The 144,179-nt window shown below is 39.2% G+C and overlaps 8 protein-coding genes, 1 long non-coding RNA gene and 1 pseudogene across 9 annotated transcripts; 7 read left to right on the plus strand and 3 right to left on the minus strand.

Moving 5' to 3' along the window:
• The first annotated feature begins 10,682 nt into the window (after window positions 1–10,682).
• LOC114706609 lies at window positions 10,683–11,934 on the plus strand (annotated as a pseudogene).
• Window positions 11,935–22,790: 10,856 nt separating this feature from the next.
• Window positions 22,791–23,792, minus strand: LOC114706645 (olfactory receptor 51M1-like). Its single transcript, XM_028889138.1, has one exon. The coding sequence runs from the start codon at window positions 23,763–23,765 to the stop codon at window positions 22,791–22,793; it is 975 nt and encodes a 324-aa protein (XP_028744971.1). The 5' UTR covers window positions 23,766–23,792.
• A 15,268-nt stretch (window positions 23,793–39,060) lies between these two features.
• LOC114706686 (olfactory receptor 51B6) lies at window positions 39,061–40,166 on the minus strand. Its single transcript, XM_028889177.1, has one exon. The coding sequence runs from the start codon at window positions 40,092–40,094 to the stop codon at window positions 39,126–39,128; it is 969 nt and encodes a 322-aa protein (XP_028745010.1). The 5' UTR covers window positions 40,095–40,166; the 3' UTR covers window positions 39,061–39,125.
• A 9,338-nt stretch (window positions 40,167–49,504) lies between these two features.
• LOC114706679 (olfactory receptor 51B2-like) lies at window positions 49,505–51,148 on the plus strand. Its single transcript, XM_028889170.1, has one exon. The coding sequence runs from the start codon at window positions 50,225–50,227 to the stop codon at window positions 51,146–51,148; it is 924 nt and encodes a 307-aa protein (XP_028745003.1). The 5' UTR covers window positions 49,505–50,224.
• Window positions 51,149–57,141: 5,993 nt separating this feature from the next.
• On the minus strand, window positions 57,142–88,846 carry LOC119086186. Its single transcript, XR_005089409.1, has 5 exons — window positions 88,794–88,846; window positions 85,827–85,939; window positions 85,683–85,722; window positions 84,812–84,885; window positions 57,142–57,206 (listed from the first exon to the last, which is right to left on the minus strand). It is a non-coding gene; the product is annotated as an uncharacterized LOC119086186 (long non-coding RNA).
• LOC114706685 (olfactory receptor 51B4) lies at window positions 63,190–64,131 on the plus strand. Its single transcript, XM_028889176.1, has one exon. It carries the CDS (start codon window positions 63,193–63,195, stop codon window positions 64,129–64,131), a length of 939 nt encoding a protein of 312 aa, XP_028745009.1. The 5' UTR covers window positions 63,190–63,192.
• Window positions 88,847–95,560: 6,714 nt separating the features above from the next.
• On the plus strand, window positions 95,561–97,111 carry LOC114706632 (hemoglobin subunit epsilon-Y2). Its single transcript, XM_028889123.2, has 3 exons — window positions 95,561–95,722; window positions 95,840–96,062; window positions 96,858–97,111. Exons 1-3 carry the CDS (start codon window positions 95,631–95,633, stop codon window positions 96,984–96,986), a joined length of 444 nt encoding a protein of 147 aa, XP_028744956.1. The 5' UTR covers window positions 95,561–95,630; the 3' UTR covers window positions 96,987–97,111.
• Window positions 97,112–99,211: 2,100 nt separating this feature from the next.
• On the plus strand, window positions 99,212–101,098 carry LOC114706634 (hemoglobin subunit beta-H0). Its single transcript, XM_028889126.2, has 3 exons — window positions 99,212–99,369; window positions 99,494–99,716; window positions 100,852–101,098. The coding sequence occupies exons 1-3, from the start codon at window positions 99,278–99,280 to the stop codon at window positions 100,978–100,980; spliced, it is 444 nt and encodes a 147-aa protein (XP_028744959.1). The 5' UTR covers window positions 99,212–99,277; the 3' UTR covers window positions 100,981–101,098.
• Window positions 101,099–105,397: 4,299 nt separating this feature from the next.
• On the plus strand, window positions 105,398–106,978 carry LOC114706635 (hemoglobin subunit beta-H1). The gene is made up of 3 exons (XM_028889127.2): window positions 105,398–105,555; window positions 105,680–105,902; window positions 106,745–106,978. The coding sequence occupies exons 1-3, from the start codon at window positions 105,464–105,466 to the stop codon at window positions 106,871–106,873; spliced, it is 444 nt and encodes a 147-aa protein (XP_028744960.1). The 5' UTR covers window positions 105,398–105,463; the 3' UTR covers window positions 106,874–106,978.
• Window positions 106,979–111,230: 4,252 nt separating this feature from the next.
• Window positions 111,231–112,584, plus strand: LOC114706663 (hemoglobin subunit beta). Its single transcript, XM_028889153.1, has 3 exons — window positions 111,231–111,394; window positions 111,510–111,732; window positions 112,322–112,584. The coding sequence occupies exons 1-3, from the start codon at window positions 111,303–111,305 to the stop codon at window positions 112,448–112,450; spliced, it is 444 nt and encodes a 147-aa protein (XP_028744986.1). The 5' UTR covers window positions 111,231–111,302; the 3' UTR covers window positions 112,451–112,584.
• The last annotated feature ends 31,595 nt before the right edge of the window (window positions 112,585–144,179 follow it).

Below are 144,179 nucleotides of genomic sequence, written 5' to 3' on the forward strand. Positions count from 1 at the left end.
CATCCTTAGGCTTTTTTTTTTTTTGAATTCTCTAATATTTCTCCTTAGGCAATAAAATTTACTCTCATGGTTTCATTTTCCATCCTTATTCCAAAAAGAATTGAATTTGTGACTCTACAGTTTCTCTTTTGATTTCCAGATTTGTATGTAGTAGCATGAGCAACATCTGTAACGTGATGTTTCACAGCTCCAAGCAAGGTAAGAATTTGTCTTTTCCACCAAAGTTTTTAGTATTTTGTGTTGCTTATCTTATAGGTATAAGTCAAATTATTGTTTTTTTCTATTTGCAAAGCTGGCAGTATATTCTGATCATGGCTTCCCCTCCCTCACTCCTCTCAGATTCTTCCTGACTCCCATCCACTCAAATTCACACCATTATTAATTATGATGGTGTGGAAAATATAGGTAAAAAATCCAGTTAACACATGAGAGGAGGAGGGATAATGAAAGGAGAACAGACTTTCTAGGTTATGCGTTAGTATTGATCATTGATTTTTAGGTACATTATACAATTCTTGATGAGATATAGAGAGCATAGATGCTAAGAATTATGTCTAGAGGATTGTGAGAAGGAGCAAAGTCAGCATGTACTAAAGTTTTCAGTGATATGCCTGGGAAAGTGGTTGGTTGAATAAAGAGGAGAAGTGGTGACAGTGTATGAGGTAGTGCAGGAGAGGCCATAGGAGGATATCGAAAGAATAAAAACAAAGACCAAATGAACCTGGGCAGTGGCGGAGAACAATTAATCCCAGCACTCAGGAGGCAGAGATAGGTGGATCTCAGTTCAAGGCCAGCCTGGTATACAGAGCAAGTTCCAGGACAGCCAGAGCTACACAAAGAAATCTTGTCACATTTAATAAAAAGATGAAAATTATATTTACAAACAAGCAAACGATGAGAAAGACCAAGATGAGCCCACATTATTTCAGCCAGGGAGTGAGAATATTTTGCTCATTTGTCCTCTCCATTTCTTTAGTAGCTCTTTATTCAAGTAAGTATCCCAAAACTTATTATTTGTTATAATCCACTTAGAGAAATGCTCTTTAAATACATTCGTAGGGGCCTATGTCTACTATGTTTTTAAAATGTCTGATTTATTTACATTAGTAGTATGTATTTCTGACCATGCCTTACCTTTTTAAGTTCCTCTCTTAGAAGTTTTGTTATCATATTGGCTGGTTCCTATCTGATTCTTATAATAGTTCCCATTGGGCTCTTTCTTCATTATTCAAAATGTTCATGTTACTTAATTTCCTGACCTTGGACATCTTAAACTTCTCATTTATTACTTGTTATTATTATAAAGATGCCAGTAAATGTTTGTCTCTAATCCAGATAGCTCTGTTATGTAGCCAGCCTGAATCACTGTCTCTTTTTGAGCTGCTTGTTAATGTGTGCCAATTATACTTAATACATTTACCATTGAGTTCACATCCATCATCCCATATTTAATTTTCCTCTACTTGTGATTTTTAGACATCACTTACTGTTTCCAAGTATGCACTGCCATTTTTTCACTTTTTCTATTTTTTAACTGAATTCAGTCTTTCTTACCTTTTAAATTTCCTTTCATTGATTCCTTTGTATTTATCTTTGTAGTCATCATTTTAGTTTTTAGTTTCCCCCAAACCATCTTAACTGATCCCTCTGATACATAATTTGCAAAGTCTGGTCCTCCATCCCCAGAGTCCACCCCCTACTCTCACAGCATCATTTGGAAAATGCTACCTCTAGGCCATTATGTCAGTCCTTCACTGGCTTCCCATTCAGCACACTAAAGAGCTGTGGTAACAGGTCCAGTTTCTTGAGGTCAGGTGCAATTCAGAAAGAGTGCAAAACTTCACACATATGTGTTTCTCATAACTACGAGTCTTCTATCACTATCTCACAGATGGGACTTAAAGCCATGTCTCAGTCCAAAATACATTGTCCTACTGTCATCTACATAAGGACATAAGAGTCTGTAGTATTCTAGTCCTGGCCAGGCCCTTCCTGCTTTCAAACCATTCCAAACCCATCATTTATTTACTCCACTCAGCATCCTCACATTATTATTTCTTGATGCCCTATGCACAGTGATTTTGCCTTTTATGTTTCCTTCTTTCTTAAGCAAACAACAGCCCTTGTTCTCCCATCTAGTAAATACTTGCTGATTATTTAAGCCTTAGTAAAAATATTCCTTCTTACCGACTTCTCTACTTCTTTGTGTAGAGTTAGATGAGTTCTCAGCACTCACAGCATACGTTTTATGTAACACTACTGAAATGCAATGTATATATGTATCTCTTGAAGAAGTATTTGCTTTTCATAGTTAGATAGGGTATATATACATTAACATAGGTACAAACATGTACAAATAATGTATGTTTTATAAACTTTCTTATAGTTTGTAAAACATGTATTACTTATCAGTAATTAGTAGTCTTTATATATTGTAGTGCTTATATAAAATATAATGTTGTAGAAAAATAAAGACATGCATATAATTATATACACATATTAAAATTGTGATTATATATTCATGAATATATTTATAATTATATATACTTCACAACTGATCTTTTTTTAAAAAAGATCTATTTACTTATTATGTATACAGTGTTCTGTCTGCCCGTATGCCTACATGCCAGAAGAGGGCACCATATCTCATTATAGATGGCTGTGAACCACCATGTGGTTGCTGGGAATTGAACTCAGGACCTCTGGAAGAGCAGCCAGTGCTCTTAACCTCAGAACCATCTTCCTAGCCCCTTCACAACTGATCTTTGACCAGAAGACTAAGAACATTGTATGTTAAAATAAACTTTATGTTACATGAATTATTTATACACTACATATAACAGTTACATGTCTATATTTACATGTGTTCTTCATATAAGTGTATTTAAGACTAATGATTTAACTCCTCTTTTTTTTTTCAGCCAAGTAGTCTAAGATCCCTGGATTCCAGGGCAGTGCTTACCATGTGGTGAACTCTACCATACAGTATTTGCATGAAGAACTAAACGAAGAGATGAGTGGACATGCTGCTCACCGCTTGTCCCTCCTGACTGTGTCTGGAGTCCTGGGCTCAGCTGTTATCACTGACTTCCGTGTGACATGGCACAACAGACAAGGGGAGGGACCTGGTGAAAGCAAGAAGTCCACAGAGACAACGATGGGCCTGGACTTGTGTAGCACGAATCGTTAGAGGGTCTTATTAATAAAAACAAACCTAGAGCCAGGTACTGGGGTCAACGCTGGAAGATCAGAGAAGCAGAACAAGCCACAGCTTCCTCACCTTACCAATTCCTCAGCTGATCCTGTTTCCTCAGACTGGAAGCCTCTGTGTTCTTATCCAAATGGACCTTAGCTGAACTGCTTCTCAAAAGCCTGAAAGCCTAACCAGCCTAGTTCTTGGTTTTCATGCCTTATATTCCTTTCTGCTTTCTGCCATTACTTCCTGGGATTAAAGGCATGAGTCACCATGCCTGGCTATTTCCAGTGTGGCTTTGAACTCAAAGAGATCTAGATGGATCTCTGCCTCCAGAAGGCTAGGATGAAAGGTGTGAATGCCACCATTTTCTGGCCTCTATGTCTGTCTAGTGGCTGTTCTGTTCTCTGACCCCAGATAAATTTTTTGGGGTGCATGATGTATTGTGGAACACAATATCATCACAGACTTGCTCCTTTTAGAAGGGAAGTTACAGGGAATTTATGTTGGCAATGTTAGACAAATGTCCTCGAAGGGAGACCCACACTCATATCTCTATTTCCGCAGAGGAGCAGAAGAGTCTGTCCACCAATAAACTGTTATATATAATGACCGTGCAGCTGCAACACTCACAACAGAGCAACTATCAGTGAGATCTGAGAAGGAAAGTTCTCAAAATGGGGATTTTTGACATTCCATGAGTAATTAACTACCTTTGCCATACCTGTTTTTTTCTTCCAATTTAGCATTTGCTATCTGTAGAATGAACTATTGGTAAAACACTGTTCCTTATGAGTTGAGCATAAATATTTGGACCATATTCCTTATCTTGAACTCTAGAAAACATCCCCATGATAGCAGAACATGCCTTTTTTTTGAGTAGGGTAGAAGAGGACTGTGGAAAAGGAGTTCATGCTTGGATAATTAGATTGTCAATAAAGGTTTTCAGCATTGATGCATGCACATCAAGAGCTTGATTCCCTGCTGTGTTTGCTGGCTGGAGACACAAAATGTGCCTAACATATGTGTTAGTTAATGAATGACTTTTGTTTAGGAGAGAAAGAGTCACAGTGTGTGTAGTTGACAGCTGGGTAATGAGGGGTACATGCAGACCAGAAAGATGATCATTTAGTGCCAGTGGGAGGCTAATCTGTAGGCATGATCCAGGAAGAGGCTGGCTAGCACTGAAGCCACAGTCATGAAGACAGGGCACCAGTTTCCTAATCATAAGGTAACATTGCAGATGGTCTCTATTCTCCAGGGATAGAAGGCCCTTTTCTCTGACCCTGTCCTTGGCTTTCACTGAGAACATCAGAAGTAGAGAAGATTCTATGGAGAGCTCAGATTTCATTTTTCAAGAGAATAATATTTGAGCTACAGTGAGGGAAATATGGGCAACACATTTACATAAGGTCACTTAAACATGTATGGGAGAAGCCCAAATCAGAGTTGAGATCACCTCCTTCCGTGCTCACTGCTCTTTTGGGACATCCATCCATTCTCCACTTCCTGCATATCCTCTACCTCCCTTTTATGACTCCCTACTACTACATCACCCCAACAGAAGATAGTGGTGGACACTCACCAACTGCTGTTAATTTTAAAAACATGAAGTCACGGCAGTTTGTACCATAGGCAAGAATGGTCAGGGAGAGGCACAGGGCTGGTTTCGTCAGGGAATATTTATCCTCCTTCCTCTGTGCTTGTAAAGCACTTCATTTCAGCTGGGAGAACTTGAGGACAAACAAGGAATCCCCAGGGTGGGACCCATGTAGGCAGAAGTCTTTCATTACCTCCACTCATCCCTTCTTCTACAGAGTCTCCTGAAGCTATAGTGTTCATACTTTGTAGGGCTGGGTACAGTAGTGACAGTCACCTTACCTCATTGCACTTTCCCATGCTTTATGAAGAACCAACCTCATTAGCTGTGACATTACTCCACTCCCTTTGTTTACAGCAAAGTAACCCATAATTTGCTACAAAGGCTGGGTATGACATATGAGGGGGTTATATATGTGATGCCACATTGTCTTCTAAATTGCTCATCTATTTGAAGCCCAGTCATAACTACGTCAAATATCTTACCTTCCTACACTCATTATTTACTCATTGTTTATTTCTGCTTTTTCCTATTGCTAAGTAATTCATTTTTCTCTGCCAGTCACTCTATTTTTGAGTCTGGAGATCACACTACTTTGATCACTTGCTGTACAATGGACCTCAAATGCTTGTGTAAGTTCACACTTCAGGCTTTCTTAAGGCTCTCTACTCAGCTTTGAATACAAAGAATATTTTCCACATGACCAACAGCAGTCAGATTTCCTAATTGCTCTTGCTTTCTCTTGCTTTACTCCTCTGATGTGAATATCTCATCTTTTGGCAAAAATTCAATTTTACTTCTTCATAATATGAATAGTCAGTATGCTTGCTTTTCTTTCCTTTCAAAACACACAAAGATGGGCTTTTAGAGACTGGCATGAAAATGTATCGTATCCTTCAATAGAGAAGTGGACCAGAACTGTGTGTGTAGAGTCTTTTAATGCTGATTTTACTGTGTTTATTTATAAAACCCATATAACAACTTCATGCTTTTCTGAAATGAATTATATAATTGAAGGCCTAGTCTCCAAACAGTAGCATTTGACAGACACACTGAAACAGTCAAACAACAACAAACAACAAACCACATATCATTTCTACTTCTTTGTTTTCCCAATTGATGTTTAGGTTTATTTGATCATACTATAAATGACCTATTTTGCATGTTATCTAAAATTAATCGTTCACATACATTTTCATCCAAATGTATGCATTTAGTACTTTCTGTGAGGAACCCTGAGCTGGGTTCTGTAGGTACATGCTGATCTGACTTCCTTTTATAAAGCTTACACTTAATAAGGAAGATAGGTGTTCTATTAGAATTTGTAAAAACTGTGACTCTGCATTCAGTAGGAAAGCAGAGGTTGTTTACGAAAAACTGGGACAGAATGAGAGTGGTGTTAAATCACAAAGCAACTGCCCTTAGCTCTATTCCTATTTCTCTGGGTAATGTTGTGGTCTGGGAGATAGATACAAAGTGAAACAATTGAGGGTAGATTCATACGGGGTTATGGAATACCACTCTAAGAGTGAGTCATTTAAGGCTTTAACCTGCAATGTATTGGATTCTGTTACTAAAGTATCTAAATCAATTACTATAAGATATGTACAAGATTTAGTTACCACAAAAAATCCAATATAAAAGTTTTCTGTTTGTAAATGTGCTAGTGATTTTTAGTACATGTAGTATTTGGAGGGGAGGAGGGAGGGAGAACAAGAGAGAGAATTAATGAAACAGACAGAGCTCAACTACCATGCTTCTCACAGATGTGGTATCAGTTACGCTTAAAGTGGCCCCTTCCCAGAGTTGATATCCCCCATCTGGTTGAGCCAGGCTTGACTGGAACTTGAGGCTCCTCCCAAACTGAAGCAGGCAAAGCACATGCTGTAGTTCTCTAGTTCAGCCACGGGAGGAGGGTTCGGCCCAAGGATAAGGTAAAATTCAAGCCAGCACCAGAGTTCTCTTCAGCTCCCACAACCGTTTTCTTCTGGTGGATGCTATGCTGCCATGCCGTCTATACTTGCCACACAACCCTGAGAACACCTGACCCATTCGTTCTTCATGAATAATCTATTTCTCTCTCATATACACTCACACCCACATTCAAAAAGCCCTGAACAAAAAATCCTGACTTTGATGGAGACAAAATTATTCTTTAGTTCATTCAGAATTTAAAGAAATAATCGCTGAGGCGTAAAATTTCTCCGAGGGCTTTCATCTTAGCGATACTGACCAAGCCTTAGTGCTCCTTTTGACTTGACATAAGCAGACCTTAAGAGAAACCTTCACTTACAGTCCTCAACATCCCCCAGACTGCTTCTCTTTGGGGCTTTCTGCAGTGAGAAACATCAAACTCACTCTCCCCTACCCAAGGCCCAGGTCTGGTGAACTCCAGTGTGTGACGAAGGATTAATATGGGTCTTTAAGGCTGGAATGTTGATGTTGGAGTTTACTTCAGTGCACCCCCACCACCCTGTCCACTGCATATGTGTAAGCATGCTCAGTCTAGAATATTAATAGAGCAGTAGTTGCTACATTGCCCAACAGAAGTCCTTTCAGAAAGCTCTCCTTTCCTCAAACCCTACACCACCCATTCATTCTGAAAAGGAACCAATTTTCTCCCTTATGTCTGTTTATTAGTGGATTGCTGGCTAGTCTTATATCAACTTGACACACAAACTAGAGTATTCTGAAAGCAGGGAAACTCAATTGAGAAAACGTCTTCATAAGATCCAGCTGTAATGCATTTTCTTAATTAGTGATTGATGGGCGATGGCCCAGCCCATTGTGGGTGGTTCCATCCTTGGTGCTGGTGGTCCTGGGTTCTATAAGAAAGCAAGCTGAGTAAGCTAAGAGAAGCAAGCCAGTAAGCAGCACCTTTCCATGGCCCCTGCATCAGCTGCTGCTTCTAGGTTCCTGCCCTGTTTGAGTTCCTATCCTCACTTCCTTCCATGATGTTGTCCAGCCATATGGAAGTATAAGCCAAATAAACCTCTTTCTCCAACTTGCTTTTTGGTCATGGTGTTTCATCACAGCAATAGAAACCTTAACTAAGACAGTGGACTATTGAGCTCAAAGATCTCTAACACTCATCTTACTAAAGCAGATCTGATATTTCCTAAACACTTGTTCCTGGGTCAGTCCATCATCTCCTAGGGAAGTCACGTTAGGGAGAAGGTAGCTAATCTAAAACCTGATTGGTTTGTCACCCAATTGGTGGCTAAAAGCCTGTCACAACCATAGTGCAGCTTACTGGACACGAGGCCTTATGCACCATTGGGCTACAAAGGACAGGTTTTTCTATAGTGAGTAGATGTAACAAAATTAACAAAACTTCTAGAAATTACTTCTTTTATTTTTTGAGACTATAATTACATCATTTTCCCTCCCCTTTCTTTCCCTAAACCCTCCCATGTAGTCCCTCTTGCTCTCTTTCAAATCCATGGTTTCTTTTTCATTAATTGTTGTTACATACATTATATGTATATACTTATATATTCCTAAATATAATCCACTTAGTCTGTATAATGTTAATCATGTGTATATTTTCAGAGTGGATAATTTGGTGTTGGATAACTAATTGGTGTACTCTTCCCTTGGGAAGACTATTTCTTCCCCTCCAGCTTTCCTTAGTTGCCTGTAGTTCTTCATGTAGGCTTGAGCTCTCTTGGGTTTTTCCCCAACCACTTTGGCATGTCTATTGTTGATGTCTTTCTCAGCTCATGTTTAGGCAGCCATGAGACTTTATGGGTGTGGCTTCTGTCAATATCACAGCACATTCCCTAATTCTCTGGCTCTTACAATCTTTCTGGTCCCTCTTCCACAATGGTCCCTAGGCCTTGGGTACAGGAGTTATTTTGTAGATGTATCCTTTGGGCTGAGGTCTACAGCTCTGCATTTTGATTGGTTATGGTTTTCTGTAGTGACTTCTGTTTGTTTAACAAACTTTTAGACATGACTTAAAAGGAATGACAAAAAGAGCCATTGGTTTTAAAATGTTATAACAGAAATAGTTGAGAATTTCAATGAAAATTTCAAGAAAAGATGATGGGTTGTAGGTTGACATAGAGTCTATAGAATCTGGAAATTGTCAAGATTTTCATCAGGCATCTGGACAGTCTTCCAGATTTGACAGAATGTATTGTTCTGAGACTGAGTAAACACATCTTTAATGTCTTTGACAGTCAGGTCTTATTTCAAAGGATGGCTGCTCTGTGAATCTGCTCAACTCAACCTCTGACCTCTCCAAGTCTCTTGCAGCAATTTATTTTGAGGTTAACCAAAGCCATTTACTTCTGGGATCGTTGCTAACATTCGTTGTCATGTCACCTTTTTCTAAATCATTCTCCTTCATTTATCATTACCCTCTTCAAAAATGTATTTCCCATAGAATTATAATTAATAAGGTGGCATTAATTTATCAGGCCCTACAAATGAAGTTGAAATTTCCTGCAGGGAAAGAACTGCCCTAAGAAAGGATAGTGTTTCTCCCTCTCCACAAACTCAGCAGAAGGACCAGGATGGGAACAACAAGTCATGCACCTAGAGGCAGAGTTTGCAGAAGCACTAGTTTTCAAGTCCTTCAGGAGCAAGACTGTCAATCGTAGGTCTCTGACATCGAGTCCTCTATAAACACCACTGTCGTTCCACTTTGGGCTATTTTGCTTTGTCTGACCTAGTAATGATAACTATAAAGCAAGAGAGGCAAAATCATTAAGAAATTGTTTTAGAGCCGAAGATGGTGGCACACACAGGTAAGCCTAGTACTTGTGAGGCTGATAGAGGAAGATTGGAAGTTCCAGGCCAGTCTGAGTTTTATGAGAAGTTTCAAGCCAGCCTGGCTTATGCAGTGAGACTTTGTCTTAGAAACAAAAAACAACCAACCAACAACAACCAACCAACCAACAAACAAACCAAAGAATAAAACAGAAACAAAGAGAATAGTACAAAGAATCAGTGAAACAAAGAGTTGGTTCTTCGAAAAAATCAGCAAGGTAGACAAACCCTTATCCAAACTAACTAAAATGCAGAGAGAGAATATCCAAATTAACAAAACAAAGATGAAAAGGGAGACATAACAACTGACAATGAGGAAATCCAGAGAATCACCAGGTAATACTTCAAAAACCCATACTCCACAAAATTGGAAAATCTAAAAGAAATGGACAATTTTCTGGATAGGTACCATATACCCAAATTAAATCAAGACCAGATAAACAATTTAAATAGACTAGAACTCCTATGGAAATAGAAGCCATCATTAAAAGTCTCCCAACCAAAAAAAGCCAGGGCCAGATGGTTTCAGTGCAGAATTCTACCAGAATTTCAATGAAGAGTTAATACCAATACCCTCAAATTGGTCCACACAATAGAAACAGAAGGAATATTGCCAAACTATTTTTATGAGGCTACAATTACCCTGATACCAAAACCACATAAAGATGCAACAAAGAAGGAATTACAGACCAATCTCCTCATGAACATAGATGGTAAAATACTCAATAAAATACTGGCAAACAGAACCCAAACACATCAAGACATCATCCATTATGATCAAATAGGCTTCATCCCAGAAGTGCAGGGATGACTCAACATACAAAAATATGTCAACGTATTTCATCATATAAACAAACTTGAAGAAAAAAAATCACATGATCGTCTCTTTAGATAATGAAACATCCATGGACAAAATCCAACTTCCTGATTATGGTCTTGGAGAGATCAAGAATACAAGGAACAGGGTGGAAGTGATCACTGATTGGCGGATGCTGCTGATTGTGTTCTAAGGTCGGAGTGGGTCGAACTTTGCTCTACCCGAACCACTTAGCTCATCCTTCTCTTCCATTACCCGTGGCGCAGAGAGTCGGGGTGGCGGCTGCGTCAGCAAGGGTGGTAGCGGCAGCAGCAGCTGCAGTGACATGTCCAGCATGAATCCCGAATATGATTATTTATTCAAGTTACTCCTGATTGGTGATTCTGGGGTTGGAAAGTCTTGCCTCCTTCTTAGGTTTGCAGATGACACACACGGAAAGCTACATCAGCACGATCAGTGTGGATTTCAAGATCCGACTATAGTTAGACGGGAAAACAATCAAGCTTCAGATATCGGACACAGCAGCCAGGAAAGATTTCGAACAATCACCTCCAATTACTACAGAGGAGCCCATGGCGTCATAGTTGTTTATGATGTGACAGATCAGGATCCTTCAATAATGTTAAACAGTGGCTGCAGAGATAGATCGCTCTGCCAGTGAAAATGTCAACAAGTTATTGGTAGGGAACAAATGTGACCTGACCACAAAAGGTAGTAGACTACACAACAGCAAAGGAATTTGCAGATTCCCTTGGAATTCCATTTTTGGAAACCAGTGCTAAGAATGCAACGAATGTAGAACAGTCATTCATGACGATGGCAGCTGAGATTAAAAAGAGAATGGGCCCTGGAGCAACAACTGGTGGTGCAGAGAAGTCCAATGTTAAAATCCAGAGCACTGCAGTCAAGCAGTCAGGTGGAGGCTGCTGCTAAAATTCGCCTCCGTCCTCTCACAGCAATGAATTGGCATTCTGAACCCAAGTGAAAGAACAAATTGCCTGAATTGTACTGTATGTAGCTGCACTACAACAGATTCTTACCGTTTCCACAAGGTCAGAGATTGTCAATGGTCAATACTGACTTTTTTTTCTATTCCCTTGACTCAAGACAGCCAGCTTCATTTTCAGAACTGTTTTTAAACCTTTGTGTGCTGGTTTATAAAATAATGTGTGTAATCCTTGTTGCTTTCCTGATACCAGATTGTGTCCCATGGTTGGTTAGACTATATTTGTTTTGATGTTTATATTGGCATGTTTAGATGTTGGGTTTAGTCTTCTGAAGATGAAGTTCAGCCATTTTGTATCAAACAGCACAACCAGTGTCTGTCAATTTCCATGCATAAAGTTTAGTGAAACGTTATATGTAAGATCTGATTTGCTAGTTCTTCTTTGTAGAGTTATAAATGGAAAGATTACACTATCTGATTAATAGTTTCTTCATACTCTGCATATAATTTGTGGCTGCAGAATATTGTAATTTGTTGCACACTATGTAACAAAACTGAAGATATGTTTAATAAATATTGTACTTATTGGAAGTAATATCAAATTGTATGGTGATAAGTATTGTTTTAATTCTTATGGTTAAAGGGAAATAGAGGTTTGCATTATACTCAACAGCCATTTATGTGTGCAACAAGGGCACTGTAGACTATCTAATAGCACAGTATCTAGTACTTGCTTTCTAGTAATAGACCTGTTCAGTGACCTAGATAAGCTTCTGTGCTGTGTACACTGAACCAGCCTCATTGGGTTCAAGGAGCTCAAACTGTATGGAAACAAGTTTAGAGTGTCTGCTTCCTAGCATTTTATCTCCAGGCCTAGACTCATCTGAAGAGGCTTCCCAGGCAATGCTTTTTCGATGCATCTGTGGTAGATGGAGAGCAGCACATGCCTCCTCACAAGCAGTGAGCTGGTGATCCATGCTGGTGCTTCCTCCCTGCTCTGAGTCAGATGTCACCCACCCACCCACCCACCCCATCCCTTGTTTGGGATTCTTTTTTGCTTTTTGAGACAGGGTTTCTCTGTGTAGTCCTGGATGTCCTGGAACTTGCTCTGTAGACCAGGCTGACCTCGAACTCAGGGATCCACCTGTCTCTGCCTCGAAGTGCTGGGATTAAAGGCATGCACCACCATGCCTGGTTCTTCTCCTTTTCTTCTTCTTCTTCTTCTTCTTCTTCTTCTTCTTCTTCTTCTTCTTCTTCTTCTTCTTTCTTCTTCTTCTTCTCTCCTCCTCCTCCTCCTCCTCCTCCTCCTCCTCTCCTCCTCCTCCTCCTCCTTCTTCTTTTTGAGACAGGGTCTCACTATGTAACCCTGGCTGGCCTGGAACTTAGTATGTGCAACAGGCTGGCCCCTCAGAGATCCACCTGCCTTTTCCTCCCAAATGGTAGGATTAAAGGCATGTACCACAATACCCAGATTGCACTGTTTTTTGAGACAGTGTTTTATGTAGCTCAAGAGGCCTCATTTCCACTTGTAACCAAGGATGGCCTTGAACTTCTGATCTTCCTGACCCCACTTCCAGGTGTCAACTTTTTATTCTTTTCAATTGTATAACTCAAGTTGGAGGAGAGTTTAAGCATTAGAAAAGAAAGCAGGAAATGTTGATCACACTAACTGTAGAAATTATATCCCCCCAAATTAACTGAAAACATGAACTCTAGATGGGAATGATGAGAGAAATAATATATTTATTTCAGTGAAATTAAAAAAAAGAATACAAGGAACATACTTAAACATAATAAAGGCAATTTACAGCAAGCCGACAGCCAACATAAAATTAAATGGAGAGAAACGCAAAGTGACTCCACTAAAATCAGGAACAAGACAAGGCTGTCCACTCTCCCAATATCTATTCAATATATTCTTGAAGTTCTAGCTAGAGCAATAAGACAACAAAAGTCGATCAGAGAGATACAAATTGGAAAAGAAGATGTTAAACTTTTGCTATTTGTGGATGATACGATAGTCTATATAACTGACCCCAAAAATTCTACCAAGGAACTCCTACAATTGATAATAACCTTTAGTAATATGGCAGAATACAAGATTAACTAAAAAACAAAAAAACAAAACAAAACAAAAAACAACCAGCAGCCCTCCTATACACAAATGATAAACGGGCCAAGAAAGAAATCAGAGAAACACCACCCTTTACAATAGCCACAAATAATAGGAATACATTGGGGTAACTCTAACCAAGCAAGTGAAAGACCTGTATGACAACAATTTTAAGTCCTTGAAGAAAGAAATAGAGGAAGATATAAAAAAAATGGAAAGATCTCCCATGCTCATGGATAGGTAGAACCAACATAATAAAAATGGCAATCTTACCAAAAGCAATCTACAGATTCAGTGCAATTATCATCAAAATCCCAACACCATTCTTCACAGACCTCTAAAGAGCAATCCTGAACTTCATATGGAACAATAAAAACTCCAAGGTAGCTAAAACAATCCCTTACAATAAAGCAACCTGGAAGCATCACCATCCCTTGACCTCAAAGCTCAATTATTAGAGCTATAATAATAAAAACAGCTTGGTATTGGCATAAAAATCAACATGCAGACCAATGTAATTGAATTAAAGATCCGGACATTAATCCATACACCTATGAACACCTGGTTTTAGACAAGGAAGCAAAAGCTATACAATGGAAAAAAGAAAGCATCTTCCACAAATGGTGCTGCATAACTGGATGTCAACATGTAGAAGATTGCAAATAAATCTATATCTATCACCATGCACAAAACTCAAGTCCAAGTGGATCAAAGACCTCAACATAAATTCAGTTACACTGAACCTGAACACTGAGGAAGTAGGAAGTAGCCTTGAATGCATTGGCACAGGGGACCACTTCTTAAATATAACACCAGTAGCACAGACACTGTGTCATGAATTGGAATGATGGAACCAATAGAAGAAGGATGACAACACACAAGGTCAAGTAAATATATATACATACATATATATGTATATATATTCAAGTAAATACATGCATATATATTCATATTATATATATGAATATGAATATAATATATATATTCAGCCAGAAATTTATTTGTCTACTTTATTCTGGGTACTACAGAGACCAGTAGGTATGTGTAATAAGAGAGAAAACAAAAAGATGAAGCTCATGCTTTGCTGGCCTTCAAACAGTTTTGAGTTGATAGAGAATAAAACAAATAGCAGTTTATAGATGACTGCTTAATAACAGCTATGATATGTAAAGTGAGAGAATAAAGAGGAAAATATACTGTTCGCAGCAGGGAGAGGGAAACAGTCCTGATGGTGGGATCCTTGTTAATATTATTAATGATTTAGAGACTTCTGGGTCAGCCAAACACCAATTGCAACCTATTTAAAGCATTGATAAATATTAAAAAATCTTTCTGAAATTAGATGATTATGTAAGATTGAGATGACATAATCCTTATGGTTTTGAAGAATGGAGTTGCTGTTGAGTCTTGGAAAATCTATTGGGCAATCTCAAAAATAACAGGCAGCTCTGGACCATTAGTGAGTAGATAGTGGACTAAAATACTGTGGGTTCATTTGGAGAGCAGATAATTGAATAGATAAACCGATGCTACTTTTGCTTCACATTTGGATTATAACTTAAAGAGATGAATAGAACCCAAGGGTTTAAGTCTAATTCAGATAACAGGCAAATCTACAGAATGGGCAGAAAAACCTAACAAAACAACAAAACTAGCAACACCATTGAGCAAAATCAGGAGGAGGAAGGAGTCAGAAAAGAGAATCACTTGTTACTATAATATTTAGCAATTCACTGAATTCTGAAACCAATTAGACTCAACCATCTCCTCCCCCACATCCCCAGCAGAGAGACAAGCGGACAGGAAGAGGTCAGAGTACATTCTTTGAAGACTGTAGTCACCGGTGCTATCGGGAGAGGGCAGCAGAGGGCTGCCTGTCAGAAGTGACCTGTTCTCTGAGTTATGCTGTTAGCTTCTGGGGTGGGGGACAGTAGGTTCCACTGTTACTTCACTTACATGTTATGGACACAGACTACATGGGTATCAGATGTTTTATTTAAGACTGAAAGCTTGACCCAGAATACTTAACATGAAAACTGGCTCGAAGCATTGTTCCATACGTGTAATCCACCTTGAGCCTTTGGGTTTATTATGATGTCGTTTAGCTTTTGGCTGTTCTGGTTCTGTGCTTCCTCCACTAGCTGTGCTCACGTGGGAAAGGTGCAGAGTGGCCCATCTTCTAAAACACACAAAACTGAGGTGCTGCAAAACCAAGTCTACCAGGAAGGAGTTGTGCCAAAACAGGACTAATTGTTCTAGACATCTACACTCTTACTATAATTTATTATGGTTTTTGCAAATTATAAAATTAGTGAATAAAATAAATTTTTAACCTCACTGTGACATTTAACTCTTCCAAAACAAAATTCAGACAACCTCCTTGCCAGTGTTCTCATATCTGCTACATTATTTTAATTTATAGGAGTTGCTATGGACATTCATCTCTCAAACAAAAAATAAGTCAGATCATCAAAGAGGAGATCTGGTAGACCATACATTTGGAAAGTGAGGTTTAATGAGAGAGGTTCAGGAGCATTCAGGGCAGCCTGCCTGTGGTTTAGAAGAGAATGGAAAACACCATGAGGAAACAATTAATCCTTTATTTTGGGGAAGGGAGCTATGTATTATTTCTCACCATGTGGAAATATCACCTTTCGGAATACAGAAACAGAATTTATTTATTTTTACTTTATTATTTTTTAATTGAAATAGAATTACATCACTTCCTTCCTCATCCTCCCCCATTCCCCTGTTATGACCCCCAAATGCCTCCCATCCTCCCCTCAAGTTAATAACCTCTTTTCCTTTTAGTACTATTATTACATACATATGCATGCTGTATATATAAATCCTAATGAATTCATTGTTATTATTGAGGGGTAAAAGGTTCCAAAGCTGACAAGTCTGCATTGGACGAACAATAAGAGAGCTCATCTTGGGGAAAGCTAATTTTCCGTCTCCCAGCAGTTAGTTGTCTGTGTTTCTTTGTTAGGGGTGGAGTCTCATGAAATTTCCCTCTTCCACGTTGACATGCCTATTGATATTGCCATTGTTCTGGTCTTGTTTATGCAGCCATTTCTAGGAGAGACTGAACCAGAGAATTTCTATTCTCAATGACCATCAGGACACCTGAGACGGTTGTAAGAAGTGACTTAGCAGCGATGACTCACTAACTCACTATGTGTAAAACTGTCTACTTTATGGACTTCCTGATGACCAAAAGAAAGTAAATATTTGGTAGGCATACTTCTTGCTACAATCCAGTGTCATTATGGAGATCTCTGAAAAATCATGGTGTCCTATTGGAAGCCACATGATTATTTGTCAGGGAGGAAATCTGGTATTTGCCTGTTACTATAAATGGGTGATTTTCTGCCCCAAATAGAAGCAACGTTTAAAAAATGACCAGTAAATGCATCATAGGCACGGAGAAGAAGGGAAATGATGGAGCTGTCTTAGAATCTTCTAGGTGTTGATACCATAGATAATGATTCATCAGAGGAGGGATGATCAGGAGACAATGCTCATGATGATGTACCGGGGGCAAGGTGTGATATCCTAAGCTGTGTATAATGAACAGGGTAACACAGGCACATAGGACCAGAGCACAGCCTGTATGTGGGAGACACAGGTGTTGAGAGTCTTCATTTATGGTCAAGTGACTTTGGAAGCTAGGCAAAAGTATATATGAAAAGAAGTGAATCTAGGGCTGGAGAGATGGTTCATCAGTCAAGAGTGCATACTACTCTATACTGTACATGGGATTAATTTCTTAACACTCAATGAGGGCTCACAACTGTCCAGAACTCTGGTTCTAGGGAATCAGCTTTATCTTCTGACCTCCGTGGGCTCCTGCACACACATGAAGCAAATACATATACTCAAGCACACACATTCATATATAAAGTTAAAGTAAAATAAATATTTAAAAAATATCAGTGAATCTAAACATTCAGTATAAAGTTCAAGACATAGTTTATCTTTGGAAAAATGTATGAGAACTACTGATCCAGAAGGCATGAAACTGGAAATACCTTATTCTTTTATTTACATGTTAGATACATATATGTGCTTACTTTGTGACAATTACTTAGCTTATATTTATGAATTATGCAAGTCATTCACATTGTAGTTTTAAGCTGTATGAGACTAGAGCTATATACTCAATAGATACAGATTACTGGGTACAATTTCCAATACTACATTCTCTTTAGAAATTATTTCATGATTTTTTTCTTGTATTCTGGGTATGGCTATTTATGTCTACAGTACTCTGCAAAGTCAGTGCATAGACAGTGGAGAGTGGCATATCATGTTTGAGAGCCTGGCACTCTTGAGCATGATTTTGGACAAGCTATCTACATGGCTTCTTTCTCTGATGGATGATTTTCACCCATGTCTTACCTCCTTTACAGGAAAATGATGTGGCTTATTGGACTTTGAAAAGACTTGGTCTAAAATGTTGGAAGCTGTGTTAGTTAGGGGCACAGCTGTGGAGATTACAATCCCTCGTCCACAGGGATCCTTAACCATTCCATTGTCAAGCACGGTCTTGTAACAAGCCTAGGTGTCTCTTCCTAAAACAGCAGAGAGACAGCACAGAACAGTGACCTCAGTCACCGATTGGCCATCCTTCTGGGAGCTGCCTTATCTCTCAACTCTCCAAATAGTTCTGCTGGATAAGAGAACACAGAGGCCATTGGGTTGGCTTCTCTACCATAATCCCAAGGGTCTTCAACAACTCATAAATTCCTTTTTGCACAGCTTCTTTCAGGTCCTCAGCTTTTTCTCACTTGTACCAGCCTCCGCTGAATGATCCAGGATGATACACTGTGGACTGTACTGGCATCTATAAAGTCCTAATGTTTCTCGTTTAGGTCTGGGGATCCCTGAGGATTCTGTTAAGATTGACACAGATCTTGCAAATACAAAACAACAGTAAGGATCAGAATCCTCCCAAAACTTAGCCTGGGTGCTCAGTTATCTTCAGTGGAAATGTGGTGGCCTGGAAGTACCACAAGGGATGTCTCAGTGAGCCAAGTGGTCGGTCCTTCACTCTTCTCTCACCCAGCTGCCATCTTGTTCAAAAAATACATTGGTTGACCCTCAGTTCTTCTGCCTCTCCTTTCTCCAACACTTCCCTTGAGATCCTCTAGGTGACCATGTAATTATTCACATATATGCATTCATCAAATATCTAGAGATTTCCCCAGGAATCCACAAGGATAACCCTAGCTAAGACTCCTAACAATAGTGGAGAGGGTGCGTGAACTGGCCATCTATGGTAATCAGATTGATGACCACTCTAATTGTCATCAGAGATACTATATCCTAATTGTCATCAGAGATACTGATGGAAGCAGATGCAGAAATCCACAGCTAAGCACTGGGATGAGCTCTGGGAGTCTTGTTGAAGAAAGGGAAGAGGGAGTGTATGAGCCAGGGGGGGGTCATGACAGGTGAACCCACAGAGACAACTGACCTGAGCTCGTGGGAGCTCATGGACTCTGGACCAACAGTTAGGGAGCCTCCATGGGACCGACCTGGGCTCTCTGCTTGTGTGTGTCAGTTGTGTAGCTTGGTCTCTTTGTAGGGCTCCTAGCGGCAAGACCAGGACCTGTCCTTGGCGCTTAGCTGGCTTTTGGGAACCTGTTCCTCATGTTGGATTACCTTGGCCAGCCTTGATGCAGGAAAGGAGCTTGGTCCTGCCTCAACTTGATGTGCCATGCTTTGCTTAAGCCCTTGGGAGGCCTGCTCTTTTCTGAATGGAGTTGGAGGAGGAGGAGTGGAAGGAAAGGAGGTAGATGGGAAGCCCAGGGTGTGGGGGGCACGAGGATGAGAGGAAGGAGGGGAAACTGTGGTCCATAGTAAAATAAATGGAAAAATGTTATTTGAATAAAATAAAATTTTAAAAAGAAATAATAAAGTAGGAAAAATTAAAAATAAAATAAATATCTAGAGATTTTAGGGCTGCTTAGATATTTGGAGACAAAAATCATTAAGGTAGTTTCTCTGTCTTTGAGGAAACAGGCATGCTCTATAAGAGGCTGATGTGAGAAAGAAGTACTCTCACTGATTGGAAAAATAAAGTTAAACAGAAGATGCAACTATTCAGCAGAGCCTCTTCAAATATGGCTGCTCTGTTGTCAAGAGCCCCCATGACAGATGATGAAGGAAATGTTCAGAGGCTCTAGGTCATGACAAAGAAATACATAAAAAGTTATGTGATTATCAGTTACTTGAACAATAATATTTTGCCAATACAATGATGCCTTCAAAAGCTTCTGAATTCAAGTGTTATTAAGCAAGAGGAGGGATAATCCAGACTATTTACAATAGATAATCATTTGGAAGAATAAATGTGCTCAGGATAAATTTTTGTTTGATTGTCTTTTTAAGTACTGTGACATTGTTAAAAGTACACCTGCTGCCATCATATAGAACAGTGCCATATTTGGATCTATTACTGCGAAAGTTACTTTGCCTCTGGGCCCTAGCTGATTTGTCATTTGACAACACTTATCTCACAAGGTTACTGTCTAGTTTATATGATATATGTAGCACACTGTGGCCTTATAATGATACCTGGATCATGATTAAAATAGCTTCCAGCCTCAATAGTGTACACTTGTAAAGCTGGGGGAGGAAGACCATGAGTTCCAGGCCAGATAAAATGTACTTTGTGGGAAATATTTGTACTATCACTTCAGTTTTTTAGGAAATCTAATATTGCTCTAAATTTAGTCTATTATAAATCTGCCCTTTTTTGACTATTTTTCCTCTTTCTTCCATTTTCTGATACAAAACTGAAAAATTCATAATATAGTATGGCAAAGGTGCACCATCAATAAGGGTTAATAGTTGGAACTTCTTTCACTAAGACACAGCAGATCCTGAAACAACTGACCTTATTTGGAATGGTTTAAGAAAAGCATTCAAGTTAGACTGCACCTCAATTCTGGAGTCTTAGAAAATCTCCCTAAGACAGCTGGACATGGTGTTATATGGCTGGAATCCAAGTCAGCATTGGAAAAACAGAAGCAGGAGAATCAGGTATTCAAGGTAATCCTGGGCTCCACAGCAAGTCTGAGACTAGTCCAGATTCTGTCTCAGAAATTCAATAAACAAACAAATAAATAAATGCAAAAAGGAAATTCATGGAAAGTTTTTTTCTGTCTATAAATCTCAATTTCTCACTTGAGCAAAAATGTCGGCCTAATTCTCAGGTGACATTGAAAATAAAAAGCACTTAGCACTCACTACCCTATTAATGCTTAATAAGTGCTAATACACACCATCATTGCCATTGTTAACATCACCAACACAGTCATATAGACTTTCTAGGGTTTTTGCAAGTTACCTCTTTTAGGCAATGCAACTAAGTCATGATCTTTGGCAAATTTGGATTATGTGAAATATAATGAAACACACAAATAAGATTATATGCAACAGTGCTTTTCCTAATGGGTATAAATGTTCTGAAAACCTGTACCTTCTGATTTTTCTGTTCATAACAGTTTCTATCTTTATTGACTTAATCATTTCTTTTTTTTTTTTAGAGAGAGTCTGGTTATGTGGCCAAGGTGGGTCTTGAACTCATGAGCCTAACTGCTGTGGTTCCCAACATTTACCTCTATGCTTGGCTTCTACATTATCTTGTAGAAAACAGTTTCCTAAGTATTAAACATTATTTTAATAATCTAAATTTGATTAAATGAATTATGTACATTCATTTACATAATTATTAAACATGTCTTTTGTAACATGTTTGGCTTGTATATTTAGGTAGTTTTTATTGCCATGAACAACACAACTAGCTTTTTGTGGTCACTTACAAATTGTTCAGTATGTTTATTAAAGACCAGTCTAAATGCCAGAGCTAAGTTTGTGAACAGATGTCTTGAACTTAAGTTCAAAATAAAAATTATGTGTAAGGAGTATCTGCCTCTAAAGGTACAGAAACTCAGGCTTCATGGAGTCTAGACAATTGGGATTATTACACAAATATGCATCTGCAGAGATATATACACATATGTATACATACACACATGCACACACATGAAAAGAAAAACACAACATATCCACGTGCAAATACCCACCCACCCCAATACCAGAAGCTAATTGGGAAGTTTTGTACAATGTTTGATGTTTCTGGACCAAAAAACTATTTTCTTTGGCAACTGTGTCTCCTTTGTTATCATTGACACTTATTATTGAAGATACATTACATATCAGTCATTGAATATACAGTACATAGGTTTATTAAAGACAGAGGCATGCATAATATCTGCAAGAGTTTAAATTAGTTGTATATCCTAATGGACATGCCCATACCATACACAAACATACAAACCACGTGCTACTTTATGACGAATATTAACATAGTAAATATGGGTGCTGTGGAAGCAAACTTCATTGTCTGCTCTGTTAGAAAACAATCCTGAAAGAAAAAGAGAGAAAAGAAAAAAAAGAGAAAGAAAACAAGCCTGTCTTTTAGGAAGTAACCTTAAAGTTCAGACTGAACATGGATTGTGATCAGTTGTGGTAGGGTCGGATGCTCTGTTGATTTTGAGTTCACATCCCTGAATAATGGAATTGTGACCCAACATGTTTGTGGCAGTTTCCTTGCCTGAAACTGTTCCTCTGCACATCATTGTGCAACATCTGACAACCACAGCACCCAGATGTGCACAGTGGCTTCAGTTTAATATTGAGTTGCAGGATTCAAGGGATTTAAAAAAAACAAGCAAGATAAAATCATAGATGAGAAGAGTCAGGAGGAGGGTCACAGTTTTCTACCACATGAAAGATTATAGGAGAACAACCTCAGGAAGAGCTAAGGGATTCTACCCAAACCACTTTAGGGGAAGTGTGTCAGATTTTGATGAATTGATAGGACTCAGGTGTCTGACAGTAAGGTTTAACCAGAATAGAGAAGAAGAGGACTTTGACTAAGCAGAGAAGATGGGAACAGTCCCATGGGCCATGGAAAAGGTGTATTTCCTCAGAGCATTTACAACAAATCAGAGTTGTTCATTGCCAGAATCTACTCTGGATGCTGTATTTATTGTTTCCTCTTACTTTTGTGCTAGTTTAATTTTCATTTTAGTGTTCTGCTGTGTAGCTTTTGATGCGACTCAAACTGCCAATTTCAAATGTAAGAGGAGGCATCATAATTTAAGAAAAAGAAGATCCATGTTCTTAAGCTACAACTTGAAAGAAAAGAAACACACTTAGATTTTATTGATACTTGGGAGGTTGATGCTATCATGATATCGGGTGTTATAACAAACAGAAACAGTACTTCATGTGAAAGAGTTTTGGCTTATTAGAGTAAGGGTATTATTATTCAGTGATGCATTTCTCTCCAGGACTCAGAATTGTCCTTTCTAAAGCCAGGAGCTTTATGATTGCCCTTCGGATCTCCTTGGTCTTAATACTATATATGACTGGGTTAAGCATGGGTGGTACAAAGAGGTAGATGTTGGCCATGAGAAGGTGCACAGCAGGTGGAGCATGTTTCCCAAAGCGGTGCACCAGGGACAGCCCTGTCATGGGCACAAAGAACACAAGCACAGCACAGAGATGTGAAGTACATGTTTGGAAGGCTCGGATCTGCTCCTCTTGGGAAGCCAGTCCTGCCACAGTGTACAGGATGAAGCCGTAGGACAGTGCAATGAGTACCAGGTCCAGCATCACGATAAACACCACCAGTGACAGTCCGTATAGGTTGTTGAAGGTGGTGTCTACACATGCCAGGTGTATCACTTCCTGGTGTAGGCAAAATGAGTGGGAGAGGACAAGAGGTCCACAGTAGGGAAACGCCTTCAGGAGGAGGACAATTGGGATAAGGGCTACAGGCCCCCTGAGGATGACACACAGGCCTGCCCTCATGACTCTCTCACCAGTGATAATGACCGAGTACCTCAGGGGATGGCAGATGGCCACAAAACGATCAAAGGACATGACAAGGAGCACTGCAGACTCCATGAAGGAAAAAGAGTGGATGCAGAACATCTGGATTTGGCAGGCTTCAAAATAAATGCTATGGTAATTGAACCAAAAAATACTCACAGTGGTGGGCAAGGTAGACACTGACAGCCCCAGGTCAGTGAGCGCCAGCAAGGAGAGCAGATAGTACATGGGCGTGTGCAGACGAGGGCTGGTCTTAATAATCATCAGAATGAGACAATTGCCTGAGATTGCCACCAGGTACATCAAGAAAAAGGGGATGAAAATCCAGTGTTTAAAGGCTTCCAAACCAGGAAAGCTACTAAGGTAGAACATGGGGCTAAAGTGAGTAATGTTGGACAGGACCATGAATTGAGAAGTAACAAGGTACTGGGCTGGAATTCCTCAAGGATAGAGCTGAAAATAAATGGATATTTCTGATTATTAGTTAGCCCTTCAGCTTCACAAACACTCCCATCTCTGTGAGGATCTTTGCAGTTATCTCTCACTTTACATCCCCAACCCCACTCAGTTCTATGCTTTAGCCATTCACACCACATTACTAGAAATTTCCTTGATAAAATAACTGTCACTAGGCGTCTCCCTTGGACTTACAATAGCTCTCTCCCTCTTTCCGTCCCTCCCTCTCTCCCCACCCATTTCTTCATTTTACTTTTTTGAGACAGTGTTTCTCTGTGTAGCCCTGGGGGTCCTGTAATTTGCTCTGTAGACCAGGCTGGCCTGGAATTCAAGAGATCTGACTTCTGCCTCCTGAGTGCTGACATTACTTTCTAGTTTTTTTCTACTGGCTTTTCATCATTTCCATTCATTAAATATGGCTGTTTCCATCCTTAGGCTTTTTTTTTTTTTTTTTTTTTTTTTTTTTTTTTTTTTTTTTTTTTTTTTTGGAATTCTCTAATATTTCTCCTTAGGCAATAAAATTTACTCTCATGGTTTCATTTTCCATCCTTATTCCAACAAGAATTGAATTTGTGACTCTACAGTTTCTTTTTTGATTTCCAGATTTGTATGTAGTAGCATGAGCAACATCTGTAACTTGATGTTTCACAGCTCAAAAGCAAGGTAAGAATTTGTCTTTTCCACCAAAGTTTTTAGTATTTTGTGTTGCTTATCTTATAGGTGTAAGTCAAATTATTGTTTTTTTTCTATTTGCAAAGCTGGCAGTATATTCTGATCATGGCTTCCCCTCCCTCACTCCTCTCAGATTCTTCCTGACTCCCCATCCACTCAAATTCATACCATTATTAATTATGATGGTGTGGAAAATATAGGTCAAAAATCCAGTTAACACATGAGAGGAGGAGGGATAATGAAAGGAGAACAGACTTTCTAGGTTATGCGTTAGTATTGATCATTGATTTTTAGGTACATTATACAATTCTTGATGAGATACAGTGAGCATAGATGCTAAGAATTATGTCTAGAGGATTGTGAGAAGGAGTAAAGTCAGCATGTACTAAAGTCTTCAGTGATATGTCTGGGAAGGTGGTTGGTTGAACAAAGAGGAGAAGTGGTGACAGTGTATGAGGTAGTGCAGGAGAGGCCATAGGAGGATATCGAAAGAATAAAAAACAAAAACCAAATGAACCTGGGCAGTGGTGGAGAACAATTAATCCCAGCACTCAGGAGGCAGAGATAGGTGGATCTCAGTTCAAGGCCAGCCTGGTCTACAGAGCAAGTTCCAGGACAGCCAGAGCTACACAAAGAAATCTTGTCACATTTAATAAAAAGATAAAAATTATATTTACAAACAAGCAAACGATGAGAAAGACCAAGATGAGCCCACATTATTTCAGCCAGGGAGTGAGAATGTTTTGTTCATTTGTCTTCTCCATTTCTTTAGTAGTTCTTTATTCAAGTAAGTAGCCCAAAACTTATTATTTGTCCTAATCCACTTAGAGAAATGCTCTTTATATACATTCGTAAGGGCCTATGTCTACTATGTTTTTAAAATATCTGATTTATTTACATCAGTAGTATATATTTCTGACCATGCCTTACCTTTTTAAGTTCCTCTCTTAGAAGTTTTGTTATCATATTGGCTGGTTCCTTTCTGATTCTTATAGTGGTTCCCATTGAGCTCTTTCTTCATTATTCAAAATGTTCATGTTACTTAATTTCCTGACCTTGGACATCTTAAACTTCTCATTTATTACTTATTATTATAAAGATGCCTGTAAATGTTTGTCTCTAATCCAGATAGCTCTGTTATGTAGCCAGCCTGAATCACTGTCTCTTTTGAGCTGCTTGTTAATGTGTGCCAATTATACTTAATACATTTACCATTGAGTTCAAGTCCATCATTCCTTATTTAATTTTCCTCTACTTATGATTTTTAGACATTGCTTACTGTTTCTAAGTATGCACTACCATTTTTTCACTTTTTCTATTTTTTTTAACTGAATTCAGTCTTTCTTACCTTTTAAATATCCTTTCATTGATTCCTTTGTATTTATCTTTGTAGTCATCATTTTAGTTTTTAGTTTCCCCCAAACCATCTTAACTGATCCCTCCAATACATAATTTGCAAAGTCTGGTCCTCCATCCCCAGAGTCCACCCCTTACCCTCACAGCATCATTTGGAAAATGCTACCTCTAGGCCACTATGTCAATCCTTCACTGGCTTCCCATTCAGCACACTAAAGAGCTGTGGTAACAGGTCCAGTTTCTTGAGGTCAGGTGCAATTCAGAAAGAGTGCAAAACTTCACACATATGCGTTTCTCATAACTACGAGTCTTCTATCACTATCTCACAGATGGGACTTAAAGCCATGTCTTAGTCCAAAATACATTGTCCTACTGTCATCTACATAAGGACATAAGAGTCTGTAGCATTCTACTCCTGGCCAGGCCCTTCCTGCTTTCGAACCATTCCAAACCCATCCTTTATTTACTCCACTCAGCATCCTCACATTATTATTTCTTGATGCCCTATGCACAGTGATTTTGCCTTTTATATTTCTTTCTTTCTTGAGCAAACAACAGCCCTTGTTCTCCCATCTAGTAAATACTTGCTGATTATTTAAGCCGTAGTAAAAATATTCCTTCTTACTGACTTCTCTACTTCTTTGTGTAGAGTTAGATGAGTTCTCAGCACTCACAGCATACATTTTATGTAACACTACTGAAATGTAATGTATATATGTATCTCTTGAAGAAGTATTTGCTTTTCATAGTTAGATAGGGTATATATACATTAACATAGGTACAAACATGTACAAATAATGTATGTTTTATAAACTTTCTTATAGTTTATAAAACATGTATTACTTATCAGTAATTAGTAGTCTTTATATATTGTAGTGCTTATATAAAATATAATGTTGTAGAAAAATAAAGACATGCATATAAATATATACATATTAAAATTGTGATTATATATTCATGAATATATTTATAATTATATATACTTCACAACTGATCTTTTTTTAAAAAAGATCTATTTACTTATTATGTATACAGTGTTCTGTCTGCCTGTATGCCTATATGCCAGAAGAGGGCACCATATCTCATTATAGATGGCTGTGAGCCACCATGTGGTTGCTGGGAATTGAACTCAGGACCTCTGGAAGAGCAGCCAGTGCTCTTAACCTCTGAACCAGCTTCCTAGCCCCTTCACAACTGATCTTTGACCAGAAGACTAAGAACATTGTATGTTAAAATAAACTTTATGTTATATGAATTATTTATACACTACATATAACAGTTACATGTCTATATTTACATGTGTTCTTCATATAAGTGTATTTAAGACTAATGATTCTTTAACTCCTCTTTTTTTTTTCAGCCAAGTAGTCTAAGATCCCTGGATTCCAGGGCAGTGCTTACCACGTGGTGAACTCTACCAAACAGTATTTGCATGAAGAACTAAACGAAGAGATGAGGGGACATGCTGCTCACCTCTTGTCCCTCCTGACTGTGTCTGGAGTCCTGGGCTCAGCTGTTATCACTGACTTCAGTGTGACATGGCACAACAGACAAGGGGAGGGACCTGGTGAAAGCAAGAAGTCCACAAAGACAACGATGGGCCTGGACTTGTGTAGCACGAATCGTTAGAGGGTCTTATTAATAAAAACAAACCTGGAGCCAGGTACTGGGGTCAACGCTGGAAGATCAGAGAAGCAGAACAAGCCACAGCTTCCTCACCTTGCCAGTTCCTCAGCTGATCCTGTTTCCTCAGACTGGAAGCCTCTGTGTTCTTATGCAAATGGACCTCAGCTGAACTGCTTCTCAAAAGCCTGAAAGCCTAACCAGCCCAGTTCATGGTTTTCACGCCTTATATTCCTTTCTGCTTTCTGCCATTACTTCCTGGGATTAAAGGCATGAGTCACCATGCCTGGCTATTTCCAGTGTGGCTTTGAACTCAAAGAGATCTAGATGGATCTCTGCCTCCAGAAGGCTAGGATTAAAGGTGTGAATGCCACCATTTTCTGGCCTTTATGTCTGTCTAGTGGCTGTTCTGTTCTCTGACCCCAGATAAATTTTTTAGGGTACATGATATATTGTGGAACACAATATCACCACAGACTTGCTCCTTTTAGAAGGGAAGTTACAGGGAATTTATGTTGGCAGTGTTAGACAAATGTCCTCGAAGGGAGACCCACACTCCTATCTCTATTTCCACAGAGAAGCAGAAGAGTCTGTCCACCAATAAACTGTTATATAAAATGACCGTGCAGCTGCAACACTCACAACAGAACAACTATCAGTGAGATCTGAGAAGGAAAGTTCTCAAAATGGGGATTTCTGACATTCCATGAGTAATTAACTACCTTTGCCATACCTGTTTTTTTCTCCCAATTTAGCATTTGCTATCTGTAGAATGAACTATTGGTAGAAACACTGTTCCTTATGAGTTGAGCATAAATATTTGGACCATATTCCTCATCTTGAACTTTAGGAAACATCCCCATGATGGCAGAACATGCCTTTTTTGAGTAGGGTAGAGGAGGACTGTGGAAAAGGAGTTCATACTTGGATAATTAGATTGTCAATAAAGGTTTTCAGCATTGATGCATGCACATAAAGAGCTTGATTACCTGCTGTGTTCGCTGGCCTGAGACACAAAATGTGCCTAACATATGTGTTAGTTAATGAATGACTTTTGTTTAGGAGAGAAAGAGTCACAGTGTGTGTAGTTGATAGCTGGGTAATGAGGGGTAGATGCAGACCAGAAAGATGATCATTTAGTGCCAGTGGGAGGCTAATTTGTAGGCATGATCCAGGAAGAGCCTTGCTAGCACTGAAGCCACAGTCATGAAGACAGGGCACCATTGTTTCCTAATCATAAGGTAACGTTGCAGATGGTCTCTATTCTCCAGGGATAGAAGGCCTTTTTCTCTGACCCTGTCCTTGGCTTTCACTGAGAACATCAGAAGTAGAGAAGATTCTATGGAGAACTCAGATTTCATTTTTCAAGAGAATAATGTCTGAGCTGCAGTGAGGGAAATATGGGCAACACATTTACATAAGGTCACTTAAACATGTATGGGAGAAGCCCAAACCAGAGTTGAGATCACCTACTTCCGTGCTCACTGCTCTTTTGGGACATCCATCCATTCCTCCACTTCCTGCATATCCTCTACCCTCCCTTTTATGACTCCCTACTACATCACCCCAACAGAAGATAGTGGTTGACACTCACCAACTGCTGTTAATTTTAAAAACATGAAGTCACGACAGTTTGTACCATAGGCAAGAATGGTCAGGGAGAGGCACAGGGCTGGTTTCTGTCAGGGAATATTTATCCTCCTTCCTCTGTGCTTGTAAAGCACTTCATTTCAGCTGGGAGAACTTGAGGACAAACAAGGAATCCCCAGGGGTGGGACCCATGTAGGCAGAAGTCTTTCATTACCTCCACTCATCCCTTCTTCTACAGAGTCTCCTGAAGCTATAGTGTTCATACTTTGTAGGGCTGGGTACAGTAGTGACAGTCACCTTACCTCATTGCACTTTCCCCATGCTTTATGAAGAACCAACCTCATTTGCTGTGACATTACTCCACTCCCTTTGTTCACAGCAAAGTACTCATAATTTGCTACAAAGGCTGGGTATGACATATGAGGGGAATTATATATGTGATGCCACATTGTCTTCTAAATTGCTCATCTGTTTTGAAGCCCAGTCATAACTACGTCAAATATCTTACCTTCCTACACTCATTATTTACTCATTGTTTATTTCTGCTTTTCCTATTGCTAAGTAATTCATTTTTCTCTGCCAGTCACTCTGTTTTTGAGACTGGAGATCACACTACTTTGATCACTTGCTGTACAATGGACCTCAAATGCTTGTGCAAGTTCACACTTCAGGCTTTCTTAAGGCTCTCTACTCAGCTTTGAATACAAAGAATATTTCCCACATGACCAACAGCAGTCAGATTTCCTAATTGCTCTTGCTTTCTCTTGCTTTACTCCTCTGATGTGAATATCTCATCTTTTGGCAAAAAATTCAATTTTACTTCTTCATAATATGAACAGTCAGTATGCTTGCTTTTCTTTCCTTTCAAAACACACAAAGATGGGCTTTTAGAGACTGGCATGAAAAATGTATCGTATCCTTCAATAGAGAAGCGGACCAGAACTGTGTGTGTAGAGTCTTTTAATGCTGATTTTACTGTGTTTATATATAAAACCCATATAACAACTTCATGCTTTTCTGAAATGAATTATATAATTGAAGGCCTAGTCTCCAAACAGTAGCATTTGACAGACACACTGAAACAGACAAACAACAACAAACAACAAACCACATATCATTTCTACTTCTTTGTTTTCCCAATTGATGTTTAGGTTTATTTGATCATACTATAAATGACCTATTTTGCATGTTATCTAAAATTAATCATTTACATACATTTCCATCCAAATGTATGCATTTAGTACTTTCTTTGAGGAACCCTGAGCTGGGTTCTGTAGGTACATGCTGATCTGACTTCCTTTTATAAAGCTTACACTTAATAAGGAAGATAGGTGTTCTATTAGAATTTGTAAAACTGTGACTCTGCATTCAGTAGGAAAGCAGAGGTTGTTTACGAAAACTGGGGACAGAATGAGAGTGGTGTAAATCACAAAGCAACTGCCCTTAGCTCTATTCCTATTTCTCTGGGTAATGTTGTGGTCTGGGAGATAGATACAAAGTGAAACAATTGAGGGTAGATTCATATGGGGTCATGGAATACCACTCTAAGAGTGAGTCATTTAAGGCTTTAACCTGCAATGTATTGGATTCTGTTACTAAAGTATCTAAATCAATTACTATAAGATATGTACAAGATTTAGTTACCACAAAAAATCCAATATAAAAGTTTTCTGTTTGTAAATGTGCTAGTGATTTTTAGTACATGTAGTATTTGGAGGGGAGGAGGGAGGGAAAACAAGAGAGAGAATTAATGAAACAGACAGAGAGCTCAACTACCATGCTTCTCACAGATGTGGTATCAGTTACGCTTAAAGTGGCCCCTTCCCAGAGTTGATATCCCCCATCTGGTTGAGCCAGGCTTGGCTGGAACTTGAGGCTCCTCCCAAACTGAAGCAGGCCAAAGCACATGCTGTAGTTCTCTAGTTCAGCCACCGGGAGGAGGGTTCCGCCCAAGGATAAGGTAAAATTCAAGCCAGCACTAGAGTTCTCTTCAGCTCCCACAACCGTTTTCTTCTGGTGGATGCTATGCTGCCATGCCGTCTATACTTGCCACACAACCCTGAGAACACCTGACCCATTCGTTCTTCATGAATAATCTATTTCTCTCTCATATACACTCACACCCACATTCAAAAAGCCCTGAACAAAAATCCTGACTTTGATGGAGACAAAATTATTCTTTAGTTCATTCAGAATTTAAAAGAAATAATCGCTGAGGCGTAAATTTCTCCGAGTGGCTTTCATCTTAGCGATACTGACCAAGCCTTAGTGCTCCTTCTGACTTGACATAAGCAGACCTAAGAGAAACCTTTACTTACAGTCCTCAACATTCCCAGACTGCTTCTCTTTGGGGCTTTCTGAAGTGAGAAACATCAAACTCACTCTCCCCCTACCCAAGGCCCAGGTCTGGTGAACTCCAGTGTGTGACGAAGGATTAATATGGGTCTTTAAGGCTGGAATGTTGATGTTGGAGTTTACTTCAGTGCACCCCCACCACCCTGTCCACTGCATATGTGTAAGCATGCTCAGTCTAGAATATTAATAGAGCAGTAGTTGCTACATTGCCCAACAGAAGTCCTTTCAGAAAGCTCTCCTTTCCTCAAACCCTACACCACCCATTCATTCTGAAAAGGAACCAATTTTCTCCCTTACGTCTGTTTATTAGTGGATGTGCTGGCTAGTCTTATATCAACTTGACACACAAACTAGAGTATTCTGAAAGCAGGGAAACTCAATTGAGAAAACGTCTTCATAAGATCCAGCTGTAATGCATTTTCTTAATTAGTGATTGATGGGCGATGGCCCAGCCCATTGTGGGTGGTTCCATCCTTGGTGCTGGTGGTCCTGGGTTCTATAAGAAAGCAAGTTGAGTAAGCTAGGAGAAGCAAGCCAGTAAGCAGCACCTTTCCATGGCCCCTGCATCAGCTGCTGCTTCTAGGTTCCTGCCCTGTTTGAGTTCCTATCCTCACTTCCTTCCATGATGTTGTCCAGCCATATGGAAGTATAAGCCAAATAAACCTCTTTCTCCACAACTTGCTTTTTGGTCATGGTGTTTCATCACAGCAATAGAAACCTTAACTAAGACAGTGGACTATTGAGCTCAAAGATCTCTAACACTCATCTTACTAAAGCAGATCTGATATTACCTAAACACTCGTTCCTGGGTCAGTCCATCATCTCCTAGGGAAGTCACGTTAGGGAGAAGGTAGCTAATCTAAAACCTGATTGGTTTGTCACCCAATTGGTGGCTAAAAGCCTGTCACAACCATAGTGCAGCTTACTGGACACGAGGCCTTATGCACCATTGGGCTACAAAGGACAGGTTTTTCTTATAGTGAGTAGATGTAACAAAATTAACAAAACTTCTAGAAATTACTTCTTTTATTTTTTGAGACTATAATTACATCATTTTCCCTCCCCTTTCTTTCCCCTAAACCCTCCCATGTAGTCCCTCTTGCTCTCTTTCAAATCCATGGTTTCTTTTTTCATTAATTGTTGTTACATACATTATATGTATATACTTATATATTCCTAAATATAATCCACTTAGTCTGTATAATGTTAATCATGTGTATATTTTCAGAGTGGATAATTTGGTGTTGGATAACTAATTGGTGTACTCTTCCCTTGGGAAGACTATTTCTTCCCCTCCAGCTTTCCTTAGTTGCCTGTAGTTCTTCATGTAGGCTTGAGCTCTCTTGGGTTTTTCCCCAACCACTTTGGCATGTCTATTGTTGATGTCTTTTCTCAGCTCATGTTTAGGCAGCCATGAGACTTTATGGGTGTGGCTTCTGTCAATATCACAGCACATTCCCCAATTCTCTGGCTCTTACAATCTTTCTGGTCCCTCTTCCACAATGGTCCCTAGGCCTTGGGTACAGGAGTTATTTTGTAGATGTATCCTTTGGGGCTGAGGTCTACAGCTCTGCATTTTGATTGGTTATGGTTTTCTGTAGTGACTTCTGTTTGTTTAACAAACTTTTAGACATGACTTAAAAGGAATGACAAAAAGAGCCATTGGTTTTAAAATGTTATAACAGAAATAGTTGAGAATTTCAATGAAAATTTCAAGAAAAGATGATGGGTTGTAGGTTGACATAGAGTCTATAGAATCTGGAAATTGTCAAGATTTTCATCAGGCATCTGGACAGTCTTCCAGATTTGACAGAATGTATTGTTCTGAGACTGAGTAAACACATCTTTAATGTCTTTGACAGTCAGGTCTTATTTTCAAAGGATGGCTGCTCTGTGAATCTGCTCAACTCAACCTCTGACCTCTCCAAGTCTCTTGCAGCAATTTATTTTGAGGTTAACCAAAGTCATTTACTTCTGGGATCTTTGCTAACATTCGTTGTCATGTCACCTTTTTCTAAATCATTCTCCTTCATTTATCATTACCCTCTTCAAAAATGTATTTCCCATAGAATTATAATTAATAAGGTGGCATTAATTTATCAGGCCCTACAAATGAAGTTGAAATTTCCTGCAGGGAAAGAACTGCCCTAAGAAAGGATAGTGTTTCTCCCTCTCCACAAACTCAGCAGAAGGACCAGGATGGGAACAACAAGTCATGCACTAGAGGCAGAGTTTGCAGAAGTACTAGTTTTCAAGTCCTTCAGGAGCAAGACTGTCAATCGTAGGTCTCTGACATTGAGTCCTCTATAAACACCACTGTCGTTCCTCACTTTGGGCTATTTTGCTTTGTCTGACCTAGTAATGATAACTATAAAGCAAGAGAGGCAAAATCATTAAGAAATTGTTTTAGAGCCGAAGATGGTGGCACACACAGGTAAGCCTAGTACTTGTGAGGCTGATAGAGGAAGATTGGAAGTTCCAGGCCAGTCTGAGTTTTATGAGAAGTTTCAAGCCAGCCTGGCTTATGCAGTGAGACTTTGTCTTAGAAACAAAAAACAACCAACCAACCAACCAACCAACCAACCAACAAACAAACCAAAGAAATAGTCTTTGAATCTCACACATTTCTCAGAGAGAGAGAGAGAGAGAGAGAGAGAGAGAGAGAGAGAGAGAGAGAGAAGTGTGTTGTATGTAACAGAATGGAATGGATACTCCCATAGAAATAAGAAACTGTAACCATATGTGAGAGATTAGAAAAAAACTTGCTCAGATGAGCAAGGGAATCAATCTATGGTACAATGCAGAATTAGTCACAAAAGAAGGGAGAGAGACAGTTTTCCAAAAATACAAGTTGTCACTGGAGTATTTCCCAGTGACGAATTTCTTTCTTTTTTTTTTGTTTTTCGAGACAGGGTTTCTCTGCGTAGCTTTGCGCCTTTCCTGGAGCTCACTTGGTAGCCCAGGCTGGCCTCGAACTCACAGAGATCCGCCTGGCTCTGCCTCCTGAGTGCTGGGATTAGAGGCGTGCGCCACCACCGCCCGGCTCAGTGACGAATTTCTGCCGGAGGGAGATTGCAGGGAGAAACAGAAGACTTAAAGAGCTTTTTGTCATAAATTCAGATCCCTGGTCTGAATCCCAGCCTTATTACGTCCTCATCCAGTGAGCATATTAACCATTCCAAGCTTCGTTTCTCCCAGTGAAATATGTTCATATTAATACACGATTCAAACAGCTCTTGAGGAGACCAAATGTGGTATAGGACTGATCATTCTTTTTTTAATTTTAAACATTTAATTAAAATATAATTATGTCACCGCTCCCTCTTTTCCTTCCTACATCTCCTATGTCTCTACCCCATCTCCCTCCCAAATTCACAATGACCCTCTCTTCTTTATTGTTCTATTATTATATACATATAGGTGAATAAATACATAACTCCAATTGCTATGTTCTGTGTTGCTTGGATGTATATGTTTCTAGGAATGACAGCTCTCTATTGAATGACTAATCAGGGAGTGATAACTCTTGGAAAAAATTAAAGCAGCTACTTATATTTGGAAGTAATACAAACCATCCTGAGGCAAGATAGAAGGACAAAGGACATGAGGAGGAGGAATGAAGGCCCTTGTTCTAGAATCTAGTTAATGTCCTTGGCAGCAGCAAAGCAAGAATTCCAGCATGACTAACAACTGCTCAAAGCTCTTCTCCTTTCTGTGCATAAATCCACAGTTTCCTAGAAATCTCACCGGAAAACCCATTCACAGGCAAAAGACATGGTATCGAACCCTTTGTGCAGCTTTAGTGTTTTCATTTTCACAGAGCATCTTTAGAGAGATCTTACATAACTCACATATCAGAAGATTTCTTTTTCAAAGCAACCTTTTGAGATGTACCGTGAGACTCATCAACATGGTGCATGTAGCTAATGCTAAGACAATTGCTTACTCTTGGAGAAGCCAACACCTATTCTGAGTACATCTAACTTTCATTTGATCTCTCCTTTTGGGAAACACATACTGTAACTCAGGTGTGTCTCACTTTCTTCTGAGTGAAAATATCTTTAAAAATATCACCATCTCTGATTTACTGAACTTGATAGTACAGAAAAGTCTAGAGGAACATCTCAGTCTACTGAGATCAATAGTGTGGAGCTGTGCTCCTGTCCTCTGGCTGCTGGCAATGCCACATACACTTCCTTAGAAAGCCTCAAGATGAGGCAGAGCTGTAATGCTTTCCTTGTGTTTCTCAAATGCAGTAACATAGTCTGAAGAGTGAATTTGCCTGTCTACATTATGCTAGTTTTATGAAAAATAGGAGTGGAATATTTTATTACAATTGAGTCTCTGCTCCATTTGAGCATTGGAGGCCGGGGCTGGCCTCAATGGATGACTGTTACCGTGTTTCTAAATAGGAAGTTGCACTGCTATTTAAATGTTACTCTACTTTCAGGGCTTAACTTGTGGACTAATCTTAAAATAACAGATTATTTATTATTGAGTCCTTAATTTTTTCCAGGATCATACAATTTCTGTCTTTTTAGCTGGCCTCTGCCAGAAGCTGCCTGTTGACGCTGATCCCAGGAGCTTATCATACTGTAACAACTGTCACTACAAACATCTGGCCCCAATTCTCCTGTTTGGGAGTGTGCCTGACATTTTAACACAAGAAATTAGCTTGTTAAAGTTGGAGAATGAATATCTGTCTTTATTGAAACCTGGGAAATCTCAAAGATATACACAGATATCATGAGACAGAAACAAAAGCTTTCAGAGGGCCACCAGTGTGTTATGTTTATTTATCCAAATGTTTTAAAGAACCTTTTATATATTCCTAAGTTTCTAGGGTACAGCTGTAAATAAGTAATAAATCGTCTACTCTTGTGTAGACAGAAAGTATACAGAAATATTGTTCATCACATTACTCATGTATAGATAAATTAGCTACAATAGAAAAATGGTAAAAACTGGGAAATAAATGCTCTTTGAACCATAATAACAGATGAACAGCTTTGTGAGAACTCTCTAACATTAGGAGGGTTAGCCAGACTATCTCTGTTTTCTGGAGTTCAACATTTCCTCCCCACAACTCCAGAACAGCAAGGGTATTTCCTTGTTTCTCCAACTGAGAGCAAGCAGGAGTTGGGAGACCTTTTGTTACCTACTTACATTATATAGACGAAAGAAGACAAGAGCATAGAGATTCCACAAGGTGACCTCCAGTGGAATTTGGAACACTGGCAATTTGTTTGTTGCTATTAGGTTTTGATAGGTTATCTTGAGTTCTGCTTCACACCCTAGGTGTAGACTTCACTTTATGTGGCCACTGAATATCATTCTTTGGTTTTTTCATGTCTCAGTATTCCACCAAAAGATTGACAGAAAATGGTTCATAGTCTGAGATGTTTTAATCTTGTTGCCAATCACACCCTGTTATTGTGATGAAATGTGGAAATTCCTAAAATGACTTAGAAACCATGAAAAGGCAAAAAAGAATTATATAAAATATAAATGATAAAATCACACTCAAGATGGTATTCATCATACATACCAATTTGTAGAACTTATTAAAATACTGCTATCAGAGCTGGAGTGATGGCTCAGTGGTTAAGAGCATTGGCAGCTCTTCTGGAGGTCCTAAGTTCAATTGCTAGCAACCACATAGTGACTCACAGCCATCTATAATGGGATCTGAAGCCCTCTTCTGGCATGCAGGTGTACATGCAGACAGAGCACCATGTACATAAAATAAATAAATATTAAAAAATTAAAAAACAACAAACAAATGAACAAAAAATTATTAAAAAATACTGTTATCACAATATCCCCAATAGCTGGATGAAACAGAGCTCAAGATCACAATAACTATAGGGAGACTGGAGAAATGACTACTTTGCTGTAGGAGAGATTCCTCCTGAATTCATTCTGAGAGAGGAAAAACATCAAACTATTTTTTGAGACATGTTTCATGTACTGTGGGCTGGTCCAAAAATTTCTATGTTGGTAAGGATGACTTCAGACTATTGATCATCCTGCCTCTACTTCCTAAGTGCTGGGGCTATGGTATACATCTCTACATTGTGCAGTTTTATGTGCTTTTCAAAACTGAATCACAGGCTTTATATATGCCAGGCAAGTACTCCACAAACTGAGCTATATCCCATCCCAGATATTTTTGAAGTTTCTAGATGATGATACCATCTAGGTTGTTCATACTTTGGAAAACATTGTAAGACAAAATACAAGAGACATAGGTAGAGTGTAACAGACAGACAGACAGACAGATACAAAGAGTGAGTTACTTAAAATTTCTTTCATTAGCTTAATAAAAAACTATATTTTTATTAAAAATAATCTATTTGGTAAGTTCTTTAGTCTGGTAGTAGGACTTGTATTATTCTGTCCTGTCTGAGGAACAAACTCTCAGAGATATAAAAGGAGAAACAGAACTTTTGCACAAAATTCAAATAGAGCCAGGCTGCAAAAGCATAATATAAAACAAGAAATAGTTCATTGGCAGATCAGATACAAATTGTATCATGGCTTGGAAACTGCTCTAAATATATTATTTCATTTTTATTTTCTCTAAGTCATTAATAAATCCCAGAAGTTCTAGAAAATTATACCTTTTTGTGAGAAAGAGTAGATGTAGCCAGTATATGTCACTTCGAAGGCTAGTGTAACAGAGCCCAGAGTTTAAGAAATGAGTGATTCGTCATCGGCGTGGTTATGTGTGATCCTAGCATTTTATGTCCTGTAGTCTTCTCATGAGATTTTTTTTTTTTTTTTGGAAAATTTTAAACTTATCCTTTTGATCACGGGCATTGGTTCTTTAAGGGGACATAAATTACAAGCACTCTTCCCTCAAGCCTACTGAGAGATCAGAATAAAATCTGAAAGATGTTTGGGGAAAGACAAGAAAACTTTCTCTTCCAGTATAACCACTGACTCTGTCTTCTCCTATCCTCCCTATCCCAGACAAATGAGAAGCTGTGCCATGCTCTGGAGTTCTGTGTACCAGGACCTTCCATCTAGTGCTAATCATGCTGTTCTCCAGACAGGACTTTTCATATCACTTTAATAAATGAAAATACATATGTCTATTCAGCAGTGCCTGTGACCAAACTTCTCAAGATAATGGTTATCTGGACTAGGATTATATTTCTGTCTAAAAATTGTTATTATTGGTATTATTATTTGATAAATATTTATCAGAATTGAAACTGAGCAGACTTTTTATGGACATGCTTTTCCTAAGTCAATCATCCTGAATTGAGGTCTGTGTCTGGCTCATTTCACAGAAGACAGTTTTCCATAACCATTAACCACCTCCATATAGCTTAATCACTAAATGCTTTCACTCTAGGTATAGGAGAGCCAATGCATAGAGATCAAATGGAGAATTATGCGCTTTGACCCAAACAAGTATAACTTATACTGTAGTTTCAAAGGCCATATGTATGTACATGTTATGTGTCATAAGCTCAACAAATGGTGTAACTTACTTTAGGAAAATAGCTAATATCAGAGTGAGGTCTTGACATAACATTTAGTATTGTGACTGCATCATACTATATATAAAATCATCAATAAATAGCAATCAAATAGCAGAGGCCTTAGTAGGTTTCTACTAAAATGTTTTGTGTGGGTGCTTATGCCTGCAATGTAGTTACTATGTCCACATCCCAGGAGTTGTTCCTTAGAGAGCAGTCAGAGTCATGTTCTAGAACAAGGCAGGGAGAATAAACGAAGCAAACCACTCTGAATCTGTTTGGTCTTAATGCTATAGATGACAGGGTTCATAAAAGGAGGGAAAAGAAAGTAGATATAGCTCATTGTGATATGGACCACGTGAGGAACATGCTTTCCAAACCTGTGAATAAATGTCAGACCAACCACAGTCACATAGAAGACCAGGATGCAACAGATATGGGAGACACACGTGTTGAGGGCCTTTGCCCGCTCATCTGTAGAGGCAATGCCCATGACAGTCTTGAGAATTAAAACATAGGAGAAAAAGATGATCAGGAAATCTAGCAGTACCATTGCAAATACAACCACAACTGGATAGAGACGATTGAATGTAATGTCGGCACAGGCTAGCTTGATGACATCTTGGTGTAGACAGAAAGCATGAGAGAGTACATGGGATCGACAATAGGGAAACCAATGCAGGCGAATGATTATTGGCATGATTGATAGACCAGCCCTTGTCAATACACCTATGCCAATCTGTATTACTCTAGTATCTGTAAGGATGGTGGTATATCTTAGTGGGTTGCGAATGGCAATAAAGCGGTCATAAGCCATGGCAAGCAAGACCCCTGACTCCACAATAGAGAGAGTGTGGATAAAGTACGCCTGAGAGAAGCAGGCTCCATGACCAATCTCCCTGTGATTAAACCACAGCACACCCAGCACTGTGGGCATTGTGGTCAATGTTACTCCAAGGTCTGTGGCTGCCAGCATACATAAGAAATAGTACATGGGCTCATGGAGGTTGTGGTCATCCTTAATGAGAAAAAGAAGGGTGCCGTTGCCAAGCAATATGGAGATATAGGTCACCAGCATTGGGAGAGAGATCAGGTGATGGGCTTTCTCCAGACCTGGGAAGCCAGTGAGCAGAAATGGGGAGGAAGAGGTGTTGAGCCAGTTTGTAGGCATTGCGGAGGAAAATATCCCCATCAGGTAAGGTAATCAAATTTAGTTCTTTAGGGTTTGCCCCTTGAAGATGCTATATGCAGCATGGATGTTCAGGGTCCTTCTTTTCAACAACAATGGCAATTCAATCATTCCTGGGAGTTTTCTAGGTGTGGGAAAACAGGATACATCAAGAACAACTCTAATTATTCAGAGCTCACCATATGTAAGATTATTGGAGTGTACATTAGAGATAGCTATGTTTGAAAAGTAAATTTAGATGACATCTTTTTAAATCCTATACTCACACAAAATGAAGAAAGAAATCACTATAGTTGAGTAGTGCTTTAATAGTATTGATACTTACAGGGCTTTTGTCCTGGTACTCCTCATCCTGAATACTGGTATTTAGAATAGACCCAAAGATTTCCCAGAGTAAATGAGACATAGAATGTCAGAAAGCATCTAAGCATTGTTTGAAGACCAGGTGTAGATATCTGATTGCAAAAAATATAAAGAAAATGATAAATAAACAAAATAAAAGTTACTTTTAGAGATGGACATATCCAATATGTCTATCAGAAGTCTTGACATAATAAAGGTCTAGAGATTTTGGGGAAGTTTAAAAATGTGTGTTTCTCCAAAATAAATGAATCTCCAAGTTATTGACCAGTGTAATACTCTAGTTTTCCATCAGTTCTTTCAAAAGTTTCAGAGTTTTATAATATACATATAAAAATAAACAATAAAAATAAGTCTATGATAGTCTTGGGCACTATTTGGTAACAACTCTAGAAAAATGACATGAGAGATATTTGAAGAAGCAAATTAGAAATTGAATATTTAGACTTGGTCACATGGATTATGCTTTAATAACGAAAGAGTCTGATGGGATTCAAATAAACTGAGAAGGCTTTATGACTCAGAATTCTAAGATACCACTGGAAGCAGTCAGTCAGTCACTTTCTGGCATCAGCCAGAAAGAATTGTGACTACCTTCCTTTACATCTCCTGTGGACTATACATCTCACTTACTGTGCAAATCATATCTTAGTGTACTTTTAGACATCATTCATATAACCCACCTTTATCATGAAAATGTGTCTCCAAAATCACTGAGCTGCACCCTTCAGAACTTGGTTGCTGTTCCACTATTGCTATTTCTTTACAGTAGTGAACTTGGGGAGCCCCTTGAGACTTAGGGTTGTCATTTATAAAGGGTGCTAATACTTTTTGTCTTCATCATGCTTTTGACCCTAAGCATAAGAAAAGATTAGAATTGGTAGAGAGAATGTTTTTTTATCACTTTGAATTTTTGTTATTACAAAAAGTGCAGCAGACACACATCTATAGCATTTATCCTAAGATTTGTCAAGTGATCCCATTTTCTTATGAAGTTATGGAGGAAATAAGACAATTCAGGAAGGTTTGACTTTAAGAAAAAAATAGTACTACATTGTAGTTCATTTGAGCAGCCCAGCTGGTAAAAATAATGGAGGAGTGGTGAGTGGGAAATTGTGATGTTACTGAAAATGATGTTGATCCTGTAACATTTAAGCTAGCAGAAGTTGGGGAAACAGGGTCTTTCAGAATGTGAGAAACAGTAGCAGTTACTTCCTTCCTGTCAAGGAAAGGCTCAGAAATGCATGGCTTATGAAGAGTTAAAGATGCAAGAATGGTGAATAAAACTTTAATGTATTTGAATTCCAGAATATTGTGATTTAATGAAAGTGTACATTGTGACACGATTACAATAGTTATTATTGTATCTATTATCTATACAGTTACAGGTTTTTTGGGTAAAAATATTTAAATTCTTTTGCAAATTTCAAGTTTATTATAATACAGTTGCGTATGCTGCAATAGAGCTTTTTCTATTGTGTTCCATTAATGCAATACCATGTACACTCACTTCATTTTGTAGAATATATACACAAGTCTATGTCTTTCAGGTAACAGGTTCATATTATAATGAATAGATGGTACTTACTAATAAAACACCTGAGTCCTTTTTATCTATTGTGGGCCATGCAGTCTTTAGTCACAGGCGGGATCTTTAGCAGTACAAACCAGCTTGCTGGCTTCTCAGTTGACTCCAACACTGAGCACTTCTGCTCACTTTCTCAGAGCTATCTTTGTGGTATATAGACTTATCAGTGAGGATCTAGGCAGGGTGGAGTCGTTAATAAATTCAAGATTTTTCCTTATTACCCAGCCACTCACCCTTTTCCAAGGTCTCTGTTTCAGAGTGGGATTTTTTTTTTTGGTTGATGAACAGTTTCAGACTCTTTCATGTAAACTAGGAGTCCCCACAGATCCCTAGAGACCTTTTTCAGGCTAGAACATTTCACATACATTTCCACCTTCCTTTGGTCTGTTTATCTCTTTTGTCTTGACACTCTCTCCTCTATCACAAACACTTCTTTTTTTCCTCATAAGAATGTTTCTGAGCTTCTGTCCACCTTGCTCCCCCTCCCCCCCCTTTTTTTTAACAACTCAAACCTATTTTGGCTTCCCAGAACACTCCAAATACTTTTATCAATAGCCTAATGACCAGGACACTGCTTAAGAACCATTGATGAATTAGCTTCCCTATTCATGCAATCTGTTTCCAACACCATCTTATATACCTGGCTTTAAGCATTTTATCAAATCACTGAACAGCAGACACTGACTGGTATGTCCTTTCTAGAAACCAAGCCACTCTAAATGTAATGGTATTGGAATGTTTTTAAGACTCACTATTATTACCCATAGATCCTTGGCAAGGACTACTATTGTTTTTCTCCAACAGAGAAGCAAGCTCCCTAACCCTGGTGCCTGCAGTAAGACCCCAGAAAGAAAGTTTATTACGGACCCTCACTGACCTGAGAGTTTGACCTTAGCCATTCTTTGGTGACATTGTCAGGGACTTCAGATATTTAGCTTTGAGAAGAATTGGATCATAACATCTATGTTTTGTTGTTTATTTCAGAGACAAAAGCCTGACTAGCAGGGATATTTATTTTAGAAACATCTCCTCAGGGACCATCTGTAATTTGGGCTGCTCACTGCCTCCCCTTCACTGCCCTCCCTCCTTTTCCATCTCTCTCCTTCCTCCTGTCTTTTCCTCCCTTGTGTGTGTGCTGAGCCTTAGGGCTATGAGATTTTTATTTGCAGTCTCTAACTTTTCTCTCTGTGTTCTAGCATTGATTTATTTATATTTATATTATGATACAGAAACACAAACAGGACAGTTAGAAACTTGGACTGCAGTAGAGTTTTTGGCAAATCTATTTCCTTCTGTCTTTAAGAAATTCAGATCCTTCCCTCTAAAATGGGAAATGAATGTAAATTAAAGGGGACAAGGGATTAGTTTTGTTGCAATAAGAGTTACCTTACAACAATATCCTACAAAGACATTTGTGCTATTGTTATGATACCAAACATAAACATCCACAGATGACCAAGCTGTCTGACACATTATATTCCTGTTACTGGCTGAGTTCTTTAGAGGTATATGTGAATGAAACAGTTTGAGTCAAATTGTGTTTATTAAAGAAATATGTATATTAAAATGCAAAAGTAGTGAATTTATAAGAAGAAGAAATGTATCTAAGATATAGGTTGTCAAAACCTTGGGTAATCTAATGTGACATCTTGGAGGCAGGTGTAAGTATTACTCAATCAGACATATCACAACCCTCTGAGTTAAAATGGCTAAACCTTTAAAATTCCTCCCTGTTCAGTCAGCACATGTGATTTTCTGACACGAGGAGGTCATAACATTGAGCACAGTGTCCCCTGCTTAGGTGTGATCCAGTATGAGATGAAAGTTGGAGATTAGATATTGACCACATGCTCGGGGATGGGAAGAATACCTTTGATTGAAGATAAATCTAGCCAGCACATTCTGATATTGGCAGCAGCAGTATGTTCATATCCTGTGTAGCTGAGCATCCTGGAACATACCAGAATCCCAGCACTTACTGGCTGGTACATTAGGATCATGAGTTTACGACCAACTTGGGATATATAGCAAATTATTGGCCAACTTGGAAAGGACTACTGTAGCTGAAGTTTTTCTGTGCACCACCCAGTCAGATTCAAGTAAACACACAGAGGCTTATATTAATTAAAACTGCTTGGCCATTAGCTCAGGCTTACTACTGACTAGCTCTTACACTTAAACTCAGCCCATTTCTCTTAATCTATATGTCGCCACATTTTCCGTGGCTTTACCTGTATGCCATTACATGCTGCTCCCTGGACAGTGGGCTGGTGTCTCCTGACTCAGCCTTTCTCTTTATGCCTATACTTCCTGCCTGGCTACTGGCCAATCAGCATTTTATTAAACCAGTGTACAAAAGCATTATTCCACAGCAGACTACATAGAGACATCTTGCTTCAAAATAACAACAAAAATGTCCCCTTTGATATTCAGAATTGAGAAGTTATTTTCAAAGATTATTTTTATCATTCACATCCCTGCTAAGTTCAGTCCCTGCTTTTCACAGATCAACTGACAACTGGAGTATATTACCCCATAATATATTCAAAGGTCACTGGTTTCCTCCAATTAGATTTCACAGAAACATGCTTACAGAGCTGCACCTTAAATCTTGTATTAAACAAATGATCAAAACTTAATGTTTTTAATTTTACTTTTATTGAGCTTGTTCTTGACAATTTCATACATGCATAATATGCATTATGATTATTATAATGTTTCCAATAGGCCTGCCACCTGTGCTACTTCCCAACTCAAGGGGCTTCTACCTCAGTGAAATTCTTAGGAGACCAGAGGTGTGGGAATGCAGAGATATTCCTTCTAAGACCAAGGATAAGTTATTGCCCCTGGCCCTTCACACCACCAAGAAAAAAGTACAATATTTAGTGGACCTATTTGGATTCTAGAGACAGGACATTCCTCACTTGGGTGTGTTACTCTGGCTAATATACCAAGTGACTCAGAAAGCTGCTACCTTTGATTTGGGCCTGAAATAGGGGAAGTCTCTTCAACATATCCAAGCTGCTGTGCAGGCTGCTCTACCACTTGGACCATGTGATCCAGCAGACTCAATGGTACTTGAGGTGTCAGTTGCAGATAGGGATGCTCTTTAGAGTCTTAGGCAGGTATCCATAGGTAAGTCACAGAAGAGAACTTTGGTATTTTGGAGCAAGACTATATCTTCACTGTAGTTAACTATTCTCCCTTTGAGAGATAGCTGTTGGCCTGCTATCGGGCCTTAGTGGAAACTGAGCATTTGACAATGGGCTACCAAGCTACTATGCAACCTGACCTGTCCATCATGAGCTGTGTGTTATCTAACCCACAAAATCATAAAGTAGGAAGTGCAGAGCATAAATCCATTATCAAATGGAAGTGGTATATATGTGATTGGGCCCAAGCAGGTCTTAAACATACAAGCAAGTTGCATGAAGAAGTTGCCCAAATACCTATGGTTTCTACTCCCATTACAATACCATCTGCTGCCAAGCATACACCTATAGCCTCTTGGGGTGTGTCCTATGATTAGTTGACTGAGGAAGAGAAGACTGGTGCCTTATTTACTGATAGTTCTGCACATTATGCAGACACCACCCAGAAGTGGACAGCTGCAGCATTACAATCATTTTCTGGGACAACCTTAAAAGACACTGGTGGGCCGGGCGGTGGTGGCCAGCCTGGGCTACCAAGTGAGTTCCAGGAAAGGCACAAAGCTACACAGAGAAACCCTGTCTCAAAAAACAAAAAACAAACAAACAAACAAAAAAGACACTGGTGAAGGGAAATCCTCAGTAGGCAGGACTTTGGGCAGTACACATAGTTGTACATTTTGTTTGGAAGGAGAGATGGACAGATGTACAATTGTTCACTTTAGCTAGTGGATTAGCTGAATGGTAAGGGACTTGAAAAGAGCATGATTGGAAAAATGGTGAGAAAGACATCTGGGGAAGGAGTATATGGATAAATCTATCCAAATGGGTGAAGGATGTGAAGATACTTGTGTCCTATGTAAATGCTCATCAAAAGGTGACTGCAGATCAGAAGGAGTTTAGTAACCAAGTCAACAGAATGACTTGTTTTGTCGACAGTAAGTCTCTTTCTCCAGCCATTGCCCAAAAGGTTCATGAACAAAATGGCCATGGTGGTAGATATGAGGGTTATGCATGGGCTCGACAACATGGACTTCCACTCAACAAGGCTGACCTTGCTACAGCTGCTTCTAAGTGCTGTATCTGCCAACAGCAGAGGCCAACATGGAGCCCCAGGTATGGCACCATTTCCTGGCTGACCAGTCATCGACCTGGTGGCATGTTGACTACATTGGACCACTTCCTCCATGAAAAGTATGATGTTTTTTCCTTCTTGGAATAGATACTAATTCTGGTTATGAATTTGCCTTTCCTGCACACAGAGATTCTGACAAATCCATGATCCATGGACTTGTAGAATGCCTTATATACCATCATGGCATTCTACACAGTATTGCTTTTGACCAATAAATTCACTTCACAGCCAGAGAAATGTGACAGTGGGCCCATGATCATGGGCTTTACCATTTTCCTTACCATTTACCACTGGCTTTACCATTTTACTCACCATCTTGAAGCAGCTGGCCTGATAGAAAGATAGAATGGCCTTTTGAAGGCATAGTTACAGCTTCAATTAATGGCAGTAGCCTGGAGGGCTGGTTCAGGGTTCTTCAGAAGGCAGTATATGCCCTGAATCAGTATCCAATATATGGTACTGTTTCTCCCATAGCCAGGATCCATGGGTCCAAGAATCAAGGGGTAGAAAAGGTAATAGTCTACTCATTATCACTCCACTCAACCACTAAGAAAATTTTTGCTTCCTGTTCCAGCAACCTTAAGTTCTGGTGGTCTAGAAGTTTTGGTTCCAGAATAAGGAGCACTCCTACCAGGGTATTCAACAAACATTCTATTGAATTTGAAGCTCAGGCTTCCCTCTGACCACTTTGGGTTCTTGATGTTTTCACTCCTACAGGCAAAGAAAGAAACAGCAGTATTAGGTGGGGTGAATGATCCAGATTACCAAGGGGAAATTGGATTGGTTCTCCACAATGGAGATAAAAAAGATTACATGTGGAGTGTAGGCTATCCTTTAGGCAACTGTTGTTGCTACCATGTCTTGTGATTAAAGTGAATGGGAAGCTACAACAGCCTAATCCACACAGGATGACAAGGGGCACAGACTCATCAAGAGTGAAGGTATGGGTCACTCCTTCAGGAAAAGAGCCAAGACCTGCTGAAGTGCTTGGTGAGGATCAAGGCAATACAGAATGGGTAGTAGATGAAAGTAGTTATAAATACCAGCTAAGACCATATGATCAGTTGCAGAAACAAGGATTTAACTGACATGAGTGTTTCTGTTGTATTTTGTTAAGAGTGTGTTTATATGATATTTGAGTTTTCTTTCCTGGATTTATTTACCATATAATGTAACATCAATTAAGAGAATATCAATGGTTATCACATTTAAGAATGAGATAGTAAAAGAATGTCCCTTGAGGTACATTGTCACCTACTCTAAAAATTATAACGCATTTGTAGCTGTATAAGGGAGAGTTATGTCATGCTAGGTGTAATTATGACCCAGTTATTATTTTTATTTGAAAATTAAGTATGATGTAAGGAGAAACTACTGTGTGTCAAATTGACAAAAGGTGCATTTGTGATGGTTATCCTTGGTTGTCAGCTTGACTACATCTGGAATTAACTAAAATCCAAGTGATTGGGTATACCTGTTAGGGATTCTGTTCTTAATTAAATCATTTGATGCGGGAAGATCCATCTTTAATCAAAATCTTTTGAGGTAGGAAGATACAATTTTAATCCAGATTTTCTGAGTTTGGAAGACTCATCTTTAATTTGAGCCACATCTTCTGCTGGTAGCCTATATAAAGTACAAGGAAGCTTGCTCTTTTTTCCTGCTTACTTTTTGCTCTTGCTGGTGAATCCACTCCTTCACTGGCATTAGAGTCTACTTTTTCAGGATTCTGACATATACTGAAGACCAACTGAGACATCCAACCTCATGGACTAAACAGTTACTGCAATATTGAACCTTGCATTGGTATATAGCCATTGTTGGACTAGCCAGACCACAGCCTGGAAGCCATTATAATAAATGCATTCATCAGTGGGTGGGTGATATGTCAACAAGGCAATAACATAAAGTGCTGATGAGGATGGAAAAACTACACTGCATTCACCACCAAGAGAGCAAAAACAGAACACTTTAGAAATCAGTTTAGCAGCATTTCCTAATGTACATTCTGAGCACATCCTGCAGCCCATTTTAGCAAAAAGGATATCACTTTGTGTGCTCATCAAAGATATACACTGGATGCTTACATCAGCATACCAGTAATGAAGCTAAACCATAAACTGCTCAAATATCTACCAACAGAAAAACAGATACTTTGAGGTATCCAGGCCCCCCTCAGTAGAAACTCCACATCTGTACTACAGCCTATCAGTGAAACTTTTAACTTTAAATAACAATCATCTGATTGTAAATATCCATGCTAACCCTTATTTCACATTCACTGTAATGTCAAAACTCCCTACATGATTTGTAAACTAATGTGTGGTCAGAATCTGCTTTATCTCATTATTTTTATTCTAATAACACAATTCCTTAATATAGTTAGTATGGATTTATTTATATAAATTCATCACATTTATCTTGTTCTATGTTGGTGTAGGTCTCTCTTTCTTCATTGAGCCAGCATTGTCCATATATCTGATTTCTCATCATTTAAATTATTCTCCTTTTTCCAGAATATTTTCCCTGATTCCAGAGATGCATTCCATGTGTTCTTTCTAGCATACTACATAAATGCAGCAGTGATACTTCAATGTAAATTTATTGTAAACACTTTCTTTCTACTTCATGATGAAGATGTAAGTCCTGCTAATAAAAGGAACACGTCCATTGCTCTGAATTTGGCCCAAAATGGACAAATATGTGAATACAAACAAACTGATCTTAAGTAAAACATGAGACACCCAACATTCACAGTTCACATGGGAATTAGTATATCCAGTGAGTTTCTTGTGGGCCAGAATCGACTTTCCTCAAGGGAGCAGGGAAGACAAAATGTAATTGAGGTTATAAGCAACAGGATCAACAGTGGGACATGGAATTCCAAGAGCAACTAGTAGCTTTTTGGCCATTGAGAAAGACGATAGGAAGAAACGTGCTTGTGTTTATGAGAGCCTGATACTGAGGCTCCTGGGGACATCATCTATGTCAGTAGGTATCTGAGTTTTCAGGCTTCTTTATATACCTTGGGGCATATGTCTGAAACACCTAAGGGCATTAATTAAGTGGCCCAAAGAAGAGGAAAGAAGAACTCAAGGTCCCCTGAGCATCTTTAAAGGAGAGACTCTGGGGAGGTGATTTCATCATGTGTGTCTTTGAAACCTGGTTCTACAATAGTCTCTCAGAAGAACCTGTTTGGACTGGTGAGGAACAGATATCTACCCAACAACAAGACTATGGGGCTGGTGAGTGTGAGGGATTGAAACAAGGGAAGACTTCTCTCCTACATCTTTGAGATGCAGTCAGAAGAAGAGAGACAAATTTCCATTCATTGTAGGACACAGCTCACTTGGATCCTAGACTTTTTATTTCAGCAAGAATATTAAGGTGAATGTGGAGTTTCTAGTGAGGGGCTTATGGATGGACTTTAGGAAAATGTGAAGTGCTTTTAAAATACATGTAGCATTATCTGGTCATGTTGCTTTATTTCCACAAAGGACTCATGGCTTTGGGGAGAATTCGACAAAAATGCTACAATTAAATTGCAAAACCAAAGAAGAAAAGTTTTCTAACAAAACCATGTCTCTTTTATATTTATGAAATATAAAATGAAATTCAAACTTATAGCAAAATGTTTTGCAAACAAAACAAGTATCAGTCTAACTAGGGAAAATTAGTATCCATGTGGATATATTGGTCATCTTTGCTTTGTAACCATTGAAACATTTTGTATTTACATATGACAGTCATGAATGATGCTGTAAATGTGTTTTTAATGCACATTTATTGCTGGTCAGGAATACTGTGATTGAAGCTGCCATGGAACATTTGCCTGCAGAGGGAAGACAAGACTATCACCACAGTGAAGAAACTGTGCTTTGACTTGTATAGTGTGCACACTATGTGGCCCAATATCAGTGCTGCCCCGTTTTTGCTGACAGGCTTCCCAGGACTGGAAGCAGTTCATTCCTGGATCTCCATTCCCTTCTTTGCCATCTATATCTCTGTCCTTCTGGGCAATGGCACACTCCTCTACCTCATCAAGGATGATCACAACCTCCATGAACCCATGTACTATTTCCTTGCTATGCTGGCAGGCACAGACCTCACAGTTACACTGACTACAATGCCTACTGTAATGGCAGTCTTATGGGTGAATCACAGAGAAATAAGACACGGGGCCTGCTTCTTACAGGCCTACATCATTCACTCCCTTTCCATTGTGGAGTCAGGGGTCTTGCTTGCCATGTCTTATGATCGTTTTGTTGCCATCTGCACACCTCTGCATTACAACTCTATCCTTACCAATTCCAGGGTTATAAAGATAGGACTTGGGGTAGTACTGAGGGGCTTTTTATCTCTTGTGCCCCCAATCCTGCCTCTCTTTTGGTTTCCATACTGCCGTTCCCATGTTCTTTCTCATGCCTTCTGCCTCCACCAAGATGTCATGAAACTTGCATGTGCTGACATCACCTTTAACCGTGTGTACCCAGTTGTTTTGGTTGCCTTGACTTTCTTTCTTGACGTACTGATCATTGTCTTTTCATATGTCCTCATTCTGAAGACAGTTATGGGCATCGCCTCTGGAGAGGAGAGAGCAAAGGCTCTCAACACCTGTGTTTCTCATATTAGTTGTGTCCTGGTCTTTTACATCACTGTGATTGGTCTGACCTTCATCCATCGGTTTGGAAAGCATGCCCCACATGTGGTGCATATAACCATGAGTTATGTCTACTTTCTTTTTCCTCCATTTATGAATCCCATCATTTACAGCATCAAGACCAAGCAGATTCAGAGGAGCATCCTCCGTCTACTGTCTGTATAAGATGCTGTGAGTCACTACTTCAGAATCTAGTGAACTTGGGGGACACTCAGCCTCCTGTATATTGAAAGAAATCTTGATTTTATATCCATTTGCTTCTTTATCAGCATTAGGGAGTAAATTATTACATAAAGCTACAAGTTAGTCTAAATAATGAATATATCTGGCTATTTAATCAACAAGCAGATATTATATAAATACCAAAATCTATCTATCTATCTATCTATCTATCTATCTATCTATCTATCTATCTATCTATCTACCTACCTTCTATTTTGAAAGAAGTGTAGAAAAACAAAGAGCAGGGAAATAAAACATCACTAAATTTGGAGATGAAGAACATAGTTAATACTCTATGAACAGTAACTATGGTCCAATTCAGATCATGTAGCTAAAGAGAAGAACCATTTCAGAAGTCAAGTATCCAGCTTGGGTCAGCAACAGGAAAAAAAAGGCAACTGTTAATACATTTGATGACTATATAAATATCATTTTGACTATGAGGATTGTAAACCCATAGACTCTACTCTTATTGTACCATCTCAAGGTCGGATTTTCTTTTGACATGACTCGATAGCCATTTGTAAGGCTTTACCATGTATTGTCCCAAAATTCACTTGTTGATATTTTATTTTATTTGCTTTGCTTTATGCTATATTCTGTGAATATGCTTTAATGAAGTCTATTTTCTGTATATTATTTTAATCACAGATAATGAATTAAAAAATAAACCCTCTTATTTAGTCTATGAAGTTCTCCCATCTGTGCTACTTTTTTTTCTCAGAACACTGCTCATCACACAGGCTCTAAGAGTCAGCATCTCTACCAGATTTCTTACAAAGCGCCATGACTTCTCAATGTCCATGCTTTTGAGCTGTTTTCATCTTGCCATTTAAATTCTCCCAGTGACTTCCAACTTGAATTTATTTAAAAATGTTTTTAGTTCTTCCCTAGAATTTATTAGTCTGTCTTACAAATAATACTACTTTATTCTTTCTATAAATGGTATAATGTAAAACTTACAATGAAATATTTCTTACTCCTTTTCCCACTTTTGAGATGTTGTTGATATACATCCTACCTTTACACAGGCTATGTCTCAAATACATTATTACCACTTTGGCTTTACACAGTTATTTTTGAGAATATTTAAAAAAATCAAAACTATCATTTATGCCAATTTACTTTTTCAAACTATTTTTGCTGCTCTTTATTATTTTTCATGTATGTTTCTTTCTAAATATTTGAACAAAAGTTTTGGTACATATGATAAGTGAAATATAACTTGATATTTAAGTTTTGTGTGGTCAATTTGATTTTTATTCATTTTAAACTTGTATATAATTGTACAGATTCATGGGATACTGTGTGATATTTTGATCCATGTGTCAAATGCTTTGATTAAGTCAGAGTAATTATCATATTCATGTTGATCACTTTCGTGTGTTGTGAACATTCAAAATATTGTTCTTAATTACTTGGTGACATAAAATGAACTGCTTATTATTGTTGTACTGTACAGTGGCATAGGATATATTCTATATCTCTAGAATATATTTTTCCTGTCATTTTGCATCCTATCCTTAATTTCTCTCTTCTCTTCTTTACCCTTTAACAATTAAGTTTGTTTTAACCATAAGTAAATCTTGTTTTAGACATTTTGCTGATCACATTGCTTATTGTTTTTTCCCTTTTAAAACTGACTTGTATAAGTTAATTAACTAGTGTCTCTCAGACTTTACTGTAGAATAAATACTTCATCATATTTTTATTAGCATTTCTATACACATAATTTTAAAATCATATATATGTATATATGTTTATTAGTATTCACTTTATTGAGATATTGGAGTCTTGCATTCAGGATCTTTCCTGAGCCTACGTTTCTATTAAATCTTTTTTACACTTTTGCATAATAGTTTTACACATCTTATGTTAAAATAAGCTTGTATTTGGGGAAGTGTAAGCAATTTAAATCAGCCTTCATGCATGAAGCATGACTTATTTTTCATAAAAAGACTGTGATCTCAAAGACATTCTGCTTGACGAGTAGTTTGCTATGATTGTTCTTCAGCAGAGATGTGAAGATACAAAGACTGTGAGTCTCAAGAATATAAGACTGAACATTACTGCGCTTGTGGATGGAAGATTGTATGAAGGCTATTGAAGAAATAATATAGATTACTGGTGTTTTCATCGTTTGATGTTGACAATAAAATGATGAGAGGTAAGAGGAAAGTAGTCAGATAAGTGACAGAGGGCTGAGCAAAGTACACAGTTTAGAAATTAGAGTGGAAGCTAATGGACAGTTATGATCATTAGGATCTGAATGCACTATTTATAGGAGCTTTGGAACTAAAAATTTCATTCATTATGTTCTTTGATATGGATAAACCATTGAAGTTGTAAAAAGTAATAGCAGTTATCTTTAGGTTAGATATAGTACATGTATACATATGTATCACATTATTATGTCTTCGTTTATAAACATACACATGGTTATGTGACAAAAACGATGAAACCTTTAATATGGTACTTTCTGCTTCAAACTGTTATCTTCTTTTTAAAAATATTTTTATTGAAAATTTCATACTGTGGTGGTTTGAAAGAATGCCCAAGTGAGTGCACTATTAGAGTGTACTTGATGGAGGTGTGTTCTTGGGGTGGACTTTGAGATCTATTTGCTCAAGCTTCACTCAGTGTGACAGTTGATTTTCTGTTGTCTCTGAGTCAAATGTATGATTCTCAGCTTCAACATCGCACCTGCCTGTATTCTGCCATGCTCCCTATCCTGATGATAATGGACTAAACCTCTGGAACTGTGAGCCATCTCAATTAAATGTTTTTATTTATAGGAGTTGCCATGGTCATGGTGTTTCTTCACAGAAATAAAAAAAACCTTAACTAAGACAGAAGTAGGTATCAGGAGTAGGGTATTGCTGTGATAGACCTGACCATGCTTTTGCTTGGAGTAATATGGATTTTGGTACTTTGGGATAGGAAAACAATAGAATGCTTTCAGCACTGCTTAATGGGGAACACTAGTAGGAGATTGGAAGACAATGGTGCTGATTATGATGTGAAATGTTGGGAGCTTGCTCAAGAGCTTTCAGAGAAGAATTTTAGTATGCTGCCTAGAAGTAGTCCTTGTGATATTTGGTGAGGAAAATGGCTGCTTTTTTTTGCCCTTATCTGAAGAACATATCTGAGGATAAAGTGAAAAGTTTTGGATTAATTCCATTGACAGAAAAAAATCTTAAAACAGACTAGTATAGATTCTGTTATGTGTGGATATCAGTGTTAAGTCTAATGAAGACATAAAATAAAAAGGAGGAAGTGAGCAAGGAAAAATATTTGAGGAGAAAAAGGGCACCAGGAAGTGGAATGGAGCTAAATCTTCTGTTCAAGGCGATAAATGGATTTAGAAATGGAATAAAGGGAGTGGTGACCTTGGGGCATGATCCCATCCAGCTAAGTTTCCAACTTGTAAAGAGGAACTGAAAAAAAGCTTAGAGATGGGTGTGGTGGGGCATAACTTTAATTCTAGCACTGGGTAAGGCACAGGCTAGTGATCTCTGAGTTTGAGATCAGCCTGGTCTACGGAGCAAGTTTCAGGACAGCCAAGCTTAGGCAGTGGAAGACAGAAAGCTTCTGAAGATGTAATTGAATAAGGGGACCATGTTCCAGCCCCAGTAAGCATCAGAACTTGGCAGCTTCATCCACATGATTCTGGCTTTAGAGTTAAGGATAAAAAAAAGGAGTTATGGAATAAAGCTGCCAAGGCCAGGCATGTGTCAGAAGTGTCCATGAATGGAGGCCTAGTAGAGAGGCCACTGCATGAAACTGTAAAGTTGAAGCCTGGATTGCCTTGGAGACCTCAAGATGTTAAATATGCCCAGAGTTGTGGGATATCTTCCAAGGAAAGCTGCTAGCAGGGAGTGGAAACAGCCCAAGAGAAAGAAGTGTGTTGCAGTCAACAAATGAACAGAGTTGGAGATGAGAGCCTTTTGACATCAGACATGGAGATGAAAAGTTTGGAGTTTGCCCCGCTGGTTTTTAGTCTTGCTTCATTCCAGTATTCCCTCACTATGTCCCTTCCCTACATTCTGGAATGGCAATATATATTCTTTGCTATTATATGTTGGAAGTATGTGATCAGTGTTTTTCCTTTCTAGGGGATTAACAGTTAAGAGATTGCATGAATCTCAGAAGAGACTTTGAGCTTTGGACTTTTAAACATTGTTGAGACTGTGATAGAGTAGGGGACTTTTGAAGTTGGACTAAACGCATTTTGCACTATGATGTTATTAAAAGCTTTTGGGGGCCAGGGAATGAAATGTGGTGGTTTGAAAGAAAATGACTCCCAAAGGGAGTGACACTATCAGGAAGTGTCACCTGGTCGGATGAAGTGTGCCACTGTGAGGGCTGGCTTTGAGATCTCTTTTTTTCAAGCTTTACTCAGTGTGGCAGTCAGTTGACTTCCTATTGCTTCTGAGTCAAGATGTAGGACTCTCTAGCACATCTGTCTGCATGCCGTCATGATCCCCATCCTGATGATATGGACTGAACCTCTGAAACTGTAAGTGAGCCATTTCAATTACACATTTGCATTTTAAAAGTTACCCTGATCATGAGGTCTTTTCACAGCAACAAAAGACCCTAAGACACATACATTTATATAGTGTTATGATTATATCTTACTCCCTCTAGTCCCTCAAAATCTTCTTCTCCCAACTTCACATTTTCTTCCTTTTTTAAAAATGTATCTTAATGAATCCAATTAATACTACTTATTTGAACACGAGTATGGGGCCACACACTAGTGCATAGGCAACCTACTAGGGGCCAAAATCCCAAAGAAAAATGACTCTCCTTCCCCACTCACTTCGTACTGCCAATAGCTTAAGGTGAAACTAAGTGAGACCCTCTTCACGCATGCTGGGATTGTGACTGGCTTAATTGTTATGAATTATTGTGTGCACAGGGTGGGTGGAGGGGAGCCTCCAAGGGTCTCCTACAAGTGCAGGGAAACATGCTGGGAAGATGCAGTGGTGGGTTGAGCAGATGCATGCCATGTAGGCACGGTGGCAGTGGCGGCCAGAAATTCACAACGCAGATGGGGCATCCATGTAGAGAGATTATTATAATAGAGAGATGAAGAGAAATATAGGAAAGAGGGAGGGAGAGAGAGAGAGAGAGAGAGAGAGAGAGAGAGAGAGAGAGAGCGAGAGATGCAGACGTGTACCTTGTGTACCTTGTGGGAGGAAACCGCTGAAGAGAGGGAGAGAAGGGGAGGAGTTTTTCCTTAGAATGAGGATTTTATGTCAGGACACAAAGAGGCACCAAGGGGGTGGGATTTTAAGGGGCGGGTCAGAATATTAACATTAATCTTGTATAGTTCTTTTCTTCAACTTTCACAATAAATTTAATAAATGCTATTAGTCTGTAGATGTAATTCTAAACGGTCTTATTAATAAAATCAAACCTGATGCCAGTTATTGAAGTGAATGCTGGAAGATCAGAGAAGTAGAACAAGCCACAGCTTCCTCACCTTGCCAGTTCCTCAGTTGATCCTGTTTCCTCAGACTGGAAGCCCCTGAGTCCTCATCCAAATAGATCTCAGTTGAACTGCTGCTCAAAAGCCTAAAAGCTTAACCAGGCTAGTTCTTGGTCTTCACACCTTATATATCTTTCTGCTTCCTACCATCACTTCCTGAGATTAAAGGCATGAATCATCACGCCTGGCTGTTTCCAGTGTAGCTTTGAACTCGCAGAGATCCAGATGGATCTCTGCCTCTGGAATGCTAGGATTAAAGGTGTGTGTGCCACCATTTTCTGGCCTCTGTGTCTATCTAGTGGCTGTTCTGTCCTCTGACCCAGATAAGTTTATTAGGATGCACAATATTTTGGGGAACACAATATCACCACATTAGTCTGTTCAATTTTGTGTTTTTTATTAAAATTATTTTATACAATATGTTTTGATCATATTATTTCCCCCTCTCAACTCCTCCAAAATCCTCTCCTTCTCTCCACACAACTTCATGCTCTTTCTGTTTTCCTAAAAAAAAAAAAAAAAAAACAAATCAAAACAACCAATAAGACAAAAATTACCAAAATAAAGGAAACAGCTCATAAAAAACATGGAGTCCATTTTGTGTTGGTCAACTACTCTTGGGCATTGGACATGCTCTGAAGAGTAGTTGATATACACAGTGAGATTCCATTGGACATAACTGATTTTCCCAGTTCCCAACAGGTATCATTTGCAAATAGTTTATTGGTTAGGGGTGGGAGTTTGTGTTTACTCCCCTTCTTCATGCTTGGATTTTGTCTGGTTTGAATTTGTGCAGGTTTTATGTGTGCTGTTACAGTCTCTGTGAGTTCATATGTGCATCTGTCCTGATGGTTGGAAGATGCTGTCTCCTTGGAGCACTCCACTACCTCTGGCTCTCACAGTCTTTCTGCCTCCTCTTCACCATAGATCTCTGAGCTTTGAAGGGAGGCATTTGATAAGGACATGCCACTAAAAGCCAAGTGCTCCAAACTCTCTCACTCTCTAAACATAGTCTATTTGTGGATCTCTGTATTAACTGCCATCTACTGCAAGTCTAAGCTTCTCTGACAAGGGATCAGTCATGCACTGATCTGGGTCTCAGCCAAGTATGACCTGTTGACTTCTTAAAATGATTTTATATGTCTGTATGAGATATGATTTATTATCTGATTTTTAAATAAAGTATATAATTCAGTGTAATGTATAATAAACAATATTTATAAAACTTTTGAATTCATTTCACTGTACCAAACAGAAACTTGATGTTCTTTAAGTATCTTAAGTATGTATCTTGCTATTTTACCTTCCTCCCAAGACGTTGGTACCTTTTAATTTGTTTTTGGTATCTATACATTTTTCTTTTTTCTTTCTTTCTTTCTTTCTTTCTTTCTTTCTTTCTTTCTTTCTTTCTTTCTTTCTCCCCTTCCTTCTTTCTTTTCAATCTGGTTTTATAAAAAACAACTTTAATTTCTTAGTAATATATTTTATAAGACAATGCCAAGGAAGTTTAATCTATTTTACACATGGTAACTTAACAGAGCACATGGGTCATGACTTGAGGATGGATATGCCTTGGAAACATTAGACCTGTTTAAGTGGATTCACATATTTTTCCTTTGTATATGACTCATCACAGGAAAGTTTAATGCTCATCTACATTGTAGCACATGTCAAATGTTCATCATTTCGATGACTGAACAATATTTAATCATTAAAATATTTCGATAGATGCCCATATTCTAATAGACGGGCTGCTGAGATGTCTCAGTGGATAAAGGTACTTGTTGATGCCAAGCCTGATCCTTACAATCACTGTAGTAGCATAGAAACAACTACAAGCTGTCTCTGACTTTCACAGTTCATCATGACATGCATGCACTCCCCAAATAAATAAATAAATAAATAAATAAATAAATAAATAAATAAACAAATAAGATAATTAAATAATAAAGTATATGCATATATTTGCATATACATGTATATGAATGCAATTTTGATAATATGGTAATTTTATATTTAACTCCTTGGGAAGGCTCCACATTGTTTGCCTAGCTGTTGCACCACTTCACATTTCTACTACCAAATTCAGGGTTCCAAGTAACCCACATTCTTATCAACATTTGTTATTTTGATTACAGTCAGTTTAGGAGACAACACTATAATGTCTCACTGTGGGTTAGATTTACCTTTCTTTAATGAATAATGCTGATGGACATCTTTTCATGTGTTTATTGGTCATTTGTATGTGTTCTTTGGATAAACATGCAATGAATTATTTTAAAAGCAATCTGTGCAGATCTTTTTTGAAACACTCCCCTAGTCTAAATCTTGAGGTTCCTTGTATTCTGATTGGCATTACACCTTCTTTTAATGAAGGCTTAATGCAGATAAATCCCAGCATGGAGAGGGGAAGCTGCTATCAAGTCCCAACTCTAGCTGAAGAGCTATTGGCAATTGGTAGCTCCTGCAAGAGGGAACATCAGTTTTAAGAATGTTGTCTCTTGTAGGTCAACTATGATCCAGTGGAAAGCTCCACAACCGTGCATATAGGGATTGCACAAATTTGACCTGATGGGTGAAACAAAGAGAACACCACATTAGGTGGGGATGAAAAGGGGTAAATTTCAGAGGAGTTGGAGAATGGGGTCAAAACTCAACTTACTGAGTGAAATTCTCAAAGGACTAAGAAAAAAGATACGTGTGTGTATGAGTGAGAGAGACAGAGACAGACAGACAGACACTCACAGAGAGAGAGAGAGAGAGAGAGAGAGAGAGAGAGAGAGAGAGAGAGAGAGAGAGAGAGAAAGAGAGAGAGAGAGAGAAGGGAGAGAAACAGGTTATCCCATGAGTCCTGAAGGTGCTGTACCCCATGGAGCAGGAGTTACACAGGTGGTTGTGAGTTACCCGGCACTGGTGAAGGAACACGCTCTTAAACACTGAGGTACCTCTCTAGCTTTTACCTGGTATATTCAAATGAGACATAATGGCACTTGGGGAGTTGGTTCTTTAATAAATATGACTGCCATCAGGATTCTGAATGTATACTGAGGGCATGATGAGAAATGTCTAGGAATTACAAAGGGAAAATGTGTCAGGTAAGGAAATATACATTCAAATATATTTAAAATTAAATCTTTCACCTGGTTTTGTAACAATTCTTGAGGAAAAGTTGAGAATGTATCTTTTGATTAAATAAGGATTTGAGGAAAGAGCATGCAACATATAATGACAAATAAGAACAAAAGAGCCACACTGTTTATGTTTAATGGATGCTAGTTGAAAGCATAAGTTTAATATTTTAAGAAATCCAAATTTAAAATTTCCACACCACATAATATCCAATCTTAGGAAAATGATTAGAGTTGTCAAAATTTTTTTATCCTAGAAAATTCAAGTAATGTATTGGCTTCTCTTTCTTGTATTCATTCACTTTTCACTGCACAATCATTAGGCACTGATTCCTGCTGTGCTATTAACAGTGCTAAGTTCACCAGAGACATACTTGTCCAAAAACAACCAACATTTAAACATTTTACCTTATTTAAAGGTTCAGATACCTTTATATTGTTGAGTCATTTACTGCTATAAATTTTTTTACTAAAAAAAGACAAAGACAAAGAAAGACAAATCACCTTTAGCATCCTCTGATCAACTGCCTATTTGTTCATTTCTTCAGGATGCTCTTGTTTTGTTTTATTACAAAGAAAAAATTTCCAAAGAACCTACCCTTCCTTTCCAGTGCTGGCTCCTATCTTAATTAGCATGGAAAACAGGTAAAGTTTAAACAATTTCTTCAAAGCTGTGACTTTAGGTTGCCACCCTTGGTCTATAGTTTCCAGTTGCTAGTTGAGTGAACATTATCTACACAGCTCTTGTAAATAAACACTGGTTCTTGAGCAATAGGCCAAGACCAAGTGAATGGTGTGAGAAGACACTGAATGTAGAGGATGTTTGCAGATTATCTAGAACTGACCAAAAATATCTCTGCATGATGTTTGTGACATTCTGACAAACTGTTGAGGACACAGGGCTTACTGCTTTATGGGAATCAGTCCAAAAACAGCCTTCTGAAAAGGATAAGGGAGAAGGCACCTCAATCTTACCTATATCCCTGAAATCCCAGTACACTTGCCTGGTAATGATACAAAATTCCTCCGAAGATTTGAGCCAGTGATATTATGTGTTGGAATTCCTGAAACTGAAGTTACAGATGTTGAGAGCCGCATCCTGGGTTCTGGGAACTGAACCTGGGTCCTCTGCAAGATCCATCAGTGCTCTTAAGCCATTCCTCCAGCCCAACGTTAGTAGAGTGTCTAAACTGAGCAGCTGTTCTTAGACATGTATAACGTTTCTGACACTGCCAGTTATGCTACAATTAAATTTTAGTATAGTTACTGGTAGGGAGTATTAATACCAAATCGGGTACTCTTTGGCTTAAGTCAATAAAATACATATTAATAAATTATAACTATTCTCAAAAGAGTTACTTCTTAGCATTAATACTTAAATCCTTATTGTTCCAAAGTCTAGAAGGAAGAAGCTGTGCCTTCTGCTTATTCACTCTGGTCCATGTTCAAAGTGGCAGTAGGTGAGAATTTGTGGCTTGCTTTTATGCTGCATAATAAACTGTGAAGTTTATCTCTTCTCTATTTCTGCTTTCCAAATGGAGGGTTAGTAGCAGGGATTTTGGTATATGATGGCATACACATCAGTTCTACAAAGCCAAGCTGAGTCACTAATATACTATAATCTAGTGGACCAAGATAGTGAACTTTTTCTTTTATCAGAGGAGCTACCATTCAATTTCTCAGACTGACTGCTTCTCCATAGCTAGTTTCCTCTGAAATAGTGTTGTTTCCAGAGCTCATTTACCTTTCTTCTATTATTTTTTTCTAGACTAGTGGCTTATTATCAGAGAGATTATATTGTGCTACAGTTCCCATATATGCATTTCTGGTTGTTGATAGGACTTTACTAAATATTGAAGGGTTACAAAAAGATTGCTATCATTAACAACCTTCCTGAATTCATCTTCCAACTTAATACTGATGCTCTTTATCATACAAAGTTATTTTAAAAGATTCTGGACACAGATCTAGTTGAATTTGCGAGGAACACATTTCTCTTGTTTTAAATTATCATAATATTCTTGTTTCAAAATTTCCTGATTGTATGCAAACAAAAGTGACCTGATAATATAGGTGTATAAATTATACATAGATCATAGCTCAAAGATCCCTATGAAGCCTAGTTTTGATTTTTCATGGATAAAGAGTTTGTAGATTTCTGTTGTACAGCATCTGTGATTGCCTCATTCAGCAATATGATCACAATTACCCTCATGTGTTAGATTTTAACTTTGTTCTGTATCTTGCTGTATAAAGTGCATGTTTCCAACTACCAATTTCTGACATGACTATTTTCCATTCCATAAACATTTTGAAAAAGTCTACCAGCATTTATAAGAATCAAGTTTTAACAAAAACTCATGAAATATTCTGGCTTCCTTAAATTTTCCGTTTATATATTTTCCATTCCAGTGTATATTTTTTTCTCCAAGTTAAATTTTGTCTGAAATGTTTTAAGTGTCAGATATATTTACTAATGAAAACTTGCTAGGCCCTAAATTCTTAGAACACTCACAGTGTTCTAAAATGAGTTTGCTTACTCTGTTCACTTGTTCAATTTTTTTTCTAGCTATTCATGAGTTCTTTCCTTGTTTAGGGCACACTTGAGGCAGCACACTGTAAAAATAACCCAAACATTTCACAGTAGTGAACTCATTACTGTTGATTAAGCATTTGCTTAGTATTTTTTCTTTTTGAGTTATCTCATTGGTTTCAAGAAAGGAAGTATATATTGAACCAAGTTTAATACAATTACAACAAAATGTTGTATGGGACATAATATGAGAATGAATAAAATAGTGGGGAGATGAAGGGGATGGAGAGATGGGTCAGTGGTTAAGAGCACAGACTGCTCTTCTAGAGAACCTAGGTTCAATTCTCAGTACCCACATAATCACTCACAGACATCTGTAACTCCAGCTCCAGGGGATCCAATACCCTCTTCTGGTCTCTGTGAACACTACACACACTTAGTGCACAGACATAACATTCTGACAAAACACCCCACACATAAAATTAAAGCAAAAAATAATATAAAAAAAGAAGAGTGAAGAGAATGAAATGGACCTGAAGATGGCTGGTTGGGACTAAGTGTGAATGTTGGAATTATATCACAATATTAAAAGCAGCCTGCTTCATAGTAAATTGTGGTAGTGACTAATGTGATAGTGACTAATTGTGATAGTGGTTAATATTGCTATTCTAGGCAAAGACTTGATGAGGAAAGTCTTCTTAAATTTGAAACAACACAGAAATCCTTGTAAGTTTGGAAATAAAAAATGACCTGCAGATGTGCTACAGTGAGATGGTGGTAGGAAGACTGATGCTTTCTTAGTCTCTGAAACCGTCTTTAGCTGCAAATCATGTGGTTCAACAACAGTGATGCTGCTCCTTTCTTGCTGACTGGCTTCCTGGGCTTGGAAGCAATTCACCACTGGATCTCTGTCCCATTCTTTGTCATCTACTTCTCCATCATTTTAGGGAATGGTACACTTCTTTTCATCATTTGGAATGACCACAGCCTCCATGAACCCATGTACTACTTCCTTGCTGTGCTGGCAAGTACAGACCTTGGGATGACACTAACCACGATGCCCACAGTGCTGGGTGTACTGGTGCTGAATCAGAGGGAGATCGCACATGGGGCCTGTTTCATTCAGTCCTACTTCATCCACTCATTAGCCATTGTAGAATCAGGGGTCTTGCTTGCCATGGCCTATGACCGCTTTGTTGCTATCCGCACACCTCTGCATTACAACTCTATCCTTACCAATTCCAAAGTAATGAAGGTCGCACTGGGGGTACTGCTGCGAGGTTTTGTGACTATTGTGCCCCCAATCTTGCCTCTCTTTTGGTTTCCATACTGCCGTTCCCATGTTCTTTCTCATGCCTTTTGCCTCCACCAAGACGTCATGAAACTTGCATGTGCTGACATCACCTTTAACCGTGTGTACCCAGTTGTTTTGGTTGCTTTGACTTTCTTTCTTGATGCACTGATTATTGTCTTTTCATATGTCCTCATTCTGAAGACAGTTATGGGCATAGCCTCTGGAGAGGAGAGAGCAAAGGCTCTCAACACCTGTGTTTCTCATATTAGTTGTGTCCTGGTCTTTTACATCACTGTGATTGGTCTGACCTTCATCCACCGGTTTGGAAAGCATGCCCCACATGTGGTGCATATAACCATGAGTTATGTCTACTTTCTCTTTCCTCCACTTATGAACCCCATCATCTACAGCATCAAGACCAAGCAAATTCAGAGGAGTATCCTCCGTCTACTGTCCGTACACAGTAGGATTTAGATAATTAACATTGTAAAATTATTACAGAACATGGTGTTATCTGTGATTTCTGGGACTTTATTGGAAACAAATGTTGTTTAAAATATTTCTTTAGTATGGAATGAAATTTCCATTATCACACAAAGAGGGAAACTAAATAAAGCAAAGAAATCTGTCACCTCTCTCTTTTTTTCTCCCTCTCTCTTTCTCCTCTCTCTCAGAAAGGAATATAGGAGGTAATGAATGTATCAGATGGAATAGTACAGGTTCCATATCCAAAGGGAGAAAAATAACTTATAAAAATAACTTAGAAATGAAAAGATGAATGGACAGAAATAACTTGGTGGAGGCACACATTTATTCATGTGACAATGAGGGAGATGATATGGTTTTATGGCCTATTGATATTTTGTTTTCTTATAATGGATTTTTTCTTTATTCTCTTGTTAGGTGTTAAATTAAATTTGTGCTTGACATTTTCATACACATATGCAATGCATTCTGATTATGCTTGTATCTTTTGTACTTCTCCAATATACATCTCCCCTACCAACAAGCCCCCTTCTCATATTTATGTTTTTGTTTTGTTTGAGATATAACGGGTTTAACCAGGGCTATCTGCACAACTATGAAAACTCTCCATCAGAGCCTGGTGGGTTCACAATGCTTCTAAATTGATGGCAGTAATTTTCCAATTCTCAAAGTCTACCAGTCAGCCCATTTTTGAAAAAGTTATTTCTATTATTTTGAGATTTAAATCATTTCCATCTTCCTTTTCCACCCGGAACACTCCTATATATCCCTCCTTGCTCTCTTTCAAATTTGTAGCCTCTTTTTTATTAATTATTGTGAATATATATATATATATATGTTGCTAAATAAAAATCTGTTCAGTCTGTATAATGTTACTTGTATGCATGTTTTCGGGGCTGACCAATTGATATTGGCTATTCAGTCCATGTGCTCTTCCTTAGGGAAGATTAATTTTCCTGCTCTCATCATTGCTTAGTTGTCTGTAGTTCTTTGTGTATCGTTGAGGCCTTGTGGGTTGTTCCCCATCAATGATAATATGTTAATCATTGCTTTCCTCATGCAGCTCATGTTTAGGCAAGCATGTTGGTGAAACTTTATGAGCATAGTTTCTGAGATTCCCAGGAGATTCAATCTAATAGTAAACTCCTTTCTCTTCTGACTCTTATAGACTAGTTGTCAAAATCAATGAAGAAACAGGTTGACAACTGAGAATTAGTTTCTGTACATATGCCTTTATGCATTACAATTTTAAGTGAAACTTACAGTCCATGTTTTTAAAAGTAATTTATTTCCAAAGTGGTTGTACAAGCTTGCATTCCCACCAGTAGTGGAGGAGAGTTCCCCTAGTTCCACATCCTCTCCAGCATAAAGTGTCTTCAGTGTTTTTGATCTTAGCCATTCTGACAGGCATAAGGTGGTATCTCAGAGTTGTTTTGATTTGCATTTCCCTGATGATTAGGGGTGTTGAGCAATTCCTTAAATGTCTTTCAGCCATTTGAGTTTCCTCTGTTGAGAATTCTCTGTTTAGTTCTAAAGCCCATTTCTTTTTTTTAAATTTTATTCTACAATACTATTCAGTTCTATATAATAGCCACAGATTCCCTTGTTCTCTCCTTCCTGCCCCCTCCCCTTCCCCCCAGCACACACCCCATTCCCACCTCCTCCAGATCAAGGTCTCCCCCGAGGACTGGGATCGACCTGATAGACTCAGTCCAGGCGGGTCCAGTCCCCTCCTCCCAGATTGAGCCAAGCGTCCCTGCATGAGTTAGCTGTTTAAAGCCCATTTCTTAATTGGACTGTTGGGCATTTTGATGTCTAATTTCTTGAGTTCCTTATATATTCTGGATATCAGTCCTCTGTCAGATGTGGGGTTGGTGAAGACCTTTTCCCATTCTGTAGGCTGTCGCTTTGCCTTGTTGACCATATCCTTTGCTCTACAAAAGCTTCTCAGTTTCAACAGGTCCCATTGATTGTTTCTCTCAGTGTCTGTGCTACTGGTGTTATATTTAGGAAGTGATCTCCTATGCCAATGCATTCAAAACTACTTCCTACTTTCTCTTCTAGCAGGTTCAGAGTAGCTGGATTTATGGTGAGGTCCTTGATCCACTTGGACTTAAGTTTTTTTTTTTTTTTTGGTTTTTCGAGACAGGGTTTCTCTGTGTAGCTTTGGGCCTTTCCTGGGACTCACTTGGTAGCCCAGGCTGGCCTTGAACTCACAGAGATCCGGCTAGCTCTGCCTCCCGAGTGCTGGGATTAAAGGTGTGCGCCACCACCGCCCGGCTGGACTTAAGTTTTTTGCAGTGACAGATATGGATCCATTTGCAGCCTTCTACATGTTGATATCCAGTTATGCCAGCACCATTTGTTGAAGATGCTTTCTTTTTTTCATTGTACACTTTTGGCTTCATTGTCAAAAATTATATGTTCATAGGTGTGCAGATTAATGTCAGGGTCTTCAATTCGATTCCATTGGTCCACATGTTGGTTTTTATGCCAGTACCAAGCTGTTTTTATTACTGTAGCTCTATAGTAGAGCTTGAAGTCAGGGATCGTGATGCCCCCAGAGGTTGTTTTATTTTACAGGATTCTTTTGGCTATCCTGGGTTTTTTGTTTTTCCATGTGAAGTTGAGTATTATTCTTTCCAGGTCTGTGAAGAATTGTGTTGAGGTAACCCAGACTCACAAAGACAAACATGGTATGTACTCACTCATAGGAGGATACTAGATGTGGAACAAGGATCACTGGACTGCTGCTCACATCACCAGGGAGGCTACCTGGAAAACAGGACCCCAAGAAAGACAGGGAGATCGCCCAATGACGGAGAAATGGATGAGATCTACATGAACAGCCTGGACATGAGTGGGGGGTAATGAAGGGCAAGGCTCGAGGGAAAGAGAGCTTGGGGGAGCAGGAGATCCCAGCTGGATCAAGAACAGAGATGGAGAATAAGGAATAGGAGACCATGGTAAACGAAGACCACATGAGAATAGGAAGAAGCGAAGTGCTAGAGAGGCCCACAGAAATCCACAAAGATACCCCCACAATAGACTGCTGGCAATGGTCGAGAGACAGCCTGAACTGACCTACTCTGGTGATGGGATGGCCAAACACCCTAATTGTCATGCTAGAAACCCCATCCAAGGACTGAGGGATCTGGATGCAGAGATCCATGGCTAGGCCCCAGGTGGAGCTCTGGGAGTCTAATTAGCGAGAAGGAGGAGGGTTTCTATGAGCGAGAATTGTTGAAACCAAGGTTGGATGAAGCACAGGGACAAATAGCCAAACGAATGGAAACACATGAATTATGAACCAAAGGCTGAGGGGGCCCCCAACTGGATCAGGCCCTCTGAATGGGTGAGACAGTTGATTGGCTTGATCTGTTTGGGAGGCATCCAGGCAGTGGGACCGGGTCCTGTGCTCATTGCATGAGTTGGCTGTTTGAAACCTGGGGCTTATGCAGTGTGGCTGGGAGGAGGGGACTGGACCTGCCTGGACTGAGTCTACCTGGTTGATCTCAGTCCTGGGGGAGGCTTTTCCCTGGAGGAGGTGGGAATGGAGGCTGGGCTGGGGGAAGGGGAGAGGGGCGGGAGGGGGCGAACAAGGGAATCTGTGGCTAATATGTAGAACTGAATTGTATTGTAAAATAAAATTAAAAAAAAAAACATTGCTCTCTACAAAGCAATTTCAAGAGCAAGCACCCAGTTTATGTTATGGAGAAATTTACTTGGTGTCAGATGAAGATATTAAAATATTTTGTAAAAGAAAAAAAAGTAATTTATTGCTTTGAAAATCCTTTTAAACTATTTTTTTTTTTGAGTTTTGGTCAGTTGTTTATTTAGTCAAACAGTTGTGCAAGTAATTGTTTAAAAATTAATTTAAAGGGCTAAGTAGGGGTGAGTTTCCACTTTCAAGATCTTCAGCATCATGCCCGACTTTTGTTGGCATTAAACTTGCTGTCCCAGCAGTCAGTGATGACACAGCCTCTGGACGCCCACAGACCAAGCGCAGCCTGAATGAAACAGCTCCACATCTGGGCCTTGTAACCCCCTGTCATCATCCAGGCATCACCTGCTGCCACCTCTGTGGTCAGGTCTGACCACTCATGCAGTTTTTATTGTGGCAAATGAAAATCTTTTGGAAATTTCCATCTTGAAGGCCAGTCCCTCTTATAGATATATTCACATATAAAGTCATTTATTGCACAGTTGAGGTAAAAGCAGTGTCCTTCCCAACCGGAGCATCTTTCAGACAAGTGTCTCAGTCCTCATCCTCATGCTAACACTCATTACACTCAAACAGGGTTCTGTAGTTAGTTCTGACCTCAGAGTCACATTCCCACTTTCTGGAATGCTTTATTCTCTCACATTGGGAGTCCTGCCAGGCAGAACTACCTATCTGCTTAAAGTCTTCTTAGGGATCACCTGTGGTGGTAATCTAATTGTACTGAAATGCGATTTTGAATGTATGTTAATAAATAAAGTTGCCCGGGGGTCAGAGCTATTAGAACCATAGACAGAGTGTGGCGGTGGTGGCACACGCCTTTAATCCCATAGATCTCTATGTGTTCAGGGATACAGCCAGCATTGGAGACATATGCCTTTAAGACCTAGGGGGCTGTACATTCAGACAGTGACGAGGCAGTCACGTGTTTGGGTTTACAACCAATGAGAAGGCAGAATGACTGGAAAATCGATTTACAGACAGGAAGTAGCTCTCTTTCGGGAAGCTGGGACACCGCAGGCGGAAGGGTGAGATTTTAGCTCTGAGCTCTGACCTCTCGACTTTCTCTTTTACATTGTTTCTGTGTTTCTTATTTAATAAGATGGTTAGTTACATCTATATATGGCGCCCAACCTGACAAGAATCCATTAAAAACCGCTTGGCTTGGCGGCAGGTCCGCTTTCCCGCAAGGGCAGCAGACCGGGCGGCCGGCATCCTAGTCCGAGCGCTGGCTTCCTAGTCCGAGCGCCGGCTTCCTAGTCCGAGTGGCGGCCCCCTAGTCCTTGGCCTCAGGCCGGACTAACTGAGCTGCTTGCTTAAAGCCTGCTAACTTAAAGCCGGTGCTACAAACAACTCAGACCTGCCCTGCCGAACAGGGCCCTGCCTGTAAAGCCAACACACGTGGTCAGAGCTTAAGGAAGCCAGACCCAAGCCTTGACTCGGCACAAGAGGGAACACGTGGCTGGATTTAAGCTTTAGCCGGCTACGCTTTCTTGTGCATTCTCTCTTTCCTCTCTCTCTCTCTCTCTCTCTCTCTCTCTCTCTCTCTCTCTCTGGAATTACACCTGGGACACTAGGTGGCTGCTTTGAAAATCCCCTCGGATTTCTACTGTTCTACGCAGATTTGGTAAGTCATAACATATCAGATGTTTTAAAGGAAACTATCTAAAAGAGAATTTTTTCCACATTAAAAAACAAATGGGTTTTATGTGTACATTGGAAGAAAATTGGTTTTTGTTCGAAATTTTAGGCAGTCTGATAATGGAACAACTATATAATATTAGTATTGGTGGAATTATGCAGCTTATCACTATACTAATCCACATTTTAATATTTAAAATGATAGTCAATTTAAGTGCCAGGATAACAGCTTTAGAAGAACTTGTTAAACCTGTAAAAATCAGACAGAAGAAATTAACAGTGAAGTTGTTTCAAGTCGGGATCATAAGGTTGCAGAAAGAAAGCCTGTTTTCACACAGTCACCCTTCATTTATCCTGTAACCGTACAGCAGATGCCTGATCAAATGGCTACACAAAATATTTGGGCTCCAATTGAAATGTTGGATTTAAAAAGGTTTAAGGAGGCAATAGTATCTTATGGCATGCATTCCCCATATGTAAAGCAAATGTTAAACTCTTGGTCAACATATAATAGGATAGTACCACAGGACTGGTGGGACCTTGCACAAGGTGTTCTGGAACCCAGCCAGAGACTTCAATTTCTGACTTGGTTTAAGGAGGAGGCTAAAAACGTAGAAAAACAATGGAGGGATAAAGGAATACAAGTTTGCCAGGATAGGCTTATTGGCGAAGGCCAATATGCTTCAGCACAAACACAATGTTTCTATGATGTCCAAACCCTAATTTTCTGTCGAACGGCAGCCTTGAATGCATGGGACAGAGTTGAGGAACCAGGAAAAAAATCTGAGTCATTTACAAAGGTGATGCAAGGCCCAAAAGAGTCTTTTACAGATTTTTTACAAAGACTGGCTTCAGCAGTAAAGAGAATGGTCTCAGATTCAGAAGCTGGTAAGGCAATAATTGAATCTTTGGCCTTTGAGAATGCGAATGCAGCATGCAAAAGAATAATCAGGCCATTAAGGGCAAGATCTGCACCTATGGAAGATTGGATTAAAGAAACAATTAATGTTGAGGCTGATGAGCATGATGATACGTGGGTAGGAGAAATAATTTCAAAAGGTTTGAGGAGTGTTAGATGTTTTGGATGTGGAAAGCAAGGACATTTGAAAAGGGACTGTAGACAGGTCATTCCCAGAAACAATGTTTCTTCAAGGAACAATGGCAACAGAATGCCCCTTCCTTCTGGAGTATGCAGAAGGTGTGGTAAGGGAAAACACTGGACCAACAAATGTAGATCAACAAAGGACAGACAGCGTAATCCTTTGCCTCAGTCTTTGGGAAACTCCCAGAGGGGCCTCGCGCAGGCCCCCATTGCAAATCCAGTTCAAACCTTTCCTGCAGCCATAGAGGAAATCACTGCTCTGGAGAGCGATTAAATAACCAAATGCCTATTGGAATAAATCATGCTGGTCAGGTTGATCAAACAGAGAGAATAGAAAATTCAGGAGAAAACATAAAGAAAATTTTTTGGCAAACTTCTATTAATGAACAAAGACCAAATTAACGATAAAAATAAATGGTGTTTTGTTGTCTGGTCTGGTAGACACAGGTGCGGACGTTACCATAATTGCACCAGAATTTTGGCATCCAACTTGGCCTCTTCAGGAGGTAAACGTTCAACTGTTAGGAATTGGGACATTATCTCAGGTGAAACAGAGTGCAAGATGGCTGGAATGTATAGGTCCAGAAGGACAGAGAGGAAAATTAAAACCATATGTGGCTAACATAACTATGAACCTGTGGGGTCGAGACTTGTTGCAACAATGGAATACTCAAATTAACATCCCTCCAATCTCAGAAACAAATCATAAACTAACACATGTTACTGAGAGAAATATTAGAAGATATTGTTCTAATGAGTGGTCACCAGCCATCCATATTATACAAGAACAGGGCACAATAACTGATGATCTTCCAAAGACACCAACAGCTCTACCTTTAAAATGGTTAACAGACAAGCCTGTATGGGTCCAACAATGGCCTTTAACAACAGAGAAACTCCAGGCTTTAGAAGAGCTGGTAGAAGAACAGTTAAATGCTCAGCATATTGAAGAATCAACCAGCCCTTGGAATTCTCCTGTATTTGTTATTAAAAAGAAATCTGGTAAATGGAGAATGGTAACAGACCTTAGAGCAATTAACAAAGTAATTCAGCCAATGGGCTCTCTACAATCTGGGATGCCTTTGCCTACTCTGTTACCAAAAGGATGGCCTCTCATAGTTATTGATTTAAAAGACTGTTTCTTTTCAATACCCTTACAAGAAAAAGACAAAGAAAGATTTGCTTTTACAGTGCCTACTTATAATAATTCTCAACCAGTTAAAAGATTTCAATGGAGGGTCCTCCCACAGGGAATGTTGAATAGCCCAACTCTATGCCAATACTTTGTACAACAGCCATTGGAAGTGATACGTAAAAAATTTCCTAAATCTATAATTATCATTATATGGACGATATTTTACTAGCTGACTCAAATGCAGATACTTTAGAAATAATGTTTGAAGAAGTAAAGAAAATTTTGCCTTGCTGGGATTACAAATTGCTCCTGAAAAGATACAAAGAGGAGATTCTATTAATTATTTAGGATATAAAATAGAGCTACAAAAAATTAGACCCCAAAAGGTGCAAATTCGGAGAGATAGACTACAGACTCTTAATGACTTTCAAAGATTATTTGGAGATATTTCTCATCTACGAACTATTGCTGGGGTAAAAAATGATGAACTGACTAATTTGTTCAAAACCTTAGAAGGTGACAAGGACTTAAATAGTCAAGAGAATTATCACCTGAAGCTGAGAAAGAATTGGCCTTGGTAGAAAAGAAAGTGCATGAAGGACACGTGGATCGTATTGATCCAAAGCTGGATTGCATTTTGGTTATTTTACCTTCTAGGCGTTCTCCTACTGGAATATTAATGCAGAGGAAGATATTATATTGGAATGGATATTTTTACCAAATAAACCAAATAAAAAATTAAAAACTTATGTGGAAAAAATCTCTGACTTGATTTACAAAGGAAAATTGAGACTTCGTCAATTAGCAGGCATAGACCCAGCAGAAATTGTCGTACCATTAACTAAGGAGGACATTGAAAAATTATGGACAGAAAGTGAACCTTGGCAAAGAGCTTGCAGTAATTTTTTGGGAGAAATTAACAGCAAATATCCCAAAAGCAATAGAGTTGATCTTATAAAGAGAGCTGATTGGATCTTGCCTCGAATTGTACGGCAAAAACCCATATCTGGAGTTCGTACATTTTATACAGATGCCAACAAAGAAGGAAAGGCAGGTTACAAATCAGAAAATTTAAGTAAAGTGGTTCAAAGTCCGTATAATTCAGTTCAAAAATCAGAATTGTATGCTCTTCTGTTGGTATTAATGGATTTTTCAGAACCTCTCAACATAGTAACTGACTCTCAGTATGCTGAAAGAGTGGTGTTACATATTGAGACTGCAGAATTTATCCCTGATGCTTCAGAATTAACTTCACTATTTATTCAATTACAAGATACAATCATGAAAAGGAATCATCCTTTATATATAACTCACATTCGATCCCATACTGGTCTGCCAGGCCCTCTAGCACAAGGCAATGATGAGATTGATAAATTATTGATAGGAAATGTGCTGGAGGCCTCAGAATTTCATAAAAAACATCACGTCAATAGTAAAGGTTTAAAAAAGGATTTTTCCATAACTTGGCAACAAGCCAAGGAAATAGTAAAGAAATGTCCTACTTGTTCCTTCTACAATCAAATGCCATTACCAGCAGGATGTAACCCAAAGGGTACTCAGAGAAATGAAATCTGGCAGATGGACGTGTTTCACTTTGCAGAATTTGGAAAATTGAAATATGTACACCACACTATCGATACTTATTCAGGATTTCAATGGGCAACTGCTTTGAGTTCTGAAAAAGCTGATTCTGTAATCACTCATTTGCTAGAAGTTATGGCCATCATGGGTATACCTGCACAAATCAAAACTGACAATGCTCCATCATATGTCTCTGTTAAAATGAAACAGTTTTTTGCTTATTACAATATAAAGCATATTACAGGCATACCACATAATCCTACAGGTCAAGCAGTTATAGAAAGATCAAACAGGACTCTAAAGGATATGCTAAATAAACAGAAATGGGTAACAAAAACCCCCAGAAATAGACTGCATAATGCTCTTCTAACTTTGAATTTTCTGAATGCCAATGAGAAAGGAGCAACAGCTGCAGAGAGACATTGGATAATAGAAAAAACTACAGAATTAAATCAGCCTATATACTTTAAGGATGTGCTGACCTCAGAATGGAAACCAGGGTATGTATTACATTAGGGACAAGGTTTTGCTTTTGTTTCTACAGGAGAAGATAAGCTGTGGGTACCACCAAAATTGATAAAGGTTCGATTTGAACAAGAGAGACCTCTTAATTAGAGGAGGTGATAGTTCATCAACCAGCATGAACATCCAATTTAAACTAACTTATACCAGTAACACATGCCTTTTCATTTAATCAGATAATAACTTGTCAAAAGGAAACATCCCCAAAATTAGTCTTGGGGAAAGGTTTTTGTTTTTGTCTTTTAGGAGAATGAAGGTTAAGGAATCTGAAGAACACTGGACAAATGAGACAACTGAAGAAAAGGGACAAATCATCTATCCCAAGAAACAGAATGAAACGGTGTATGGGACAAATAACCAAACAAATGGAAACACATGAACTATGAACCAAAGGCTGAGGGGCCCCCAACTGGATCAGGCCCTCTGAATAGGTGAGACAGTCGATTGGCTTGATCTGTTTGGGAGGCATCTTGGCAGTGGTACCAGGTCCTGTGCTCATTGCATGAGTTGGCTGTTTGAAACCTGGGACTTATGCAGGGACGCTTGGCTCAATCTGGGAGGAGAGGACTGGACCTGCCTGGATTGAGTCTATCAGGTCGATCCCAGTCCTCGGGGGAGACCTTGATCTGGAGGAGGTGGGAATGGGGTGTGTGCTGGGGGGAAGAAGAGGGGGGCAGGAAGGGAGAGAACAAGGGAATCTGTGGCTATTATGTAGAACTGAATAGTATTGTAAAATAAATAAAAAAATAAAAAACAATTCTTTTTTTTGCATTATGTGGCTAGGGATGCTGTGTTGCACTCAGGACAGACTTATTTCTTATAGATGTAGTAATTATCATACGTCAGTTCTTCCAAAGGCTTTGCAGTTCATGTTTGTGATGACTTACAGGCCAATGAATCTTGAAAAGACACATAGATATCCAAAGTTGTGCAATTTCACAATTGTTTCATGATGCTGAGGCACTGAGACACTGAGCAAATTAAGCATGATAATAAAGACCATGATTCCTTTCATACCTCTTGAAACCTGAATTTTTTTTTTATATCCACATATCTGAACAATTTACCAAACATCAAATAAGTTCTCTTTTCTGAGTCCCATTCTTCCTGTCTCCTATATGATCTGTGTCATGAACATGCTAGTCACTCACTGGTGTGCAGATGGTGAGAGTGGACATCTGTAGACATGTGACATTCTCCAGACACCTGTTTTCCCACTGTGAAACAAGGGCATTGGTGTTGTACCTGTTTTTTTTTTAATCTTTTATCTCTGTCTATTTCTTCCTTGAGTAGCACACTATAAAAGGGACATAGCACAGATCTGTCACTCCAAGTTAAAGCCCACTTCTTGTTGTTTAGTGACACACCCAGTGCTGAGCACTCTAACAGGAGTCACTACTATTCCTTGTATTTTCAACTTTGTGACACCACAAAACTAGCTACGTTGCAATTCTTTGAGATTATTTCCTTCCACACAGCATATAGCTTTTGGAATTCAGTAGAATTCTTGGATTTGCCAATAGTTTATTGCTCTTTAATTAGGTATTCCACACATGAATGTAGCAGTTGTTTTCCATTTCCCAATTATTTTCAGTGTCAACTCCTACCCTTTCCTATAGCCATTCCTGAGACATTGTCTCTGCCAGAAGAGTTCAATAGTCTCATTTTAAATCTGAATCTTCCCTTTTGTTCTTCTTACTCATTTGCCTTATTGAAATCACTTAAGTCTTGGCAGTGTTACATTTTTTTTTTTGCTCTTCTTTCTTCAGTCTATATCTTGTGAGACATCCTCCAAAAGCACTCTTTTTATCAGGCTTCTGACAGATTCTCCTGCTGTATTCATTGGTCTTGGCTCCTCTGATAATCCATCCAGGCCTCTCTGCATCAGCATCAAATTTTATCTTTGCTAAACAGCTGCATTCAGATGCATTGTTGAAAGAAGAGGAGCAAGGAATAAAAATGAATTAGAGTAGGTTACTAACATGGTACATCAACCTTCAACTCCACAGTGACAGCAAAGTATAGGAAAACAAAACAGAACTTACAGCCTTATATGAATTTAGCATACAAGGGTAAACTGAAGTTAATTGTATTATTTTTGCCAGCCTTTGTCCTAGGAACGTCACAGGTTTTGATTTCCATGAGAACCTTCAGGTTTCTTTTCATTATGATGAAGAGATTGGAACCTATACAGGTGACTTAAATGGGCTAAGTATTTTACTAAAAAGCATACAATGTGCAACCCAGGTGAATTTATCCATAGGAATTAGTATGTGGTACAAGCTTCTTTCTATTGCTGGTCAGGGGAAACAGTAGAACATCCAGTTTATTCATTACACTTCAAATGAGGCTCTGCATTGATGTTGACCTCTACATCAGAAACGGATGAAAGTTGAATGATCAGTGAACCTCTAAGGGAGAAGGAGGAGGACTCAGAGTTTTCCTTCATTGCCTTTAGTTCTTTTGTAGAGTGGAGGCCTCATGAGCTTTTCCCAGTCCACTTTGGAGTCTATATTGGTTTTGCCTTGTTCAGCTAATGTTTAGGCAGTCATGTTGGTGAGACTTCATGTCTGTAGCTTCTGACATCACTAGGAGGGAAATTCTCACAGCAAACTCCACAATCCTTAGTTCTTACAATCTTTCTGCCCTCTCTTCCACACTGCTCCCTGGACTTTAGGTGTGGGGAACTGTTTTGTAGATGTAACCATTGTTACTGGACTACACAACTCTGTATTTCATCTTTGACAAATGTTTCTCTAAACCTAAGGCATTTATTCTGAAATAGATGTTATTTAGGGCAAAGGAGTCTAAATTCTGGAAAATATGGTAAAATTTAATATTTTTGTCATTTCTAGTCAGATTTTTATGCTTAAAAATTATAAAGATATGATTCACTAGGTTTGTGAATGACATAAATATTTCTGATTTTATTTTAGGAGTTTGGTCTCTTGATAGTTTGAGGTCTCTGTGACTATGATTACGGGAACAAGACCAATCATAAAAGTATATGTACTCCTCTATAATCATCAGGTCATGTGTCTAAGTTTGACTAAGTAGATACTAAAAATAATGTACTCCTGGCCAATATTCAGTACCTTCCTCTGTCTCCAACTCCACTCTCTCTTTCCATGCACCAGATGACTAAATCAATAACTGGAGTGTCAGAGTTTTCTAAGAGATCTTCAGCCCCAGACTGTGACAGGAATACACATCTGTACTCTGCAGGAGAAACTGCCTAAGTTAGTAAAGTGAGCCATGTTTATGTGTGTCTTTATTGTCCATGTCTCATCAGTTTAGTGGTATCAAGAGTTACCTTTACTGTGCTTCCCATAGCTGGGGCTCATGGAATTAAATATTTCACAGTTCACAGCATCTGAGCTTCTGCGCACTTATACTTCCTTCCTTTACAGAATCGCTATTCTTGTAACAGAATCATTGATCTGCCATGTGGACAGTTGTCCTTATTAACAGAGTCACTTCTTCTGTTACATGGCAGGCATTTGTTACTGTATCCTGTTGGTCCTTTCTGTCATATGCTTGATCAAATGGCTTCTCTTTTCTTGACCTTATCACCTCTCTTGTTTCTCTTACCTCTGTATGGTCATGGTCTTCTTAGTCTGAGCTTGTGATTAGATTAATAATTGGTATGGTCATTAACTGAAGTTTCGAACCATAATTTGAGGAACATTGTAAATAACTATTTTGTATGCACCATGCCGATGATTTTTTTTATTTGAAAAACGTCTGTAAAGTTCTATGTTGTGCTGTATCAGTTTCACTTTAGTACAGGAAGCATGAGGGATCCTTTTACAATTAAATATGCCACAGCCCGATGGTCCTCACATGAAGGAATCTGAGTGGTCACCAGTGAAGGATGAGAAGTTCAATGGTGATCACAATAAAACAAATGACTAAACTCATGATAGCTTACTTCTATTAGAGGGTTCTATTAACTGACATATCTGACAAAACTGGAGAAAAAGAATGAGGTGTTTGACCACTAGAGGGAAGGCAATTACTACAGAACCCACAGACCTAGGTGTGTGGATCCTCAAGAGAGAGAAGTGATGAAAAGGCTCTTGACTGGAGGTGGTTATTTCCACTTTAGAGGAAGAGGACATTATGTATTCTGCCTAACTCTTCTCTTCTCCATAGGGTCTTCTGAGAAAATGTCACTACTTCTCCACTTATAATACTTAAGCAAAGTCAGAAAAATAGCACCTTGGATTTTGCAAATGTCAGAGGCTTTCAAATGATTTTACATTTTAGGCAGTCTTTATTTCAGAAAAACAGAAGTTACTTTTAATTTAGTGTACTAGAAAGAGATATTTTCTATGAGATAAACTAGTACCTGGGTTTCTTTTTTTGTTACCCCTCCTTCCCCTTCATTCATCCAGTCTCTCTTTCTTCCCTCTATCTCCTCCTCCAATTGTTCTTACTTTCTCATCTCTCAAAAATATATACTATAAGAATTAATGTCAGATAGCTGAGGCCATCTTCCTGTCAGGAAGCCAAGGCTAGTTTCTTTGAGGCAGAGGGATATGGCTGGGAAGACAGATGCTATGTGAGTCTATATTATATATCATCTTATAATAGAAACTGACTTTCCAGTTCTATGTAAACTATCCAATATTTGAACATCTCCTTAAATATTCTGAGTTGTAATTTCTCACTTTGGAAAAGAAAAAATAGCTTTATCATTAGTGAAGATTAAGTAAATGATACACTGCTTTTATCAGGCACATGAACTGACACAGAGTAGTAAGTAGTATTTTTATAATGTTGAAATTAAAAAAATTGAAATTTCTTAATTTGCATTAAATTTCTCTATACTATATCACAAGGTTTAAGTTTCAATACTAGGAGTCATGTACTGTTATCCTCAATTTGGGCTGGAGAAGTTCAGACTCATGAAAATGATTAAGTTGTTGAATGCCATATTTCTTTTGAAGGCCTGAACTATGTTTTGATTTTTCATATTCTATACTCCTATTATGACAATATTCCACTAGGTTTGGGGAGATTATTATTCTTGGATTTTTGTGGATGCTGAAACAAAGAGTGGACAGCTCCTTGCCTCCCATGAAGGACCTCATGACCAGTGATGCCAAGCAAGTGAAAGAGGCTTGCCTTCAGTTGTGTCCTCACCGCTGAAACCACCGGGTTCCAACAGATCATTCCAAACCATGATCTCACAGACAGTCCTGGCTAAACTCATCAGGTCACAAAACTGAACAGGAAGACATCAACGTGTGAAGGGGGTGGTACTGATGAGAGCAGGAGTGAGACAAGACAGAAACGGGTGGTGAGAGTAATTAATTGGAATGTATTATATACTTGAATGGATGTGTAAAAGAACAGAATAAGTTAACAAGAGAATTGCAGTATAGCAGAGGGACCAGAGAGGGCAGCAAAGTTGTGTTCACCTTAGTTCTAACAACTCCCACTTCTACGCAGTGTTGAACATACACTTGTTATACTACACTGTAAGATTTGTTTTCAGGTTTATAAAAGAATAATTTACAAATGATAGAAGAGGATAGATAGATAGACAGATAGCTATATAGTTAGCTAGATGGTAGATAAATAATGATTGTAGGGTCTTCAAAATTATCTCCCTTCTTTTAAAAAATTAATATATTTTTTGAGAATTTCATATATGAGTAGTATATTTACATATTTACTAACTCCTTGCATGCCCCATTCCTCTTCAAATGTATAGCTTCATATTCTTTAAGTAGTAGTTATACACACACACACACACACACACACACATATATATATATATACACATATATTTACATATGAATCTACAAATACAATCTGCTGAGTTCATTTAGTGTTGATCATATAAAATGCTCCCGTTTGGTCTGCATTCTATATTATGATGTTAAAATTAGTCAAAAAACATGAAAAAAATTTCTGACACTTCAGTTTCACATGTTGCTGAATTAAAACGTTTCATGAGAGTGCTGATAGAACATAGACTTAAACATCTCCTTTTTTCCCTATACCTGTCTTTATAACGCAAAAAAACCTTGGGAGTAAACAAGAGCTTTAAACTTGGTCAACAAGGAAGGAAGAAAAGTGTTCAGCCTTCAAAGACAGAAATTAAAACTTCTCTAACCCCGAAGGTCATCTCTTTTGGTAGTTTTGTGATCAGGCACAGGCTATGTTTGGTACTTTTTATATAAGGTCATGTCATGCTGGTCTAGTTTCCTATTTGGCAATGCATTGAGAACACTTGTTCTTTCCAGGACTTTTACCTTGTCACACATAAATAGCATCTGTGGCATTTTATTAGCTACTTGTTCCCATTCCCAACAGTTGGAATGACCAAGTGTTTTTCATTGATAGGAAAAGAGAGTACCTCGTTTTTTTTTGTTTGTTTGTTTGTTTTTTTGTGGGGGTTATAAAAATTAAATTTTAATCTGCTTCCAATATCTTTACCTGTCAGTTTTGGTACATATAAATGATGTGTGTTCCACTCTTTAAGTTACCCAGGTAGTACCAGGAATTAGTCACTAAAATTACTTGCTTCTCAAAGAAGAGCTACTGGCAATTAATGGTTGCTAAGAGAGAGACAATCAAATGAGTTCCCTGATTGGTTAGCCAATCTAAAATGGGCAACTAGACACATATCAGCAAGACTAAATGATTTCAGTGATATGTATCGATAAACTTATATATACATATATCATATACACAATTACATATTATATATAAAATTATAATTAATTTGAGGAGTGGGAGGTTTTCAAGAGTTGGGGAGAGGAGAGGAAGAGAGGGAAAATGATGTAAAAACAACACTAATATTTGAAATGCTCAAAAATAAATAAGGAAAAAAATTAAAAACAGAATGAAATATTTCAAAGTATTTACTGGATTTTTATACCATGAGGCATCCAAATAACTTATATACATTGTCTCACTGTTTACAACCATTGGATTAATTTTGTAATATTTCTATTCTTTAAGATTTATATTTTTTTTAGTTTTATTTTATATGTATGAGTATTTGGCCTGCATGTGTGCATACACACCATGTGTGTGCCTAGTAACTATGGAGGACAGAAGAGGGCATTGGATACCCTAAAACTAGACTTATAGACAGTTGTGAACCATCATATTGGTACTTTGAACCAAACTCAGGTCCTCTGCCGAGCAACAGGTGCTCTTAACCATTGGGTCATCCATCTCTCCAGTTCTATTTGATATTTTATAGAAAGTATAGGTTCTAAGCTGTTATTGTTATTGTCTTAATTTGTATTGTATTTTTCTTTTACTCACTAGAATGTAATTTCTCAGAGTCATAACAATTAAATGTTGTGAATTGACACAAATGCAATTAAGTCTGTTGTCAAGTTTAGGGGGAAAATGAAACATTGCACACTTTTCCTACTGAGCAGTTGAGGCAGGAAGGACAGAATAAGAATGAAGAAAAAAATCAACTGTTTCCTTGACCATTATTTAAAGACAAGCATAGAGAGGAGAGGTATTTTCCATGGCTGGTGTTTGAAGAATATGAGGTTTGTGTCAGAACTGCATTCAGTACAATGACCTTGCCGTCACTGTTCCTCAAGAGGAGGGACAGGGTGAATATAGACACCCAGCATTGTTTGTTTCTTATAGGTGAGGGTAGCCATGCCATGGGTTTACAGATCATCAACTCTCTTTCCTTCATTACATCCACCAGCCGTGTCAGAATGAGATGGATTTCCCCACCCTTTTGCTAGTCTGAGACCCTCCCACCCACACCAATGGGAGTGAGATCCTGCCAGGCCTCTGATAACACTATCTACAGGACCAGGAGGCCAGGTTCCAGAGCCTTGGCCTTCCAACTACTGACAAGAATTTGCTTATGTGTATATTTAAGTTGTGTATTTATTTTCAAAGAAATAACTAGATCCCCACACAGCCCAGACAGTGCCATGGAAACTACCTTAAAAAATTTTGTTTTGTTTTGTGTGTGTGTTTAATTGCATCCTTCTTTCATAGGGAACAGTTTTAGAGGCAGGAACTTTATGTAAATGCACAGGCCAGCAGGGCAAGAGCTTTCAGTCCTAGCTCAGAATTCCTATGTTAAATTTTTATAATATTAATAATATTAGTCTTTTCTGATCTTTAGTTTTTTTTCTTCTGATATAATGGACAGTAGTAAATTATTCTTAATGGAACTTTTTCCAATATATATTATGTCAATTAAATGTATGAACTCCTTCATTTTCTACATGAGCAAAGTAATGTGGGACCCTCTATTGGCATCCTGTCCAAAGTTTTTTCTAATTTAGTGAAACTCTGTTGTTCAACTAGGCCTACTGAACACTAGATGTGTGGGTGCTTTGTATGGTCAAGGAAGAAGATACCCTCTCCTTTCTATCCTCATGTACCTCAAGGAAAGAACTCCCTGCCACACACGTAGTCATTTCCAATAGGAATTCAATTTTAGGAATTCAAACTCTTCTTTTCACAGAAGTTTTATCCAGAACATTGTAGGTAAGACTGTCATCAGAGCATCTTCAGCACCTCTTGTTAGCTGTGTGGGTCAGTGCCTTCGTCTATTATATGAATGTCTTTCCAGTTGGTTTATTTCTCACTTTATCATTGAATTCTAAGAGTTTATTTTACAATGTTTTGTTAGTTCTTTGAAAGTTTCATACAATGTGTTTTAGTCATAGTCACCCTCCTAACTCTTCTGAGAGCCACAGCCCCATTCATACTCACTCACCTTTTGTTGTTAGAAAAAACCAAGAACAAACAAATAACAATATCAAACTCAAGACCAACTTGTTCTCAAATGTGGGGTCTTCTGCTGGAGCATGGTTGACTTATCAGGGTTTATACTCTTATCGAAAACTCACCATTCATTTCCCAGCAGCTAATAATTGCTGATAGCTCAATGCCTAGTTGTGGGATTATGTGCCCAACTACACTCTTTCAGAGTAAAGTTTTTAAAGTCAATTCTCTCTTTCCACATTGTCAAAGAAGGATCTCCCATGTTCCTGCTGATCTGGGTACTCCAGGCTATTTTGATCCATAAATTTTGAGGGCAGTTCTCTTATCTCTGCATCTCACCATAGAAGTGCTGAGTTTATAGACAAAGCACCACAGCATCCAGCTTTTCACATGGGATCTAGATATTTAACTGAGGTCATCAGTCACTGTGATAAATACTTTTATCTACTGAACCACCTAACTGGCCCTGACAGAACATGTTTTTGATTCTACACTGTATTTTTCCAAAGTTAATATAAAATTATATCATAGTGCTGAAGCATTTTGATTCTCAGCACCCATGCTGGGTAGTTCACAACAACCCGTGACTCCAGATCCAGGGGATCTCACACCATTTACTCAAAGCCAGAAAGACTAGCTTAAGTGGAGAAGGTGTACTGGTTATAGATGATCATGTTCAGTGAACTAATTATCTTCATAAATCTAAAAACTATGGCTTTCTGGTTTGCTGTTATGTGTAGCACTTGTTAAAATGCATCTCTGTATTTAATGTATACATGTTCCAGGATCCAAGGGTTATATTCCAATTGAGTGGGTGACCTAGGATTAAAGTACACACACACACACACACACACACACACACACACACACACACACACACACACACACATTGTCTGGCAAAACCAAAAGTTCAGTTGAAAATTCATGAGCTTTCCTTCACCCCTATGATAGTAAGTTTTTACTCAAGTGTAAAAAGTTCCAGAAGGACTGGTCTTGATGAAGTCCCATATCCATATAGCTAGTAAAAGGCCCATGCCATGACATTTAATCCCAAACTTGATCATATATCTAACAAGAGATATAGGACAAGACACAGAAGAAGACTCTTCCCATACTTTTTGATGAGATATGTCAGATTATTAAATGCATACATTGAATTTAATGGGTAAACAGGGCAAAAGTAGTTCTGAATTAAGTGGAAGCTGTAATTTTTTCTCCATAGTCAGGACTCTAGCAAGTGAGAATTTGGGGCTTTTTGAAGCTTCACCTAAACTCAGAGACCTCACAAAATATGAAGAGTAGAGTCCAGAGCCTATACTAAACATGGTTCCTTTCTGTAAACTAGTTTCCGTCTTGCCCCAGACTTCTGGTGCCCCCCTTTCCTCAGCCTCTCTTGTTACCCTCCACACTTGTTGCACTCCACACAAAAGCTACTTCCCCATGATCTCAGAGCCTTTGTAGTTGGAATGACCATGACAAACATCCTTCTGGCACCTGAGAGCCAGTCCTGACTTGTTTTTAGTTTTCAAGAAATAGTGAGTTTAGGTACCCCCATTAACCCCTTCTTTTGGCCTTGACTTTCCCCCATCTGAGATGGTTCATGTGAGAAACACTTCATTAAGAAAGACTACAGTTGTCTCACTCTAAGCCTCATTTTAATATCTGGAAACAGAAAGAAGAAGTGTAATAAGAATGATCATTTAAGCAAAAATTTTTAAAAAAAAGGATGGAAGATGAATGAGGTTTGTGGGGAATTAGATTAAGAGATGATAAGATCAAATATCACTCATTGAAACCTTTTGTGTTGTATATAGTCCTTGTTAAGTATTCAACTCACTCTATGAATAGATACCAATAATACTTATTTTTGTAAGACAAGATTGAGCTCAGAAGAGTCAGGACATTTTCCTAAGGTCAAATGTCAGAGACAATAAGAGACTCAGATCAGATTAGAGATGCTACTGAGAGATCCTTGTTGCCCTGATGAGGATTCAGTGGATTAGATGAAGCAGAGGAACCTGGTTACAGAAAGGAGGAGAAAACAATGGGAGGTCTACGACTCAAATTTGGGAGCACAGGTCTCCAGGGCACTGGCTACTGAGAACTTTGACTCAGCAAACCTAAGGGCCTCCTAGGGAATTTGAGAGCTGCTCTGGAAGATGTGTCTATCAGAGGTCCCAGACGGGGCAGTGTTGAAGCTAGCTGCCAGCTATCAAGAAGGGTCACATACCTGCTGGCTCAGATAGATGGCCAGTTCTGGTTTTCAGCTTTGGGTGGAGTCTGTGACTCTCAGGAAAGATAGACCTGAACATGAGAGCAGCAGGAGAAAGGGTGAGGAGAAAAAGCATATGACATTTTTTATGTCCTACCACACTAGACTCTTACTATCTCAACTATGTGAAAAAAACTCCTGATTCCTGATTTTATGTTCATCATTTATAAAAGTCAGGTTCACAGTTGTACATATTGGCAGTTATTTGATGATCAAGTGAAATTCACTTTCTGTGGATCAGTGACTAAGAGTTCACCTCAGAACTTTGGTATTCCTCATAACCAGTAGGCCCAAAGCAACAGATAAGTTAGAGAATAGTAAGACCACTCTAAGAATTATAATGCAGCCTCAAAGTTTTATGATTAATTGGTAATGGCTGGAATATTATTAATAAAAAACCATACTCTGTCATATTAGGACCATCCAACCAGGTACTTTGCCTAACTCCACAGACCAAGTCGAAGACCACTGTCAACCATTTTGCAATCCAAGAATACCACTCTAATAAATGAAGATATTATTAAGAAAAGACATGTAAAATTCTTAAGCATGAAAGAGTCTTAGGAACCTGAGCAGGAGTTGAGAAGAACATGGTATGATAAAGAATTGGAAACCTGATTAGAGATACTTGAAGATAAAATATATTCTGACTAAAGGAAAATTAAAAGGATAGTACTCAATTGAAATCTTTTTATACATCAGTTGCCATTGTAATTCTGTGATACTTATATTCTCTGATGCATGTGTAATTAAATCCAGTAATGAGTAGCACCTTTTGAGTACTGAGTTGCTAGAATCCAATTTAAATCATTTTTATTAATTAACTTACGCTAATACTAGCATTCAGAAATGGATTGTTGTCTTCTTCACTGATGAGGAAGGAACAAAAAATAGTGTGAGTAAATTTCTGGAGAGCAGAACTAGTGTTATAATTCAAGCGTACTGATCTGTTATGCTATGTACAGTATATTACCTATTACTAGTGTGTGGTGTTGAGAACCAAAGAGATGATGTCATTGACCCAAGCTTACAGAACTCCCCAAAGTGACACTACAAGACCATTTCTTGTCCTGCTGAAGAATTCTTCTGTAACAACAAAACACAAAGGATTTTGTCTACTGTGAGCTCAAAGAAATAGAAACATGGATTCCTTCTCCCCAATCACCTCTTCTGACTTACTTCATGAAAACTTGGGGTCAGGAGGCCATAAACATACACTACCATTTTGTACTATATACTTTTGTGAAGTAACATTCTCAGCATGATGATTGTAAAATTAAAATAATCAACAGAAAAACATTGAGGATGTTGTATATCTTATAGTATCAAATGTTAGGGAAAGATGTAATTCTTAATGTAAAAATGCTAATGCATCTCATTAGCATGCAAAACTGCCTTCATGTTTGAGAAGCAGTGAAATTACATTTATGACAAAGATCAAGCCAGTCATCCAATAAATCACATCTAACTACAGCAGTCAGGTGAGAAGAGGCTCAACCACCTATGATCTCACACATAATAAATTAACCATTATTTAAAATATTAAATTAAATAAATAACAGGACATTAAATTTAGAAGGAGTGAGGATATAGGGGGTAGATCTTGGAGGGGATAGAGGGCTGAACATGGTCAAAATACACTGTAGGAATTTCTCAAAAATAAATGAAAATATTATCTTAAAAATTACACGTATAAAAATCAGAGTTTATAGCTGGGGACAATCTTGTGAGTTCCTGGGATTTTCCCTAGCTGCACATTTCTCCTCATCCCCTTAATGGTACACTCTGTCAAAATATCTCTTTCATTGTTCTTCCTCCCCATCTTTCCCACAACCCAGCCATCTCAAGTCCTCATGTTCTCACCTCCCATCTTCTCCCTTCTACTTTCTCCTCCCAGTTTACCCAGGAGATCTTAACATTTTCCCCTTCCCGAAGTGATCCATGTGTGTCCCTCTTAGGGTCCTCCTCTTTACCTTGCTTCTCTGGGTTGTGGATTATAGCTTGGTTATCTTTTGCTTTGTGTCTATATTCACTTAGAGTAAGTATGTTTGTCTTTCTAGATCTGGGTTACCTCACTAAGGATGGCTTTTTCTAGTTCCATCCATTTGCCTACACATTCCATGATGACATTATTTTTTTACTGCTGCGTAATACTTCACCGTGTAAATGTATCATGCTTTCTTTATCCATTCTTCGGTTGAAGGGCATCTAGGTTGTTTCCAGGTTCTGGCTATTACAAATAATGCTGTTATGAACATAGCTGAGCAAATGTCCTTGTGGTGTGGTTGAGCATTTTTTGTGTATATGCCCAGAAGTGGTATTGTTGGGTCGTGAGGTAGGTTGATTCTCAATTTTTCTGAGATACCACCATACTGATTTCCAGAGTGGCTGTACAAGATTGCATTCCCACCAGCAGTGGAGGAGTGTTCCCTTTTCTTCCCATCCTCTCCAACATAAGCTGTTATCAGTGTTTTTGATCTTAGCCATTCTGACAGGTGTAAGCAGGTATCTCAGAGTCCTTTTGATTTGCATTTCCCTGATGGCTAAGGATGTTGAACACTTCCTTAAATATCTTTCAGCCATTTGAGATTCTTCTGTAGCCTTCCCCTGCACTCAGATTGGTGTCTATCCTAATCGTCATCATAGAACCTACATCCAGTGACTGGTGGAAGCAGAGGCAGAGACCCACAGCCAAGCACTTGGCCAATATCCTAGAGTTCAGCTGAAGAGAGGGAGGAAGAATTAAAAGAGCAAGGGGGGTTAGGATCATGATGAAAAAAAAAAAAAAACCACAGAAATAGCTGACCCAAGCTATTGGGAGCTCATGGACTCTGGCCTGACAGCTGGGGAGCCTGCATGGGACTATACTAGGCTGTCTGAATGTGAGTGATAGTTGTGTGGCTTGATGTGTTTGGAGGTCCCCTGGAAATGGGACCAGGATTTATCCTGGGTACACGAACTGGCTTTTTATATGCCTTACTCAGCCTTGATGCAGGAGGGAAGGCTAGGTCTGGCCCCAACTTGGTATGCCAGTTTGTATTGACTACTCAAGGGAGGCCTTACCCCCTATGAGGAGGGGACTGGTAGGGGAGGTGGAGAGGAATAGGAGAAGGGGAGTGAGGGGGAACAGGGGTTGGTATGTAAAAGGAGAGAAAATTTTTTGAATTTTTTTAATTCATTTTACATAACAACCACAGATCCCCCCTCATCCCTCCTTCTAGTCCCCATCCCCTGACTCCCCCCTCCTGACTTATCCCTGATCCCCTCCTTCAACAGGGTAAGTTCTTTCATGGGGGACAGCTAAGCCTGGTACATTCAGTTGAGGCAGGACCAAGCCCCTTCCTGCTGTATCAAGGGTGAGCAAGGTGTCCGACCATAGGTAACAGGATCAAGAAAGCCAGCTGATGCACCAGGGATAGATTCTAATCACATTGCCAGGGGCCCCTCAAACAGACCCACATACACAACTGTCTCGTGTATGCAGAGGGTCTAGTCCGGTCCCATGCAGATCCCACAGCTGTTGGTCTAAAGTTCGTGAGTTCCTTTGAGCTTGGTTCAATTGTCTCTGTAGATTTCCCCATCGTGATCTTGATCCCCTTTGCTCATATAATCCCTCCTCCCTCTCTTTGACTGGACTCCTGGAGCTTGGCCTGGTGCTTTGTTGTGGATCTCTGAATCCACTTCCATCTTTTACTGGATGAAGGCTCTATGATGACAGTTAGGGTATTTACTAATCTGATTACCAGGATACCACTTATTCCTCAAACATTGATATTAATATCAGCACACTACAGGTATTACACAAACACTTGCTGAATGCCTATTAGGCTTTCTACAAATTCACAACCCTCTATGTCCTTCAGGCCCCATCTCTGATTTAAATAAACTCCAGTTTTCCATTCCTTCATATTTTGTCTCTAGGTCTTAATTGCTGCATTACCATAGTCCAAGCACAGAGAAGGTTAGCTGGGCCCCAGCTGACTCAGTTCTCACCCCCACCCACCCACTCTTTGGGTGTGTTTGGCCTTCTGAGCTAGCATCTGGCCTGAGCACAGTAGTGCTGAGTCATGCTGAGTAATGCTGAGGCTTGGGGTGTGTGGCCAGATGTTTTCAGCCTTGAGTGATGAGTGCTATCTGGGTCTCCAGCAGGAAGTCCACTGGGATGATGGCAAGAAAAGAAGTTTGCTACCTGATGAAAACATTGTATCCACCAGCACCATGAAGAAAAAGGGACCCTGCAACACTGTGTGACATATCTTAGAGTATTTTATTTTCTGGTTAAAAATAATTCTCATTGTTCTCATTAGATGTCATAGCATAAATAGTTCTTTTGAATCTGGTGCTTATTCTTCAGTCTCATACCTAGAAGCAACAGAATGACACATTTTTAGTGTACACACATACACGAGTTTTGTTCATAAGATAGTCAATAGTTAATCAAATGCTATTAGAATAGTTGGGGGTCATTGGACCTGTACTAGGTAGTTCCTGGACAAGTTCTCATGTACCCTGTATTCTAGGACAGAAGCTTAGTTTAGGTATTATAGATACTAATAATGAGTATTATAGATATTTCTTGAGTGGAATTCTACCATTCTCACACCATTTTGAACACATAGGAAGTACTCCTCAGGGGTGTAAGGATACAATGCACATTTGAAGGGAGAAAAGGGAGCATGTAGTTCTCCTTTGTTAATATACAGGCCACAGCTTCTGTACCAAAGGCTGCTACTGCACAGATGTATTTTCTCTGATTATTCTGACATCAGAGAGTTTTCTCTCCTCAAAGAAATGTGAACTTCTTCTAGTTAAAAAGCCATGGCTTCTAAGTCACTGGTCACCACCTGAGATGGATATTGCCTGATATTGTTTTGACTGAAGATCTGCTATGCCCACAAGTTGCAAAGATGGCTTCTAATTTCTTTAATTACCCATTCAATAGAACTGCCAAGGCAGTTCTAAGGTCATGATTGTGATGACCACAGGCATGGCTGGAGGTCAGCACAGAGTTACTGCTTTCAGCCTCAGAATCTTTGTACTGATACATACTCCCACTTAGAAATTGATGTGCATTAGTGTACATACATGGCAGGCATCCTGTAGCTGTGCCATTGAGACCAACATCTCAGGTGTGGCTTTTATTCATTTCCTCAGGTAAAGGAGAACCATGGTCTGGAGAAACCATGTAAAGTCCAAGGCATCTCTAGGAAAGCCAACAGGAAACCTTTTTTTTTTCTATGGTTTTCCTCTGGGCTAGTTCCTTATTTATTAACTTTTAAATTATATATATGAATTTAATAAAATTACAGTTAAAAGTCTCAGGCACCGGGGTCATTTTAGCTCCTTCATAACACTTTGAGTCCCTCTTTTGATCATTTGGGTTTTTTTTGTTTGTTTTATTTTCTAAAAAAAAATTACATCTCAGTGTAATTTTGAGAATGCAATTCATTTTGTGGCTCTGTGGGCTTTCTAAGCTATATAGCCATGATAGCCTTGAAAATTTTGATAATAGCCACATATTTGTAGCTATATGAATATACTTGTGAATGTATAACACTAAACATATTTATCAGGCTTCCCCAAGCCAGATCCTCAAACACTACTCCATATCTCATTCCTCTTATCTAATCATGAAGGAACAATGGTGGGACATAGAAGGCAGGAGACTGAACACTGCCACTCACCATCTCAGGGAAGCTCCAACCTTGACTCAGCTCTGTGCATCTCTAGTCCTTATCTGTCCCCACAGTCTCTGACCCCACCCAGCTGTCACCATTCCATGTCCCAGAAGAAGAGAAACAGCAGTTCTTTTTACTTCTACTAAAATAAAATAAAAGAAAGACCCAAGTCCCTAGACAGATGAACAAGAATAAAAGGAAAGAAGGACAAAGAGAAAAAAAGGAGGAGATGGAGGGAAGGAAATAGGTCTAGTGAGAAACCACAACACAGGCTTGAGGCTGAGGTGTAGGGAAATACTTTCTCAGCACCTTGGTCTAGGACTCTGAAAAAGGCAAACTTCTCCCCTTCAGATACCCCAGACTTAATAAACTGGAGGCTGAGATGACTTACATTCAGAATAATTCTTCTGAGCTATGAATTTTGGAGCAAGAACAGTCATTAAATATTGCCAACTTCAGGGACAACAAGCACAGGGTTGTGTCTCACAATACCCACTGCTAAGGGATGGGGTTTTGGCCTTTGTCAGGGTGGTTGTCATTTAATCTCTGCTTCCTTGGCCAATCCTCACACCTTTATGTTTTTCCAGACAGATGTGCGTTTGCAATTCAGGAATTACCCCAAGCTATAACTTTCATATAGGATACTACAAATGCTGAAGAGGCATGCTTAGGCAAGATACAATATTTTTCCTTTTTTAGGGTACAGATGGACCCTAAGCACACTGTGGGGCCATTTCCAGCAGATCTAGCTAGACATAGAATAGACATAACCTCTGTATGTAAGAATAGCTTTTGAATTGGTGAATATCCTAACTGTCAACATAGAGCCTTTATCCAGTAATTGACAAAAGCAGATGCAGAGATCCAACACCAGGCTAAGCTCCAGGAGTCCAATCAAAGAGAGAGAAGAGCGATTCTATGAGCAAGGGACAACAAGATCATGATGAGAAAACCTACAGAGACAACCCAAACCATGCTAGTGGGAACTCATGAACTTGAGACCAACAGCTATGGAGCCTCCATGGGACTGGACTAGGCCCTCTGCATAAGCAAAAACAGTTGTGTAGCTTGATCTACTTAAGGGGTCCCCTGGCAGTAGGATCATGATCCATCCCAGGTGCAGTCCACTACCTATGGTGGGACACCTTGCACAGACTTGATGCAGGGGAACAAGCTTGGACCTGCTTCAACTGAATGTACCAGGCTCTTCTGACTCCCCATGGGAGGCCTTACCTTGTTGGAGGAGGGAATGGGGGTTGGGTTGTAGGGGGAAGACTGGGGGCGGGATGAGGGAAGAGAGTGGGATCTGTGGTTGGCATATAAAATGAATAAACTTTTTTTTTTTTGGTTTTTCAAGACAGGGTTTCTTTGTGTTGCTTTGCACCTTTCCTAGATCTCGCTCTGTAGACCAGGCTGGCCTCAAACTCACAAAGATCCACTTGCCTCTGCCTCCCGAGTGCTGGAATTAAAGGTGTGAGCCACCACATCCCGGCTGCGAATAAAACATTTTTAAATAAAAACATGAATAAATAAAAAAAGAAAATGCTCCAAAAGGTAGGGGGGAGAAAGAATAGCATTTGAGCTAACTTTATTTAGAAATTATTCAAGAATTTAGTGTATGTCTAAGAGGGGCTACATTTGAATAAAGTTTACCAGTTATTAATTGACTTAATTGACTGGTTACAAACAATGAATCTGGCCATTCCCTAAGGCAGTGGTACTAACTGAAGGGGAAAATTGAAAACAAAAAGCACATACCCTAGTAAGAGTGTATGTCTTTTTGACTATGTCAAAGTGTTTTGACAGGCTGATCTTGGTTTATAGAATACATATGGTGAGATTATTCAACACAAAAAAGACAAGAGTTCTCCAGAGTTTTAATCCTGAAAACAGACAACTTTACAACTTTATTTACTCAAGGACTCAAGTTAAGAAACAAATAAGCAATTAAACAACAACAATAAAAGCATGCTAAAGAAACCAAGAAAACAAAGTGACAGTTTGGAAGAAAATGGGGGCGTTCATGACTTTTCTAGGTTACCAGGTTCAAGTCTAAACTTCCAGTTCCATAGCTGAAGGAAACAGAGACAAACTGGCTGGCTGTGGTTTTCTATTTTCTCTTCCTAGTAAAAACTTCTCTGCATAATTAAAAGCCATACACATCTCTGCCTGGTTCACTCAGTGTAACCCTAGAGGTCAGTCAAGCAGGTGTCTATGCTCTGAACTGAAAATGGAGGGGAGTCACTCTAAGAATGAGACACAGCTTTGCCTATAATTCACCTGTGAAACAGATGAGGCTGGTGCTTTAAGGGTATCTGACATGGTCCATGGCTTGTTCCTTATTTTCTGTGGTGACTAAGGAAAGTTTAGAGGCTTTCTGCAGGGATGCCACCTTGATGCTGTTAGACTGTAAGTCACTCCTGGCTAATGCAACACTTAATAGAATTATTCTACCCCATTAATTGCTGTTATAGGGATATGAATGTAGACATGCAGTGGAAGCAAATTAAATGACTGTTTCTTTCAGTAAGAATTGCAAACTACTTTTTCCTGTTCAGAAGCTTCACTAATAATTTTTCTACTCTAAAACTATATATGGCGAAGAACAACTATAGAGAATGTTTTTCTTGGATAACACTGAAAACATGCACTGAAGGGGCTATTTTACTACAAACAATACATTTTTCAATTTCCCATACTAATAGTATATAAAATAAGCACAATATTTGATTCTTTCTTTTAAAAAATTATGGGCAGCCCTTAGGAGTGAATCTAGTCTCTGGGTTTTGTACATGCTAAGCAAACACTGTATTGTTTGAACTTCTCAGACTTGGGTTTTGAGACAAGGATCTTGCTGTGTAACTCAGTCTGGCATAGAGCTGTTTTTTTCTTTTTTGTCTATTTAGTATTATCCTTGAATAATGAAGCATCTTTCTCAACCTAGAATTTTTATTTTCATAGGTTGTCTATTCTAGGCAGGGAAATCTCAAATTGGGACCACAGAACATAATTGTTACATATATCCTTACCATTAATCTTTATGAAGTGGATATTATGGTCACTATGGATCTACAATTGAATCTTACATGCTCATGAGAAAGTACATGCAATATTACACCAAAGGTAGCTATTTCAATGTGTGTATGGTAACTACATTGATATTCTTGGCAATCTTATGTATATAATTTTATGCACACCATTTTTGTAGTTACCAGTCTGTCAGATCAGTCTATGTCATGAAAAGATAAGTTTACATCCATTGGTTAGAATCTGTACCCAAAAGATAATGTAGGGTAAAAACTGAGAGTTGAGTATGGATTCAATGATTTGTAATAATGCCAATTTAGGAAGAGTTTAAATTAGATAGCAGCTTCTGCAATCATAGGAGAAAGGAAAAAAAGAAGTATTCTCACATGTCAGAAATTGTTGTGGTATATACATAAGGAATCATCATAAAGGCCAAGACAAGTCATCAAAGGTTATAGAGAAAAGCCCCTGGATAAACCTGGAACATGAAGACTTGAGACACAGAAGCCACATTGCTGAATGAAAAATAGAACTAGCTAGGTGGTTGTGGAACACACCTTTAATCCCAGCACTTGGGAGGCAGAGCCTGGTAGATCTCTGTGTGTTCGAAGCCATCTTGGTCTACAGAGCAAGATCCAGGACAGGCAACAAAACAACATGGAGAAACCTGTCTTGAAAAAAAAAAACAGAGAAGAGAAAAGAAAAATAGAACTAAACTAAACAAAACAAAATCTACTGGAAGAGAAACTCTTCGGGCTATTAGGAGCATAGGGAGCAATAGAGGAGATAAAGAATGGAATGCATGCAGAATGGCCAGAGGCAGAGACTTGGAAGGAAGGCAATGGAATACTAGAGTAAGGCAATGTAGGAGAATTTTTCTGTAGATAGGAAAGCTAAATTGTACACAATCTGCATCCTTCCTCCCTCAGTCATTAATTCTCTCACCTTACAGTTATATCACCTTTGTGGCTTTGTTCCCTCATTTAAATAAAAGGTGGGTAATGATAATTATATTACCAGATGCAGATTAAATAGAATGGTGTAGAGACTATGCTTCATGAACATGGATGCAATTAAACACATCCAACATATAACAGCTAACAAGCAATCCCAAGACATGAGTAGAAATCAAGGGCACTAACGATCAGAACCTTTGGCTATAACAAAGACTGAATATTCCCAAATGTTTCTCAAGGCCAATGATGTGTCAATTAACTCATTCCTCAGTTGGGTCACAAGGCCTACTTTAAAGTAATTTTAGTTCCATCTTACAGATGAGAAATGTCTATATGAAAATAAGCAAGAAAAGAGCCCAGAGCAGAATTCCCAAAGGAGCCAAGGTCCACAGAGTGTTGGTCAGAGGACTCTTGAAGCACAGAAGGTGAATTTGCATCCCTCTTCTCTATGGTGTTACTCCCTGGTGTATTTTGGAATTGAGTCTTTGTTCCCATTGTCAGTCCTTTGCTACTGTATTCATCTGATAGATGCAACCATATAGGATTCTTATCCACTTGGGACAACACATATCTAGAAGATGTAATTTTAATCCACATCTCCCAAGAGAAGAACTAGATGTAAATCTGTGTCCACAGCACAAACTCCTTTTTTCTTGAGTTTGTTCTTATCATTGTAACCATTCTTTGCCAAAGGTTAAAGTTACTTTAGACTTAAAGTTTTTCCTATAGTGGGTTAAGCTCCTCTCTCTGTGCATTTGTTGGAAAATGTGATGAGAGAGATGAGTGTTATCTTAGAAGTTTACATGTGAAGGGAGGAGAATGAAAAGACAATAAGTTAAAAAAAAGTTTTTGTTGAAGGAGGAGCCAAAAAGAAAGAATGGCCCCATATCTAAAATGTATTATCATAAACTCAGTGTACAGTTACTGCTGACCCTCCCATGACCTGGCTCCACCCATGAGGACCACAGGTCAGGCTGACCAATAGCTTCAAAGAATCGTGCAGAACGAAGGGCTAGAACATAGTCCGTGAAGAATAAAAGGCCATCACTTTTAGCAGCAGCATGTATCTGCTTCTGGCACTCCTGTGATCAGCAGCAAGCTCCTAGACCTGACATCATGGTGAACTTCACTGCTGAGGAAAAGGGTCTCGTCAATGGCCTGTGGAGTAAGGTGAATGTGGAAGATATTGGTGGTGAAGCCTTGGGAAGGTAAGAATTGGTTGTTGATTCATCTGGGAGGAGGGTGAATAGTACTTTGGACAATTAGCCAGGAAAGTCAAGAATTCTGAGGATCCCCGATTTTCACTTTCTTCTCATATTTCATAGGCTTCTTGTTGTGTACCCATGGACCCAGAGATTCTTTGACAGCTTCGGAAACTTGTCCTCTGCCTCTGCCATAATGGGCAACCCAAGGGTCAAAGCCCATGGCAAGAAGGTACTGACTTCTCTTGGAGATGCCATTAAGAACCTAGACAACCTCAAGTCTGCCTTGGCTAAGCTCAGTGAGCTGCACTGTGACAAGCTACATGTGGATCCTGAGAACTTCAAGGTGAGTTCAGGGCAAGCTCACAAATTTATTTTGCATTTGTTTTGGTGACAAAAATGGAAGCTGAGTATATGAGTGGTGGTGATGCCAACACAGATATCAAAATTCAATGGTCTAGGCAGGAAAACAGTGAATCGCTGTAAAAAACCTAAATTAGTTTACAGGCAGTTGGAAAATTTTGTCATGATAGAATTTTGTTGTACTTATCATGGAGAGTTATGGAAAAGAACTGCAGATCTGTGCAAAAAGAAATGGAATCTGGAGAGGAAAAACAGCTTAACTTCTGTAGGTCCTAATGATTGATGTTGAAGAAAAGATTTGGGATACATTTAAAAGATGGAATTTTTCTTTATGAAAGATGGAATCTTTCTCATTAAAGATGTTAATTTTTAATCAACATTATTAAAATGTGTTAAATTCCCAAGTGAATATCATGACAAGTGGAGACTTGTTCCTACATTGATGGTAGTTTTAAAACTCCCCCAAGAGCACTTGTAGGACAGAAATTCTGTATTTACAGATATTAGACAATTAGTGAATGGGAAAAGTAACAAGAAAGGCAAATAAATATAATGGGAAGAGGAGAAAGTGTGAGAATTCAGACAGAGCAGTGGTGAGTGGGAAGATAGAGATACAATAGAAAATTGAACCTATGCTCATCAGAGATGACTAAATTGGGAGTTTGATGCTGAATGTGGTAGTGTATAGGCTCAAAACATTTCTTTGCTTTTCATGCATATTCTTTTCTGAACCTGTATTTAACACATCAATCTGTTTGTCTTATCTTTTCTCAAACAGCTCTTGGGCAATGTGTTGGTGATTGTTTTGGCTGGTCACTTCGGCAAGGAATTCACGCCTGAGATGCAGGCTGCCTGGCAGAAGGTGGTGGCTGGGGTGGCCAACGCTCTGTCCCACAAGTACCACTGAGCCCTCTACCTGTCCAGCAATCCTGTGTGTCCCCTACTACATCTTTCTGCACATGAGAAATGGACTGATCCTTGAGAACACAGATTGTTTAATAAAGATCATTCATCCCAGTAATCAAAAAGTCATTTTTGTCTTGTCCATTTTTTACTTCAGTGCTAAAGAAAAATGTTTGATGGGTTTGTGGGAGAGGGGAATACAAGAAGACACCCGAGTTTCTCTGAAAACTGGAAGGACTCAAGAGAGGAGAGTAGATGCCATTGAAGGCTTCTACTGGCCCAGGGAGAGCCTATAGCTGGGAAAGAATTCTCAAAGAGGAGAAGGAATGGTGTGTGGAACATATAGAATCTTACTGTAGAGGGTGAAGAAAAGGATAAGTATCTAATGGCAGGTTGTGACATATCCCATTTCGATTAAGAAAAAGCTTTAGAGATCCAAGATCTAAGATAGGATTATTATTTTAAATTATTTAATGTACTTTTTTTTCCTAAAAGGATTTATTGGATAATCAATTAGTATGCTCTTCCCTGAGGAAGACTATTTCCCCAGCTCTCAGCATTCTTTAGTTGCCTGTAATTCTTTGTGTGTGGTTGAAATCTCATTGACTTTCTCCTATTGATGTTAGTGTGTCCCACAAGAAACTCCTTGATCCTCTGGCTCTTACAATCTTTTGTTCCTCTTTTGCAGTGTTCCATGAGCCTTAGGTGTGGGAGTGTTTTGTAAATGTATTCACTGGAACTGGGTTCCACAACTCTGCATTTTGATTGGTGGTGGATTTCTGTAGTGCTCTCCATCTATTGTAAAGAGAAGCTCCCTGAATGAGGGGTGAAGATTACACTTACATATACATGTATGCAATAACAATTAAAGACAAAAGAAGACATAAATTTGAAAGAGAGAAAGGAAGGTATATAGAAGAGTTTGGATAGAGGAAAGAGAAGTGAGATATGTTGTAACCATATCACAATTTCCAAAATGGTTTTTAAAAAGATTTATTATTTTAAGTTTATGAGTCTGTGTGTATGTCCTCAGAATTTGTGTTTGTGTGTGTGTAAAAGGAGGTGCTCCTGGGAGCCAGAACTATTGTTATCCACTAGAACTGGGTTCCAGGTGGTAATTTGGCTATGTTGGTAGATCTGTATATATTATTATCCTCTCACAAATGTCTTATGTTAAAGATAACATAGTTGGTTCTCTCTAAGACTGTATGTTCTCTACTGACACATCAATACAAATTCCTTATACCACTATATAGGAAGAGCAAAAAACTATGAAAGCTGTAGCAGGAAGGCACTCTTAGGGATGAAGTTCCTAATGTGGGATTCTGTCCTAGCAAAGGCAGTGCATGTGGACTGTTACTAGATAGAAATATCCCGATACGTCAGAGTTATTTTGTGAACACACAAAAAGTGAAGACAGAGCCTGGTTGAACAACCTGAAAGGTCAATCACTCAGCATTCTCAGTACTCAACCTGCCATGAAAACAGAGAAGGCTGAACCCACAACCTGCATCACCAGGCAGCTACACTCTTCCAGTGGGAATGCCAACTGCATGGTGACTACACAGTCCACTCACAGGGTGGAAAAGGCTGTCATCTACACACAGCAGATTGCTCTACTTCAAAGTGAAATGGAGGCAAATGTAGAGACATGCTCTACTACACCACAGTAATTTATTCCTACTCAGAAACAGAACTGCTTTCCCAAGGCTGTGGGAACTAGGGAGACCATGGGCTAAACCTATAGAAAATGCATCCGATGGTCGATGGTCTGCATACCACTTCTTTATCATGCATAGCTTCTGAATAAGGGGCATATTTCTGCCACTCAGGTGCTGGTTCCCAGGCCTAAAGAGAGCCTCGTACTCTCTGAGGCTTTCCCATGTTTGCCCATGTTTTAGCTTTAATCTACTGGCCCCTGTAAGGCTAGAGACAGAAAGGACAGAGTGTGAAAGATACCCTTGCAAATCTTCTGTTGGGAGGAGAAGGGACTGAAGAAAAGGAAGGAAGGAAAGAAAGAGAGAAAATACTATGAAAACTTCCCCAGGAGGGTCTCCTCCCATGAGGGAAGGGGCCTACTTGACACTATCTTAGTGGGAATGCTATCTACACCTTACTCCACTGGACCCCACCCCTGTCTTGCCCAGCCTCTCTTGACCAATAGCCTCAGAGTCCTGGGGAGGGGGGAAGGGGTGCAAGGTCCAGGGTGAAGAATAAAAGGACGGACCTTCAGCCTCTTGAACACACTTGCTTCTACACACCTGAGATCATCTCCAAGCCTCTAGACCTGACACCATGGTTCACTTCACAGCTGAGGAGAAGGCAGCTATCACAAGCATATGGGATAAAGTGGACGTGGAAAAAATTGGAGGAGAAACCCTGGGAAGGTAGGATCTGAGGCCAGGGCAGGGGAGAAATAGAGGGGAAATTGTGCATGGCAGAAATATATAGGTTTCCTTTAGGGGTTTGTGACACATTCTGACTTTTAACTGCTTATGCCCTGTGTCTTAGGCTCTTGATTGTCTACCCATGGACTCAGAGATTCTTTGACAAATTTGGAAACCTCTCTTCTGCCCCGGCCATCATGGGTAACCCTAGAATCAGAGCCCATGGCAAGAAAGTGCTGACATCCCTAGGCTTAGCGGTTAAGAACATGGACAACCTCAAGGAGGTTTTTGCTCATCTGAGTGAGCTGCACTGTGACAAACTTCATGTGGATCCTGAGAACTTCAAGGTCAGTTTGGAACATGCTCATCTGCTCAATTTAAGTATGACATGGGCAGGGGAATTAATGCTAAGTGCATGATTGGTTCCTAGTGCTTATGCTTATTTCCAGGAACCTATTCCTTATATTGAGTTGCCTTGTCCAGCCTTAATACAAGGGCAGGAGCTTAGTCCTACCTCAACTTGATATGCCATGCTTTGTTAATACCCATGGGAGGCCTGCCCCTTTCTGAATAGAAACAGAGAGGTGCGCAATGGGAAGAGGGAGGTGGATCAAGGGAATGGGAGGAGAGGAAGGACGAGAAACTGTGGTCCAGATGTAAAAGAAATGAAGAAATTTAATTAATCATAAAAAGAGTATGACTGGTTATGCTGGCCCAGATCTCAAAATATGTAAGACCAAATCTAGTGTTAATGAATTGCTAGAAATGTTTCATATAAATCTGCAAACATTCAACAAAGTTTTTTAGACAGACATGTGGTGTCTCAGTATGTAACTCAGTTGGTGGAATGCTTTTCCAGGGTATAGAAAGTCTGAGACTCGATGCCTACCAAAGGACAAAAAGGAGCAAACTTCTGGAGTTGGTTACAAATCCCCCCTACCTTTTTTCCTTAAAAGGAATTAGCACCTGTGTGGAAGTAGAAATAGTATTTGAAATTGAAATTTTGTTTTAGAGAAGGAGAAATACATTATTTATGTGTATTCTAAATGATTGACACTTCAGGAAAGATATGAGAGAAAAGTAGACAGATTTTTTTTATTGCTTTTGATGAACTTTCAAAAAAGCATTACAGTCCTAATGAGCAAAAGCATAAGAAGTATCCACCTTCTTCATTAGTGAAGACTTAAACTCTAGTAAACGTGCTGTTGCACCAAAATCCTGCATTTATTGAATCCAGGCCATTGGTGAATAAGAAAAGGAGAAAGCAACATAAAAATGGTGGACTGTGGAAACAGAAGGGAGCAGGGGAGCAAGGAGGGCATGTGAACAGTGAAACTGAACCAACCTCCTCATTAGAATGGATAGATAATTGGGGACTGGAGTCCTCAGGGAATATAACTTAAAAATATTATTTATTTCCTGCAAATTCTTTTCTGTATCTTTTCTCACTTTTGTGTATCTTTTTTGTGTTTCTTCTCACAGCTCCTGGGTAACATGCTGGTGATTGTTCTTTCTTCTCACTTTGGCAAGGAATTCACCGCAGAGGTGCAGGCTGCCTGGCAGAAGTTGGTGGCTGGTGTGGCCAATGCTCTGTCCCACAAGTACCACTGAACCCCCTTTCTTGATGAGTGGCACTGCTGTGTGCCTCTCAGGCTCATCTTACACAAGACCACCTTGTTGGAATTTGAAACTTGAGCTTCTGCTTAATAAAGTCCATTCTCTTCAGTAACCCGAGAGTCATGCTTTGTTGTGTATGTTTCTTACTTTTGTGTTAAAGAAAGAAGGTTGATGGGTGCATGGTAGTCAAGAGGCACCACAGGACACCAGAGTTTCTTTGAAAACTGTATCGGGACTCAGAAGAGGAAGGTAGATGTTATGGGACTTTTCTAGGGTGTCAAGGAGGATGAAGAGTTGAGAAGAATTCTCATGTAGGAAAGCAAAGGGTTAATTAACTGGAGAATGAATTGTGCTGACAGTTGCTAAAACTTAGTGCAGAGGGTGAAGAAAAGCATGGCAAGTGATGACCTGCAGGTTGTGATATGTGTCTTTTCATTAAGATAAAGCTTTAGACAGATCTAATGTCTAAGCTGAGATAATTAATGCACTCAGATTTTTTATTTTTAAGAAATGATTTACTTTATTTTTAATCATGTGTCTCTGTGTCTGTCACTCTTTGGTTTTGTGCATGTGAGTGCAAGAGTCTATGGCAGTTAGAAGCTCAGGTCCCACTGGAACTGGAGTTACAGGTGGTTGTGATTGCCTGTCATGAGTGCTAGGAACTGAACTCAGTTCCTCTGAGAGTGTATGTACTCTTAAACACTGAGCCATCATCTCACTTTATCAGGTGTCCTCTGAAGCTGATTGCAAGAAAACGGACAAATTGATAGAGAGCAGTGACCATTTAAGACAATGTTTCAGTGAAACCACCATAGCAGGCTTGCGTTTTGAAGGAATTCATTGTCTCAATGGTGAATCAAAGCTAGGAGACACAGTTCACTGTAATTTTCTGTAGGGCTGTAATGAGCAATGAGATGGTGATAGAGAAAGGACAGAAGTAGAACCTTGCCAGGTCAAGTGGGGACGATGAAGATTTCATACATGGGAAGTCTACATGAATGCTAAAACTTTCTGTAATCTAAAGCCAGTGAACTAGGTCTTAATGATTTATATAAACCTAGAGGGTATTGAAGAGGTAAAATATTGGCAAAACTAGGCAACAGAGACTTGGATTATAAAAATCTCAATTTTAATACTTCATTGGGTAGGAAACAATAATGGATGGGAAACATGGTGACACCTGCTTATCATCCCACTACTTGAAAGACTAAGCAAAGTGTCACAGTTTCAAGGGCTGCCTGAACTATAGTTTCAAGGCCAACCTAAGAACTTAGTGAGTTCCTGTTTCAGAATTAATAATAAACCTTGGTCTGAGGATGTCACACAGTGTGGAGCATTGACTTAACACGTGGAATGCCAGAGATTAAATTCTCAGTACCAGTAAACTAAAAACACTAAATGAATTGATTAGTAACCAATAAACAGTCTCAGGAAAGTGGAGTGAAAAAATGGGACTATTGAGAAAAACATTTTCCTTATGAATTCAAAATTGATTTACATTCTCAGGAGCTGGTTGTCACACTGATTTAAAAGTTTAAAATAAAGAGGTGAAACAAGACATGCAACTAGTGGCGATGACCGAGGGTGGTATGAGACAGACATGGTGTGAGATTTACTAGAATATATGAGAAGAAAACAAGAGATGGTGGAGAATGAAATTGTAAATCCTGAGTGGTTATAACTACGCAAAGTGTGCATGGACTTAGGACACTCATATGGGTGAATTACACTTGAGAGAGTCTAAAGTTGCTCAAAGACATTCAAGCCTTGAGTCAATCTCATGTCAGGGTTTGGGATCTTTAAATGGTAGAAGTTGGAGGGTAACATCTTGGCAAACAACTCTATTTCATCCTCTCTTGACTCCATAGATTTGTCAGAGTATGACTGGTGGATGATATTTTAAGTTGTCTTTGTCTACTTTAAAGATATGGGAAGAATGATTCTTGTAATTTCAGGCTATCAACAACATTGACCTTTCTGGTCCTGCTAGCTTTTCAATATGTCACTAAAAGAAAAAAAAAAAAACGGGCTTTGTATAAGGCACTCAAATTGGTTTTTACTGGGTTGTCAATAGATGAGACAATGCCCACTTTTATCAATTTCTTTTTTTTCTTCTTGCCATCCCTAATGTTTCAGCCCTAGATGTTAGCAAATAAAGGATGATAATTATGCAGTGGTGGGAAGAAGAAATATTTACCACCTGTTTGAGAGCTAGATATGCTTACTACCACTCCAATGTGAAAAAACAAGATAACTGAAAAATAACTTTTAATATATTCACACACATCTTCACATATACAGGTTGGAATGATACCAAACTTTGGTTTATTTGTATTACTTCTGGAGACAAGGGCACAGTCTGTACCATGGGTGGCCTAGAACTTCCTATGAAGACTGTGATGACCTCAAACTCACAAAGATATGTCTGCCTGTTTCCTGAGTGCAGGGATTAAAGACACATGTTATTATGTGCAGCTGCTGATGAGATATTTTAACAACAAAAGGAGCAGTATTTAGAGGTTATGCCATAACAGCTTCTCATCTCTATGATGGAAGACTTTGATACTTTGATTATATTATGAGTGCACTGCAGCAACATGCCTGCCATGGTCCACCTGGGTTATTTATATATTCACTGCACAGGATGTTGTCTGTGCTACCATTATACAAATGCTCTTTTTTCCCTTCTTCAGAACACTGAATTTACTATTACAACATTGTTTCTCCAGGAACTTCCTATGACAGGTTACTTCTAGTCATTCTGGATACAGAAAAGTTAATTCCTCATGACACAGAAAACTGATTCTGACACCACCATTAACTTTGTTTGATTTACATATTCATTTCTGTATCTTACATCTCCTACATCTAGTGAATGAGCCTAAAGTTTTATCCTGTCATTCATATATTATAAACCCCCAGGACTGATAATAACTGTAACATTGTATGGAACACATAATGATTAAGCGAAAGCTGACATTACATGGACTAGATGTCATAAAAAAACTGTGTACAGATTCTAACTCAACATGACATGGGGAACATGGAGGGTGTATTGACAGGCATGAACTCATTAATAAAACTTAGAAGGAAATTTCCCCAGAAATCTGAGGACAGCAATGATTACAGACGATTCCTGGGTCTGTATTTAGGTTTCTTGAAAGATGGTGGTTATTATTTTTTTTTTCAGTCACGTAGGATCACGAATTTCACTAGAGTCTGTTGAAGAGCAACTGAGACTAGTTAAGATCATTGGAAGCTTAGACTAGGACTTCCAGGTCTCTTCCACGATCAGACCATAGAGACAGAAGCTAAAAGAATATGTATGTGCATATCTGCCATCTCACAAATGACTTTAAAAAAAGAACATAGCTGGTTCTTGCTCATACTGTGTGCTCTTTACTGCACACCAATAAAAATTTCTATCCATAACTACATAGAGGCAACTCAAAAACTATGAAAGCTGTAGTAAAAAGTCACTCCTAGGGATGAAGGTCCTAATGTGTGATTCTATCCTAGCAGAGGCAGTGCATGTGGACTATTACTGGATGGAAATATCCCGATGCGTCAGAGTTATTTTGTGAACACACAAAAAGTGAAGACAGAGCCTGGTTGAACAACCTGAAAGGTCAATCACTCAGCATTCTCAGTACTCAACCTGCCATGAGCACAGAGAAGTCTGAACACACAACCTGCATCACCAGGCAGCTATACTCTTCCAGTGGGAATGCCAACTGCATGGTGACTGCACAGTCCACTCACAGGGTGGAAAAGGCTGTCATCTACACACAGCAGATTGCTCTACTTCAAAGTGAAATGGAGGCAAATGTAGAGACATGCTCTACTACACCACAGTAATTTATTCCTACTCAGAAACAGAACTACTTTCCCAAGGCTGTGGGAACTAGGGAGACCATGGGCTAAACCTATAGAAAATGCATCCGATGGTCGATGGTCTGCACACCACTTCTTTATCATGCATAGCTTCTGAATAAGGAGCATATTTCTGCCACTCAGGTGCTGGTTCCCAGGCCTAAAGAGAGCCTTGTACTCTCTGAGGCTTTCCCATGTTTGCCCATGTTTTAGCTTTAATCTACTGGCCCTGTAAGGCTAGAGACAGAAAGGACAGAGTGTGAAAGATACCCTTGCAAATCTTCTGTTGGGAGGGAAGGGACTGAAGAAAAGGAAGAAGGAAAGAAAGAGAGAAAATACTATGAAAACTTCCCCAGGAGGGTCTCCTCCCATGAGGGAAGGGGCCTACTTGACACTATCTTAGTGGGAATGCTATCTACACCTTACTCCACTGGACCCCACCCCTGTCTTGCCCAGCCTCTCTTGACCAATAGCCTCAGAGTCCTGGGGAGGGGGGAAGGGGTGCAAGGTCCAGGGTGAAGAATAAAAGGACGGACCTTCAGCCTCTTGAACACACTTGCTTCTACACACCTGAGATCATCTCCAAGCCTCTAGACCTGACGCTATGGTTCACTTCACAGCTGAGGAGAAGGCAGCTATCACAAGCATATGGGATAAAGTGGACGTGGAAAAAATTGGAGGAGAAACCCTGGGAAGGTAGGATCTGAGGCCAGGGCAGGGGAGAAATAGAAGGGAAATTGTGCATGGCAGAAATATATAGGTTTCCTTTAGGGGTTTGTGACACATTCTGACTTTTAACTGCTTATGCCCTGTGTCTTAGGCTCTTGATTGTCTACCCATGGACTCAGAGATTCTTTGACAAATTTGGAAACCTCTCTTCTGCCCCGGCCATCATGGGTAACCCTAGAATCAGAGCCCATGGCAAGAAAGTGCTGACATCCCTAGGCTTAGCGGTTAAGAACATGGACAACCTCAAGGAGGTTTTTGCTCATCTGAGTGAGCTGCACTGTGACAAACTTCATGTGGATCCTGAGAACTTCAAGGTCAGTTTGGAACATGCTCATCTGCTCATTATTAATTTTACCAAGACATCACTGGGAATTGAGAATGTGATTGGTAATGGCTTCACAGATTCTAGACTACATAGTTCCAAAACTTGTGTCTGTAAGTATGTAGCAGAAGTCTAAATTAATATTTAGCTGTAGAAAAGTTGTAGAAGACAGCGATTTGGGTGCAGAGAGGACTGCACTCCTAGCATGCCTGAGACCTTGGGTTGGATCCGTACATAGCATTGGGAAACAAAGAGTCCAAATATTGGATTTCTTAAAAAAAAAAAAGAGTGTGTTTTTAGAAACTAGTAGATCTATGCAAGAATAAACAGAATTTGAATTGGATATCTTGTCATCAGGAAAGAAAAATATGTTATTTCTTTGGTACTTCATAATGTATGCATTAGGGAAGATCTGATGGAATACGGAAAGACTGATCTTTCTTTTTCGTTTTGACAACCTTTCTAAATATTTTACATTCCCACTGAGCATTAACACAATTAGAGACTTCTTTCTCATTGATTGGACACTTGACTCTACTAAGCATCTTGCTGCACTGCAATCTTGTGTTCGTTTAGATTAGGCCATTGGTGAATGAGACAGGAAGCAAGGAATACAGGAGGTAAAAAGGGCTGAGTGAGGAAGGAGACAGATACAGGTGGTTGATTGGTGAGTGGGTATAAAAAGAGGCATGCAATCCAGTTGTCAAGTTTGTCACAGGTGAAGTGATAGGTAGTGGGAGATTGGAAACCTCAAGGAATGTAATTTTAATATGCAATAGTTTTGAACCTCTACCTATCACTCCTACGTGCCTTTTTTTTTTGTTGTCGTTACAGCTCCTGGGAAACATGCTGGTGATCGTCCTTTCCACTCATTTTGTCAAGGAATTCACTCCTGAGGTGCAAGCTGCCTGGCAGAAGCTGGTGATGGGTGTGGCCAATGCTCTGTCCCACAAGTACCATTAAGCTCCATTCCTACAGACCAGCAGTCCTCTTTTTGTGCACATGAGGATTGGACCAGGCCTTGACAGTACAGATTTTGTTTAATAAAGTTGACTTTCAATAATCTAACATTGGCTTCTTTAAAACTTTATGTTTAAGGAAGATTGGTGGGCTTATGGGTGAGGAGAGAAGGACATATTGAAGGAGTGTGGTAAGCCTTGAGGATGAAAAGATGATGAAGAATTCTCAGGGAAGAGAAGAAAGGGTTCATTCAGTATATGGTAGGATATAAAATATTTGCTGTACAAGGTAAAATCTGGGGTAGTGAGTATTTAGGAGGAAAGAAGACTAGTGAGACATGCTAAAAATTTTTAAGTTTTGCTTTATGTGTATGAGTGTTTTGTGTGCATGTTTGTGTGTGTACTACATGTATACAGACCAAGAATGGATCACATCCCCTGGAACTGGAGGTACAGCCAGTTGTGAGCTGCCATATGTGTGCTAGGAATTGAAGTCTGGTTCTTTGGATGAGTAACAAATGCCCTTAAACACTGAGCCCTCTCTCTAGCCCCAAAACATGCTGGAGACTTTAAATAGAAAACCTTATGTATCTAAAAGACAAGCTAGAAGTATTATTTTTAATGAGCTGTGCATTTTGAAAGAGCTAGCTTATACCTCATGAGACTGATACATTAAAGTAAATGGGGAACTGAGTGATATGTGGAAACTTTCCTGAAAGAGTTACAGCAATTACTGTAGCTATACTATCCTTTAGTCATGTGTGAGTATTACTTCACTGGCACAGTGAAGAATAATGGCTAAGGCATTCAGTGTTCTGTATCATGTAATGGGATGTAACAAGCCCTGAAGTGAGGTTACATTTAGGAGAGGAGTAGTAAATTTGGGGATCATTTGAGAGCAAGGAAGATTTCGTATAAGTGAAGACTGCATGATTATAAGAAGGTCCACACTCTCTAACTACTAAGCATACCTTGGTATCTCGAATAAAGACTACTCAATATAGAGGGCAGTTGAACAAGGGTAAACTAAACCAAAGGTTACAGGTCCCTGAGTATAAAAACATAACCTGTGACTATGTTGCTTGAGATAGTAAACCTAATACTTATGAGCTAGTTTGAGACACTCCAGAGCAATGTCAAGATAGAGTAAGGTAATTACTGAGACCTGGAGGCACAATGAAAATGGAAAGAAGGGATGAGGCTAGAGCTCACTGTACAGTGCTTGCCAGTTGGCACAAAGCCTCAAGGTTCAATCCATGGTTGTACATACAGTATCAAACAACGGAGTAAAATTTTAATAACTGTAAATCTCCTTAGATAACTGAAATGAGAATTGGGATAACTGAGATAGTAACCTTTATAAAATAAATTCAGAATTGCAGACACTGGGCATCAAGGGAATGTAACTAAACCTAGAAATTGAAGTGGGGCGTTCAGCCTGTGAAAGATGGCAAAGGAAGAATGAAGACCTATTGTTAGATTTACCGGGGAGGAGGAGTAGAAAGATGGAGGGAGGATATCTGAAATCATTCTGCCTTGGTGCACATAGCTAGAGGAAGCCATGAAGTGACCTGAGACCCTCATGTCAATGAATTTGCCTGGGAGAGGGCAGGATGCTCAGGGAGGTGGGATCTTCTTGTCTGTGTCAGTCTCAAAATCAGTGCTTGACACTGGGCCAAGCTCTGGAGTTCTCCTGAAGAAAGAGAGGAGGATTGTATAAGTTGGGGAGGGGGGGCAAGGTCATGATGGAGGAACCCATAGAGACAGTTAACCTGAGCTCTTGGGTGCTCATGGACTCTGGACCAACAGTTAGGGAGCCTGCATGGGACCTACCTAGGCCCTCTGCATATGTGTGACAGTTGTGTAGCTTGGTCTTTATCTAAGGCTCCTAGCAATGAAATCAGGACCTGTCCCTGGTTCTTAGCTGGTTTTAGGACCTATTCCCCATGCTGGATACCTCATCTTGATGTGCCAGGCTTTGTTCAAGCCCATGGGAAGCCTGCCACTTTCTGAACAGAAATAGAGGAGGAGTGGATTGAGGGGAAGCAGGGTGGGGTGGGAGTAGGGTAAAGGGATGGGAGGAGGGTAGGGAGGGAAAACTGTGATTGGGATGTAAAATAAATGAATAAACTTAATTAATAATAAAAAAGACAATGTACCAGTATATATAATACATAAAATTACATATTATATAAAATAATATATGCGTGTGTAATTCTTACCTAAACTCCAGAAACCTGTAGAAGAACCCATTCTTTTCTATGTGACCAAGAATAATCTAAGTGAGTAAGTGAGTTTTGTTTGTATATGCCCACTGAGGGTTTGAGAAAGGTAAAATTACAGGAGAAATCTGTCCATCAATGAAGAAGGGACCTGAAAAAGGGAGCAATGAAAATTATGTCAGTCTTCTTGAAGCAACAAATGACACAGTTATTTGCCTGGTAACTTAATGAGAGAAAGGCAGCTGTGTTTTTGTTTTGTATTTGTTGGGTTGTGGCTCCTAGAAGTTTGCCTGTGCTCCAGTGATTGGACATGGTTAAATAAGCAGCACTGGTTTAACTTAGTGGGTCAAAAAAAAAAAAAAAAAGAGGATGTAAAGTTAGGAGGAAGATCAGGTGGGAGTGACTGGGAAGGATTGGGGAGTGGATATGATTAAAATGCACTGTATACATGTATGGAATGCTAAAGATTAAGAAGTATGTTTTGAAATTTGAAAAATATGTCTGAATTATAATGTATGAGTATTAGAGCTGAAAGCATGAGCTATTACTATTGACTATTTGTTTCTGGCTATGACCAGGAGAAAAAAAATGTTTCTAGACAGTAGTGCACCTTGATAAAGTCTAGAAACACTGTAAATAGTAAAGTAATAGTAAATAGTAATAGTAAAGTAACACTGTAAATAGGAAAGCAATTCCCTGCTCTCAGTTCAGGCAGGGGACAAAGACCAGAAGGTCTAGATAATAAAAAGAGAGTGAAGACCTAGTTGGAATCTCAACACTGCATCAGAAATACTGCTTCTCCTCTTTACATTGCAGCTTTTAACATCAAGAAATCAAACTACAGAAGTGAACAGTATATTACATGGGGGAAAATAAAAACAAGAAGCAAGATGGTATTGGAAGAGCTGTAAAGATGTACATGTAAATTCTGACAAAGTAGACAAGTTGAACAAAGAATACAGGGAAAATGGGAGTGGGATATCTCAGGGTTTCTATCGCTTGATAAAACAACATGACCAAAGCCAACTTTGTGAAGAAAGCATTTATTTCATCTAACTCCTCTCAAGTCTTGTTCCATCATGGAGGGAATTCAGGGTAAGACCTCAGATCAGGAACCTGGAGGCAGGAACCAAAGCAGGCACATTGCCAGACTGCCACAGACAGAAACAGTTAGGTATCCCTATGTCTCTACTTTGAGACAATGACCTCTCTAATGTTTCAAAACATTGGGTTCTAAATAGTTTTATATTGATTTTTTTTTCAGAATTGAGAATTCTCTGTTTGGTTCTCTGGATCCCTAAAATTGAATTGAGCCACTACTGCACAGAATATGCTCAATTCAAACTTATCATTTTTTCAAACATTATTTGGCTATGTGTAAAAATGAAAGAAATAGGTAAGCTCACATACATAGGTATAGGCACACACACAGAGAGATAAACCCAAACATGAGCAGCATGTGCTGCCTTCCTGTGATTCAAAAGCTTGGAAGATATCAGGTAATGGTCATGATGCGCGTTGAGTAGGTGAAACTCAGAGATGTTAGCTCTGAATGTGATGAAGGGCTTACACTGGTGACTAGGTAGGAATAGAGATCTATTTTAAACCAATGCTTCCATCACTGGGCATTATAAAAACAAGTGATAATTTTAGACTACAGATTGCTATAGACAGCATCAGATAGTACATCTTGGTTTTGCAGGTATGCCTCAAAAATTTTATTCTGAGGTCAAGAAAGTTACATTTGTTAAAAGTAACAATTATTTTTGTCTTAATGTTGGCAATTACGAGTGCCCCAATGTTGTCTGTTGCTGCAATAGAGATTTATCTGATTTGTGCAGTAACTGTCCTCAAACGTTCACTTGAGACTGGATTCATAAGGGTGCTATTTTTTTAGGTAACTTATCAGCAAGAGAATTAAACTTCAAAGTAACAGTCTCTGGCACACAGCCAAGTACATCTGGTGGTGTTCAGGTCCAATGTGTGCAGCCCCAGCCAGAATAAGCCTGTGTCATATCCACCCTGGGTAGGTATGGCTGTCATCACTGAAGCCTCACCCTAAAGAGCCACACCCTGGCAGTGGCCAATCTGCTCAAGCAAGCAGAGAGGGCAGGAGCCAGGGCAGGGCATATAAAGTAGAGCAGGATCAGTTGCTGCTTACATTTGCTTTTGATACTGTTGTGTTGACTTGCAACCTCAGAAACAGACACCATGGTGCACCTGACTGATGCTGAGAAGGCTCTGGTCACCGGCCTGTGGGGAAAGGTGAAACCTGAGGAAATTGGTGGTGAGGCCCTGGGCAGGTTAGTATTCAGGTTACAAGACAACTCACAAGTGGAAGTTGGGTGCATGGAGATGGAGGTCTGCTGCCCACAGGCAATAACTTCCAGCATCCTCTGGCTGTTCTCTCCTTCTTAGGCTGCTGGCTGTCTACCCTTGGACCCAGAGGTTCTTTGACAGCTTTGGAGACCTGTCCTCTGCCTCTGCTATCATGGGTAATGCCAAGGTGAAGGCCCATGGCAAGAAGGTGATTGACTCCTTTGGTGAAGGCCTGAAACACCTGGACAACCTCAAGGGCACCTTTGCCAGCCTGAGTGAGCTCCACTGTGACAAACTGCATGTGGATCCTGAGAACTTCAAGGTGAGTCTGATGGGTCTGCCCATGGTTTCCTTCCTCTAGTTTCTGGGCTTAACTTCCTATCGGAAGGAAACGGGAAGAGATTCTAGGGAGCAGTTTAGATGGAAGGTATCTGCTTGTTCCCCCATGGAGTGCTGACAAGAGTTTGGTTATTTTACTCTCCACTCACAATCATCATGTCCTCTCACTTCGTCCTTCTATGTTGTGATTTCCTTTTTCTCTAGTAAACTTTAATTTTCAGTTGTAGTTTGAAAATGTATTTTTTCTTTATCTACTTTTTTTGTTTCTTTATTTTGTTTTCTTTCAATTATTTCCTGGTAATTTGCTTTGAGGACAAGGAAGATAAGTGATTCCCTGCTTCTTTGCACAGCTCTAAAGAATAACAGAGATAATTGGCTTTCTGGCTAGAACATAGGACAGAATGTTTTTTGCATATAAATTCTGCTTGACATAGAAGAATTCTTCTCAAAATTTCCCAGTAAGATTCAGCTGTCATTTTACCTGTATTTTAAGGTTAGAATCATAAGTAGCATTTGAAATGAGCCTGAAGTATCTGATGTTTTTCTCTACTATCTATTCCATCTTCCCACAGCTCCTGGGCAATATGATCGTGATTGTGATGGCCCACCACCTGGGCAAGGACTTCACCCCCGCTGCACAGTCTGCCTATCAGAAGGTGGTGGCTGGTGTGGCCACTGCCCTGGCTCACAAGTACCACTAAACTCCCTTTCCTGCCCTTGTCTGTGCTCAAAGGTCAGTTGTCCCCTAGAGAACAACTGCCAGCTGTGGACAAAATGATGAAGGCCTTTGGGCATCTGTCTTCTGACTAATAAAAGACATTTGCTTTCACTGCAATGGTGTGTTAAATTATATGTGTGTCTCATAGAAGGGTTCATGGTAAGGATTCAGGATACAAATAAGTGGTGTTTCTAACCTTGGGAAAGTAGACCAAAGCCTTGTTTTTTGTGATAGGAGCTGAGACAGCAAGCAGCAAGCCACAGCCCCTAATGCCCCTCCTAACCACTCAAAGAAGAATTAAAGTGGTGACTTCATTTGCAATATAGATTTTCAGCTACATTTTATGTACATTATTTGTTTACTCTAGTCTTTCTTATAAATGTCTCTTATCTTTTCCCTTGCCTATCCAGCAAAGTTTTTCTTGCCTAAAGTTACCACTATTCCCTAAAGTTTTCCATCTATGTTTTCCTGGCCACATTATTCATCATACCCTGAATCCTCTTACCTTAGACAGCCCCACTATGCTATAGAAGTATGCTTAAAGGGAGAATGAAAGTGCCATGTTTGTCGCTTGAGACTTTATCCCTCCCCTCCACAGTCAATAGTCACCATGAAATTTCAAATGGTGTTTTCCTGGGACCCTTACACATCACACCATGCTCTGGCCTGAATTAGGAGTTAATAATGAGAGAAATATAAGACTAGAAAGAATAAGAAAATCCAGTTTTTAAGGCTTATCACTAGTGTCTTATGAACTTTTCATAGCACCCCGTAGATGGACACCCTATTCTTTCTCAATATGTCTATCTTCAGTATCAAGGAATGGGTTGTGGATCCAATCTCCTTCATGCTCTCTGATAGCTTTTTTTTTTTTTGTATGCAGTTACTAGAGTTAACACAATAGGTAATGCATCCTCAATTTGTTTTTCTTTTTTTTTCATTTTAAAAATTTATTTATTAAATTTAATTTTACATATCAGCCACGGATTCTCTTGTTCTCCCTCCTCCCACCCCCACCCCCATCTGCCCCCCAGCCCATGCCTCATTCTCATCTCCTCCAGGGCAAAGACTCCCCCGAGGATTGAGTTCAACCTGGTAGATTCAGTCCAGGCAGGTCCAGTCCCCTTCTCCCAGGCTCCAGGAGTTCAATTGGTGAGAAAGTGGAGGGTTTGTATGAGCGAGAATTGTTGATACCAAGGTTGGAAAAAGCACAGGGACAAATATACAAACGAAAGGAAACACATGAACTATGAACCAATAGCTGAGGAGCCCCCAACTGGATCAGGCCCTCCGGATAAATAAGACAGTTGATTAGCTTGATCTGCTTGGGAGGCATCCAGACAGTGGGACCAGTTTCTGTCCTCAGTGCATGAACTGGCAATTTGTTTTTCTTTCCATAACCACCCAGGTCACTCTAAATTCTCAAAACAAAATACGAGTTTCAAGTGTTCCATACACTACTGTCTGGTATAATTTTAGCACGATTTTGTAATGACTGTATATAATAAGTGATCTTTAATTACAGAATGGTCTGTATAGATTTTATCAAGATTACAGAATAAAATCCCCAAATGTTAAGAGATTGTGCCACTGTCATAGGCATAAAAACACAACTCCAAATGAACTGAAGACTTAGAGTAAGATGGGAAAGTATAAATCATCTAGAACAAAATATAGGATACATTAGGGTAGGTCTGGAGCCAGGTATATCATGCACATTTATATCCCTATTAATTCTTACTAAGAGGCCAAACGGAGTTTATAAACTACAGGCTCTCAGGATGCAGTATCTAGTGCCTTGAAAGCTATTGTTCTCAAAGCAGCATCTTCTGCTTTCAAATGGAACTGGAAATTTTGATAACTGCCCTGTATTTCATATAAGTAGGGCTTTGGCTTACTCAAAAGATAAACTGAGCAGTTCTTTTTGTGGTAGGTAGAATCCTTGCCTACTTTTCTGAGTTTAACAAAGATAATAATAGATACTGGTTTATAAAGAGGTGGCAGTACACATCATTTCATGGATGTACCCCTTGATTGAATCCTAATTAAAACATATTATTTTTGCTTTGATATGAGGCAATTGAGGCTGGGTGCTATTCCTATGGTGCTTCCAGGTCTTGCTGGAGCTGGGGTCTAGTCCAGAGATGCTTTCTAGAGTTGCAAGAACTGGAGCCTGGTTGAATGCTACTCACTGTATTCACTGGTGCGGGAAGCTCTCTCTCTCTCTCTCTCTCTCTCTCTCTCTCTCTCTCTCTCTCTCTCTCTCTCTCTGTGTGTGTGTTTGTGTTCCTCCTTCCTTCCTCACCTTTCTTTGTTTTTCTCTCTCCTAAGAAACAATTACCTTTTAAAGTATGTGTTTTTCAAAATAATATAGTAACTTCAGATCAAATAGCTAGTCTTCTTTATCAGCAGTCTAAGCTCTTAATGTGCTTATGTATTGATTTGAAAACACTACTGCTTACTGCCTTATTCTCAAAGAAGCACTTTGTTGAATTACTTAATGTGCACTGAAAATGAAAATAAGCTAGCATACAAATGATATTCATCTAAATACTCCATGGAGATGTGTAGCAGATAGATATCTTGCCAAATACACAAATAAGAAGGAAGTTAACAGTGTATGTTGAAGATAACTTAGTTTGGCCTCTGTATGAACCCTCTGGATTGACATTGATCTGAGAATGAATGAGATTGCATATGAGGAATACAAACAAATGCAGAAAATCTCACCAGTCCAGTTGAAAGGAGGATTGGGACACAGGAAAAGTGCAGTGTAGAGGTGTGTAAGGAGACTTGAGAGGAGGACCATGCAACTCAACAGAGAGACTTGCACACAAAATGGGGGTAAGAGGGGACGTTGATAACCCAGGGAAGTAAATGAAGGAGCTTAGAATGGAAAAGATACCAATGATTTTAAGAGATGTAAGTTCTGTGATTACTCCCATGGTTCTCCTGTTAGCAAGCTAATCTGTTCATGCAGTATTTTGGGCAAAAGTCTTTAATCCAAGGGTGAGTTTATTATGGTAACAAACCACCAGGTACATAAGACTAATTTTCCTTCTTATCACCAGGTTGTGTCTCCTGTTACCTGAATTTCCCAAAGTCTCTTCCTAATGTTTTTAAGAAAAAGAAATGAATAACCCATGGCTGATATGTAGAACTAATGGTATTGTAAAATAAAAAATATATATCACAAAAAAAAGAAAAAGAAATGTTCAATAAACTTCTATGGTCACTAAATTATCAGACATCAATGAATATCTGTTTATTTGGAAGGGAAGTGTTAAATGCTCAGACTTGGTATAGCTAGATAACATGTCGCTGCGGGGTTTTCCTTTTGACCTAATGAGGAAAAAAAAAAAGGGATCTTGAATTTAAGTGTGGATAAACAATATAATGTTACTCTTATTGGAAATTTAAGATATAATTTATCATTTATATGAAAAGGAGTCTCATGTTCCAACAGCTCAATCAATCAGCACAGAACATGCATTATTCACATTACTCATCAGTGTGCATACTTAAATACTCACAATAATAAATACTACTAGATCAGACTCATTCTAAGATAATTTTTACTTCTGAAATTTCTTTTATAAGGCTTAATATTTTTTCTGATACTTAGTAGTATTTTCAATAGTTTGTGTGATATTAAAATGAATATATTTACTAAGTTCTTGTGTTTGAAAAAGAGAACAGATTCCTGTGGACTGTGGTTAGCACTGACTCCATTTGAACTCATCTAGTTGAGAGGAGTTGACTGAGAACACAGGATTTATATCTATTTTGATGAAGAGACCTTACTAGGTCTTGGTGCTACTAGTGACTGAGTTTATCACAGGAGAGAAAGCACCCAGGTATATTCCAAGGGTATAAGCAAGGAAGGAACTCTGTAAGCAACAGTGCTAGAACAAGATAATAAGCACTCCAGGAAAGCCAGAATGTGAGAAACTGAACTGTTGAGAGCTTAGTGTTACTCCTTCTCAAGGTCATGCTCATTTTCAAATGTAGAACCAGAACATGAAAGTAATATGAAACATAAGTCCAAATCCATGGTGAAAATATGTCTAATAAGGTTGATGAATGTAATTATTAAAAGTGGTTAAGTTTGTCGAGCAAGTTGAGTCATGCTCATGCACATAACAGATATTATTATCTTGTCTCTTTGAGAGGCTAGGGGCATAATGAACTATTAACTCTGAATTCACAGTACATGTCAGCACAATATTCAGATGCTGGTAATCACTGAGGATTACTTTGGTTGGTGATGGCCATACAGTAATAGTCTACAGTTCAAACTATGGTTAATTCCATGAAATAAATATATGGAGCACAGAGTTACAGAATACAAAGAAATGCAATTAGAAGTTTATAGAGTTTAGCCGCAGTAGTTCCAGAACTTTGGGCATGGCTGATATCCTTGTCTGCCAGGCAGAAAAGTACCTGAGCTGATGTGGAGATGAGTCAGTACTGACAACATAGATGGCAGGGAGTTTCCCAGGTGTCCTGCTATGTGCTCAGACACAGTAATGGGAAGTCAGCAGTGTCAACCTGAACTTGGAAGAGATAAAACTGGAATATGAAAATCCCTATGTGATATCAGGGGTCACCATCTGTGGCCTTTTGCTCCTCTCCTATCTCTCCTCTCAGAGATACTATCCCCAGCACTCCTTTTTCACCTACTCCCTTTTGGTACTGAAGATCTGATCAGGGAATCACTTAAGGATTCTAACAGTGAAGTGTGCTCCTAACCATTCCTGTTTTGATTTGCAATAAAGATTTATGCCATTTAAAAATTCATAAAGGGTGTTTGACTCATTTAACAGAACACTCTACATCTGGAATATCTCAGACTAGGATGAAAACAATGACCTGGAAATTAGGTGGAGAGGACAGTAATGGATGAGAAAGACTTAGAAGAGATGATGAGGCGGTAGTTGCTGTTACACTGGAACAACGAGTTGCTGTGTCCTATTGCACTGACTGATGACCATAGTTAAGGTTGATATCTTCCAAATTTCAAATTTGGTAAAGAACTCATTTTCATTACTTTTTCTCTAATAATTTTTATTAGTATGTATTACTTCTCCAAACTGATGGACTTCATTAGGCCTTTTTTCTATATGTATAAACTATGTTGATCATATTACCCTCACATCCTCATTCCATTTCCTCTTCTCCTTTTCACTGATACCAGTTGTAGTCATTATCAGTCATCTTTCTTCTTTTTTTCATATTTCCACATTATAGAAAACATATAATGTTTGTCTTTCAGAGTCTGAACTACTTCTTTTTACCAAGGTAGTCTTCATTTTCTCCTGCAGACAGTAGAGTTTAATGTCTCTTTAAAAACTGAGAGATACTGCAACCCGGACCCCATCCCTGGGCACCAGCCACTCCAGGAAGACCTGCCCAACTTGGCCACAGGTTCTGGCCACCGGGCAGGTCCCCTTCTAGCCCCACCGGGAGGGATTCCCTTTTCCAAGCCCCCGGCAGCCCTTGCAATCTCCGCGCCCTGCCCCCACGCCCATCTGCCGGAGACCCCAGCCACTTCCTGAAACTTAGAGACCGGCCCCCAGCTCCCATCCTGCCTCCAACTTCCCTTCTGGACCAGAGTTGGACAAGAGAACTCCCTTTTGGACAAGAGAGACAGACTTCCTGAATCTGTCAGCTCTTTCTGAAACAAGTACACTGATAAGACCAAGAGGGAACCACAAGGAGATGGGCAGACGTCAAGGCAGAAGTACATACAACAAAATGAAGAGCAATACAGCATCACCAGAACCTAGCCTGCCTCCAACATCTAGACCTGAACACCAAAAATTGGAAGAAGCAGAAGAAAGTAGCCTTATGAGTAACTTCATGAAGAAGGTAGAGGCTTGTGTAGAGGAAAAGACAAGAAAATTGGAAGAATGCTGTAAACAACTAGAGGAAAGGGCAAACAAATTAGAAGAAAACAATAAAGCCCTCCAAGAAAACAATAAAGTCCTGGAAGAAAACAATAAATTGCAAGAAAACAATAAAGCACTGAAAGAAAATCATGAAAAAGTAATGAAACAAACAAAGGAAACAGTCCAAGAACTGAAAAGGGAAATTGAAAAAATAAAGAAGACACAAACAGAGGGAATGCTGGAAATAGAAAATCTGAGTAAAAGATCAGGAACTTCAGATGAAAGTATAACCAACAGAATGTAAGAGATGGAAGAGAGGATTTTTGGCATTGAAGATACAGTAGAAGAAATAGTTTCATCAGTTGAAGGAAACACTAAAGCCAACAAAGTCATGAACCAAAATGTCCAAGAAATTTGGGACACCATGAAAAGACCAAACCTACGAATTATAGGGATAGAAGAATGTGAAGAATACCAACTCAAACACAGAAAATATATTCAACAAAATTATAGAAGAAAACTTTCCCAACTTAAAGAAGGACATGCCTATGAAGATACAAGAAGCCTATAGAACACCAAACAGACTAGACCCGCCAAAAAAGTCCCCTCGACACATAATAATTAAACAACTGAATGTACAGAATAAAGAAAGAATATTAAGAGCAGCCAAGGAAAAAGGCCAAGTGACCTATAAAGGTAAACCCATCAGAATAACACCCGATTTCTCAATGGAGACTTTGAAAGCCAGAAGGACCTGGACAGATGTAATGCAGACACTAAGAGAACATGGATGTCAGCCCAGACTAATATACCCAGCAAAACTTTCAATCATCATAGACGGAAGGAACAAGACATTCGAAGACAAAGCCAGATTTAAACAATACCTATCCACAAACCCAGCCCTACAGAAAGTACTAGAAGGAACCATATACATAAGTTAAATCAAGACCAGATAAACTATTTAAATGGTGCGATAACCCCTAAGGAAATAGAAACAGTCATTAAAAGTCTCCCAACCAAAAAAAGCCCAGGACCAGATGGTTTCAGCGTAGAATTCTACCAGATCTTCAAAGAAGAGTTAATACCTATACTCTCTAAATTGTTCCACATAATAGAAACAGAAGGAACATTACCAAACTCCTTCTATGAGGCTATAATAACCCTGATTCCTAAACCAAACAAGGATGCAACAAAGAAAGAGAACTACAGACCGATCTCCCTCATGAACATTGATGCAAAAATACTCAATAAAATACTGGCAAACAGACTCCAAGAACACATCAGAACAATTATCCACCATGATCAAGTAGGCTTCATCCCAGGGATGCAAGGGTGGTTCAACATACGAAAGTCCATCAATGTAATACACTATATAAACAAACTCAAAGAAAAAAACCACATGATCATCTCACTAGATGCAGAAAAGGCATTTGACAAAATTCAACACCCCTCCATGATAAAAGTCTTGGAGCGATCAGGAATACAGGGAACATACCTAAACATAATAAAGGCAATTTACAGCAAGCCAACAGCCAACATCAAATTAAATGGAGAGAAACTCAAAGCAATTCCACTAAAATTAGGAGCGAGGCAAGGCTGTCCACTCTCCCCATACTTATTCAATATAGTACTTGAAGTTCTAGCCAGATCAATAAGACAACATAAGGAGATTTAGGGGATACAAATTGGAAAAGAAGAAGTCAAGCTTTCCCTATTTGCAGATGACATGATAGTATACTTGAGTGACCCCAAAGATTTCATCCAGGAACTGATAAAGCTTATAAACAACTTCAGCAACACAGCATACAAGATCAACTCAAAAAAATCAGTAGCCTTCCTATATACAATGGACAAAGAAGCTGAGAAGGCAATTAGAGATGCACCACCCTTTACAATAGCCACAAATGACATAAGATACCTTTGGGTAACACTAACCAAGCAAATGAAGGACCTATATGACAAGAACTTTAAGTCCCTAAAAAAAGAAATTGAAGAAGATGTCAGAAAATGGAAAGGTCTCCCATGTTCATGGATAAGCAGGGTTAACATGGTAAAAATGGCAATCTTACCAAAAGCAATCTACAGATTCAATGCAATCCCCATCAAAATACCAACACAATTCTTCACAGACCTGGAAAGAATAATACTCAACTTCATATGGAAAAACAAAAAACCCAGGATAGCCAAAAGAATCCTGTACAATAAAACAACCTCTGGAGGCATCACAATCCCTGACTTGAAGCTCTACTATAGAGCTACAGTAATAAAAACAGCTTGGTATTGGCATAAAAACCGACATGTGGACCAATGGAATCGAATTGAAGACCCTGACATTAACCCACACACCTATGAACATATAATTTTTGACAAAGAAGCCAAAAGTGTACAATGGAAAAAAGAAAGCATCTTCAACAAATGGTGCTGGCATAACTGGATATCAACGTGTAGAAGGCTGCAAATAGATCCATATCTGTCACCATGCACAAAACTTAAGTCCAAGTGGATTAAGGACCTCAACATAAATCCAGCTACTCTGAACCTGCTAGAAGAGAAAGTAGGAAGGAGTCTTGAATGCATTGGCATAGGAGATCACTTCCTAAATATAATACCAGTAGCACAGACACTGAGAGAAACAATCAATCAATGGGACCTCTTGAAACTGAGAAGCTTTTGTAGAGCAAAGGATATGGTCAACAAGGCAAAGCGACAGCCTACAGAATGGGAAAAGATCTTCACCAACCCCACATGTGACAGAGGACTGATATCCAGAATATATAAGGAACTCAAGAAATTAGACATCAAAACGACCAACAGTCCAATTGAGAAATGGGATTTAGAATTAAACAGAGAATTCTCAACAGAGGAAACCCAAATGGCTGAAAGACATTTAAGGAATTGCTCAACATCCCTAATCATCAGGGAAATGCAAATCAAAACAACTCTGAGATACCACCTTATGCCTGTCAGAGTGGCTAAGATAAAAAATACTGAAGATACTTTATGCTGGAGAGGATGTGGAACTAGGGGAACTCTCCTCCACTGCTGGTGGGAATGCAAGCTTGTACAACCACTTTGGAAATCAATATGGCGCTTTCTTAGAAAATTGGGAATCAATCTCCCCCAAGATCCAGCTATACCACTCCTGGGCATATACCCAAGAAATGCTCAATCATACCACAAGAGCACTTGCTCAGCTATGTTCATATCAGCATTGTTTGTAATAGCCAAAACCTGGAAACAACCTAGATGCCCTTCAACTGAAGAATGGATAAATAAATTGTGGCACATATACACAATGGAATACTACTCAGCAGAGAAAAACAATGATATCATACGGTTTGCAGGCAAATGGATGGATCTAGAAAAAATCATCCTGAGTGAGGTAACCCAGACTCAGAAAGAAAATATGGTATGTACTCACTCATAGGAAGATGCTAGATGTGGAACAAGGATGACTGGACTGCTACTCACATCACCAGTGAGGCTACCTGGAAAACGGGACCCCAAAAAAGACACAGAGAAATGGACGAGATCTACATGAACAGCCTGGTCATGAGTGGGAACAATGAAGGGTGACAGTCGAGGGAAAGAGAGTGGGAGATCCTAGCTGGATCAAGAAAAGAGAGGGAGAACAAGGAATAGGAGACCATGGTAAATGAAGACCACATGAGAAGGGGAGGAAGCAGAGAGCTAGGGAGGCCCACGGAGATCCACAAAGATACCCCCACAAAAGACTGCTGGCAATGGTCGAGAGACGGCAGGAACTGACCTACTCTGGTGATGGGATGGCCAGACACCCTGTTAGTTGTGCCATAAACACCAACCAATGTCTGAGGAATCTGGATGCAGACATCCATGGCTGGGCCCCTGGTGGAGCACTGGGAGTCTAATTAGCGAGAAAGAAGAGGGTTTATATGAGCGAGAATTTTTGAAGCCAAGGTTGGATAAAGCACAGGGACAAATAACCAAATGAATGGAAGCACAGGATCTATGAACCAAAGGCTGAGGGGCCCCCAACTGGATCAGGCCCCCTGAATGGGTGAGACAGTCATTTGGCTTGATCTGTTTGGGAGGCAGCTGTGCGTTGGTGCCGGGTCCTGGGCTCGTTGCATGAGTTGGCTGTTTGAATCCTGGGACTTATGCAGGGACACTTGGCTCGGTCTAGGAGGGGGGGAATGGACCTGCCTGGACTGAGTCTACCAGGTCGATCCCGGTCCTCGGGGGAGACCTTGATCTGAAGGAGGTGGGAATGGGTGGGCTGGCGGAGGGGGAGAGGGGCGAGAGGGGGAGAACAGGGGAATCTGTGGCTATTATGTTGAACTGAATGGTGTTGTAAAATAAAAAAAAATTAAAAAAAAATTAAAAAAATGAGAGATACTGAACTTAATTCTATTAATAATGATCTGAAATTGTGATATCTTTCTATGAAATATTTAGCTAAGTGGGTTATTTGATAAAAGTTTTTCTCCTTTAGATTGTTTAAACAATGGCCACTTTTCTGTAAAAATATGAATGGTGTGTAAGGCAGAGATGCAATTAATTTTCTGTGGCTACAAACAGGACTTAATGGTTTAAAAATATTGGTCCTGGCTGGGCAGTGGTGGCACACTCTTTTAATCCCAGCACTAGTGAGTCTGAGTCAGATGGATATCTGTGGGTTTGAGGCCAGCCTAGTCTATAGAGTGAGTTCCAGTACAAATAGTGCTACACAGAGAATCCCTGTCTTGAAAATGAAAAACTAAATCTAAACAAAATAAAATATTGGTACTTAAAGGTGTAACTGTGTTTATCTATTTCTACCTCACTGGCTTGTTTCCCTTCCCTTAAGTGTGCATTTCTGTATTAACAAACTGTCTCAATTTCTATTTAGACAGTTTAGTAGTTAAATACTTTATATGGAGATGTTGTGGAATATTCCTTTACACGGTGTGAAGATGTGTCACTGTGATTGGTTTAATAAAGAGCTGAATGGCCAATAGCTAGGCAGGAAGAGTTCAGACAGGACTTCTGGGAGCAGAGAGGACTCAGGGAAGAAGAAAGGCAGAGTCCCCAGCCAGATTCAGAGGAAGCAGGACATGAAGGAGGAGAAGTAAAAGCCATGAGCCATATGACAGCACGTAGATTAATAGAAATGGGTTAATTTAAGCTATACGAGCCAGTTAGAAACAAACCTAAGCTAAGGTGAAGCTTTCATAATTAATAAGCAGTCTCCTTGTGGTTATTTGGGAGCTGGCTGGCAGGACAGAGAAAGGCTTGTTACATGGAGATATATGTATCTCTATGTATGTAGGTAGGTATGCATCTGTTTTTCAACAAAAATCACTGAGAACTTAGCTTATCAGGTTCAAATTAGGAGGCTCAAATTCTGTGAGACTAACTCTATTTGCTATGTAACAAAGGTGTTACAGTGATGTCCAAGAAAGAATAATAGTCCATTTGAAGCTGAATGTACTGATTACTCTGCTGTTTACATTATAAAAACAAATATCAAATTTAGTCTGAAATTTATGATTTAATGTAAGGTATCCAGTATATTAAAATACATCTTGGTATTTAGGTTATCTTGAATGAATTATATCTTAGGGTTTTTTGTTTTATTTTGTTTGTTGTTGTCTTTCTAAACAATAGTAAGAAGACATCTTAATTAAAACTGTCAGGGACAAGGACAGAATCTCTAGTTAGTGGAAAAATACAGATCCCCAATAAGACGGGGAACTAGATCATCTTACAGTCAGGTTGCCTAGCAACAGGACATTGAGGCAGAGCCCTTGACCCTCTCATCCTGTAAACATCCTATACAAACATCCTGTTAGCTTGCCCCACCTTATGCAGATGACAGCTTCTTGCTCCCCCCACCCTGTGGAACTATACAAACCTTTGTGGAAGAGAAATAAATTTGCACCTTGATCAGAATCTAGACTTGGTGTCTTTCCTTTGTATCTCCTGTCCCTACATTCCCTCCTTAGGGTGGTCGAGAACCCATTGAAGCCCTGCAGGCAGGGCAAAAACCACAGCTTTCAGACTTGCTCTGCCTGACTGCTGAATCAATGGTGCCCTATGACAAGAACCTAGAAGTTTATGGACTCTTCTCCTTAGGAATAATAGTGGTTATGCCATAAATTATTTTATAGTTCTGTTCAAAATATTATTATAAAGACTATGAAAGTTTATATATGTAATGCACTACAATACATTTTTATCATGGATCACCCTGGGAAGGGGAAATAGATGAGATCCCTATCAGTACACTGGGGATGAGGGGTTGGTAATGGAGGGTAGGGGATGGGGGATGAGAACATAATGGAACAGGATGGTTGAGCTGGAACAGGGATGGAGTGGGAAAGCAATGAAAGAGATACCATGATAGAGATTGTTTTTATGGTGTATTACATTGACAGATTTTCCTATGTTTAACTATCCTTTTATCTCTGGGATGAAACCTACTTGAGTATGATAGATAATTTCTTTGATGTATTCTTTGATTTGGTTTTTCAGTATATTATTGAGTATTATTGCATCAATGTTCATGAGGGAGATTGGTCTGTAATTCTCTTTCTTTGTTGCATCTTTGTGTGGTTGGGGTATCAGGGTAACTGTAGCCTCATAAAAAGAGTTTGGCAATGTTCCTTCTGTTTCTATTGTGTGGAACAATTCAAAGAGTATTGGTATTAGCTCTTCTTTGAAATTCTAGTATAATTCTGCACTGAAATCGTCTGGTCCTGGGCTTTTCCTTTTGGTTGGGAGACTTTTAATGACTGTTTCTATTTCCTTAGGGGTTATAGGTCTATTTAAATTGTCTATCCTGTCTTGCCCTAATTTTGGTATGAGGTACCCATCTAGAAAATTGTCCATTTCTGTTAGATTCTCCAATTTTGTGAAGTACAGGTTTTTGAAGTGTGACCTGATGATTCTCTGTATTTCCTCACTGTCTGTTGTTATCTCTCCCTTTTCTGATTTTGCTAATTTGGATGTTCTCTCTCTGCCTTTTCATTAGTTTGGATAAAGACTTGGCGCCCAAAGTGTTGGCAAGAGTTTCCACCTAAAACCTGAGTAAAACGATTCTAAAACGGAGCTAAAAACAGTTCCTAGTTGTCTCTTTGAAGTTAGCGGCAGCCTGTGTGTTTGAGCTACTAGCTACTATGGAGGGTTCCTGGCATGTGCGCTACACCTGCAGTATGGCGGAAATGAGGCCTCTGCAAGTGGCACATTAAGATGCAAATTTAGCCTTTGCTAGTACAAAACAAAAAAAAAGGAGGTTTCTGGGCTACACACTGCTTTGATAGAAGCATAGACCCACTGTTTCTGAGAGTTGATGGCTCCCAGAGCTGGCAGAAAACATACCACTGCCATTTGGGAAGCTGAAGTGGGCAGAGCCAGCAGCCACAATGCCATTTCAGTCTTAGAATGCTGCAGTTTAAAGCAATAGGTTCAAGGTAATATAAAAAATAAGCCAATTAAGATGGCTATCACGCAGAGAATCTGGATTATGTTCTTGTTGATATTTGTAACTGAAGAAAAACGATTGTAAAAGCTGTTGAGTTATGCCAAAATGTATATTTTAAAGGTAACTTAATTTCAAAATTTGGATATAAGGATATGTTGCTTTGGAAAAGAGGCTCTGCTTATGTTTCCACAGAAAGCCAGAGGCTATGGATTTGTTCCAGATTAAGATACATCAGGTTTGACCAGTCAAGACCACCTGAAAGGTCTCCAATGACACTGTGGCCCAGATGATCCAACATCCAGAATGGTTTCGAGGCAACTGGCTCAGATAATATAGCCTCACAGACTACTCCATAAGCCTAAAATTTCCTTTGTGTCCCCATAAGATACAGCACCCCCCTCCAGCAGGAAGTAGTAAGAGAAGCTATGCCCAAATACCCAAATATACCAAACTGGCTTTGGAGATGGAATTGGCTCACTCCCCCTCTAAACCCAGGCATATTGCTAAAAAAAAAAAAAAATTAAGAGATTCTTATGTCCCATATCAGACAGAGAAAAATCAGTATCTTTATTTAAATCAGGTTGATTATAAATGTGATCTCTTTCTAAAAAAGAAAAGGGGAAGTGCTATGGATATCACTCTGTATAAATAAAATGCTGATTGGCCAGTGGCCAGGCAGGAAGTACAGGTGGGACAAGCAGAGAAGAGAATTCTGGGGAAGTGGAAGGTTGAGGGAGGAGACACTGCTAGCCGCCACGACAAGCAGCATGTGAAGATGCCAGTAAGCCACAAGGCAAGGTATAGATTTATAGAAATGGGTTAATTTAAGATATAAGAACAGTTAGCAAGAAGCCTGCCATGGCCATACAGTTTGTAAATAATATAAGTGTCTGTGTGTTTATTTTATAAGTGGGCTGTCGGACTGCCAGGGCTTAGCGGGACCTGGAGAGGAAATTCTCCAGCTATAAGGGCGTATCTTTTTTTTTTTTTTTCTCAAAGAACCAACTCTTTTTTTCATTGATTATTGTTTCCATTTTATTGATTTCAGCTCTCAATTTGATTATTTCCTGGCATCTATTCCTCCTGGATGAGTTTGCTTCTTTTTATTTTAGAACTTTCAGCTGTGCTATTAAGTTGCTAGTGTAAGATTTCTCCAACTTCTGTATGTGGGCATTTACTGCTATGGATATTCCTTTTAGCATTGCCTTTATAGTGTCCCATAAGTTTGGGTATGTTGTACATTCATTTTCATTGAATTCTAGGAAGTCTTTGATTTTTTTCTTTGACCCATTGGTGATTCAGGTGAGCATTATTCAGTTTTGATGTGATTGTAGGCTTTCTGTAGTTGGTGTTCTTGTTGAAATCTATCTTTAAGCCATGGTGGTCTGTGGGACATTTACCCACCACCCCCACAGTTCCCCAGAGTTTTCTTGAGTGCGAGCAGCAGGAAATATTAGATAGAAGGATTTATAGCGGAGAATCTTGCGGAGATAAACAGATAGAAAATAAAGGATAGCCTCAAGAGGGCCTGGAACCTATTCCAACAGGCCCCGACTATCTCTGGCCCAGGGTTTTTATAGAGATGCCAAGGGGTGGAGCAAAAGACCTCCTCCCCCAGCATAGCCAAGTGCAGACCATCTCAGAAACCTGCACTCAGGTTCGTGGTCCTGATCATCTTCTATTCGGACCTGCTGGGTAAAGCCTCGAGGAACCCGAGAACGGGCTCCCACAGGTCCCCCCTTCTTAATATATATATATATAAAAACTATTAATGGCTTACAGCAATCTCCATAGCTGTTACATCTCCCAGTATGGAGTAGAGGATGATAAAGATGGCATTTCTCTTTTGAATTAGGTCCAAGGTGACTACAGCAGTCTTAGCTGCCTCAAGCCCTTTCTAAACCAAAAACTCTTAAGGCAACTACAAACTTAAAGAATCCCTTATCATTACCATTAACAGGGTAACATAAATATTGCTATACATAGTCACAATTCTCTCAATCTTACAACTCAAAGCAAACTCTTAACAGAACCATTTGAATTAGCATATATGGTGCTATATATAGTTAACAATTTTCTCCATCTTACAACTTTAACTCAATCATTTGAATTTTCTTGTTAACAGAACATAGGAAAAACTTCAATGTATTCACATCAAACTTAAACATTTCCTTAACTCCACAAAACCAGGGTGCATTAATATCAAAGGTTTCTGCGAATATAATTCAATCTCATAACTCCTCCTTTTCTTTATAATTTTTTAAACAAAGTCTCAAACCTAGTTAGAGGATCCCAAACTTATACAATTCCTACAAACCCATATTGAAAAGCAATATTTTCAATCTTACCATTAACACTTTGAAAACTTTTAGCAAAACATCCAAAAGCAGTTTCTTAATAAAACTCTTTACACACTTTAAAAGTAGTCTCTTAGTATACCCCATTTGTATTTCTTACTAACAAAACATGACATTAATCCACTCAAACAACAATTTAAATTAAATAGACTAAGGAATATTAACTCTCCCCTTTCCTTATAATTTAAAGCAAAATCTCAAGCCTAGTTAGAAAACCCAAACTTTTCTGTTTAAGCAGCTCCATTTGTAACACAAAACCAGTTCCATAAGTAATTCCATTTTTTTAAAAAAACTGTATTTAATTTTACAATACCATTCAGTTCTACATATCAGTCATGGGTTCCTCTATTCTCCCCCTCCCACCCCCTCCCCTAACCCCCAGTCCACCCCCATTCCTGCCTCCTCCAGGGCAAATCCTCCCCTGATGACTGCGATCAACCTGGTAGACTCAGTCCAGGCAGGTCCAGTTCCTTCCTCCCAGACTGAGCCAAGTGTCCCTGCATAAGCTCCAGGTTTCAAACAGCCAACTTATGCAATGAGCACACGACTTGGTCCCTCTGCCTAGTTGCCTGCCAAACTGATCAAGCCAATCAACTGTCACACCTATTCAGAGGGCCTGATCCAGCTGGGGAACCCTCAGCTTTTGGTTCATAGTTCATGTGTTTCCATTCATTTGGCAATTTTTTTTCAACAATTGAGTAAAACTGAAATTTATTATAAGCCACAGGCATCCTAGGGACCCCATGCTATATATATAGACTCTTTCTTTTAGCTATCCTGGGTCTTTTGCTTTTCCATATGAAGTTGAGTATTTTTCTTTCCAAGTCTGTGAAGAATTGTGTTGGGATTTTGATGGGGATTGCATTGAATCTGTAGATTGTTTTTGGTAAGATTGCCATTTTTTGCTATGTTAACCCTACCTATCCATGAGCATGGGAGATCCTTCCATTTTCTGATATCTTCTTCAATTTCTTTCTTTAGAGATTTAAAGTTCTTGTCAAAAAGGTCCTTCACTTGTTTAGTTAGTGTTATCCCAAGGTATTTTATATTATTTGTGGCTATTGTAAAGGGTGATGTTTCTCTGACTTATTTCTCAGCCCTTTTATCATTTGTGTATAGGAGGGCTACTGATTTTTTTGAGTTGATCTTGTATCCTGCCACTTTACTGAAGGAGTTTATCAGCTGTAGGAGTTCCCTGGTAGAGTTTTTGGGGTCACTTATGTATACTATCCTGTCATCTGCAAATAGTGAAAGTTTGACTTCTTCCTTGCCAATTTATATCCCTTTGATCTCCTTTTGTTGTCTTATTGCTCTAGCTAGAACTTCTAGTACTATATTGAATAAATATGGGGAGAGTGGACAGCCTTGTCTTGTTCCTGAATTTAGTGGTATCGCTTTGACTTTCTCTCCGTTTAATTTGATGTTTGCTGTTGGCTTGCTATAAATTGCTTTTATTATGTTTAGAAATGTTCCTTGTATTCCTGATCTTTCTAATACCTTTATCATGAAGGGGTGCTGAATTTTGTCAAAGGCTTTTCCAGCATCTAAGGAGATGATCATGTGTTTTTTTTCTTTCAGTTTGTTTATATAGTGTATTACATTGACTGATTTTCGTATGTTGAACCATCCTTGCATCCCTGGGATGAATCCTACTTGGTCGTGATGGATAATTGTTTTGATGTATTCTTGGATTCGGTTTGCCAATATTTTGTTGAGTATTTTTGCATCAATGTTCATGAGGGAGATTGGTCTGTAGTTCTCTTTCCTTGTTGCATCTTTGTGTGGTTTGGGTGTCAGGGTTATTGTAGCCTCATAAAAAGAGTTTGGTAGTGTTCCTTCTGTTTCTATTGTGTGGAACACTTTGAAGAGTATTGGTATTAGTTCTTCTTTGAAAGTCTGGTAGAATTCTGCACTGAAACCATCTGGTCCTGGGCTTTTTTTGGTTGGGAGACTTTTGATGACTGTTCCTATTTCTCTAGGGGTTATTGGTCTATTTAAATGGCTTATCTGGTCTTGATTACTTTTGGTATGTGGTATTTATCCAGAAAATTGTCCATTTCTTCCTGGTTTTCCATTTTTGTGGAGTACAGGTTTTTGAAATATGATCTGATGATTCTCTGGATTTCCTCATTGTCTGTTGTTATGTCTCCCTTTTCATTTCTGATTTTGTTAATTTGGGTGCTCTCTCTTTGCCTTTTGGTTAATTTGGCTAGGGGTTTGTCTATCTTGTTGATTTTTTCAAAGAACCAACTCTTTGTTTCATTGATTTTTTGTATTGTTCTCTTGTTTTCTATTTCGTTGATTTCAGCCCTCAATTTATTTCCTGGTGTCTATTTCTCCTGGGTGAGTTTGTTCTAGAACTTTCAGTTGTGCTGTTAATTCATTGGTATGGGATTGCTCCATCTTCTTTATGTGTGCATTTAGAGCTATGAATTTTCCTCTTAGCACTGCTTTGATAGTGTCCCATAAGTTTGACTATGTTGTACTTTCATTTTCATTGAATTCTAGGAAATTTTAAACTTCTTTCTTTATTTCTTCCTTGACCCACTGATGTTTCAGGTGGGCATTATTTAGTTTTCCATAATTTTTGTTGTTGTCCAGGTCTAACTTTAAGGCATGGTGGTCTGATAAGATACAGGAGGTTTTTTTTTTTTTTTTTTTTTTGTATCTGTTGAGATTTGTTTTGTGTCCAAGCATGTGGTCAATTTTTGAGAAGGTTCCATGGGGTGCTGAGAAGAAGGTATATTCTTTTGTGTTAGGATGGAATGTTCTGTAGATATCTATTAAGTCCATTTGAGTCATAACATCTGTTAGGTCCTTTATTTCTTTAAGTTTCAGTCTGGTAGATCTGTCTTTTTGTGAGAGTGGTGTGTTAAAATCTCCCACTACTAATGTGTGGGGTTTGATGTGCGTTTTAAACTTTAGTAGTGTTTCTTTTATGAATGTGGGTGCTTTTGTATTTGGAGCATAAATGTTTAGAATCAAGACTTCATCTTGGTGGATTTTTCCCGTGATAAATATGTAATGTCCATCCTGATCTCTTTCGACCGATTTTAGTTTGAAGTCTATTTTATTAGATATTAGGATAGCTACACCAGCTTGTTTCTTAGGTCCATTTGCTTGGAAAGCCTTTTTCCAGCCCTTTACTTGGAGGTAGTGTCTGTCTTTGAAGTTAAGGTGTGTTTCTTGTTTGCAGCAGATGGATGGGTCCTGTTTTCTTATCCATTCTGTTAGCCTGTGTCTTTTTATAGGTGAGTTGAGACCATTGATATTGATGGATATTAATGACCAGTGATCATTAATTCCTGTTATTTTTTGTGGTTGTGTTGTGTTGTCCTTCTTTGGTGTATGTTGGTGTGGGATTATCTATTGCTTGATTTTTCATGGATGTGTTTAGCTTCTTTGGGTTGGATTTTCCCTTCTAGTGCTTTCTGTAGGACTGGGTTTGTGGACAGGTATTGATTAAATCTGGTTTTATCCTGGAATATTTTGTTTACTCTGCCTATGGTGATTGAGAGTTTTGCTGGGTATAATAGTCTGTGTTGGCATCCGTGGTCTCTTAGTGTCTGCATAAGATTTGTCCATGATCTTCTAGCTTTCATAGTCTCTATTGAGAAGTCTGGTGTTATTCTGATGGGTTTGCCTTTATATGTTACTTGGTCTTTTTCCTTTGCGACTCTTAATATTTTTCCTTTGTTCAGTGTTTTGATTATTATGTGGCGAGGGGATTTTTTTTTCTTTTTGGATCCAGCCTATTTGGTGTTCTGTAAGCTTCTTGTATCTTCATAGGTATTTCTTTCTTTAGGTTAGGAAAGTTTTCTTCTATGATTTTGTTGAATATATTTTCTGTGCCTTTGAGTTGGTATTCTTCTCCTTCTTCTATCCCTATTATTCTTAGGTTTGGTCTTTTCATGTGTCCCAAATTTCCTGGACGTTTTGTGTTATGACTTTTTTGTCTTTAGTGTTTTCTTTGACTGACGAATCTATTTTCTCTATTGCGTCTTCAGTGTCAGAGATTCTCTGTTCCATCTCTTGCAATCGGTTGGTTATACTTGTTTCTGTAGTTCCTGTTCGTTTTTGTCAGGATTTCTATTTCCAGCATTCCCTCAGCATGTGTTTTCTTTATTGTCTCAAATTCATTTTTCAGATCATGGAATGTTTCTTTCATCTGTTTAATTGCTTTTTCTTGGCTTTCTTTGATTTCTTCCCATTTTTTGTTCGTTTTTTCTTCCATTTCTTTAAGGGAGTTTTTTATTTCCTCTTTAAGGGAATGTTTTATTTCTTCTTTAAGGGCCTCTATCATCTTCTTAAAGTCGTTTTTTAGGGTTGACTTCTTCTGTTTCTTCTGTCTTGGTATGTTCAGGTCTTGCAGGTGTAGAATCACTACATTCTGATGTTGCCATATAGGTCTTTATGTTGTTGCCTGTATTTTTGCACTGTCGTCTACTCATCTCTTCCTCTGTGCGGTGCAGGTGGTGTCTGTGTCTGAGAGTGCCTCCCTTGTTCTAATTTTTAGTCTTGGTTCAGTAGGAGTTCTTGGTTAAATTGGTGTTATTGGGCTATTTCTTCAGGGGCAGCTGATCTCAGCTGGTGAATTATATACTTATGATTCTGGTGATCTTGTTTGGTGGCTGGGCAGTGCCTTCTTCTGTGTTCCCAGGTCACATTTTGTTCATTCATCAACTCCTCAGCTGATCTTGTTTCTTCAGACTTAAAACTGTAGGGATCTGAATCATCTCCCGGATGGATTTCAGCTGAGCGGGGTAGTCTCACCAACACCTTCAAGTTGTTGGGTTTCATAGGATCAGCAGCTGGGCCCTGGGTTATCCTCAGACAGAGTGTTCAGATTTGTTCTGGTTCCGTCCCGCAGAGATAGTTTCTTCCCTGGGTGTTGTGGTTAGAGGCGTCCCTGCCTCTGCTTGTCTCTGCTGCTGGGCTCGTCTACCTCTGCAGGCCGCTGCTGGGCCTGTATGTCTCTGTTGGCTGCCGCTGCTGGGTCCGTGTACCTCTGTGGACCGCCGCTGGGCCTGTATGTCTCTCCTGGCTGCTGCCGGACCTGTATGACCCTGTCAGCCGCAGCTGCCGAGCCTGTCTACCTCTGTGGGCCACCGCTGGGCCTGTATGTCTCTGCCGGCTACCGCCACGGGCCTACCTGCCTCTGTTTGTTGCTGCTGCCAGGCTTGTCTACCTCTGCAGGCTGCCGTTGGGCCTGTATGTCCCTGTCGGCTGCTGCCGGGCCTATATGACCCTGTAGGCTGCAGCTGCCAGACCCGTCTACCTCTGTGGTCCGCTGCCAGGCCTCACTAACTCTGCAGCTTCCAAATGTGAGTTACTTCCTGTCTACCCAAGCTTCAAGTAATTCCACTTTTACATAAACAGTTCCACAAAACAATTCATAAATCACCAGTTAATAAAGCATATATGCATACACAAAACTGCATCTTGATTCTATGTAGAAATACATTTCTTCATTTAAAAAGTTCCATTTTTAACCCAATTCCAGAAAACTGTTCCTAGGTCATTACACAAAACTGTCCCATTGCAATGAAATCTCTATGATTTATTTCATTTAAGTCTTAAAATTCAAATGATAAATTCTGGTACTAGCCTTCCAAATATGAGAAATCCATAACCAAAATCTTTTTGTAATTTTATCTCATTTTAAGTTCAAAAAGTTCAAACAAGAAAAATTCTGGTATCAGGCTTTCACTTCCAAATATGAAGAGACGTTTTTCAACCAAAACTTTTTGCAGTTAATAATTTTTGTTCAAACAAGCGTCTCTGAACTTTTATTCTCAAGACAGAGACCTTTTTAGGTACATTAGTATTCTAAACCGCACCATTTTTGATGTTAGCTCATGTTTTTCTGTGTTGCGTCGATTTTCCACGGATCTCAGCTGCGAATGCCTTGTTGTGCTGGTTCTGGCGTCTGCCATTCTTAGCTTCTTAGCGGCTTCTGGAGCTTTTGAAACCATTCAGACTGCCTACTTTGTAGTCTACTGGGACACTAACCTTCTGTGTCTCGGATTCTTTCACCATATACATTAAGAATAGATTCACACTTAACATTTACACTTTTTTACAAACTCACATAACATGTGCTTAAGCATAAACTCACTCAACATTTACACATTTTTACAAACTCACATATAACATATTAACATCTACTTATTTATACTTTAAGGAAACTATAGAACTACTTTAGCAAATATATTTCTTATTAATTCTTATATACTTATATTCATTCCATCTTATTTCTTATTTAAACTTACATTTACAACTAGCATCTTACAAGCTTATTACTACATGTCTTAAGACTACCTTAGATACTTCTTACAAGCTTATATTCTTAAAGGAACTCTATAGATCTATTTTACAAACTTATATAGGCTACCATTAGCATATATCTAACTTAGCAAACACCTAAAGATTTCTTAACACAGATCTAACAAAACAGAATTTTTACAAAGTCACATATCTTACTTTTGTCTTTCTACTTCTTACTCTTAATTATTATCACCATCTCTATTAGAAAGATTCTCTTAACTAGACAGGAAGTACGTACATCATTTCTAAAGTTTAGAGTTTATAGTCAGCTTTGTTATAAAGCACTGGGATTTAGTGAGTGTTGTCATTATAGAGCTGTGATACTTGTTGCTAGGGGATTGTAACATTCTTGGGACGAAGCCACACTCCAAAGTTGCCAGTTCTCTCAGCCATTCTGGACCGGCAGAGATACACTGTCAGTGGTAAACAGGTTTTTAACTAGAGGCGTTCCTTCACTCAGATTCATAATAGTTCCCCTAAATGCCTCAATTCAGACAAACGTTTCTATTACAGCAGCACTTTTGGTTTGGTCTACGGAAAAGCTTCACTTCACGCTGAGGGTGAAATTACCGTATTTAGCTGCTGTAAAGCTCTTCGCCAAATACTGCACAGCTATTAGGTGATATAAGGTATTTTTCTAAAGGAGCTAGTAAAGCCAAAAGTCGCACAGCTCCGAACTCTATTTCCTCACTGCATTAACCAGTGACAAAACCTCAGAAACATTAATCGAGCCACTTTCATTCCACTTCCTCTATAGGAACATCATTGGAGCTGACTTTTCTTAGTTCCATGCTCCTTACCAGATGCTCCGGTAACCACCCAGCTTCATTCTCCTCTTGTGAAAAAACACAAACATTTCCTCCACCCCATATTAACACAGGATCGGGACCCCTCCATAATCCTGAGAAGGGATCTTCCCATTTCACTTGAGTTTCAGGATTTAGTATTTTCACTTCATTAGCTTTAACTCCTGATGCTATTAGCAGCAGTGATATTTAGCATTGATTTCTTATAAGGAACTTTCAGGTAAAGCAACTATTTTATAAGACAGCTAGATTTTCTGAGATTTGTTTCCCATCTATAAAGCAGTCATCTCTTTTTTGAATGCCTGTTTCCTTGTATCCTTATTAGATTTGCAAAGGAATTACTCATTGTAGGCAGTTTGTTCAAAAGGTAAAGAACTTTTTAAATTTCAACATAAGTTTCTTCACATCTAAGACAACGTTCAGTGTACAAACTGCTTTCCCTTGTTTTCTTAAGGATTTTAAAGTGGCTTGTTTGATCTTATAGGTAGCTTTTTGTCATCCAACTACATTAAAAACTTTGCACAGGGTAAATAAGGCATTTTACCAATGGAGCCCCAAACCATGAATCAACTAGTTCCGTATCCTTTCAATTTTTCATTGGAACTGACACTTAAACCCTTAGACGATTTTCCTCCTTATTCTTTTAAAAGCTGTATGTATTTTAATTTTACCATGAACGTATTTTTGAGCTGACAAAAGTGTTTCAGGGCAATGTTGCCATCTTTAGCGGAAAAACTGCCTTTCCCAGAATGCATTTCCCTTATATCAGTCCCTTATTGCAAGCTAGCTTTTGGACTTCATTTCTCATTTCTTTTTGGGTCTGAGAGTCAACTTCTAAGTTTTTTTTTTACCAGACTTGCTTACAAATTCTTGCCCGGGAGGTTTGAACAAAGTTTTTTGCTTTTGCAATGGGAGATTTGAACAAGCATCTTACATTTTCAATTATGGGACATTGGGAGGTTTCTGGTCTCTCCTCAGCTGGCTTCAACAGGTGTCTCTCCTTCATTTGACACTGGCCCTAGATCAGAACCGCACCTGCCTCATTAGCCGGCATTGAGGCTGGCATTTCTGATAGCAACTTTCCTGGGGGCTTGTGTTTGTCTTAGCCAGTCAGTGAAAAACAAGATTATTTACAACAGCTTTTCCATAGCTCCTTCAGAGATTTTCTCCCACTGATCTATCTCATTTTGCTTGTTCCCCCCCCCCACCAGGTGCAGAGCTTCAGGTATCTGTCTGCGGCTCTGTACCTCTAGCTGCTTTTGGAGGTAGGGGCTTTTTTTTTTCTCCCCCCGAATCTGCCTCAAATTCTAGCAGCTTTTTCAGGTCATGCATTTTCTGGGGAGGTATCTGTCCCTTCTGTTTCTTCAGAGTCTTTCTCCCAGACAGTATCCAGTTTGGTCTCAGTTTATCCCCTCTAACCCAGAAACAGTTTCCAACACTACAGTGGCGGCTTTCCCTGCTACTGAAGGTAGGGGCTTTAGTCCGTTTCTGTTTTCAGGGTCTGTGTGGTTTGCGTACAGACTGATAATCTAACAAGGGAGGTTTTTGCCATTTCTAAACTCCCATTAGGACAGGTGGCTTTGCATCATCAGGCCTTCACCTGGCCCAGTCCCCCAGTGGGTTGTGTTTGCTTGTCTGGGTGCTCAAGGACAGAGCTTATGCCAGAGACAATCACCACCCCTCAGGGCTACACTCCCTCATCTCACGGGGAGTCTGTTGAAACAAAGCTTTTCTCAGAGAGATGCTTTCTCTGACAGAAAAGAGAGCTTTACTCCTGGACAGTTCTGTTCTGCCCTGGCTGGGCTCTTTTCCCAGACAGCGTTCTGACTCGGCAGCACAACTGCTTCAGACACAGTTCAGCTTTACTGTTTCCTTAGAAAGGTCCTTACTCTGATAGGAAAGCTTTTCTCAGATTTCTTTTTGCAGTTGTGGACCTTTCAACCCGGGACTTGTAGGAAAGTGGACAACTGTGCCGTTCCCACCGGCTTTAGCTTTGTTTATTAGCAATCTTCCCCTGGGTCCTTCACCTTCCTGCCTCAGCTCTGTGCTCCAGGAAGTTTGCAACTGCAGGAACCCTAGTATCCCCAAAATGCTCTCCAACTCAGAGACGCTGGCCAGTCACCTCTGGGTTTTTGGTCAGAAGCGAGGATACAATGCTAACAGAGTTTGCATTGCTTCAGGGGATCTTTGCATTAGGACGATTAGGAGCACCTTTTAATTCTGAAATGCTCACTCAGACAAAACCCTTGATGCCTCAGCTCAGCTGTAACTGAAAAGCTTGGCTTTTTTGCTTTTCTCAGGTAAAGTTTCCTGCCCTTTTGGGCTCTCTGTAGCTCTTCACCCACTCTCCCAAGCGTTTCCCTCAGGGTACTCTGACCCACTGTCTCTTATTAGCTTGAAGAGACAGAACTTAGAAGAGGTTTTTAAGAACTTGTCCCTGCCTCCTGAATTTCAGGGAGGATTTTTAAAGCTTGAAAGAGAACTTAGGTTTTTGCTGTCTTAAGAGGTTTGTTGTTTTCCCTTAGAGCTAATACTAATATCTTCAGGTGATTCTAATTTTTGTCCTTCTGAGAGAGAGAGTTCTGAAAGGCTTTAGTTTTTAAGTTTAAGAGCTTTTGAGAAAGATTAAGGCTTTTTAGAGAAATTTCCCCCCCAAATTTTCCAAGAAAAGCTTTATAGTTTAAGAGAAAGATTTTTCCCCAGGAGAAAGACCAACTTTTCCCAAAACTTTCCAACTTTAAACTTTGACTTCTTACACCCCCATTTTTGCCTCAGGGAGAAATCACTTTCTCCTGCTGCTTGGACTTAGCATTTCAGCTGTGCCCAGGTCAAAAGCTTCCATAGGAAACTTTTTCTTCCCCATAAGCTCAAAGAAGAGCTTTTTCACTTCCCATAAAGCCCAAAGAAAAAGACCTTTTTCCCAGTTTGCTTTCATAGCCCCCAAAGTTAGAAAATTGAAGAGTTTTTCTGTCTAGTTGCCTTAATTATTCCTACACAATCTTACACTTCTAAGCTTTTCCTACACTATATTACTACCCTATACCTTATACTTATTTTTCACAGATAGAAATTGAGAAAGGGATAGAAGATAGAAAATTTTGACAGAAGAGAATTTCGCTGCAGCATCAGACATCCTTCCAGTCTGCTTTCCTTTTCTCTTGAGGATAAAGCCCCTGCCTCCCAAAAATATATAAAAAATATATATTTTCCATAACACTGGCATGCCTTTCCACTGGCAGGGCTGACAGCACTTTCACCAAAAACTCTGTAATAAAACTATTATTTTCCTTTATCTTTAGTCCCTATTACTTTGTCTTTAGTCCCTGTTCATTTGTCTTTAGTCTCCCCTTTTTTCGTTCCCCCTTTTTTCTTTAGTCCCTTTTTTTTCTTTTTTCTTTAGTCCCTGTTCATGGCACCATTCTGTGGGGCGTTTACCCACCACCCCCACAGTTCCCTAGAGTTTTCTTGAGTGCAAGCAGCAGGAAATATTAGATAGAAGGATTTATAGCGGAGAATCTTGCGGAGATAAACAGATAGAAAATAAAGGATAGCCTCGAGAGGGCCTGGAACCTATTCCAACAAGCCCCGACTGTCTCTGACCCAGGGTTTTTATAGAGACGCCAAGGGGTGGAGCAAAAGACCTCCTCCCCCAGCACAGCCAAGTGCAGACCATCTCAGACACCTGCACTCAGGTTCGTGGTCCTGATCATCCTCCATTCGGACCTGCTGGGTAAAGCCGTGAGGAACCCGAGAATGGGCTCCCACAGTGGTCCAATAAAATACAAGAGGTTATTCCATTTTTTTTTGTATCTGTTGAGACTTGCTTTGTTACTGAGTATGTGGTCGATTTTAAGGAAGGTTCCATGGGGTGCTGAGAAGAAGGTATATTCCTTTTTGTTAGGATGGAATGTTCTGTAGAATCTATTAAGTCCATTTGAGTCATAATATCTGTTAGATTCATTATTTCTCACTCTGTTGGTTAGAGTGGGATGTTGAAGTCTCCCACTATTAATGTGTGGGGTTTGATATGTAAACTAAGCTTTAGTAATATTTCTTTTACATATGTGGGTGCCCCTGTATTTGGGGCATAAATGTTCAGAATTGAGACTTCATCTTGGTTGATTTTTCCTGTGATGAATATATATGTCTTTACTAATCTTTTTTGATTGATTTTAGTTTGAAGTCTATTTTGTTAGATATTAGGATAGCTACACCACCTTGCTTCTTACATCCATTTGATTGGAAAGTCTTTTCCCTTTTATTCTGAGGTAGTGTCTGTCTTTGGGGTTGAGATGTGTTTCTTCTATGCAGCAGAAGGATGGATCCTGTTTTCATATCCATTCTGTTAGCCTGTGTCTTTTTGTAGGTGAATTGAATTCATTGATATTAAGAGATATTAATGACCAGTGATTGTTAATTCCTGTTATATTATGTTGGTAGTGTGTGTGTATTTTTCTTTTTTGGGATTTGCTGCTGTGTGGTTATCTATTGCTTATGTTTTCATGGGTGCATCTGACTTCCTTAGGTTGGAGTTTTCCTTATAGTGCTTTTTGTAGGGCTGGATTTATGGCTAGGTATTGTTTAAATCTGATTTTGTCTTCGAATGTTGTGTTCACTTCGTCTATGATGATTGAAAGTTTTGCTGGGTATAGTAGTCTGGGCTGGCATCTGTGGTCTCTTAGTGTCTGCATTATATCTGTCCAGGACCTTCTGGCTTTCAGAGTCTCCACTGAGAAGTCAGGTGTTATTCTGATGGGTATGCCTTTATAAGTTACTTGGCTTTTTTCCTTTGCTGCTCTTAATATTCTTTCTTTATTCTGTATGTTTAGTGGTTTAATTATTATGTGGTGAGGGGAATTTTTTGGGAGGATGTCTGGTATATTTGGTGTTCTATAAGCTTCTTGTATCTTCATAAGTATTTCCATTTTTAAGTTGGGAAAGTTTTCTTCCATGATTTTGTTGAATATATTTTCTATACCTTGAGTTGGTATTCGTCTCCTTCTTCTATTCCTGTTATTCTTAGGTTTGGCCTTTTCATGCTGTCACAGATTTCCTGGACATTTTGTGTTATGATTTTTCTGGCTTTGGTGTTTTCTTTGATTGATGAATCTATTTCTTTTATTGTATCTTATATGCCAGAGATTCTCTCTTTCATCTCTTGTATTCTGTTGGTTATGCTTGCATCTGTAGTTCCTGTTTGTTTACTCAGATTTTCTATTTCCAGAATTCCCTCAGTTCGTGTCTTCTTCATTGTTTCTATTTCAAATTTCAGGTCTTGAACTGTTTCCTTCACATGTTTAATTGCTTTTTTCATGGTTTTCTTGGCTTTCTTTAAGGGATTTATTGATTCCTTCCAATTTTTTGTTTGTCTTTTCTTCAATTTATTTAAGGGAATTTTTCATTTCCTCTTTAAAGGCCTCTATCATCTACATAAAGTTATTTTTGAAGTCAGTTTTTTCTGCCTCTTGTACATTGTGATGTTCAGGTCTTGCTGTTGTAGAGCTGCTAGTTTCTTGTAATGCCATATTGCTTTTTATGTTGTTGTATGTATTTTTGCACTGGCATTTACCCAGCTCTTCCTTCAGTAGGTGCCTGTGTCTTAGTGAGCTGCTCTTGGTCCACTCTGTGCTTGTTGTGTCTGTGGCTCAGGGGGCCACTCTGGGTCCAATCTTAGCTCTTGGTCTAATTGGAGTTGGCAGATTCTGTGTCTCAGGTAGCTGTTCTTGGTCCAATCTGAGCTGGCTGACTCTGTGTCTCAGGGAACTAACTGCTCTTGGTCTTACCAGGGTTCTTGTTCCAATGAGAGTTGGCAGATTATGTGTCTCACGAAGCCACTTAGTTCACAGGGGATGGGTAGGTTTTGGGTAGGGCATGGGTCTTGTAGATTGCAGGGTCCGATAGGGGTTTGTGAGGGAGTCTGCCCACAGGAGTCCTTCCTGCTGGCTAGCAACTGGGGCAGTGGTGGGTAGAGATTCCCAGGGATGAGTTGTATCCTAGGGCCTAGGTCCTAAAGGCAGCACTCTCTGGACCAGAGAAGAGTCACTCACCTCCTGGTCCAATGAGAGCTGGCAGATTATATGTGTCAGGAAGCCACTGGGGTCACAGGGGGATGTGTGGTAATAATTTAATTATGGTGAAATGTGATTTTATTTGTATGTTTATAAATAAAGTTTGCTTGGAGATCAGAGTTCACATAGCCATAAACAGAAGTCAGGTGGTGGTGGCACATGCCCTTAATCTGAACACATGGCAGGCAGAGTCTCTGTGTGATCAAGGACACAACCAAGCGCGGTGACACGAGCCTTTAATCCTAGTACCAACCATAGAGACCTGAAGGTCTGTATAGTCAGGCAGTGACAAGGAAGTCATGTGGCTGGGCTTAGAGTCAATGAGAAGGCAGAACAGGAAGGTAATAAAAACACAAGTTAGATGGGAAGAAACTCTGGGGAAGCGATGGCAGCGAGGTGGTAAGATAAGGTAGTTATGGCTCTTTGCTAGTTCTCTGATCTCTTTGGCTATTACCTCTGTATTTGGCTCTGTGTTTCTTATTTAATAAGACTGTTTAGAAATTTGTCTACATGGATGAGTAGGTTTAAGGAAGGGCATGGGTCTTATAGATTGCAGGGTCTGATGGGGTGTTATCATGGGGGAGCCTGCCCACAGGCGTCTTCCCTGCTGGCTGGCAACTGGGAATGCAATGGGTGGGGTCAGCTGTTTTTTATAGTATCTTATAATGTTATTCCTAGAAACATGAATTGTTATGTATTACATTTCTGAGATTGTAGGAATTTTAATCTGAGTATTCCACTGCTATAACAGGTCTCAGCCCCAAAGATTCAGCACTGCATTTACCACATATGGCTTCAGATTTCTTGTCTGTCCTTCTGGCCCTATGCACTCAAACTATCTTGAGCTTTGTTTTACCTGGAATAGAGTTCCAATCTCTAGAAATTGGACAGCTACCTCTTGAAGAGGCCAATTCAGATGCCATGATTTTGGTGTAATTATAGTCACATCTACACCGTGTCTACCAGGCCTTCCAGAACAGTGCCATTAATTTGTACTCTAAGCTTTGGTCTTTGTTAATTTATGGGAGTCTGACAAAATTTTCATCTTATGGTGTTTTTGGGAATTTTTGATCCATGTATCAGAGGTGTTCTATCATCCAGTGCAGCATCATTTTTTACATTAGACACTGGGTTATTAATTGTCCTTGAGAGGAATTTACTCCAGTGGCTGGAAATGTTTGGACCATGTTCGATTTGAGGGGCCTATAAGAGGCCCCCCAAGGCATTTCCTCCTAGTGAAAGGTTGCCTCATATATCTATTGCTGATCTACCTTCATTGGTCCAATGTTAGCCTTTTCATCTTACGCATATTCAGAAGGTTGGGGTCTCCCATTTGGGTTATTTCTAGAAGAAGTATTGCTTCTAAGATCATCCTGTGTCCAATTTCTTCTCATATAACCTGATGTAAAAACATTTGGTTCCTTGAGGCCTTCTTCCACCTCTTGGAATTGCCTCTCCTATCCAAGCCTTATTATCATGGCTAAGAGACTCAATACTGTTTGTATATTGAATCTATTCCTCCAAAGGTACTGACCTGACCTTTAAAGATCTAAGTATTCTTTTGCATTCTGTATTTGTATTGGTATTATCAAAAGCCAAGGATTGAGTTAATACTTGTCTTAATTGTGGGTCTGATATTGCCTTTCTTAAAGCCAAAGTCAACCTTTGTAAGAAATTGGTAAATGATTCTTGTGGCCCTTGGAAAATTTTTGTATAAAGTTCAGTTTGTTTCCCTGGTTCTGGAAGTTTTTCCCAAGCATTTAAAACTGCTGTATGGCATAAGGATATAGTATGCTCATCAAAAGTAGCTTGTACATTTCTATCAGTGAAACATCCCTTGCCAAGAATTTGATCTTGGGATATCTCAAAGCCTCTGATCTTGCTGTCCCAGGATTCTAACTTCTGCTCTCAACTAGCTTTTCCATTGTAATTACTGGCTATATTCTAGAACAGCTGAGGTTAACTGATTCCAGTCATCTGGTATGATTCTATTTGTAGAAGACCATGTATTTAATATCTGTTTTAGGTATGTTGAGTGTTTGCCATAGGTGACTATCACTTCCTTAATGTTTTTTAAATCTCTCAAAAGAATAGGTTGCAAAATATATTTTACATATGGCTCAGGATGTTTATCATCTGCTGGCTTTTCATGGATGTTGATGGGATAAACCATTGTATAAGAATTATCTGGTGATGTTATGACCTGTATGGCCTTGCCCTTCTGTTTATTAGCTTCTTTGTCATCTTTACTGAGAGATTCCTCCAGAGCTTGCAATCAAGCACATAAGGTCTATTGTAGCATTTGAACCTCCTCTGTTGTAAAGGTTTCAAGAAATTTCATGGATCATGCAATGTTTTATGTTTGCCTGAAACACATGATTACATAGACCTTATTTTTATCAATTATTGATAATCTTTCTTCCTTATAAATTATCTAAATAATGGTAACATTGCTCTGGAGAGTTATTGTTTTATCCATTAAGTATTTATATTTATCAATAGAATTAAACCTGTTTGTATAGTAATTATTAATGGACTAAAGTTCATGTGGTATGTTAGTTGATTCCAAAAAAAGATTTCTTTTATTTAAGTCTTCATTACTACCTTGTAAAGCCTGCATCTTGGATAGACAGGAAGTAGCTCACATTTGGAAGCTGCAGAGTTGGTGGAGTAAGGTTGGCTTGTGGCTTTTCCTATTTACCTAATCTCTAAAGCTTTCACCCCTATATCTGGCTCTGTGTTTTTTATTTAATAAGATCATTTAGAAATTCTGCTGGCCAGTGGTGGTGAATGCCTTTAATCCCAGCACTAGGAACGCA

This window comes from Peromyscus leucopus, chromosome 1 (assembly GCF_004664715.2).
Source record: "Peromyscus leucopus breed LL Stock chromosome 1, UCI_PerLeu_2.1, whole genome shotgun sequence".
Taxonomy (NCBI): domain Eukaryota; kingdom Metazoa; phylum Chordata; class Mammalia; order Rodentia; family Cricetidae; genus Peromyscus; species Peromyscus leucopus.

What these genes read in the sequence shown, in the direction of transcription:
- LOC114706686 (XM_028889177.1), bottom strand. Translation starts at nt 40,094, where the DNA reads ATGGGGATATTTTCCTCCGCAATGCCTACAAACTGGCTCAACACCTCT.
- LOC114706679 (XM_028889170.1), top strand. Translation starts at nt 50,225, where the DNA reads ATGTGGCCCAATATCAGTGCTGCCCCGTTTTTGCTGACAGGCTTCCCA.
- LOC114706632 (XM_028889123.2), top strand. Translation starts at nt 95,631, where the DNA reads ATGGTGAACTTCACTGCTGAGGAAAAGGGTCTCGTCAATGGCCTGTGG. An exon ending in GGTGGTGAAGCCTTGGGAAG is followed by an intron (nt 95,723 to 95,839) that starts GTAAGAATTGGT and finishes CATATTTCATAG; the next exon opens with GCTTCTTGTTGTGTACCCAT. An exon ending in TGGATCCTGAGAACTTCAAG is followed by an intron (nt 96,063 to 96,857) that starts GTGAGTTCAGGG and finishes TTTCTCAAACAG; the next exon opens with CTCTTGGGCAATGTGTTGGT.
- LOC114706663 (XM_028889153.1), top strand. Translation starts at nt 111,303, where the DNA reads ATGGTGCACCTGACTGATGCTGAGAAGGCTCTGGTCACCGGCCTGTGG. An exon ending in GGTGGTGAGGCCCTGGGCAG is followed by an intron (nt 111,395 to 111,509) that starts GTTAGTATTCAG and finishes TCTCCTTCTTAG; the next exon opens with GCTGCTGGCTGTCTACCCTT. An exon ending in TGGATCCTGAGAACTTCAAG is followed by an intron (nt 111,733 to 112,321) that starts GTGAGTCTGATG and finishes ATCTTCCCACAG; the next exon opens with CTCCTGGGCAATATGATCGT.
- LOC114706635 (XM_028889127.2), top strand. Translation starts at nt 105,464, where the DNA reads ATGGTTCACTTCACAGCTGAGGAGAAGGCAGCTATCACAAGCATATGG. An exon ending in GGAGGAGAAACCCTGGGAAG is followed by an intron (nt 105,556 to 105,679) that starts GTAGGATCTGAG and finishes CCTGTGTCTTAG; the next exon opens with GCTCTTGATTGTCTACCCAT. An exon ending in TGGATCCTGAGAACTTCAAG is followed by an intron (nt 105,903 to 106,744) that starts GTCAGTTTGGAA and finishes TTGTCGTTACAG; the next exon opens with CTCCTGGGAAACATGCTGGT.
- LOC114706645 (XM_028889138.1), bottom strand. Translation starts at nt 23,765, where the DNA reads ATGGTCCTGTCCAACATTACTCACTTTAGCCCCATGTTCTACCTTAGT.
- LOC114706685 (XM_028889176.1), top strand. Translation starts at nt 63,193, where the DNA reads ATGTGGTTCAACAACAGTGATGCTGCTCCTTTCTTGCTGACTGGCTTC.
- LOC114706634 (XM_028889126.2), top strand. Translation starts at nt 99,278, where the DNA reads ATGGTTCACTTCACAGCTGAGGAGAAGGCAGCTATCACAAGCATATGG. An exon ending in GGAGGAGAAACCCTGGGAAG is followed by an intron (nt 99,370 to 99,493) that starts GTAGGATCTGAG and finishes CCTGTGTCTTAG; the next exon opens with GCTCTTGATTGTCTACCCAT. An exon ending in TGGATCCTGAGAACTTCAAG is followed by an intron (nt 99,717 to 100,851) that starts GTCAGTTTGGAA and finishes TTCTTCTCACAG; the next exon opens with CTCCTGGGTAACATGCTGGT.